At 40.9% G+C, this 138,841-nt stretch overlaps 7 protein-coding genes across 9 annotated transcripts; 4 read left to right on the forward strand and 3 right to left on the reverse strand.

The window, feature by feature from the left end:
- Nucleotides 1–3,092: 3,092 nt before the first annotated feature.
- Nucleotides 3,093–45,147, reverse strand: LOC119659651 (vitellogenin-5). The gene is made up of 21 exons (XM_038067858.1): nucleotides 44,936–45,147; nucleotides 33,291–33,490; nucleotides 27,762–27,989; nucleotides 27,535–27,699; nucleotides 27,325–27,470; nucleotides 26,743–27,269; nucleotides 26,554–26,688; nucleotides 22,323–22,495; nucleotides 22,037–22,254; nucleotides 21,758–21,977; nucleotides 21,469–21,697; nucleotides 21,196–21,409; nucleotides 20,856–21,141; nucleotides 15,636–15,751; nucleotides 15,454–15,580; nucleotides 15,180–15,392; nucleotides 4,350–4,493; nucleotides 4,119–4,292; nucleotides 3,812–4,061; nucleotides 3,418–3,748; nucleotides 3,093–3,357 (listed from the first exon to the last, which is right to left on the reverse strand). The coding sequence occupies exons 1-21, from the start codon at nucleotides 44,964–44,966 to the stop codon at nucleotides 3,174–3,176; spliced, it is 4,311 nt and encodes a 1,436-aa protein (XP_037923786.1). The 5' UTR covers nucleotides 44,967–45,147; the 3' UTR covers nucleotides 3,093–3,173.
- Nucleotides 9,192–15,178, forward strand: LOC119659652 (arginine kinase). The gene is made up of 5 exons (XM_038067859.1): nucleotides 9,192–9,318; nucleotides 9,377–9,627; nucleotides 9,691–10,147; nucleotides 14,438–14,702; nucleotides 14,762–15,178. Exons 1-5 carry the CDS (start codon nucleotides 9,310–9,312, stop codon nucleotides 15,100–15,102), a joined length of 1,323 nt encoding a protein of 440 aa, XP_037923787.1. The 5' UTR covers nucleotides 9,192–9,309; the 3' UTR covers nucleotides 15,103–15,178.
- A 1,141-nt stretch (nucleotides 45,148–46,288) lies between the features above and the next one.
- Nucleotides 46,289–70,908, reverse strand: LOC119659714 (PAX3- and PAX7-binding protein 1). The gene is made up of 15 exons (XM_038067968.1): nucleotides 70,553–70,908; nucleotides 62,535–62,746; nucleotides 58,088–58,307; nucleotides 57,858–58,031; nucleotides 57,677–57,753; nucleotides 57,385–57,608; nucleotides 57,141–57,330; nucleotides 56,664–56,787; nucleotides 56,413–56,601; nucleotides 56,203–56,351; nucleotides 54,881–55,085; nucleotides 54,623–54,818; nucleotides 54,398–54,557; nucleotides 46,508–46,674; nucleotides 46,289–46,431 (listed from the first exon to the last, which is right to left on the reverse strand). The coding sequence occupies exons 1-15, from the start codon at nucleotides 70,782–70,784 to the stop codon at nucleotides 46,380–46,382; spliced, it is 2,571 nt and encodes an 856-aa protein (XP_037923896.1). The 5' UTR covers nucleotides 70,785–70,908; the 3' UTR covers nucleotides 46,289–46,379.
- Nucleotides 70,909–74,200: 3,292 nt separating this feature from the next.
- On the reverse strand, nucleotides 74,201–84,048 carry LOC119659663 (PP2C-like domain-containing protein CG9801). Of its 2 annotated transcripts, none has more exons than XM_038067875.1 (4): nucleotides 83,797–84,048; nucleotides 76,629–76,820; nucleotides 75,417–76,561; nucleotides 74,201–75,299 (listed from the first exon to the last, which is right to left on the reverse strand). In XM_038067875.1, exons 2-4 carry the CDS (start codon nucleotides 76,769–76,771, stop codon nucleotides 74,368–74,370), a joined length of 2,220 nt encoding a protein of 739 aa, XP_037923803.1. In that variant the 5' UTR covers nucleotides 76,772–76,820; nucleotides 83,797–84,048; the 3' UTR covers nucleotides 74,201–74,367. The 2 variants fall into 2 exon arrangements, with proteins under 2 accessions (XP_037923803.1, XP_037923804.1); XM_038067876.1 differs by having other exon boundaries at nucleotides 76,629–76,839.
- Nucleotides 84,049–84,624: 576 nt separating this feature from the next.
- LOC119660316 (dihydroorotate dehydrogenase (quinone), mitochondrial) lies at nucleotides 84,625–89,389 on the forward strand. The gene is made up of 4 exons (XM_038068791.1): nucleotides 84,625–84,886; nucleotides 88,022–88,231; nucleotides 88,293–88,492; nucleotides 88,551–89,389. The coding sequence occupies exons 1-4, from the start codon at nucleotides 84,866–84,868 to the stop codon at nucleotides 89,314–89,316; spliced, it is 1,197 nt and encodes a 398-aa protein (XP_037924719.1). The 5' UTR covers nucleotides 84,625–84,865; the 3' UTR covers nucleotides 89,317–89,389.
- A 4,781-nt stretch (nucleotides 89,390–94,170) lies between these two features.
- On the forward strand, nucleotides 94,171–118,806 carry LOC119660147 (probable ubiquitin carboxyl-terminal hydrolase FAF). 2 transcript variants are annotated; one of them, XM_038068547.1, is made up of 16 exons: nucleotides 94,171–94,782; nucleotides 103,134–103,296; nucleotides 103,362–103,510; nucleotides 103,569–108,080; nucleotides 108,258–108,618; nucleotides 108,689–109,004; nucleotides 109,073–109,226; nucleotides 109,766–109,916; nucleotides 109,972–110,280; nucleotides 110,341–110,452; nucleotides 110,508–110,617; nucleotides 110,677–111,028; nucleotides 111,097–111,356; nucleotides 111,445–112,024; nucleotides 112,087–112,368; nucleotides 117,069–118,806. In XM_038068547.1, exons 2-16 carry the CDS (start codon nucleotides 103,205–103,207, stop codon nucleotides 117,261–117,263), a joined length of 7,935 nt encoding a protein of 2,644 aa, XP_037924475.1. In that variant the 5' UTR covers nucleotides 94,171–94,782; nucleotides 103,134–103,204; the 3' UTR covers nucleotides 117,264–118,806. The 2 variants fall into 2 exon arrangements, with proteins under 2 accessions (XP_037924475.1, XP_037924476.1); XM_038068548.1 differs by lacking the exon at nucleotides 94,171–94,782 and adding an exon at nucleotides 95,414–95,774.
- A 4,432-nt stretch (nucleotides 118,807–123,238) lies between these two features.
- On the forward strand, nucleotides 123,239–133,199 carry LOC119659918 (methylcrotonoyl-CoA carboxylase subunit alpha, mitochondrial). Its single transcript, XM_038068244.1, has 9 exons — nucleotides 123,239–123,377; nucleotides 126,456–126,996; nucleotides 131,204–131,437; nucleotides 131,491–131,795; nucleotides 131,850–132,051; nucleotides 132,108–132,411; nucleotides 132,493–132,680; nucleotides 132,748–132,919; nucleotides 132,983–133,199. The coding sequence occupies exons 1-9, from the start codon at nucleotides 123,352–123,354 to the stop codon at nucleotides 133,105–133,107; spliced, it is 2,097 nt and encodes a 698-aa protein (XP_037924172.1). The 5' UTR covers nucleotides 123,239–123,351; the 3' UTR covers nucleotides 133,108–133,199.
- Nucleotides 133,200–138,841: the final 5,642 nt, after the last annotated feature.

Genomic DNA, 138,841 nt, shown 5'->3' on the forward strand with positions numbered 1-138,841 from the left:
GCGCCGAGGTCCACCAATTCGATATCCCTAAAAGCTGTCTGGGGTCCTGACCTACGCCATCATTCCATCTTAGGCAGGGTCTACCTCGATTTCTTTTTCTATCATAGATATGACCCTTATAGACTTTCCGGGCTGGATCATGCTTATCCATACGAATAAAGTCACCCGCCTACCGTTACCTATTGAGCCGGATTTTATCCACAACCTGACGGTCATGGTATCGCTCATAGAATCGTCCATCCTAATGTAGGGGGCCAGAAATTGTTCGGAGGATTCTTCTCTCGAACGCGGCCAAGAGTTCACAATTTTTCTGGCTAAGAACCCAAGTCTCCGAGGAATACATGAGGACTGGCAAGATCATTGTCTTGTACAGTAAGAGCTTTGACCCTATGGTGAGACGTTTCGAGCGGAACAGTTTTTATAAGCTGAAATAGACTCTGTTGGCTGACAACAACCGTACGCGAATTTCATCATCGTAGCTGTTATCGGTTGCGATTTTCGACCCTAGATAGGAGAAATTATCAACGGTCTCAAAGTTATATTCTCCTATCTTTTTTCTTCCCGTTTGACCAGTGCGATTTGATGTTGTTGGTTGGTTTGTTTTTGGTGCAGCCCAAGATCTCGCGCCGCCTGCTCGATCTGGATGAATTCAGCTTATACACCTCGGGTGGTTCTTCCCATGATGTCGATATCGTCAGCATGGGTCACTAGTTGGGTGGACTTAAAGAGGATCGTATCTCTTGCACCTCTTACCTCAACATCACGGATCACTTTCTCGAGGGCCAGGTTAAAGAGGACGCATGATAGGGCATCCCCTTCTCATAGACCGTTGTTGATGTCGAATGGTCTTGAGAGTGGTCCTGCTGCTTTTACCTGGCCAATTTTTTTATCAATTTCGTTGGGATACCGAATTCTCTCATGGCCGTGTACAGTTTTATCCTGGCTATGCTATCCTAGGCGGCTTTAAAGTCGATGAAAAGATGGTGCAACTGATGTCCATATTCTAATAGTTTTTCCATCGCTTGCCGCGAGAGAAAATCTGATCTGTTGCTGATTTGCCTGGAGTGAAGCCTCTTTGGTATGTAATGATGGTCTAGGCGTATGGGGCTATCCGAGCTAGCAAGATAGCGGAGAATATCTTATAGATGGTACTCAGCAACGTGATACCTCTATAATAGCTGCATTGTGTGATATTTCCCTTTTTATGAATGAGACAGATAATGCCTCTTTGCCAGTCGTCAGGTATTGACTCGCTATCCCATACCTTGAGCACAAGCTGATGAACCACTTGGTGTAACTGTCGCCACCATATTTAACCAATTTGGCTGTAATTCCATCGGCTCCTGGCGACTTATGATTTTTAAGGCGATGAATTGCACGGACTGTTTCTCCTGTACTTGGTGGTGGCAGTATTTGTCTGTCGTTTTCAGTTCAGTCCCAGGCTTCCTTTTTCCGTCTGTGAAGTCGTTTCTCCGCTCGACGGAGTTCGTGATAAGGCTCTGTGCGTGCCCGCATTCTTTGAACATGCAACATTACTCGGTATGCAGCATTCTTCCGTTCAGTAGCTAGTTCACATTCATCGTCAAACCAGCCGTCCCGACTTTTCTCGCGTCTGGGGCCAAGTATGATAACGTTCTAAGGGTGATCGTCAAGATCATTTGTTGATGCTTCATCTCCAGGATCTTGACTGTTGAAATCTGTAAGTATGATTTTGATATCTTCATTTTTTTCCGTCTGCAGTTTTTCATAAAGAAAGAACTCCTAGCGATCAGGGTTTGGTAGTAGAGCTTGGTGTTGGTTCAGCAGGCATTTCCCATGTTTTGTGCTCCATCATGGGTATCAATCCACGTTTCGCCCTGGGACCTATACTATCCTTTTACCCTTTTTAACAATAAGGAGGTTAAAGAGCTCTGGCTATCGTCGAGATATTGTTAGCTGACCAAGATCTGGAATGTCTCCATATCGAGAGAGAATGAGGCAAATCAGAAGATAGGCGTTCGAACGCTGACTACGTCAGGGCGCGAATGTATCCCAGTAGGCAGTCAAATTACTAGTAAAATGGGGCTTATTTATTCCTCAGTTTCAATCTGAATGTCTTTGAGCAGCTTTGTTACCATGTGAAGTTGGGCCGGGAGTATAAGCCACTCTGTGGAGGAATCTCTAAGGAAGGGTATATAGAGTAGTAATGGAGAAATTAAAAAGAGAAGGAAACGGACAAAAAACTAGTCGAGATTTCTTAAAAACCCGTTACTGGGCTGTTTTTCCCCAGGAAGCATACAAAAACCAAAAGGAGGTTGAAGTATACAGAAACGAAACGGTTAGCGCAGTAATAGCATAGCTAGAAGGAGACGAAGTAGATTTGTCCGGAGAAGTGACGACGATGTTGCCTACTAAACCAAGGAAGAAGAGCAAGAACAACATTCACATTGATCACCAAACAATTTTACGGTGATGTGATAGCTTAATATCAAACCTGCTCCATGAGGTAATAATGATGAAGGAGGTAGGATATTAGTAGAGAAGAATCCCACATAACTTGTGCGTGTGGAAGTATGTCTTTCTAAGGTTTTTGCATCTCCATGCGAAGTGAAAAAAGAACAAAAAATTAATCAAAAATGAATTTAATAAAATTCCCAATTTTATTTTAATAATAAAGCTCCATCCCTATCATCATCAACGGCGCAACAACCGGTATCCGGTCTAGGCCTGCCTTAATAAGGAACTGCAGACATCCCGGTTTTGCGCCGAGGTCCACAAATTCGATATCCCTAAAAGCTATCTGGTGTCCTGACCTACGCCATCGCTCCATCTTAGGCAGGGTCTGCCTCGTCTTCTTTTTCTACCATAGATATTGCCCTTATAGACTTTCCGCTGGGTTTATCATCCTCATCCATACGGCTTAAGTGACCCGCCCACCCAAGTTATCAGCTTCTTCGGAACACTTTTCTCTGAAGGCAATGGATTCAAGACTTGAATGTTGTAGTATTTTATCTTTGATTTGTGTTTGGGGAGGAAAAGGGCTTATTCAAGAAGTAACGCAACGGCAGACATAGAGTAGTTGAGCTGAATAAACGAAACAAGATTCGCAGCTCTAATGGTTTGAATAAAAATAACTGCTTCATTTATTCAATTTTTGGATAACATCTTAAAATTATTAAAGCGTATGTCTGTAATTAGAGAAGCGAGCAATAACTATAATTTAGCAAAGGGTTCAAAGGCAAACTACAGATGCCGCACATTTTATCTTTGAAACTTTCAAATATTTCCACGTTAATAATATTCATCATATCGAACTGTATAGAAGTGCGCATAAGTTCATTACGTATTACCAAAACGTTTTGTTCGTTGATTTCAACCCTAGAAATAAAACCAAATTAAATTCACTTTCAGCACCATATAAACGACAAAACTGCATACCTGAAATCATAAAATTTTTCCACCGCTGGAAACTGGTAGCCCTTGCTCTGTACATTGATTTTGTCCGTTCCGTTTAGTAATATCATAAACTCTCCATTATCCTTAACTTTGGGGTCGAAAGTGAAGTAATGCTTGCCGATAAATACTTTTAATATGTACCGGACGAGGTTGTCTGAATTATCGGCCATAATGAAAATACCCATCCGGGGGGTCACAGAGCAGTCGCCTACCAGCAAAGTGGAACATGATGCGTTCGTGGAAAGATATGTATCGGTGTAGATGATGGAGTCATCGAACGTATTAACAACATTTCCTATAAGGGAGCAGGACCCTGTGGATACAATGTAAAGTGACAACATCATTATCAGAAGTACAAGCGAATTATAAAACTCACTCCTCAACCCGATATCATACAGTATTTGTTCGGTTGTATCATATTTCGCATCAATTCTAGGGATAAATGGAATATGATTCAGTTTCCATTTGATCCCGTTTATAGCAATATCGAATGAGTGATCGTTGGACGGTCTTTGTACCGCGATTTGGATTTCCTTCTCAAGATTTAAACTCTCGACTCTCTCACTAGAGAATGCTAAAATAAAGTGCTCCAGTCTGGTGACCCACAGGTTGAACCAATCTGGCATCTATAAAAATATTCCTTTTTATTAAGCAGACTTTTGTCTATTGACATTAATTCGTACATTATTAAATTTAACTGCAGCATTGAAATCCTTTATGGTGGTGAGATCTTCGTAGTTGTTCCTATTACAATATTTTGTTGATGGTGGAGGCGAAAGTTTGAGAACATCACGTGGACATAATTGGTTGGTGACCGCATCATCCTTTGCGGTGAAGAAATTTGATCCGTTTGTTGGCTGCAATATAATGAAGATGTTATTGTTTATGAAATGGAAAATAAGCAGTTGGTCTACCCCAATACTAGACAAAATTTCCAATTTGGATGCATTTTGCGGACATCCCTTTTCACCTAAACTTTTTCCAAAGACCAGAAAACCCTCAAGTGTGTGGGGCTTTATCATAAACACAATTGGGGTATAAGTTAAATCCAAGCATGCCTGTAATGAAAAACTTTGGTTACAATTTCTGAATTTGTTTTCAAAAGTAAAATTGTTTCAAATGTGTAATAACTGCAATGATTAATATCATGTTGACTCAACCTAGGTACCAGTAATCAGGCATATGTATATACATGCAGGGGCGTAAAGAAAAATGTTCATCAAGGTCACTATTCCGAGTCCAATGAGAAAACTCTCTTCTCCATTTAATCAACCCAAGAAAATTAGAATATATGTTACTTTTATTTGTCCTTATCAAACGCCTTTTAGCATATATTTAAAGTTGGAATCTACGGTAAAGCCTAACCAGTACAATATACTCAGCGCATGCATCTGAAAGCGATTTCTTTGTCTGATCAATCCTTGGAAGCAAGGAGTTGATAGGAATTAGTGTTCATATTGGTTTCTTATCTTAGTGAGGCAGTACCCTCACTGCCAAGATGGAGGAACTTGCAAAGACAAGGCAAAGAGCTCGACGGTGTGATGCTAAAAGCTGTAACAATGTGAGGGTGTTAAAAACGGCACACTATAGGATTACAGTACCCTGTAGAAGGAAATATGGTCAGCATTGCGCTCGCCCAAGATTATTACCCTGATTTGATTCAGGTACTCATTCACAGCTGAGTCGACTGGTATCCGACGGCAAATCACGATACAAATCCCACTGCCACTACGACAGCCTTGGGCTCTAACCACTTAGCTATCCGCACGCTGATCGGCTATTGCATATCATTATTACGTACAGTAGGATTCCGATAATTCATATAGTCAAGGGATTGCCGGCTTGGCACGAATTATCGGGAACACAAAGTAAAGAAATTTAGCTCTGGGGACCAGTTATGTCCTTGATGATTTTACGTGACTACAGCGTGGACTTAACCCCGCGGTCTTTTTAAGAGACGGATTGATTTTGTGACCACAAACAGGGCCACGCTGCGACAAGCAACAACAGTAACAGTGTGCATCGCTTAGTATTCATACTGGTGGATGCAAGACCTACCTAAATCTCCACCGAACTAAGGATTACGCCACGTAATTCCACGTTTGATGCCAGAATATCTCAGAATATCGCTTGGACGTAAACACCACCCCTTTGGAAACTCGCACCAGCGGGCCAACATGAACAAGGAATTCTCCTAAGACATGTAAATTCAGAGGGTTATCCCGGTTCCCATGGGACCAGTATACCGCTGGTAAAGTTTCGTAACCGAAGCCACGTCAGGTGAGTACCCGTGCAGATTTGGGTCTGATCGCCCTAACTAACTTTTGGAGTATTCGCGTATTGCATCACGGCCAGAAGCCAAAGTAAGTACAGCGATTCCCAGTGTCACCTCGTGCAAGCTCTCCTCCGCCACTTGGTTTTCGTTTGGGCGACAGGGTTGCTTCCACGTCTTCCTTGCCGGCACCTCAGAGCACAAGTTCTGGGTACTGGCAAATTTGTATGAATTAACTGGAAATACGAGTAATCGGGATATGCATTATCGGGATTCCACTATATTATATATTTTGTCACCGCCCCACAGTGGACGATGCAGAGAAAAGCGCTTTCTGGCAAATACTCCAGTTACCGTTGAAACAACGCGAAATGCACGCAGGTCCGTCACAATGGTGGCGGACAAGAAATAATCTCACACCCATGATTGACACCCATTGTAAGCCTAGAAGAAATGTCGAATGAAACTACATGCAACTTTCGGGATTTTTAAGTCCACTAAGCGGTCGTTAACCAAGATTTTTGGTAATGGAATGACGATCTCCAATTGATGGCCCGTGAGAAAAACGCTTCTACCACAAGTTTCTGATTGATAAAAATCTGGCCTCTTGGCAAAATTCCGGGTCCGGATAGTTCAATGGTTAGAGCACTGCCACCACGGAGGGCCCTAATTCAAACCCCAGAGCATAGGGATTTGTATCATGACTAGATGTCGGATATCTGATTCTTGACTCAGCTGTGAATGAATACCTAGGTCAAATCAGGGTAATAATCACGGGCATATTGCCTCTTTCAGTGTACCGTTACGGTCTTGAATGAACACGCTTCAAGACTCAGCTCTAATTAAATTGTCACGATAACGACTATTGCTATTGGAAAAGATCTCGGGGATGCCATTGGAGAAGTATTACAAAGGTATTTACGATAAATTGGCCACTCGGGACAGCAAGAGTGATCTATATCGACTTTTCAAAAACCGACAACTATGTCGTCAGCACTGAACAGCACAGACACAAAATAATTGTTCTATACATTTACTATGAGCAGGCGTTCCGGATCTGCACAGACATAGCACAGTACAGGTCAGATTTCTTGTAAAGAATATTTTTGCCCTGCGCTGGAAGGTGTTCCACTAGGGAAATTGAAAAGATATCCCCCTAAAAGCGAAGAAGAAGAATTCGTTCGCTCATATTTGGAGCAATTTCAACCGACGAATTGAAAAAGTGAAACCGCACAGGGTCACAGCACCTCCAGCCATTGTAGCTGAACTCTGGAAAACGACGAGCTAGCACTCAACATGTTGGTTCAGTGAGAACTTCTATTTAGATATTGAGGAGGATAGAACACCATTTATGTGGGAAAACATAACTGATTCGGTTGTTATTCTATACTATGAACATTTTTGAGCATATTTTTGATAAATGCAATAGCGACATTCTTCAAATTACCGTAAACTAAGTCCAGTTTATCAAGGAATGTGGAACTACTGACCCAATACACGATCCGCGATGTTTGATTGGGTACTATATAAATTCATCTGGTATGCATTGCGACAACACCTGCTTTGGAAAGTCTCCCTAAATTCTCTCTATTGCCATTGCATTCCACGGGTACATCTAGATGATGCGGAAAATAAGGACAGACATCACCTCCTTGTGTCTCAAAATCAACAACACACCTATCCCCACCGCAAACGAACTCACCTACCTAAGGTGACCATGGACTCACGACTCTCTCACGTTCCACATATCCCGAAGGGACTTGGCCTTGCAACCGGCACCTTCAAGTCCCTATACCCAATCCTCAAATACAACATTCCAACGCCTCAGAAGGTTAAGCTGTTTTGTTACAAACAACTTATCCGGCCACTCTTCATGTTCGACTTCATTTTCTGGTGCTACTGCTCGCCCTCCCCCCTCACTTCGGCTTAAAAAACGCAGAATCCTTCTTCACTGCTACAACACCTTTAAAAACGAAGACCGCTTCAAATACATCTCCAACCAAGCCCTTTATGCTCCTGCCAAACTCCTCGCATTGATGCTGTTCTATCCCGTCTTGCCCTAAACTTCTTGACCAAAAGTCAAATCCATCTTAACCCACTCTCTCCCAGGCCATGCAGGCCGAGAGCGTCGAAGAAAATCTTCCATGAACTCATCTGTTTCCTTATCCATCTTTCCAATTTCAAAACATCCTGTTCGACCCCGATGGTAGAATGGTCATCTACACCGGCAACTACTTCTCATCATACCAATTCTAGCTTCTCTTCCCTAACCCTTCCCGCATGCTCCCCATCCTAACCCAATTCCTCTTTCCTTCCCACCGCCTACCCTGTTTTATCTAAATGTTAACGAGGGGAGGTTTTCGTTCAAAACGAATTTCAATATTTTTGAACTTTTCAGAAAATAAAAAACTGAAGAAGGGGACAGTTGGTCCCCGAAATACATATTTGTTCAAATTAGATACTTTTAGCCAATAAAACGGAAAAATATCTTCCAAGGCAAGCTATGAAAATTTTTCACTTATAATTGTAACCTGAATAAAGTGGCATTTCATAACTGGGGTTCTTTTTTATCTACATCGTTCGTTCTCTCATCCTCCATTCTGGCCGTCTATCAAAGACATTGAACGGCGCCTCACTGTAATGATGACAAAGATGGTAGGCTTGCTAGTGGTGTAACCCGCGATCACCACGTCCGAAATGAGAAAATCCGCAACCGATATTGTGTTTTACCAATTGTAGAGCGGTGACGTCTTCGATGGTATGGCCATGTGTTCCGCACTGACAATAACTTACTAGTTAAGATTAGCTTGAGCATCGAAATTAATGATAAACTACCCAAAGACCCTCAAGAACAACGATTCATTTAAGTATTCCTTGATTCCCCTTCTGCAAGGCCTATCATCATCGTCATCATCAAAGGCGCAACAACCGGTATCCGGGCTAGGCCTGCCTTAATAAGGAACTCCAGACATCCCGGTTTTGCGCCGCATCTTAGGCAGGATCTGCCTCGTCTTCTTTTTCTACCATAGATATTGCCCTTATAGACTTGCCGGGTGGAATCATCCTTATCCATATGAATTAAGTGAACCGCCCACCGCAACCTAATGAGCCGGATTTTATCCACAGCCTGACGGTCATGGTATCGCCAGGCCTATGACCGAGAAAAGTAGGGAGCCCGATCTGCGAGAGTATATCCCTTTATCGAACGGGACAAAGGCGGATCATTCAACTATTAGTAACAGAAATGTACTGTCATAGACTTTGGATTATTTTAAGAAGTCCTTTGGGCTGCAACTAATTAACAGCACCCCTCTTTACGCCTATTGACTGAGGTTTTGTATTCTTTCTGAAACATCGTACAATGAACGCAAAATAAGTTCCAATAAGGGCTCTTGAATTCGAATTTTGTCGCCAAAATTCGCAATAAACTTTCAAAGTGTAACTAGAGTAAAACCGCTATGTAGCCACTGGATATGACAAAGGGTACTAAGCTCACTGCAGTACTGAAGATTAAATTTTGAAATTTATGAAATACAGCAGGCGGTGAGCCTAAAATTCATGCACTAAAAAAATCTTCGGTAAGGCGAAATTGCAAGTTCATAATGACTTCTGTAAGTAAAATTTCCTTAATTTCTGTGTAAGAACAAAGATTTAGATATTTCTACACAGTTAGAAGCAAAAAGGGAGCAGTTTAGAAAATATCTTGAAAGAAGTGGTGTTATAGATGCGTTAAGTAAGGCTCTTATCAAGCTCTATGAAGAGGCAAATAAACCCGACGATGCAGTCCGATTTATCCGAAAGCACCTGTGTGATACCTGCCCCGATGACGAGGCTTTCGATAATATGAAAGCTGATTTGATTGAAGCAAATAATACGATCATTGAGTTGGAACGCGAGCTAAACCGAGTGAGAGGCAACATGTAGGAAAGCATTCCATTTCTCGTTAACGTTGCAGTTTTCACCAAAAATATTTATTTCTCTAGAAAACGGACACCAAGCGAAGTACTCAAAATCCTGGAAAATGGCATGCAACGGTTAGACAAAGAAGAGAGCGAGTCGCCCATTAGAAAGTATTTGCCTGGAGCATTTGAGGAGTTGAAAGATTTGAAGAGCATGTTTGGTACGACAATGGCCGATATCTTTAATGCAGGATTTGAAAATCCGCATAGTGAAAAACTCGCTGTCTATGTGGGAGACCATGATTGTTACAATATCTTTGCAACTGTTTTGGATCCAATCATCCGAGATTATCATGGAATTCCGGAAGATGAGGATTTCAAGCAACCTGAAACTGATTTCGGAGACCCAACGACTTTGAAAAATTTGGATCCTGACGGCAAATTCATCAAAACGACGAAAATAAGAGTTTCGCGTAATATAGAGGAATATGCATTTCTCCCTAAGATGTCTGAGGAGGACTATGCAACTGTAATGGAAAGGGTAATGACTTTTTTTTTCAATAGATTTTTACCTATTTCCGACTCGGGCCCGTGGTGAAAATTGTGCGGAAGTCATTTTCCAACATTTTTTCATTGAAAAATTGTGAGCCCGTGTGAAACCTACTCTTTCCACTCGCTCTCGGTGGGAATAGGGCATCACATTTTGTATAAGGACTGAGGGATCTTAAGACTGCATCCACTTGATTCTGGAGAAAACCAAATAGGGAGCAACTTACTCCCTCTTTTTTGGTCAGCCGACCCATCGTTTTGTGTTTTGCACCTAAACTTCAAAAAATAATAAACGAAGAGGATTATACGGGTTCGTCCCAGGGCAGAAGCAACTTGTCGGTATCACACTTCTGGACAAAAGGATGGGCACAAACCCCTCTTTAATGGCCATGAGAAGAGTTTTTGAGAGACGCTACCTTTTTAGAACGTGAAAGAGAGGAAAGAAGTGTGGTGCAACCTGGGTTTGGCAAAGCAGAGAAAAATGACATGGACACTTCTTAATTGAACTGGGAAGAATAAGTCAACTGAGCATCAGAATCAATGCAAATAGGGTCAGAAAGTTGATTTATAAAGGATGATAGAGTATTTACTCAATCATTTTCAAAAGAATTAACTTTTGTAAAAAAGAGGTGAAAACCATATCAACGATGTAGTAGTCGTCAGCTCGGTAATTTATTCCTTTACTACCAAAACGAACTGGTGTTTTAAGAGGTAACGCGGTCACCGATGTGTTCGGCTTTGGCGTTTCAAAATACAAACACCACCTTAACACATGTACGAATATAGCATTTCCACCTATAATTGACGACACTCCATATGGAATCGACGTTTTTCCAAATCAAATTCACGGCTTTCCAGACCAAATTCATGTATTTGCAAGTACAATTAACTTTTTTCCAAGTCAAATTAATAATTTTGCAAATAGAATCAACATTTTTTCAAATTAAACTTACAGAATCAAATTATTTCATTATCTATAAAAAGCTATGTATGAAAAGGGACTATATTCTCATTTTCCACATATGGTTTTTCTTTAAGATCGCTTAGTAATATGGTTCTGTAAATTTGATTTGGAAAAATATTAATTTTATCTGCAAATCATTAATTTTATTTGGAAAAACCTTAATTTAATTTGAAAAATCGTGAATTTGATTTGAAAAGACGTGAACTTGGTGTGAATAGTCTTTCATTTGAATTGGAAAATTGTTAATTTCATCCGGAATGTCGTTCACTTGAGATAGAAATGCTATATATCCTGTAACTGTATAGAAACAGTAGCCGATTAACTTTAGTAAATTCATTTCAATGAAAGTTGAATTCAGATCTAGATTGAATTGAAGGTTGGAGGAACAAATGGAAAGATATAACACCATAAAATTCACATATGGTCCCAACATGAATGACTGCGTCTGCATAGGAAATTTCTTAGTGGAATAGACATTATCCCTCCCTTAGTGGAATAGGCATTATCCCTCCCTAGTATTAATGCTTCAATTAATCCAAACGCAATGGCAATTGCAAATTATCATCAGCAAAGTTGAGCAGGTTAGGGAGAAATGGTATCGTCCATTCATCCACGTCCACTACCAAGAATTAAAAGGTGAAGGATGGATGGATTAAACAAAAAAAAAAGCGTAAAAGGCGTCAAGACGTTAGTAAGGTGAAGAAAAAGTATCGGGGACAGGAAATAATCTAGGCGGGCTCCCTTTTGGACTTCAATTTTCTCAGAGATGCAGTACGATTTCAATATTTTACGCCAATATATGCCACCAGCCTGCTTGCAGTCAACCAAACCTAATGTCAGAATTTCATTTATTATGCATCTTCAGAGGATAACTTCCAAATCCATGTGACTAGATTTTCATTCCCGGCTAATCGAAAACCAACTGATTTTATGACAGGTTTTTTGCTCGAACAATGTGCGGTCAGTGATGAAGCGGTGAAAGTTAAAGGATCCTACAAATCTTTCACTGTTGTTGTTACGGTCAATAAGACCATACTTCCTCATGACATGACCGAGTAGGGTGTTGTTAGAGCCCACTTTGATATTCAAATCACTCATCACAACCACCACCACTGTCCTGAACTGCACGTAATCTCCGTTGGTGCGTAACATTACACAACTGAGATCTTGTAAGACGTGCACAACAATGAAATTTCCTTTTTTTTTGTTGCAAGATTAGATTGCAAGATTTACCTCCCTAATTGTGATGTATTCGTCGGAATGTTTAACCATACCAGAGCGGAGAAAAAAAATTGCGTGAATTCCCACAGTTTATTCCGCCAAAGATGGTCCCCTCGGTCGAGAAAGGAGTAGGGACAAATCTTTATGGTCTGAATGGCCATGAAACAGCCTGGCAGATTAGAGAGTAGGTGGAGCCTTCTTGATAATGTTAGCTATTTATCTACTTCATCTTTATCCCAATGAGATAGTGATTCTCCTGTGAGGTAAGGATTAAGAATTCACTCAAAGGTATTCCTTGCTCATAGTAAAAGGCGACTAAAATGGGGAGAAATTCGTGGGCTAGCAGCCTGCAAATTCCGAAACTTTCTTGATGTAGAAACGTTGTCCATGGTTCTGATAAGGACGGACTGTCGATAACAATCTTTGACTATCGTACCAGGATATGAGTTGATTTTTGAAATGTCTCTACGCTCCTCGACAACGGTATCGAGAATGTTTTCTCGATTTTGAGCGAAAATTCTAACGTTACAAGGTGGACATTCTGAGGTTAAGTCGAGTTAGATTGTTGGATTTTGCGGAGCACTCTCTCTAGTGCCGCTGCGTTATTGTACTTGGAATGCCTTATGGAAATAAACTTAAATCCTTATGTCAAACCTAATGCGTACCTTTATTACTTGGGAGCCGGTTTCTGAGAGGGTACTTCCTGTGAGGTTTCTGTCCAGAATGAGAGACATTTCAACAGTATACCTCAACTACGCTGATTACATCCGTCTGGTCTCTCAGAGAATCATGGACTTTGGACTTGTAAATAAAGGCAAATAGAGTCGTACTGAAGATAAAGAGGAGGAATCCAAGCTTCCAAGTCCTGAAAGAAGCTGAATCAGATTTCAGTAAATCGTCAACTATGGCTCGTAGGCGTGGTTGATGCGCGATGCCTCATTAAGGGGTGAGTGGCAACTATATTCAAATTCGTTAGGGCTCGGAGATCATACAGAATTTTGAGAAGCCCAATTCGTTGGTGTCAGTAATTTGATTAATTTGGAGGTTTTTGATGGATTATAAAAAGTAAAATCCGTCTGGGTTTTCCTCTCCTTCTGTCCTCAGGCTTAAAGACCTTATCTACCAAGACCGGGAACGACTCTTTGGAACGTGTTCGATAGAGTCACCTGGGTCGGGGTCTAAATCTTGAGCGCACGGATTGAGGAAAAGTATGTTGATTCTCTTTCTACATCATTTGGTAAATCACTTTTGTTCATGGTTTGAGTCGCCAAGAGCTCAACTACATACTTGTATACCACAAAAATTAATTCTAAAGAAGAGGAAACAAATGGTTTGCAAAATACTGTACAGTTTCAATAAAAACTAGCGAAAAACTGAGAAGTTTGGTTTACAATCAGGAATTTCTCGCACATTAAAAAAAACATTAGGATCCATACGATAGGACGGATGGGTGAAAAGTGTAAAGGATTGCATCTTCTGACCTAAGAAATGAAGAGAAACGGTTGAGGGAACTATATTGGGCGGGTCTACCAGGGATGAAGCAGTCCAGGGTGCTTATTGGGGGATGCGAACCCACGCGTACAAAGGATGGCTTAAACCTCACCAAAAAGAACCTCCGAATCATAGTGGGAATTTTCACTGGTCATTGTCGGCTGAACTATCACCTAGGGAAGCTAGGGATATCTACGGACACTGCCTGCAGGTTTTGTGAGGAAGAGGACGAAACCTCTATACACGTCCTAGGACAGTGTCCGGTACTTGTGCAAAGTAGGTCGAGACATTTGGGAGAACACTTAATACCAGATGCAAAGCTGAAACATCTGGAAGCGGGGAACATACTAAAGTTCCTAACGGTTACAGGCCTGCTTGAGATACTATGATCAATAGGTACACTATAACCAGTAAAAGGGGCACAATAGTTCTTCAAGGACGCGGTGCGACTTTCCCTTAACAGAATAATAATAATAATCTTCTGACCTTTCTCTGATGGTATATGCAAACTGGTATTTTATTCTATTCAATTAAATAGAACCGGAAAGGAACAAATCATTTATTTAGTATTGAAAAAAAATAACTGCCAATACCATATTTTTACAGACTTCTCAGGTTCTTATGTGCCTCGAAGGAGAACAAGATGGCACGTTTTACGCACTTGAAGATATTGATTCCGAAACTAAGAAGGAATTGATTAAAACACATGTGGCGTTTGATAAAGTTAACAAGTTACTAGAGGCAGGCGGCGGATATCGTTTTTGGCCAACCGGGCGAGGCATTTATTACAATGCCCCCCGGACTTTTGCTGTCTGGGTGAACGAAGAAGACCACTTGCAAGTTATTTCTATGTCCCAAACAGGAAGCCTCCGTAAGCATACCTGTAATACTAGAGTAACAATTTTTGCTATGGCTTTCTATCCTTTTTAGCCGAAATCTATCGAAGGCTGATTAACGCCATGCCGACAATTGAAAAAGACTTGAAATTCCGACGTGATGATAAATATGGCTACATGACAGCGTCCCCCACTAACTTAGGGAGTACCCTGCGCGCTTCCGTACATATCAATTTGCCAAAATTATCAGCAGATGTGGACAAATTGCGTGAGACCTGTAAATCTCTGAATCTTGAAGTACGATTGCGTGAGGAAGAAATTGAACCTTCATTGGAAATTGCAAATAAACAGAAATTGGGGATTACTGAATATGAAGCTGTTAAGATATTTCAAGATGGTATTCTTGAGTTAATTGCCCAAGAATCTGAGAAGTAGGTGGACCTAGGATATTCGATGATTGTTTTTAGTGAATTTACGTACATTTTGGAAAATATATTGATTTGAAAACATACCTTCCAATCATGTTCACCATTTTCTGTTCGTCTGACGACCCCAGTTAACTTGTACCAGTTGGTTTTCGATGAGGTAAACATGTTTAAAATGACATTCCATTTGTGTAATATTTGGTCAGGTATCCCGTTCTTGTGGATGAAGGTGAAGTTTACCTTGTGTCCAGTCTTGTCACCAGGTCCTTCGATAGATTGTACGCTGACCGATCCTTCAATCTGCAAAAATTATTGTTAGTGGATTATTAGAATAGATTTGCTCAAAAACTATTTCACATACCTTCGTGAAGTCTACGTTATGAACGAGGAAGGTAAAATTTCGATCATTTCCAATGTGTATTGAACTCAGCTGGGCGATCCCGAATATGTACATAATTGTGTTCACTATCATGTTCGACGAGAATCCACTGAAAAGTTACGTTTGTTAATATAATGGTTTTTGTCACTTTCGATATAATTTACTTCTCCATAAATTCTGATTTGAAAAGCATAGCACGGTAGCTGTTGAGCTCGTGGAAGTTAGTATTAACGGTTGCTGATAAGCCAATATCCGGAACGTGGTATTTAAATAGTTCGAACTGAAAATGAAAGATTGAATAATTTCTGGGAGTTTATATTGTCGGTTTTTTATATGTTTTGGTAACATCAAGGTGGCTAGAGGGGCACAACATTGCTATTCTCATCGCAATCAAGGCACTTAGGTTCAACCAGGTGAACTTTGAACTGGTATGGGAATGCCTTGAGAGATTGAATACACTCGGTTCGTTCAATAAGGCCTGGATACTCTGGGATCCAGGCCATGTTAGATTGGAAGGCAATGGGGCAGCGGACGAACTAGCCAAAAAGGGAGCAGTGACGCCTTTACACGGGCCAGAACCCTCTGTGGAATCGGAAACGGTTTCATGGCTATGACGTTAAAAAATGAAGAGGAACGGTTGAGGGAACTATACTGAGCGGGCCTACCAAGAATAGAGCAGTCCAGGGTGCTTATTGGGGGATACGGATCCAAGCGCACAAAAGATTTCTTAACCCTCACCAAAAAGAACTTCCGAATCATAGTGGGAATTCTCACTTGTCACTGCCGGCTGAACGATCACCTAGGGAAGCTAGGGATATCTACGGGCACTGCATGCAGCTTTTGCGCAGAGTATGACGAAACCTCTATACACGTCCTGGGACAGTGTCCGGCACTTGTGCAAAGTAGGTCAAGGCATCTGGGGGAACACTTAATACCATGCAAAGCTGAAAGATCTGGAAGTAGGGAGCATACTAAAGTTCCTGACGGTTATAGGTTTGCTTGAGATACGAGTACTATGATTAATAGGTACATTAACCAGTAAAAGGGGCAGTGGAGGATGAGCAGTGTGCGACTTTCCTTTAACAGAATAGTAAACATCAAGGTGCACAATTTCGACTACTTAATATGTGAGCGTGAAAATAAAGCTATGAAATTCTTAGCCTAGTATGAGCATGTAAATAGTAGCATATTTCTTACTTCAATAGGCAAGTTCCATTGAAAGTCAAGTAAAGAAGGTCACCCACACACAAGTGAGGCGATTATGAGCTTCGCAACATATAATTTTCCTTAAAATTCAGGGAGCTTTCACACCAATGGCCGTCTCTCTTGATTCCATTACAAAAAGTGTTCGAACTAGGCCCCTAAAAGTAATCTCTTTTGGTTCTGAACTTCCACAGAATAAATTTGAGCCTCTGAAAACTATAGATCTCGGCATGACCCGACAGCCTTCCTTTTTCTATGCATAATTCCTGGTTATGGCTATTAAGTTGACAATTTCTATTTTTCTTTCAATTGGTTAAAGCCCATTCTAAGTTTTGTGGAAAACATAACCTTATTAAAATCCGTTCACTATCTGTCATGCGCAGTTTTCTCAGAAACGGTTACTATACTACATCTATTGACACGAAATTTGGTAGAAAGGTTGAAACTGTGCACCCCTACACATGCGGCAAATTGCATTTACATTGGACTTAAGGGGGTGCAATGTTTTTAACTGAATATTGCCCATGTGGGGTAACATATTATCTCTATTAGTACTTTTCGAGGCATATACATATTAGTTTTGACATTGGCTGCAGTAATATAGGCTTTAATATGGAGTTTTATTTTGGAAAAATTCACGGAAATCCTACTATTGTTAACAAAGTTATAGTGGGTGAAAGTTGCCTCTTTTGAGTCAAATTACTAACCCTTAAGAGATAAAATGTCAGTACCATATGGAAATGAGTATCGGACGAATTCAACGTATAAATACTACGACCTTTCAGCTGTTGAATATCCCTTTCAGAGGTAGAATTGAAGGAATTTCCATAGCCTGATAGAAGTGGTCCACTTTTGAGCAATAGCGGGCTGTTTTACGCCTCTTTGTTGTTCTTAGATATCATTTATGAAAATATGGGAATGGTATGATCTGTCAAAACCGTTGACGGGCGATGAGTTGAGACATCGCGGTGAAGACTGCCTGCAAAAGCAGTGGCAGTTCTAATATGAGTGCGGGCATCTAACCTCTTTAAATCGCAATACGAATGCCGCCCAGACCAAAAGAGTAAACCATCTTGCTGGCAGGCAAAAATTCCCGTGAAAGAACAACAAAAATTGTTGTTCTTCAGAAAAGGGGATATGAAAACCTAGTAGGACTTTTAACGTGACACTGCTCCTTAAACTACCATATTGGAAAAATTAGAGTGATGGATTCGGCTGTATGCAGCTAATGTGAGGAGAAGGAGGAAATAGCCCTGCCCTGCCCGGTCTCCTCAGATTTCAGACGAAGACACCTCGGTAAGGTTTTCTTCAACGAAGAATCTGCGCACTTTCTACCTCTGGAGGAAGTTCTCACATTCGCAAAAGCCTTTGTACGCCGCAGGCGGGAGGCCATTGAATAGGGGATTTCTTCACCTCCTCACCCTTCGCTTTAGTCAAGCGCTTCTAAGTACATATGAATACTTAGTCCCTGATCTTATAGAGTGACCTCGATTTCTATTACTACTGAAACGCAATCTATGTCGAGCCCACAACGTTAACCTGAACAGTAGAAGTTGGACGTATAAAGAAGAATGTAGAATCCAATTTATTTGAAGAGCCTCTGGATCATATATGAATTGTTTCTTGAGCGTGTCGCCTGCGAATATCTTTTGAATAATTGTGTAATAATGATATAGACCAAACTGGTTTATGCGTGTTCGCGTGTTACCTTGTCTGCGCGTTTTTCTTTCTCCACAGCGCATGCAGTGTTGTTTGGTGATCCTGTTCTTGACTTAGAGGTAGCCCGGCATACTATGGACCACAGGATCAGCAAAGGCATGCCATTGCTACCAATTTGTACAGTTAATGATGCTCAGGTGGAGTTTTTAGAACTTATTTACGGTCAATTGATTATTAGACGAGAGTGTTACTCCTCTTTATATAAACTAATAGTAGTAACGGTCGGCTCATTCATGGATACGTCAAATGTAGTCCTAGCCAAAGGACAGTGTGGGATAAAGCTGTAGAAAGATTTGGAGTCTTCAAACGACCGGGTTTACCTACGGAGAACTTATGGTTTAGGAGAAAATTTCGGGGACTCGCTTCCGGTCTAGTTATTTGTAGTTGGCTTTTCACTAGAATTCCATGGTGGTTATGAATATGCCTATATCATAGGCGGAGGTATATAGGAACTTGATTTATGGAGTTGTATTTTTTAGCTCGGAGGCTCCGAGGTGTAAAAGGGGAAAGAGCCACCATGGTCCATATTGCGAACGCATAGGTGCGAAATGAGATGAAGTCATATTGTTTCCCCTTCTTCTTCTCCTTTAGCTTTTTTTTTAGTATTAGGGTCGGCTCGATTTGAACAAATTCACAATTTTCCTCAGTCATGGGTTTGATTAAAGTCGAGTTGGTAGGCTCTTAAACCACCATTTAAAGTATCTAGCCATTTATGTATTTAATGGACAATAAACAGAGTAAACTTCAATTACTTATTGTCCCCAGGAGGAGGAGAAAGTAATAATCTTATCTTATGCTTAAAACTACTTGAAGAAGAGAAGTTAAAAGGGCCAAGCTGTTGTGCGTTGTAACTTCGGCAAAGCCTAGGAATCGGGGAATGGAGGTAGACTTCGAGCTCTGCGAAGGGCACATTGAAAATGTCTGCGCTACGTGTGTTATAAGACGCAGGACGGCAGGTGATGTCGTTAGCGGCGAAGCAGTTTATCAGACCCGTGGAAAGTTTAAAAAATATGCATAAATCTAGAAAGGATCTACGCTGTTGCGGGAAGGGGAGTTTCAGAAAGCGGAGGTGGGAGGAGTAGTCTACACGAGGCAAGCTTTTCTTAAAGAAGAGGAAACGGTTGAATTTACGTTGCACATTTTCAAAGGCAAGACAATCACAGTTACAGGAAGGTGACCAGATCACGGAGCAGTACTCGAGGGTATTCCTCACGAAAGAATTGGAGAGAGATAAGGAGGGTTGGATGGAATCAAAATCAGTGGAGGAGCGAAGTATAAAGCCTAACAATTTTGCTGCTCGATTGGTGACTTCGAGGGGGGTCGAAAGTGACTCCAAGGTTTTGAGTGGAATTTAGGTATGATAGGGAATGTCCGTTAAGAGAGTAGGAGAAGGACGTGAGTGAGGATTTAAGTGGGGAACACATAAAGTGACACTTTCTGACGTTTAGCGCTAAGCCATTAGCAGAGCACTAGCGAACCAGAGTGTCTAGGTTAGATTGAAAAGAAATACAGTCCACAGGCGACGATATAACGGAAAACAGCTTAAGGTCGTCGTCATAGAGTAAACAGGGACAAGTAAGTCGTTGTTTCGGTCGGCCTTTGATTATCTGCCATGGACTTCGATGCTTAGGATGATCTTGGCTGATGAGTTCTCGTCAGTGGGAATTACAATGCCATAGAATCGAAGACGCCTCTTTCGTAATTTTCCTCATTAGGTGCAACCCGATATTCCTCCCGGATTCCTAATTTCGGAAATGATCATGATGTGTTATATCACTGATCAAACTATCTGATCTTAGTCTCGATTGCTAATCCTAGATTTCGGATATTCCATGAGGGAAGTCTTCATCTGTCGGCCTCGCTTCTGTCGCTAGGTAGCGATCAATACATACTTCAGTGTACAGAAATCTCTACATTAGCATCGCTTAATTAAAATATCATCAATACTATGCTTTCTGACAGGATCACAAAATTTTTGAAAGGTTCCATGCATGGCCTGGAATAAAACTCGTCAGAAAAGTACGCCTCCCCATCTCGGGGTCCAAAATGAAGTTTGGAGCAAGCATAAACTATTTTCGGGAATCACGCGTTGGGCCTCATTTGTAATGGACCTAGTCGTTGGGTGTTCAAAAAAGACACCCAAGATTTGAGAAGTGATTGACAGATTGATTAATTAGTGGCTGCGGCTCCACAGAAATGGGAGAAACCCTACCCAATTTCTTATTACACTTTTTGAACTGTGCAAACGAAACAATTAATCATTTATTTATTGTTAGAAGGCCGACGCATTATATGGAATTCGCATTATACTGAACAGACTTGCCATTTTTTATTCTGGCATTCACCAGGCAAACTCTCAGAGATTCCCAAGTCGAGATTTCTTCCTTGAAATCTCTGAATTTATATAAAGGACGAACTAAAGTATAAGTTGTTGATCATTTCTAATTGGATTCACTACTTACCACTTCAATTTTCTTTTCGGGGGAAATAATTTCATTATAAGACTCCGCAGATGACCGTGTTATATGTCCTTTCGTCGAAGTGACTGATCTCGATTTGAACGATAATCCACTCGTCAGGTTCTCAGGTCTCGAGAAAGCAAATTTAAGTGATTTACTTGTTACGTTAAAAATGATGTCATTGTTCACTGGAATATAAACGAGCAAACCCTGCTCTCGGCTTATTTCATGTTCCAAGTTGAGGAATGGATTGTAACTCCTACTCGAGCATAGGGCATATGACGAATACCTGAGTAGAGGTCAATCTGGATTCACTGTTCACAAGAAAGGCGAATAGTCATACCTTACGTCGATTTCATTTGACCTAGTTATGACATTGGGCGCCATATGTTGCGTGATGTTTCCCCTAAGGGAGGTTAAAACCGTTGTCTGAAGTAGAACATCTGCTGAAGTGCCGAGCACGGTGGGGACTGCAAATTTAGTCATGAATGGCCATCGTACGGTTTGCATGTTTATATGACTGTCGGCTCGAATTAAGAAACCGATGTGCTTTACCACTAAAATCAAATGGGAAGGATTAGGATTAGCTACTTCGTAATATTATATGGGAAGTTACTGTCGCTATAAGTTAAATTCCGGAACATCTTTTCATTTATGTGATAGGACAGAACAGTTTTGCCTTCCATTTGAAGAATCAATTCAACATGCATTGGGGTGTTTTCAAGAAGAGGGGCTTTCATTGATTCCAGTATTTTTCCTAGTGTTTGGGAGTTCATATCCATTGGTGTAGGGTTGAAAAATTGCTTGAATAGCTGATCGGAAACGCCTCTAATTTTGAGGTAAAGCTGGAATAATGGAAATAATGCAAGTGGTTCTGAGATGTAGGAACAAATTTGATACAATACCCCCAGTTGTCCGGTAAATCGCCCCAAAGTTTCAGTATCGAACTTGAAATATGCGACAACAGGTTGATCAGATTTAGGATCCCCGATCAAAAATGCCTGCAGCATTGCTCCGATGCCGAATTTGGAGTCGCGATAATCGAAAATGTAATTCCCGGTAACCCAATATTTGGAAGGTGGTGCGGGAGGCAGGTGTCGATACATATAGGACAACATTCGGCGTCTGTAATAAATTCTCGTAGGGTTATTGACGATCAATTGCAGCGTTTGGAAAATACTTACAGATGTTGATAGCATGGATAAGTTGTCTCGGAAATGCTCTTAATCGTAGTCCGATAATAGTTGATGAGATGGGGTGAAGTCTCGTCCTGTATTAATCTGTGAAGACTGATGAGTCTTGCTGGTGTTGGGCTTGAAATAAGCAATAAAGTCATTGCGGCAACTCGCATTTGCAATGATGAATTTCTTGATTCGAGAATTGGCCAATAAATTTCGAATATCTAGAATAAGAAGATATCGATGAATACTCTTGTTATACAGAAATCTGCAGTCAAGCTGTGAATAAGACCTTTTCGGGACGAGTGTGTGATAGTGTCATGGTGGTCCACGCTGCTAAGAATTTAATATCGTCATTTTCACTTTCATCACGTATGATTGGATCCAAGTAATTCGCTACGTTGCCTAGTTGAAGATTACTTAGTGCTTGCAAGTATAGCATCTTTTGTTCGTGGTCATGTCCGCCTGAAAGAAAATGCAAAGAAAATGCAAATTTGTATGTATATACACAGTAGGACAGCGAAACTAAAGCGATAATCATTTCACATCCAGAGTAAGAGACTCTTACACCAATTAGGAGATCTTTTCCTAGCAAATGAAAGTAGATTAGTTTGAAGAAAGGAATACGGAAAAGTAAAGAGATTTATGTATGTATGTAAAGATGTAGTATGCTCTATTACATGTATATAAGAAGAGCAGCCAAACATTTATGTGGGTAACAATGTCTGCTTGAGAATCAGCGTTAATTACCAAAACTAAATGAGCGGAAGTTCCTCCTCCTTCTCCTTTGCCATCATACTTTCAGAAACAACCGTTTCATCAAACGCTGATGATGATGCGATGATATTGTACTCTGGCTCATATCTAACCTTGGCTCAAGGGATATCGCTTCTCTAGCAATCACGCTCTAAGAAATATGCCCGACAATATAAAGTCTGAAGGTCTGAACTCAGCCCTGACGTCAATCAACTGGGTCCCTCTCTCCATTTACGTGTGACCAAGCACTCAACACTTTCTATACCGTTTTATCTGATCTTCTTCCTTGTTTCGTTCCTTCCTTTCCTAAGTGCTTACGCTCTTATCCCGTCTGGTTCACCACTGAAGTTCACAAGAAACTACGCCAAAACGAGACTCAGAGGAAGAAGTTCCTGTCTTCTAGAAACGATGCTGACTTAGTTTTTTTGAAATCTCTACATTCCTCAAATCCTTAATACGTCAGTCCAGAAACGAATATTTGACCAGTGTGGAAGATTCACTAAAGCGCGGAAACCTGAAACTTTTCTGGTCCCACATTCGCAACTCCCGCTGCCCTGCCTAGTTATCACCTCCGTTCATTAAATTTTCTGGCTTGTCAACTAACTCCCCTCAACTATCTCTGTGATTTACTCTGCCGCTACTTTTCGTCAGTCTATGTTCCCCCATCTTCCTCCGAATCCCCCCCGATAGTAGATGTAGCCTGCCCCGCATCGCTTACCATTCCCCTTCTTACCCCCTGGTAAGTCCATCTCCCTTCCCCTATCTCTTATTTTCAACAAAAGCCTCGAAGATAATCATTTTCCCGGGTTGTGGAAAGAGACTCTCATCATCCCCATACACAAAAGTGGCGATCGTACGCTTGCCGAGAATTACCGTCCCATTTCCTTCCTCGCTTCTTGTTCCAAAACGTAGGTCCACTGCCTCCAACCTGCTTGACTTTACCAACTTTGTCGCAAAATGTCTAAATTCACGGCAAGAAGTGCGTACCATCTACACTGACTTCGCTAAAGCCTTCGACACTTTAAATCAGAAGATACTTCTATCCAAACTCTCGTCTCTAAACGTTCTCAAACCACTTGTTTTATGGCTTGCCTCTTACCTTTCCAACCGATCCTGCCGCGTCTCTTTTGACGGCTGTTCTTCCCGCTCCTTCTCCCCCTCCTATGGCGTCCCACAGGGATCTATTCTGAGTCCTTTGTTATTTTTATTTTTTATTAACGACCTTCCTCCCCTCCTTACTTGTCCCTGTTTGCTGTTTGCAGACGACCTTAAGCTGTTTTCCGCTATATATAGTCGCCTATGGACTGTGTTTCCCTTCAATCTAACCTGGACACTCTGGTTCGTTGGTGCTCGATTAATGGTTTAGCGCTAAACGTCAGAAAGTGTCACTCTATTTGCTACTCCCTAAAATCATCACCCACTTCTTTCTCCTACTCTCTTAACGGGCATTCCTTATCCTGCGTATATTCCACTCAAAACCTCGGAGTCACTTTCGACAATAAGCTCCGCTTTGACACCCATTGCCTCGATATCATCAATCGAGCTGCAAACTTGTCAGGATTTATACTTCGCTCCTCCTCTGATTTTGATTCCATCCAACCCTTCTTAGCTCTCTTCAATTCCTTCGTGAGGAATATCCTCGAATATTGCACCGTGATCTGGGCACCCTCCCGTCACTGTGATTGTCTTGCCCTTGAAAATGTGCAACGTAAATTCACCCGTTCCCTCTTCTTTAAGAAAAGCTTCCCTCATGTGGACTACCCCTCCCGCTTCCACTTTCTGAACCTTGCCTTCCTACAACAGCGTAGATCCTATCTGGATCTATGCACATTTTTTAAACTTTTCTCGGGTCTGATGGACTGCTCCGCCGCTGACGACATCACCTGCCGTCCTGCATCTTATAACACACGTAGCGCATACATTTTCAATGTGCCCTTGGTACTTTCATTCCCCGATTCCTAGGCTTTGCCGAAATTACAACGCAGAACAGTTTGGTCCTTTTAACTGCTCTACTTTAAGTAGTTTTAAACGTAGGATAAAATTTTTGCTTTCTCCTCCTCTTAAGGACAATCATTAATTGAAGTTTGCTCTGTTTGTTGTCCGTTAGATTAAATAAATAAATAAATACTGACTATTCCTCCAAGCAGAAGAGAAATCATTGTGGAAATCAATGCACTCAAACGGAATAAAGCCGTTGGAATTGACGGTCTCCCCGCAGAGCTACTTACTACTGCACCTGCAATTACTGCAGATCCTAGGAATCCAAGACCGCTAAGATTGCAAAGAGGATCACCTATTTTGGGTGTGACAATTGGAGAGGTACCTGCATGTTTCCTGCCGTCGCAAAGGTAGATAGAATAGTTAGTTAGTTGGAACGCATTAAAGAACATCTCAAAAGAAAGTCGTTTGGATTGCATCTTGCCATCGACATTATTTCTTCTTGTTATCGGTGACGTTCATGATGCTGCCTTGTCCGGAGGACATGGAAGAGTTCTATGGACTATGACTTCTTTCCTCGACACTGGTTCTGGATTTGGAAAGAAAGACAAGTAAAATTCGACTGAAAATAAACACCAATAACCTGTCACCCGTAGACGATGTGATATGAAAGCGGAAGTAGCAGTGGATAGGTCACACATTAATGGGGGACGAGAATTGCTGGCTATCCAGGCAGTGTAATCCACTCTCCCAGGATAGCCGACGAGTGAGTCGCCTCAAGAATACTTGGATCAGAACAATAGAGGAGGAGTGATTAAAAAAACTTGAGAGACTTGTGTAAATTGGTGCCAATGAGAACGCTGGCGTATTTATTGTGGTCGGTTTGGGAATTCCCGGATAGGTAAAGGACTCGCACTTAATTTAGAGGAGCCGGCCCAATTATCGAACAAGACAAAGGATAAACTGGGAAAGTGGGACGAAAGTGCCATTGGGAAGCCATCTTTTGATCAAGTATCTGGCCATGTAGTGATGCTAAGAAGACTACGTACAGGAGATTCGTTTCCCGGCGCATTTGAATTTGTATGGTCGAAGAAAAGCATTGTACATGTTCAACGTTCTTCAATCACTTGTGCTTGATGAATTTCGCGCGTCTTTTTGGTAGTGTTGGGTTGGGGAACATGCACAAAAAACTATCTAGGCTTCGTACCTAACCCGCGTATATGCGAAACTCGATTTGCTCCTCCTGTATATATAGCCTTCTTGGGTGATGCCCATGTCATTTCATGTATATTATAATGTAAGACGACCAAACAAAATATCGATTTGTTGTTGACCAAATCGACTAGTTTCTGTTTATTGTTGTTTGACATTAAGGAACTTCATCTTGATACGGAGATAAATCAGATTCCTTCTCTGATTTGTCTCTCATTGGGTGTGTTATTTATGACAAATTAGACTCTCAATTTTCTGCTTCGTTTCCTTTTAGCGTTGATGAAGATCTTTTGGAATCCAGAGTCGTTAACTTCACTCCTAAACTCTTTATGTGTATCCTGCACGAAATTTTAGGAAACGATCTGGTTATCCTCTTAGGAGTGATCTACCGCCACGAACTAAACAAACGTAGATAGTGAAACTACCACGAAAATAGATAGAATAAGTTTCCCTAGTTCCAAATAAAGAGCTGAAAACCTTCGATCGAATGCCATATTAGGTTGTAAATTGAGGTATATGATAGAATACTCCCTTGCCCCCATAGGCTGATTGGAGAATTAGAGGGTGTGAGTCTCGTGACAGCATATAAATAAGTAAAAAAAAACGTTCGTACTTACTCAAATAAAAGTTGAAATATTTCTGGACGTATATCTCGAAGTCATCCTTAGATATGTGCCCGGCAGCAAACACATTATGAACTAAAGTTGCGAAGCTTAATACGGCAGCTTGTCGAACGTCGGGGCTATCCGGACCTATAAATAATGTATTTCAGATATAAAACACAACAAAAATATTTCCCACTTTACCTAAAGTTAACAATGGTTCACATTCCTTCACCAAGTCAGAGGATAATTCGAAAATATGAAACGGCAAGGACATGAGCAATTGTACTGCTGTAGTGGGTTTTACCGATTTATCCAATACTAAATCTTTAGTGAGTAAAACTGACGCCTTTGTTCCGATTCTCGGTATGATTTCGAAAAATATATTTCGGATAGTTTCCTGCCGATAAGATGTACCGATGTCAACTTCAAGGAAGACTTTTTTCAGAGAATCTAAACTCATGCGAGACATAACGTTGATGATATCTGAAACAGTTCTATCGAATGGTTCATTGAATTTTAGGTCTGAACTTTCAAGTCCTTCTGTAAGAGAGTTAAATAACTGCAAGGCTTCCGAAATCCGTTCATCTTGCTGCTGGGGATGACGCCCTCCGGTTGGATCATTCAAATCTAATGGGTGAAATTCGAGACTACTCTCTGTTTCTGCCATTCCAGTTTCGATGTCTATCGGATTATCAATTGCAGTTTCATTCAGGAAGTTTAGCAATAATCTGAAAATTGATCCTAGACTAACTCCAAAGTATAAACTGCAAGACAGTAGCTTACTCTGAATTGATATATTGAGCTTCCCCGGTAGATTCGAATGTGTGCACCAAGGCTGTTCCTTTAACATGAGCCATGCTTAGAAAATATCCTGTCTCGGCATGAGGAAGTAATCCGTACACAGCTTCGTTTCCAACAATAACGTTTTTCTGTCATCAATACCATGATATTCCACAATTGATTTCATTTGTTTTCTGGTTTTATGATACTTACTTGGAAATCGAATTCGCACAAGTTCGGAGGAACATTGCACCTGGTGAAATGTATGGCTTCAGCGTAAGGCATACACGTCTTGAGTTCAGGAGTTTTCCTTATGGAGAGATAATTCGTCCTATTCGAAATGTAATATTCCGTTTTGCAGTTTCCGTGGACTCCTTTCTATTGGAGAGAAGAGATCATTAGATTTTTCTTTCAATGTTGAAGAATCTAGTGGGTCATACTTCTTCTAAGACATATGCTCCTGGTGAAGTTTCTTGAAACTGCAAAGTCGCGGCTACTGCTCGTTTAAAGTTCGTAGACCAAATTGGGTCACTTTCTTTGAACATTAAATGGGAAATGGCACCATTTTTAGCCATTACGACTTTGAATGGTTTATAGGGCGCATACATTTCTTTATTTTGGTGGAACTTGTCGCCAGAATTGTTAAGGGTGATTTCATCTATAACCAGCTAAAATAGTAATAAAAAAGACGATGTTAAAGTAAATACGATAAAAAGAGTGGAAAGGAATTTGTTGAAGGCTGTAACGCTATATATTTATACAAGAGCAACGTAAATTTGTCACTCTATTGCCTGCATTGCGGGCTTCTAAATTCCGCTCACAGTCACCGAGAGACTATGGTATCTACTCCCAACTTCCGCAACTTCATATTATCCATGATGAATCGATAAAATTGTAAAGTTAGAATATTGAACTAACTAAAGTTAAATAAATCAGACTAATTGCTTAACCTTAAACGTCTCGATTCCCGAAATAACCACGAGAAACAAAATATTTGTCCCTTCTATGTACATGCTTCTTTTAGGGGCAGGGATTAAAATTTATAACGATCATCCTCCTTAAACAAAAATATGGCGCCCCAATGTGTGATCATCATGGTGAAATTTGAATTTTCGCCCCTACCCCTGGACGGAGAAGGGTTTGAGTGGGTGGGGGTTGGCAAATGAAATTTTATCATGATAATAACAAAGTGAGATGAAAAGGGGAGGACTTGGTTTTCTCTCAATATCTTTTTTACCTCCTCCGAGAGTGGGGTTCTTAATTAAACCCTACCGTTTTTATTTCAATATAGCCCCTTTTTGAGGCACCGTACCTTTTTAAGTGTAGAACAGATTGTCACAGTTCTCTAACCGGGCTAGGAGGAGAAACCTTCATCATCTCATATCTCCCCCTCCGGGGGTACAGAAATTGACCGTCACGAATTTTCATCAGAATTGAACCTTCCCCTTCTCCCTCATAATCTTCCCCCTTTGCTATTCACTTGAATGGAAGTTACAAAATGTTCATGCTTTGAAGCTTCTATTGACTAGATATGTATATACTCCCCGTGCCGTTGTTTACATGTCCCTTATTCTCTGAATGAGCATTATGACTCCTTATCTTCGCTAACTTTAGAGTTGTGAAATGGTATACTGTCGCTACAAGTCGGGAAACCAGAAGCTAGACGCTTCAGGTATAAAAGGTTTTGTGTATTTATTTTATAAAGCGATTTGAGTGTGCATTTGTCCTATTAGTATGTAGCACGCAATATATCCAGATATTATGTGAAAATATCCACTTTCAAGTGATATTGACATTCATAATCTTGAATTTGCACAGAAACAACAGCTTTGACCTAGTATTACTTTGTTAGTAATAATGCGATTTTCACCAAATTTGGCGTGATTCTAAGGGGGGGTTTTCCTGTAAATTTCTAAAAATATTAGTAATGCACTATTATTAACTTTATTTGAACAGGTATTATAGATAGAAGGTATTTCGGAGCCTAGGCACCATATAGTGGCAGCCTCCTGACTTTTTTCAGATTTTTCGGTTAAATAGTTTCTGAGGATGGGTTCGTTAAAGAAATGATCACTTTCAATCCCCCGCACTCCCCACCTTACCAACAAATATCAAAACTAATCCCGGCTTCGAAAATTACTAATCGAGACCTTTCATTTGATACCCCACATGACTATATTCGGTGAAAAAAATGTTTATACACCCCTTTTACATGTATGGGTACCGTGGTTCCACGGGGTGGGTCGGGGGTGGTTTTAGTGGGTAAAAATCCCACACTCTGGCGTGCCCAGGCCGGAGTCTTTTGAAGATTTTCATCTCCTAAAAAAAAAGACAGGCAGACATTGAATCGATTTTAATAAGGTTTTGCTTTGCAAACAAAACCTTAAAAAGAAGAGATGAGTGGAATTTATAAGGTCAGCTGCCTAGAATGTGAAAAAGTGTATATTGGTCAGACTGAAAGGCTAGTGACCACAAGATTCGAGGAACATAGAGTACTGGGCAAAAAAATCCGACCAGTTAAGTGCGCCTTACTTAATCTCGCGTAAGTCCGTTGTTTTAATTTGAATTGACACACAGTTATTTTGTTGGATAAATACTGATGTGAAGAAAGTATTAGCACCGTTGGATTGTAGTTTTTTGCAGTGGTAAATTTTTGAAGTGCATTAATTAAAAAAAATGGCACTAACAGGTAAAATGAGTGATATCGGCAATTGAGAAATAATTGCCTTATTCCATGAAAAATGGAGCATACGACAAATAGGGGTCGTTGTGGGCTTTATTCAATCCTCTGTAGCTGACTTTTTGAAAAAAATTGAGGCCACTGGGTCTACTGCCCGAAAGCAGGGTTCTGGAAGGACGAAAATAACTACATCAGCCGCAGACAGACTGATGCGGAGATTTTGCTTCCGAGATCGGTTGAAAAGTTCATCGGACATTAAAAAGAGCTCAAGGATGACATTGGGACAGAAATTGATGCATCCGCGGTTTGTCGGAGGCTCAGAGAAGGCGGACTTCATGACCGACGTCCCGCAAAAAAAGCATTTTTTAAATGGAAGAACGCGGAAGGAACGCTATTTATGGGCGAAGGACCACAAAAATTGGACGCTGAAACAGTGGCAATCTGTAATATTCTCCGATGCATCCCAATTTAATATTTTTGGGGCGGATGGAATCCACCACGTATGGAGAAAATCAAGTTAGCGATTCAGTGGGAACTGCATCGAGACCACAGTACGCCAGCCGGTGAGCAGGTTGATTTGGGGCTGCTATTCGTTTTGTAGTGTCCGGATATCTGAGTGGTTAGAGCACAAGGCTATCGTGCGGAAGGTCGTGACTTGACGTCGGATACCAGTTGACTCAGCTGTGAATGAGTACCTGAGTCAAATCAGGGTAATAATGTCGGGCGAGCGTAATGCTGACCACACTGCTTCCTACAGTATAGTGTAATGTACCGTTTCGGTCTTGAATGAAGTGCTCTAACACACTTCACGGCCCTGATAAAATATGGATTGTTGTGCCAACGATTATTATTATTATTCGTTTTATGGTGTGAAAGGACTTTCATTAATTGATGGAAGAGTCAATGGTCCATCCTATAAACGAATTTTGGAGGAGCGTCTGATACTTCGAATTTAAGAACACTATCAGTATTCCAGTGAGGTCACCTTTCAGGATGATTCAGGATATTGTAAGTAATAACTTTTTTTTCCTTTCTCTAGCTGTTTTATAAGAAATATCGAAGGTTTCCCAATTATTTGACCATTTTTGGTTTGGAGGTGCGCAACTTTCTGGCCGAAAGCTCAGTAAAGCACTTGGCTTAGCCCGGGAACAGCTCGAATTGAAATCCAATAGAAAACTATGGAGGCACTATGAAGAAAAAGTTAGCTGAATGGAAGCAGAAAAGCCAACATGAGCTGGATTTAATCCTCTTAAGGACGTGGAATGAAGAAATTGACCTGCAAATTGTGCAGAATCTCATTTCATCAATGCCAACGAAATTCTAATTAAGCATTTATGAAGTTATTGTTTAGTTATTAAATAAACAAACAAAAATTATTGTGATAAGACAAGTTTTGTGATTGATGTGAAACATAAACCAAATTCACGTATTTTTTGTATTATAGATTAGACTAATTTTCAATAAAAGTCCCTCCTGAAAAATTTTACATAGGTTTCTTTCTCCAAAACCTATTTTTATTGCAAAATATCAATACAAAAAGACCCTCATATTTACTTTTTAGATCAGCTCGATATTTTTTCTCAAAATTCACATTTTTTTACTGGTCAGATTTTTTTGCCCAGTACTGTATAAGAGAGTTCACCATACGAAAAAGCGACTACCCTCGAAACATCAAGTCAATGGTAACAAGGCATATGATGGAAGAGGGACATACCGTAACGATGGACAACGTGGATATTATAAAGCGGGTGCGGAAAACACACGTTTTGAATACAGCGGAAGGCATATGTATCATCAAAGAAGGGAGGGAAGTAACCTTAAATCACGACGAAGGAAATTGCGCAACTAGCTTGGTAAAAAAGTTATGCACCAGGTAATACAAAATACGGGAAAATGGGAAGAATGGGAAAAATGGAAAACAATTACAGAGTAGTCTTTTTTGGTCCACAGACCCCTCGTTTAGGGCTTAGCATCCAAACTTTGAAAAAAAGGCAGGCGATGACGGCTTTACGGTTTCTTACCAGGGCAGAGGCAAATCGTCAGACGCTGCCTCACCTCTTCCTTGGGAGCAGCGTGATCGAAGCGGCTCGCAGATGTTGAGTGCTCCTATATATAATTCGCAGAACACGACGTCAAATGTCGTGTTCTACGAATTATATAACGGAGCACTCAACATCTGCGAGCTGCTTCAAAATGTGTAGACACACATGTACCCGGTAAATGCACCAAAACTACCGAGGACAAGACTGCAAACCACCGCAACTGCAGGACTTTTCAGAATTTCAACAGAAATACTCCGAAATCAGAACAGGACCAGTCCCGGTCCGGATCAACGCGGGCATATCGTATGCCCAAGCCGCTCGCGGAGATCCTGACAACCCGTCGTCAACCACTGCCGGCTTACCGTCGACGTCGCACTCATTAACCAATAAAGCCCAGGAGCTATTTAATTACAGCCGGTCCGACCTCGGGCGTCAGCTGAACGATTTCATCCCGCTACTGTCTGACTCCAAAGACATCTATGAGTGATACCATGACCGTCAAGTTGTGGATAAAATCCGGCTCAATAGGTTACGGTGGGCGAGTCACTTAATTCGTATGGATGAGGATGATCCAGCCCGGAAAGTATATAAGGGCAATATCTATGATAGAAAAAGAAGACGAGGCAGACCTTGCCTGAAATGGAGCGATGGCGTAGGTGAGGACGCCAGACACCTTTTAGGGATATCGAATTGGTGGACCTTGGCGCAAAACCGGGATGTCTGGAGTTCCTTATTAAGGCAGGCCTAGACCGGATACCGGTTGTTGCGCCGTTGATGACAATAAGCCGAGTGATTTTTTTTGAAAAAACTCCTTGACTCCTTGACTTGATTGACGGAAATAATCAATCAAGAATTGTCTTTTGCTCTATTACTATCTACTAACTTTAAAACTAGCTCAGAAGCGCCTATTTCTATTACTACTGACAAGAGTTTTTGAATTTTCTTGGCAAAGATTATCTTTTGACTATTGTGTTGTTTACTCTAACCGTGACACATTATTAACAAATTACAAGCTATTAAGTAATCGTTAGCGATAGCCATGGCTAATCCTGTTATACGAGTGACTGCCACTTTCTCATAAACTCTCTTAATTACACTAACAAACCACCACAGACAATCCGAGAGAGTGATAGTGATAACAAAATCATCATCGCTAATTATAGGTCCCATAATCTGTACATGGCTGATAGCAAGCGCATTAATTATAGTATAAACAATAAATATTAAATAAAGAAGGAACAACTTACCGCGGCTGCCAGAACCTTTTCACTTTGCCTCTGGAACGTCAGCTTCCCTCTTACAATCCAACCCGATGATGGTGGCGGGTTATCGCCATCCTGTGGGGCTTTGGCGCCAACTGATACGCTTCCGATATATTCATAGAGGAATTGGCGATTTACGCCAATTATATCAAAAGAGCTTCCAGTATTGATAGTTAAATATAAATCTGTCGAGAGTAATTTTTAGCCAATTAACAATGAAGTGTAATCAGTGGGCGACTTATCAAACATTCTCAACTTAAAACAATTTCTTGATTTTGAAATATGTGACTGAGTTAATGTACTGCATTGGGCTTGTTCTTGATAGCGTTCTTTAATAAAAAAAAATTCATTGACTTTTACAGTAGTTAAGGCCTCTGCAAAACCGTTTCTGATTTAACATTGCATTGATGAGTGGGCACAGAGATGTGGAGAATATAATATGCGGTGGACAGGCGGAAAAGCTGAACTGGAGAGGTTCGAACTCATCAATATGAGGATGGGACTAGACATCAAAAATAAGGAAGTAGTTAGGAACTAGTTTGCATTTCTAGCTGGGAATTAAGCAACGCCTACAGATATCCCCAATTCGTATTACGGGTTAGAAAGCATTCTTCTGTATGGGCTCGTGGAAGCTAAAAGTACTGGATATATTTCCAGGCAGCATCTATGATAGCACATCAAATATTAATTGGTTAGTTGGCTATGCAAACAATTTGAATTATTGTATATCTTCAGCCTTTGTCTCGTTCGGTAGCATCGTCCTTTCATCTCCTAGCATTACCCTATTGCTACACGATCAAGATTGGAGGATACGGTATGGATTCAAAAACGGCAACGATCTCAATAGGCAGCAAACCTACACTTAATTCCATGTTGGGGTTGCAGTCTTATAAAAGTAGCTGTGACAATGACCAACTATTTACTGTAGTAAAAATACATATCTTTGTTAGTTCGACATATTTTCCACACCACAACGTACGCATACTAAAGAATATGGGCATCTTCAGATGGTGAAACATTCAATTAAATAGATTATCTGGTAATTGATGAAAGAGCGGCTACCATTATCGTAAGGACCAAGTTTTACTAAAGTGCCAACCACGATTCAGACTACTATTCAGGGTGATCCTGGACGAAATGTAAAACTTAAGCGGTGCATACCCCAACTAAAACATAGTTCAGCGCCACCAGGATGAGAGTTCTGTCTTCAAATTTCTCCGAAATACAAGCGTCATTGTGTTTTTTTTTTCGAAAAATTGTAATTTTTCTTCTACAACACAACGAAAACACATATCTAACAGCATATTCGAAAACTAGAAAACATTTTCTGTAAGCACTATCTTATTTGTTGAAGAACTAGTAGGTATGAGTTCACAGCAGTGTCCTAAACAAATATCCACACAAAATCCGTATTTTTGGAAGGATTTAAAGAAAAATCGTTTATTTTATTAATTTTTAAATGGTATAACCACCTTCATAGATTATGAAATATTGTAGACAATCTTTCATGATTATCAACGGCGCAACAACCTGTATCCGGTCTAGACCTGCCTTAATAAGGAACTCCTGACATCCCGGTTTTGCATTGAGGTCCATCAATTCGATATCCTTAAAAGCTGTCTGGCGTCCTGACCTACGCCATCGCTCCATCTCAGGTTCGGTCTACCTCGTCTTCTTTTTCTACCATAGATATTGTCCTTATAGACTTTCCGGGCTGGATCATCGTCATCCATATGGATGAAGTGACCCGCACACTGTAACCTATTGAGCCGGATTATATCCAGAACTTGACGGTCATGGTATCGCTCATAGATTTCGTCGTTATGTAGGTTACGGAATCGTGCATCCTCATGTAAGGGGCCAAAAATTCTTCGGAGGATTCTTCTCTCGAACGCCGTTAAGGGTTCGCAATTTTTTTCGCTAAGAACCCAAGTCTCCGAGGAATACATGAGGACTGACAAGATCATTGTCTTGCACAGTAATAGCTTTAACCCTATGGTGAGACCTTTCGAGTGGAACAGTTTTTGTAAGCTGAAATAGGCTCTGTTGGCTGACAACAACCGTGCGCGGACTTCATCATCTTAGCTGTTATCGGTTGTGACTTTCGACCCTAGATAGGAGAAATTATCAACGGTCTCAAAATTGTAGTCTCCTATCTTTATTCTTCCCGTTTGACCAGTGCAGTTTGATGTTGGTTGGTTGGTTTTTGGTACTGAAGTTGCCACCATATACTTTGTCTTGCCTTCATTGATGTGCAGCCGTTGATCGTTGTTGATGTCGAGTGGCCTTGAGAGTGATCCTGCTGCTTTTATCTGGTCTTGCACATTGGTCAACAATCTTTAGTAGCTAATAAAGTGTCATAAAGTATTAATGAATTAACGAAATTAGTGACAATAGATAAGATATTCTTCGCTATCTTGCTAGGTCGGATAGCCCAATACACCCAGAACATCGTCGGCCCATACCAAAGAGGCTTGATTCCAGGCAAATCAGCAACAGAGCAGATTTTCTACTTGCTTCAGGCAATGAAAAAACTGGTGGAATATAACCATCAATTGCAATTGACTTTAAGGTCGCTTATGATAGCGTAGCTAGGGTAAAACTGCACACGGCATTGATAGAATTCAACGTCCCGACCAAATTAATAAGACTCACTAGGATAACCGTGATCAATATGCGAGGCCACATAAAAACAACAGAATTACTTTCGAGACCAATGAACATCAATAACGGTCCTATCAAGCATCATCTTTCACCTGGCCCTGCAAAAGTGATCCGCCATGCAGATGGTAATACGAAAGGTACAATTCTCTTGAAGTCCACCCAACTGGGAACAACAACCCGAGATGTACAGTATACCTTCATCCAAATCGAACAGACGGTGATTAGCACGAGATCTTGTACTGCACATTAATGAAGGCAAAATGAAGTACATGCTGTCAGCATCAACAGCAACCAAACCAAAGAACCAACTGGTCAAAAGAGGGAGACTACAACTTTAAGACTGTTGATAATTTCCCCTATCTAGGGTCGAAAATCACAATCGATAACAGCTACGACGATGAAATCTGCGCACGGTTGTTGGCAATTAACAGAGTCTTTATTAATTTTCAAAAACTGTTCTGCTCGAAACGTCTCACTGTAGTATCACAGCTTTAATTGTACAAGACAATGATTTTGCCAGTCCTCATATATTGCTTGGAGACCTGGGTTCTTAGCAATACAAATTCCGAACTTGGCCGCATTCGAGAGGAGAATCCTCCGAATAATTTTTGACTCCCAACATAAGCATGAACGATCCCGAAGCCTATATTACGATGAAATTTATGAGCGATACCGAGGTTGTGGATAAAATCCGGCTCAATAGGTTACGGTGGACGGGTGACTTAATCCATATGGCCGAAAAGTCTATAAGGGGAGAAAGAAAGACGTTACAGACCCTGCCTCAGATGAAGCGACGACGTAGGCCAGACGGTTAGACAAGTTTTTGGGATATCGTATTGGTTGACTTCGGCGCAAGACCGGAATGTTCGGAGTTCCTTACTAAGGCAGTCCTAGACCGGATACACCGTTGATGTTGATATTGAATGATATTATACAAAATAGATACGAACAAATTTAATTTAAATGTTTTACACAAGTTGCTCGAATGGATGCACGCAGTTTGGACTCAGTATGCTAACTCCTGGTCTGGTCTGACTACGCATCAAACTGTCACTTTGCAGCTACATTTTTTGGCTATAGAAAGCGATTTTTTCGATTTATTTTTGGAATATCTGCACGATCCTAATTAAACAGACCGGCATTCTTCAACTTGAATTCCGGTGATTTGATCTGGAAATTCTAAGCCTGAGCGAAGTGAGATATTAGGACTGTGGAGAGAACTCCCTCCCTTCTTGAGGCACTCTGTATATACCTAGTTGTGGTACACGCGAGTCCGATATAGGATTGATGTTGACTATGAGCTAACAGCTCTAACGAAAATATCCGAAGTTACTAACACACTAAGTCGCGTCAGGAAGGACCTTGCAAAACTCCCGAAGAGAAATTTAAATCTCTGCTTCACCTGCTTTTCATCGATTTCAATAAAGCTACAAGCAACGTGAACAAAGAGTTTATCTGGAATGCTCTAAGCAGGAAGTACATTCCAGACAAACTAATAGCTATTATCAGAAATACATATGATGGTGTAAAATTTTACATACTATATCGAGGTACACTTTCAGAGAACTTCGAAGTCCAAAAGGAAGTCCGGCAGGGTTGCATTGCCACCGACACTTATGCTTCTCTTTATTGGCGACGACTTTCATGCTGCTTTGTCTGGAAGACGTGGAGTGATTCAATTAACTATGACATCTTTGCTAAAACAACTTGACTACGCAGATGATATACGCTTCATCATCATCAACGGTGCAACAACCGGTATCTCGTCTAGGCCTGCCTTAATAAGGAACTCCAGACATCCCGGTTTTGAGCCGAGGTCCATCAATTCGATATCCCTAAAAGCTGTCTGGCGTCCTGACCTACGCCATCGCTCCATCTCAGGTAGGGCCTGCCTCGTCTTCTTTTCCTACCATAGATATTGCCCTTATAGACTTTCTGGGCTGGATCATCTTCATCCATACGGATTCAGTGACCCGCCCACCGTAACCTATTGAGCCGGATTTTATCCACAACCTGACGGTCATGGTATCGCTCATAGATTTCGTCGTTATGTAGGTTACGGAATCATCCATCCTCATGTAGGGGGCCAAAAATTCTTCGGAGGATTCTCTCTCGAACGCAGCCAAGAGTTCACAATTTTTCTTGCTAAGAACCCAAGTTTCCGAGCTTTGACCCTGTGGTGAGACGTTTCGAGCGGAACAGTTTTTGTAAGCTGAAATAAGCTCTGTTGGCTGACAACAACCGTGCGCGGATTTCATCATCATCACGATATACGCTTATCCTTACCCAGATGTCCCTGGATTTAGAGAAGAAAGTAAACAGTGTTGAACAGAAGATAAATACCAACAAAACCAAGGTTTTTGGTCTGTAGTGTTGCTTATATTATCTGAAACGATACGGCCTACTACCTTAACAGGCGTGTGTTGGTGTTAAGGGTAGCTTTTCAAAAATTTTCCTATTCATGTGAAGCTTATTTTTAGTTTAACAACCTTGTCAGTGATCGAAAATGTTGTAGGACTAATAATTGACAGAAAGGTTTGCGCTAGTAGAAGGTCATTATTGGGTGTGGACTGTGGAATATTTATTTAAATGGAACCAAAGACGGACAATTATTTATTTATTAATTTACACACGATCCAAAATTAAAAAAATAAGTAATAATGCCCAAACGTGATTTAATTTATGACTTCTACAATACTTTGAATTTGCTCGTTTTCTTATTCGAAGACTCTGCATTTCCTTTTCCTTCCTTACCCCATTCTTTTTCTCTAAAGAAATATCGAAGGTAAATTTTCTACATCTATAGAATATAGAGTTATTATTCTGTTTATCATCAATATGATATACATAACCCATGCTTTAAATGCCAATTAGGTTAATAATTGCCAATTCAATTGAATTTAAGTGGTAATCTAAAATGACTGGAATTGCACAAGTGTATGTAATATTATACTTCAATATAAAAAGATATTTTTCGATAACTTGTCAATCATCTCGTGATCTTGCCATAGGATGGGAAAAAAGTTCGAAGATCGAATGGTATAAAAAAATGGAAAATACAGTATTTAAAACGAGAAACCTACAGACATCGGCCAAACCAACTAAATATATAAAAACAAAAAGTGAACTGCAAATGTCACCACGATTTGATGACTGACTGATGAAGCTAAACAACTGATCCAACTATTCACTTCTTCACCACGTACGCACCACAGACAGGTCAACCTGATGCCTTCTCGATAAAAAGACCTGCAAAGCGCCTGCTAATGACTATATCATCATTGCCGGCGACCTTAATGGTCATGTAGGTGAAAAGGCAGACGGTAACAGGTGCCATGGGGGAAAGGGGTTCGGAGCGCGCAATGAGGGTGGCGAGTGTAAAATCGATTTTGCGGACACCCATGACCTATTTATATTTTTTTTTTGACTGTGGCAAATGCAAACCTAAGGGAGAGCAGCTATTTGATTTTAAGATCAAGAAGAAGTGAAGTAATTGACCTAACAATCTGCACTTTAAAGTTGTTAAAGTTGATTAGAGATTGGCGAGCGTTAGATGAAGTCTCACCCTCAGATCACCGTTACTTAGAATTTAGTCTGACTATTGCGGGCGAACAGTATGTAATGCAAAGATGGAATCCTAATAAAACGGATTAGACAAAGTTCAATGAACTTCTTGGCGACAAAGTGGAGACTAAGGACTCCTTTGACGATAGAAGATCAATTGGAAACTTTGATTCGCACACTTTTAGAGTGCTTTGAAGAAGCTTGTCCTATTTGTCGAAGCCAACACGGTAAAACGGTTCCATGGTGGAACCGAGAACTACAAAAACTCAGGAAATCCACCAGACGACTTCTAAATCGTGCTTGCAAAAGCAACAAGGAAGAAGATTGGTTGCTGTCTCAAGTGTTGTGCAGAAGTGGTAAGAAGAGAATTGGCGGTTTCTGCAAACCTTTTAACACAACGGTGTTGCAATGGAACGAATGGAATGAAAAGACGAGAGTTGCTATACTTTCATTTGAACATTTCAAAGCACCTGGCATGGATAGCATCTACCCAGCAATAATAAAGGAGGGTATAGAGTACTTAGAGCGACTTCTAAGAAATATTTTTCGTGAATGTTTTGGGAAAGATGATTATTCAAATCCAAAGGAGTTCATGCAAAACTCCGCCATGCTATTAACATAGTATGCTGGTCCCAAGCCCAGGTAAAGGAGGAGGGTTTGAGGCAACGTACTCTGTACTATCCTCAGTAAAACAAAAATAAAATGCTGAGATCAGGGAAAGAGAAAAATAGAGTATAGTTGGAGTTATTCTACTATGCTAAATCCTACCTGATCTCTCTTGGTGACACGCCCCGCGACAGGTCGACCAAGAAAATGCATAGAATGTCGTTACAAACATGATGATCGGATTAAGTCACAGGCCTCGGAGAAATGCTAGGGCGTCCACCTCAGTCGACGCGGCAGGACGGGCCCCGGTCCTGTCGAGAAATGGGCAAGCATTCGATAGAGCCAAATGGCGAAGCCGATCACGACGAGCCGACCCCGCTTGTGAACGGGACAAAGGCTGAAGAAAAAGAAGAAAGGAGTTCATGCAAATCAACTTAACATCATTTTCATTGAAATGTATGGAGAGACTGGTTGAGCGTCACATCCGCGAGAAGGCGATAAGGTCGCACCCACTAAATGAAAACCAACATGATTGCCAACCTGGAAAGTCCTGTGAGTCTGCTCTTTACTCTTTGGTTTCAAAGATAGAGGATGCAATGCTGAAAGACGAGTACGCTATGAGGATTTTCGTGGGCATTAAAGAGGCGTTTGACTGTGCGCCCTTCCAAAAACTCTGTGATGCCGCCAGACAGCATGGTGTCGATGCAACTTTAAATAAGTGCATCAACGCTATTTTAACGAAGAGCTTGTTCTGTGTTGAAGTGGGTGTCGATTGCTACTTAACAACAGAAGCGACGAAAGGCTGCCCTCAAGGAGGTGTGCAATCGCTACTTCTGTGAAGTCTGTTGGTGGTGGTGACGTGGCTGTGCCAGCTGCTGGTCGAGAAATCGAAATACACAATGCGCCGTTGGCTGACGTTGACGTTGATTGACAATCGGTGCCTTAGGCATGGACTAAATCCAAATAAAACTACACAAGTATTATTTACAAAAAGGAGGAAACTTAATGGTCTTTATCTTCCAGAGATGAGGGGTACAACCTCTCAACTTTCCGAAGAAGTGAAATATCTGGGAGCTATTCTAGACAAGAAGATTCTTTGGACCAAACATGTAGAGGTAAAGATGAAACGAGCTCTCACAGCTTATGGGCTGTTTAGGCGGACCTTTGCCCTGACTTGGGGACTTAGGCCTCAAGTAGTAATGTGGACATATGTTGCTATCATTAGGCCGATGTTCTCTTATGCATCCGTAGTGTGGTGGGCTCAGTTGAAACAAAAGAGTGTTCGTTGAAAACAAGCCACACTACAAAGAACTGTGTGTCTGAGAATCACCGGTGCCATAAGCACAACATCCGGCACATCTCTGAATGCATTACTCAATGTGCAGCACTTGGATTTGTTTATTCAGAGCATTGCAATGAGAGCAGCTCATAGACTAATTCACTTAGATCTATGGGGAGACAATGGACATGGGGGACACAGAGCATTGGAAGAATTATTGGGAGAACTGAGTCCAGTTTTCGCAATGCCTTCTGATTCACGGTTCCCCATACATCTGTTTGGTAGAAGATACGAAGTTATCTTGAAACGAGGAGAAAATTGGGACGAATTAGAAGAATACATGTCAGGATATACTTCTACACCGATGACTCAAAACCAGAACAGAGTTCTGGAGCAGGAGCCTACCTCTCGAATAGAAAGGAAAAGTTGACTTTTCTCTTGGGACAATATACAACGGTCTTTCCGGCTGAAGTGTATGCGATCCTAAGGGCGACTTCCTGGATGATTGACGAGCGGTTGAAGGGCAGACGCATCACAATCTGTAGCGATATTCAAGCTGCATTGGGAGAATTGAACAGTTCTTTGATCACATCAAAATCGTTAAGGAATGTAGAAATCGATTGAACTCTGTATCTTGATTCAATACAGTAAAACTACTCTGGACACCTGGTCATTGTGGTGTAGAGGGAAATGAAATCTCGGATGCTTTAGGAAAAGAGGGTTCAATTTCTACCATGCCCCCCTATGCATCGTGTCATCAGAGTATTTTGGTCTAAGACAATATCTAATGAAAAACTTCGGCGATGTAAGGGCTCCGAAATCAGCAATTTTATTGAAGAATTCTCATAATATTAAAAACGTATGGAATTATGTTTTCCATCCACAAAAATTTCTCCACAAACCGTGAAGATCCGAAGCATCTAACACTTCTACCTACTACTTCCTTTGCAACGTCATCAGAATGATAAGGTTGCATTAACATTGGCAATTTATATTAGAGTAAAAAGCGACTGCTTGATTAAAAGTTGCTTTTGATATGACGACAATTTCATTTTACGCATCATACTGTCATTTATATTGTAACTCATCTTAATTCATATTCATGTGACTCATGTAATGACTCATAGTCATGGTATGAACTAATGTGTTTCAGAAAAACATACTTGTTTACGCAAACAGGAATATAGCGATAATTTTGACCTGCTTTAAGAATTGACTGTGCTCGTCTGTTTATTCCACTAGACACTGTCAGAGCCATTGTACTCATTCTATTGTTTGAAACTTTATTCGCTTTTTAATAGTGTCCTATTTATTTACTATACTTTTAATTCAGTAAGGTGAGATTAACAATTCATTCCCTGCTTGTTGTAAAAGGCGGCTAAAAGGTGTAGAAATCTCTGGGCTAGCAAGCTGCAACCTTCTTAATTGCTATGGAAACGATATTCAAGTATCTGATAAGGACGGGAATGTACGTACGTTCCTCGATAACCGTATCGAGGACCCCCAGAATGCTCGCTTTCTCCAAATTGAGCGTGAGTTTCACCGTTCGAGGTTAAAGATTCTGGAATTAAGTGGGGTTAGATAGTAGGGCTCTGGGGAGCACTCCTCTCCGCTCACTAACTTGAGCGTGAGTTCCAGCTTTACAGGCTAGAGATTCTGAGGTTAAATGTGGTTAGATAGTGGGACTCTGAGGAGGACTCCTCTCAGATAAACCTGAATCCGGTATCGAATTAATGCTTACGGAAACGGCAAGGCGCTCCTTCATTGCTTGGGACCGGGTATTGACTGTGAGAGTGAAGAACATTTCAATAGCACAGGGCTACTGTTCAACGGGGAAGAAAGGGAGACTTTTTATGAGAAATGAATACACATTGCTCGAGCACAAAGTATACCATAAGGTCAGTTGAAAACTATCCGGAAACGTATGAGCAATCAGATTAACAGCATTGCGACAAGCAGTAGATTTAGGAGTTGCGCAGAATAGCCAAGGCGTTGATTAATTTGTATTTCTCGGAAGCATCATTTCGACAGAAGCTCGCATTAAACCTGATGTGGTTTGACGCACTAACAGCGCTAAATCCGACTTCGCTATTTTGTCTAAAATTCGAGAATGCAACTATCTCAACACATCAAGTTAACTTTTCTGTACTGCATTGTGTTATTTTATGAAAGTTGCTTATGGAATACCAACACCACTGTTACTAAAAAGCGTCAAGCCTTTGTCAACACTTGTCTGCGACGTCTCATCGGGGTACACTGGCCTCATACAATTTCGAACAAGGAATTTCGTCGGCACACAGGCCAGTTACCCGTGGAAGTGTTGATCAGAAGGCGGAAGTGGTAACGGATAGGTCACACATTAAGCAAGGGCGACAACTTCTTTGTTGACTACATCATGTAGTGGAAACCACTAAGCCAAGTTGGCCACCAGTGGGTCACTCCAGGAATACAAGGCGCAGAACAATAAAAGAGGGGTGCAAGCAAACCGTGAACGATGGCGCGTAGGCGTGCTTGATCCCCATTTAGAAGTGAATAATAACCATATATGACCAAGTTCTAGGTGCAGATGGTGCTGCAAGGAACGTACGTTTTTTGCGGTAAATATATTTATAAAGTTGTTTTCCTGCACCGAGAGAAATGCTTAGAAATATATTTGGTTTGCGAAAGATACGGTTATCACTTTGGTGACATGTTAAAAGTAAATTTGAGTTGAAATTGTTCATTGATGCTAATGACTCTTTTGAAAATATTGAATTAAGGAGGATATTTGTTCGTGGAATATTGCTGGTCAAACTTAACCTTTGTGGCCATAATTCAAGGTACTAGTGATCGAATGAGTTAAGCATTGTAAAAGTAGAAAGTGCTCAGAGCGCCATCGACAGTTATATTGGTAACTAAATAGAAAATCTTGGAAACGAGCGAGTTGTTCATGATTATTCGAAATGGTGTATGTTCGGAAAATTAAAAGATACGTTTCTAGAACCGCAAAATGTTTCCAGTGTTTTTTTTTTTTGGAAATCATGTAATGTGAAACTCGTGTAATATCAAGCAGAATATAGTTCAAGGTAAAAAATTAAACATTGTATATAACATATAAATAATATTATCTAAAAAATATGGGTGGCAGTTTTGAGCGAGAAATATGGGAAGAGTGCTTATAATGTTAAACGTAGTATGGAATCTGCTATAAATATGGCAAGCATGGGAAAAGCAACAGGAATGGATAAATAAATCAGGGTAACTCTCTTTACTATATACTAGTATCGTCCATATCCAATATCCGCAAAATAATCCAGACAGCCGACCATTTTATTCAAAAAGATGCGACAATTCGAAAAATTTCATTGACGTTCGTAAAAATATTTTTCTTGATTATTTCAATCATTTTCTTATTTTTTTTTTTCAAAATAACATTTCCGCACACATCACATATTTCAAAACACGAAAAAATTATCATTTCTTGCAATGAATGCCATTCAAAATTATTATCACTGTAAAAATATAAACCACTACATACAGAATGCAGTAATACAAATCGTTCGTGTCATGGCTTCTTATTATTATCTTGCCACCGATCTAAGACACTATGCACAACGTTACTATTTCAATGCACTTCAATTCTTTGAGGCCCTTTATATGCAAAACTAAACACTAAAAGACTTTTACAACTTAATCGTTTAAGAATTAGATGAGCCCCGTCGAATACCGTCTTGACCGTCCGACGATTGCACTTCGACTCGAAAGCCTCTACAGATATTGATTCTCAATTGTAAGCCCTGGTTACACGAGAGAGAGGCTAAGTGATAAGCGGAAGGCGAGATATTCTGAAAATTGAAAGAAAACATTGACCTTGTATACCCACCATTGAAAGTTCTGAGAACTGAGAAGCAGAATATCGTTGGCTATTGAGGATCCCATACACGGGATGATGTGGGATTTAATTCGTAGACAGATAGTTTAATAACCAACTTGAGGAATTTTTTGCTTATCATATTTTTCGCTCTTATCATTCGTGAGGAAATGTTTTCAGCGAACTAACTAGTTTTTCTGAAATGCCACTTTGACCTGTTTTGTAGCACTGTAAATATGTAGTTTCCCAATATTTTTAAGCTATGTGAATAGAATAGCCAAATTTGAGTATGGAATAATCTAAGATCCTGAAAGTCCAGAATAAACGAATACATTCATTTTTCGCTCATATTTTAAGAACATTTCACCTTTAGTTCGAACTGTTAAAAAAATGTCAACATAACTCAGTCATACTCAAACCCACCCAGAATCTTCAATGGCTATTTATAGAATGAAATCTTAAGAAATTGTCGCAGTCAAATAACAGTAATTAAACATTGAATTTATTTTCTAATGGAAAATATAAGATAGCAACCGCCATACATTTGCGGCTCCCGAATAAGCACAACATCTAATATTAGTCTACATTGTTGTGGAGAACCTTTCGGAACTTTTCCATAATTCCAGTTTGCATTGCCATTATATAAAAAACAACGTCCATCCACCTCTTCCTCAAACTGTATTTATATTGATTCTCAGCATCTTAAACGAAGTTAACAGAAATTGATGAGATTCAGTGACCCTTGATCTCGTATTTGTCTCTTATTTTGCTCTCACTTATTGATTCCACTATCGTTTTGTTGTTGGTTGTTAATCAAATCATTTAACACTGTATATTTCGATGGACCACTTGATTTATTTCATATCATTCCAAGTAGCTATGCCAACGATATTGATAAATGTTCGCACAAGTCATTAAATTATGGCTTGTTGTCGAGTTAAACGATCTGGCAGAACATGGAATCTTGTGTGCAATCTGCACCAGTGGCGAATGTTTTGTTATGCGATTATACAAACACAATTTTTACTTGATTCCTATTGCTTTTATTACAAAGAGTTAAAGTATCAATGTACACTTAAATGTTAAATTATGAAAGAATGAAAACGATTACTTAATAAACATGCAGCCTTTGAAGTATTTGCTTCGCCTTATCATAAGGTTCTCTGCAAGATAAAAATAAAAGTAAAAACATGTTAGCACGGATAATTCTCATAGTAGAATATGCACGATGTAACTTACATTTGTAAAACATTCCTTCTATCTAATGTACCCACAAAGTGCTTGAGAAACGACACGAGTAATTGCAAGCTGTTTTGCAGAACTTCAGATTCGGGTTGTAGCCATGCCGTGGGTAATGTATTAACAATGATATACGCCTTTGTAACAGCATCATTTGGAGTGCAAACCTGGGAAATAGATGATACCGATTACTGGGTTTGACGGCCAATTCAGGAATATTCATTTGAATTTTATATTAAAAACAAATAAAAAAAAAGTAAAAAATTCTTTTGTTATAAAGTAATTTTCATTTCGTCTCAAATAGGCTCTGGTTAATGGAAAGTTCCTTTAGTGAATTGCGTTACACATAAGGAAGCATTATACACTCTACGACATACCTTAGTGATGTTCAGTCTTTTTAAGGTTTTGTGTGAAACAAAACCTTATTAGAATCGAGTCGATGTCTGTATGTCCGTCTGTCATAGCCGATTTATTCGGAAACGGCTTGACCGATTGTCACGAAAATTGGTAAGAGTATGTGATCTGTTGTTCCTTTTACATGCAGCAACTGGCGCCATTTTGTGTTAAATTTTAAGGGGGCTCCCCATACATGTGAAAGAAAGCTGAACAATTTTTTTTCACAGAATGTGGCCATATGGGGTATCAAACGAAAGGGCTCAATTAGTATTTTCGAAACTTCCATATTTGATATTGGGTGAAACATAGGGGAGTGAGGGCTCATAATATGACCCCCAAAAAGTAACAGGTCTCGTTTTCAGAACCTATCCGACCGAAAAATCACAGTGGTGCATCTCTACTCAAAATACTTCCGGTTCCGCTATCTGCACAAATAAAGTTAATAATAGTATATTTTCACATTTTAGAAATTTATGTTCATCCCAGAAGTACAAAAGACCTCCAGGCTAATTTGGTTAACGACCTATGTGATGACGGCACCACATCGGCTAAGCCAACAGGGAGAAGACGTTCCCAGTGGAACATTCATCGGAGCTATCCAATATGCCAAAAGTAGAGGTATGGGGGTAATAGCAGGATGTGATGTCAATACTCACCACATATACTGGGGAAGTTCGAACATCAATGCAAGAGGAGACTACTGGAGTATCTAGTAGGAATCGATTTGCAGATCTTTAATTTGGGTAATGAACCCACTTTTTCAAAGTGGTCAGGTAAGAGGTCATCGATATCACGGTGGCATCTCCTGACATCGCGGCTCTGATCGGAGAGGGGAGAGTGTCAAACGATATCACACTCTCGGATCACAGACGCATCGATTTCGTAGTGGGCATGGATCTACCTCTGCATCAAATCCATTGCTGGAATTGAGAAGACAACACAGATGATCACAACTAGCATGAGAGAAGCTTTCGAAGAAAGCTGTCCATTCAAGAAGGGTAAAACACCATGGTGGAACTCGGATTTGGCAAAAAAAAGGAGAATGAAATGGATGCACCTCAATCGTGCGCTATAAAGAGGCACAGAAGGCTCTTAAGAAGAGCATAAGATCGGCTAAACGATCATCATGGAAACGCTTTTGCGAAGAGACTAACTCTCTTGAGGCAACCTCAAAGCTGAAGCGGATTTTTGTTAAAGAACGTAGCAGAAGCCGGGTTATTCACGTTTACAGAACTGGGGCTACACAGAAAGCGATGAAAAAACGGCAAACCATTTGCTTGAAGGGCACTTCCCAGGCAACATCCAAAATCTAATCTCGGGGCCAACAGGTGTATACAACCCTCAACCGGGAGACTGTAATCTGGCATGCAAAGTAGTATCACTGAAGCGAGTAAAATGGGTATTTAGCTCGTTCCATAGATACAAGTCTGTAGGTCCGGATGGCATCATTCCTGGGTCTACATATTTGGAATATATATCGCGCATGCCTAGCACACGCTTATATTCCAATTGAATGGCGTGATGTGAAGGTGTTATTCATTCCCAAACCAGGGGAACCCACCTACACAGACGCAAAAAACTTCCGACCGATCAGTCTAACATCCTTTCTACTAAAAGGACTAGAGAGACTAGTAGATCGGTTCATAAGGGATGCCACTTCACCATAGGCAACACCAGAAAGGCAAATCCACGGAGACTCCATGGACTTACGGCAAAAATTGAAAAGGCGACGTTCGAAAAAGAATACGCCTTAGGCCTTAGGCGCATTCATGGACATCGAAGGTGCCTTCAATTATGCCTCATTCGCGGCAATTTGTGGTGCGGCAAGACAGCATGGAATCGAACCGCTGGTAATCAGTTGGATCCTTCACATGCTAGAGTAGAGAAAAACCCCACATATCGGTCGGCTAGAAGCCTATTGATGCAGGATGTCTTAGTGGCTGCAACAAAACCTCATTAAAATCGATTCAATGTATGTCTGTGTGTTACACCCGATTTACTATGAAACAGCTGAACCGATTGTGGTGAACATGTGGTCTGTGTGTCCCTTTACATGCAGCGAGTGACGTCACTTGGTGTCGAGTTTAAAGGGGGGCTCACCATATATGCGAAAAGGGGGTGTATTTTTTTTCACAGAGTATGGCATGTGTGGTACCAAATGAAAGGGCTTAATAAGTACTTTTCGAAACTGATTTTATTTCTGATATTAGATGAAACATAGGGAAGTAAGAGCTCAAAATGTGTGCCCCGGAAAGTGAAACAGGTCTCGTTCTCAGAACCTATCTAACCGAAAAATCTGGAAAAAATCACAGTGATGCATCTATACAAAATCTAGGCCTCAAAATACATCCCATTCTGATATCTGATAATAAAGTTAATAACAGTACATTACCATGTTATAGAAATTTACCCGAAAACCCCCCATTTTGGCAATATTGTAGCTGATAATATAGCACATAATTCTGGAAAGTTTGAACGCCATCCAACTATTACTAACAAAGTTATTAAGTCAAAATATTGCATTTTCTAGGACGGATATGTCGTCATCATCATATGTATAAAATTAACTTATATGGATGGCGGGGTCCATGGAGAAAATTTCGCTTTTTTTTAGTTATTTTAATATCAGTATCAATTACTGGAGACAGACATGTGTGTATATAAGTATATGCTAATGAAATTTGCGGTAGTGTTCAATAAGATGGAAATAAGTAAGTAAATAAGCCTTCTCGGGCTCTAGGTGCAGGCGCAGTTTTTCTCAAATATATGTCCATTTTTTTAATCATGAATTATGAAATACACCATAAACAGTAATATCAGAGAAGGTCGGGCAGGCCAAACATTGTAATAGCCACCCGTTTTTTTAAATATTTAATTATGATACATAAGCTACATTTAGGCTAGTAATAAGAAACACACGCTATGTATTCAATGTAAGTCACTGGTTTTTAAATAAATGATTTTAAAATAAAAAATAAATAAGATGGACGTGTGTGTACATATGCATGATTTCGTGCACAGAGTAAAATGGAAATGCGTGAAGATGCGTTAGATCAATTTGGTGTACAATATTTATGTCTTTAATAGGTATGCACATACGCATATTTTTTTGGCAATATACAACGGAATATTTTGCATTCTTAGCTATGTATGAGTGGAAAAACGTATATAGAGAGTTGCTCACACAAGATGAACACAAAACCTTTTCACCTGAAGCGCCGAGCTTCCGGTATTCCAACTTGCTTTGATGGTAAAATTTATTTGGTAACGTGATAAAGCCCTTTAAAATCGCTTGCAATTTTGCCATTGCTAATTTCGAGTAGTTGCTCCGAAAACTCAGGGGCTGATGGACCGTTTTCAAGACGCGCACGTATATTTATGTTAAGGGATAAATTCTGTACATTTCCTCATAGAAAAAAACATGCATTAATTTCATCAGCTGGAGTCTGTTTGGTCTCACACATAAAACCTTTTTCTGCATCATACAAATATCTGTGTCTGCCTCACACATCAGTCAGATAAATGTCTCGAGTCGTCATGCTTGTTTCATACAAAAGCTTTTTCTCCATCAGAAAAATGTATATGTCTGTCTCACACATCAGTCAGACAAATGTCTTTTTGAGAAAAAATCTGTTTCTGCGACAGACAAATATCGTGTGTTTCCAATGTGCATGACATCAGCACACAATATACCTACAGCAGACGCTTATACGCCCCTACGTAGTTGTTGTTTTTGCTTCCCATATGCATACATTTTGTCTAGAAAAATTGATGTTAACATAAATAATCATAACTCACAACACATGGACCGATTTCGTGCGTATAAGAACTTAATCTTAAATTTTGGTGACAATCGGTCCGTTCGTTCTTGAGTTATAAATTTACAACACACTTGCAATATTTTATATATATAGATATATTCCTTCAAATTTTGTAAAACACATACATGCATGTTTTCGTTTCTTAAAATTGTAACTACTTTTTTAAATTTGTTTTTACGTTTTATGCTCCATAAATATACATATACGATTTAAAGTCAAAATACGCTGTAAAATAATTTTGATCGGCTAAATCGGGAAGTCGACGAATGTGCGACGTTCCTACTTGACTGCTTTAACGCGAAAAACATACAATCAACAGAAAAACAGGGTGCAAATCAAACAAGTCCAGAAGTCGATGGTATCATATTAAGGACTCAGCTTGTGCTCACTCAATACTTGCGTTAATCATGGTGTAGTTTTTCTACTTCTCGGCGATAAAAAATATATTCTAGGAATATGTCCTATTCATTTATTCCTTATTCTTTATTGTGTAGAATAAAAACCTTATTAAAATCGACTCGATTCCTGATTATCCGCCTGTCTGTCAATTTACTCGGAAGCAGATGAATTTATTGTCATAAAATTTGATAAAAACGCATTGTCTATGAATGACTTTCTATATCAGCTAGAAAATAATGGAATTAGGATCTAATGTGTACACACTGGAGAATACAACAGATGTACACACCATAAAATATAACAGATCTAGTTCTCAGAACCGACCCAACCTGAGTCCGAAGAGCCCATATATGTATATCACGGCCGTTTGGGAAGAACTTATTTTTGCTTCAAAAAAATAAGAGATGATGATGTTCACTTTCCACAAAAGTGGAAGCAAGTTGATGTCTATTCGATCCGATCCAACATAAAGAGGACGGGCACCTAAATTCCCTCAATTAAAATTATTTCTGTTTTTTGGCTTTAGCTTTTTTAGTTATTTGTGTATCAGTCTCACCTTCTTGAGACACATATATGAGTACGAAATGTGTCTAATTCAGATGAATATACCTATCTGTATATATGTTCTTAAGAGATATTCCCTTTTATGTACAAAGTAAAGCGAAAATATTCAGATCCTTGGGCTTGGCAGTTTGCCTTTTTCTAAATAAATTTCTGGTCATGTGGAAATAGATGCATTTCAGACACGAACAAACGCACAGGAAATTATCCCTCAATTCATTCATGGCGCTTCGAATACAACAAAATACAACCATGTCAATTATGTGTGTGTGTGATATTTTTTCTAGTTGGAAGCATTAATTAGAATTCAATGAAATATGATACCATCCCAAGTGTTCTTACTTCTTACTGGTCTGTTCATGATTTTGAAAAAAATCATACCTACAAATTTCATAATGATCGATTCATTGCTTGCTTTGAATCAAAATTCCGCAGATGTCAAAAACGTCTTTCAAAAAAATTGTTTGAAAAATTCCCTTTCGGATATGAAGACATTTCTCACTCTTAACTACAGACAAAATACAATTACAACAGATGTACTCGTAGAAGGGACCACGAAGTATTTATAGACGCAATTTACATCGGCTAAAAAATCATAAGTCGCTAGGAGCCGATGGAATTACAGCCGAATTGGTTAAATATGGAGGCGACCAGTTACACCAAGTGGTTCATCAACTTGTGCTCAATGTATGGGACAGCGAATCAAAGCCTGACGATTGGCAACGAGGCATTATCTGTCTCATACATAAAAAGGGCGATATCACACAGTGCAGCAATTATAGAGGTGTCACGTTGCTGACTACCATCTATAAGATATTCTCCACTATCTTGCTAGGCCGGATAGCCCCATACACCCAGACCATCATTGGCCCATACCAAAGAGGCTTCACTCCAGGCAAATCAACAACAGATCAGATTTTCTTTCTGCGGCAAGCGATGGAAAAACTGTTGGAATATGGACAACAGTTGCACCATCTGTTCATCGACTTTAAAGCCGCCTATGATAGCATAGCCAGGGTAAAACTGTACACGGCCATGGGAGAATTCGGTATCCCCACGAAATTAATAAGACTGACTAGGCTGACCCTGACCAATGTGCGAGGCCAGATAAAAGCAACAGGATCACTCTCAAGACCATTCGACATCAACAACGGTCTACGACAAGGGGATGCGCTATCATGCGTCCTCTTTAACCTGGCCCTCGAGAAAGTGATTCGTGATGCTGAGGTAAATGCAAGAGGTACGATCCTCTTCAAGTCCACCCAACTACTGGCCTATGCTGACGATATCGACATCATGGGAAGAACGACCCGAGATGTACAAACTGCCTTCATCCAGATCGAGCAGGCGGCGCGAGATCTTGGGCTGCACATCAATGAAGGCAAGACAAAATATATGGTGGCAACGTCAGCACCGAAGACGAATCAACCAACAACATCAAACCGCACTGGTCAAACACAAACACGAAAAAGAATAAGGATAGGAGAATACAACTTTGAGACCGTTGACAATTTCTCCTATCTAGGGTCGAAAATCACAACCGATAACAACTACGATGATGAAATCCGCGCACGGTTGTTGTCAGCCAACAGAGCCTATTTCAGCTTACAAAGACTGTTCCGCTCGAAACGTCTCACCATAGGGTCAAAGCTCTTACTGTACAAGACTATGATCCTGCCAGTCCTCATGTATTCCTCGGAAACTAGGGTTCTTAGCAAGAAAAATTGCGAACTCTTGGCCGCGTTCGAGAGAAGAATCCTCCGAAGAATTTTTGGCCCCTTACATGAGGATGGACGATTCCGTAGCCTACACAATAACGAAATCTGTGAGCGATACCATGACCGTCCGGTTGTGGATAAAATCCGGCTCAATAGGTTACGGTGGGCGGGTCACTTAATCCGTATGGATGAGGATGATCCCGCCCGGAAAGTCTATAAGGGCAATATCTATGGTAGAAAAAGAAGACGAGGCAGAGCCTGCCTAAGATGGAGCGATGGCGTAGGTCAGGACGCCAGACAGCTTTTAAGGATATCGAATTGGTGGACCTCGGCGCAAAACCGGGATGTCTGGAGTTCCTTATTAAGGCAGGCCTAGACCGGATACCGGTTGTTGCGCCGTTGATGATGATGATGATGATGAATTTACATAGCGCTACATAATTATGCAAGGACTGGGCGCTCGAGCATGAGCGTGTACTCGATAATCAATTCTACGCTCATAAAATCTAAAAGAATCCGAATTTCGCTTTGAAATTTTTTCTGTGCATGCTGGGATAGCTAAGCTAACGATTATGAAAACCTAATGGGATTTTCCCCTTAAGTCTAAAGACTGAAACTTTATCTGAGGGCGATTTCAACGCCAGGAAGACAATGTATAAGACAATGGTTCACGAAGATCCAACTACCAAAGTGAAATGGAAAAGAAAGAGGAGCTACAAAGAAATCTAAACAAATATCTCAATGCGAAGAAGTCATCGAAATTCGATGGTGGCACAATAAATCGTCGCAGAGATGAAGCAGTCGACAACTTCCGTGTTGAGTGGAAGGGAGCAATGGAAAAAGAGATAACTTTACGGAAACGTCTTTACCAACAAGAGCAAAAGCGATTTGTTCCAAGTGTTTTTTTTTCACGATCGGCAATGTCAAGTTCAAAATGACATTCAGTGATTTTGCGAAAATGGAACGCTTTGTTGATTGGATATAGGAAAACTTACCCGCATCGCTGACAGCAAATACTTGTTAAGCAATGAAGAGATTGCAAGTTCTCTCAGTGGACGATCGGCTACAATTCCTTGCCAACTCAGTATATTCCTAAATAACTTTAAAGCACTACAAAATTGACGTTGAAAGAAAGATGTCTTGGCTTCCTGGAACCTAAATGAAAAACAAAAAAAATATTTCTTTTTATACATCCATTTCAATATTTCCATCGTACGTACTGTTTTGGAAAAACTGGAATAAAAACATCACTATCGAGTGAAACTTTAATTTTATCCAAAATGGCAGTAAATAAGGTCTGCATATGTTTAGAACTGGATTTCAAAGAAGGGTAATCTCTAACCAGTCGCCGAATCAATCCAATAATTCGTAGGGTCTGTGAACTCGACAATGGATCCCAGCAGTTCTCGATAATTTCTAATGAATAAAAGCAATACAAATTAGAGGAAAAAATCACGTATCTAACATATTTAACAAACCTGTAAGTTTGGGTAGTACAACTTTTTCTATTATCGACGGCACCAGTCTTAAATCGGGATCAGAACTTAATGATTCTTCACTTTCATCCTTGGAATACCCAAACCTCATGCACGTAGAATACCACTCCATCTTCTCAATCTCTTGATAGCTTTCATTTAATGGATACCAAAGCACCATTTCAACACGGACCAAAGTACCAATTAACTATAAGTCGGAAAATAAAAAATCATGATAGTTATACACAGAAAATTGTAAACAGATTACTTTGTTTAATGTGATTTTTATTGACAATAAATATATGCACTGCGAAAGTGTTTGATTCATAAATGCTACCCAATGGAATTCGATCTGAAGAAGAGAAAATATTTAAACAACGGAATCATGGAATACAGGTTCGAGCATGAAGTCAATTCCGCTTTCCACCAGGGAATTTTGTGCTCAATGTACCATAGGGATAGCAATCGGAAAAACCACCAAATGAAATATACGCCATAGACAGATGTGCCTTCTTTTATTCTCCAAAGTAACTACATGGGGCAGAATATTGCTCAGCGATCAAGGCACTTAGGTTTAACAAGGTGAACTCTAAACTGGTATGGGGATACCTTAAGAGACGGAATACACTCGGCTCGTCCAACAAGGTCTGGATACTCTGAGTTCTAGGCCATGTTGGGCTGGAAGGCAATGAGGCAGCGGACGAATTAGGAATATTCTGTCGTTGGCGATTGGTGTCGCTCTTAATAGAAAGTCACAAAGTTATCGAGATGTGTCATTGTCAATATAAATACAAAAAAAAATGTGGTGTTGCGTCATTGCCAATCAAAAACGTCATTTACAGACTTATTGGTCTGTTCATATGTGATGACTTTGCCCGTGAAAATCAAAACAAATTTCTATAGTCCTATCTTAGACAAAATCTAATAATAATAATCGTTGGCGCAACAATCCATATTGGATCAGGGTCTTGAAGTGTGTTAGAGCACTTCATTCAATACCGTGCACTACAGGATTACAGTACTCTATAGCAGGCAATGTGGTCAGCATTGCGCTCGCCTGAGATTATTACTCTGATTTGACTCAGGTACTCATTCACAGCTGAGTCGACTGGTATCCGACGTCAAATCACGATACAAATCCCACTACCACCAGTGAGATTTGAACCGCGACCTTCCGTACGACAGCCTTGTGCTCTAACCACTCAGCTATCCGGGCAACCCTGAATTTAAATAAAATTAAAATTTTCAAAAATTTAAAGTTGAAAATTGTCAATAATAGGTCAAATCTTCTATATCATCAATTTTTATAAAAGAAAAAAAAATACCTTTGGCAAACATGAACTAACAAATGCATCCTTATAAGACTCCATATCAGTTAGTCGCCAAACATTAAATTTGTTCAAAATATTTTCTATCTTATAAAAGTCATCACAAGCGTCTTCGAACAAATCACTCGCTTCAACCTCAATTCGATCTGAAAATGAAAGAAGGACACGCTTTGAATAGGAACCAAACAAACATTGAATACAAATTACCTAAACTGTTTTTATATTGACTCAATTCCTGATCGGGAAGTTCATCGTCGCTAGACATACCATCCAAATGTATATTGACGAAATTGTTTTTTTCACGATCACATCTTCTTCGGGTTCTTCTGCCCTCACGTTCAGCAGCTCTTCGTATATGCTCCTCATCTTCTTGTGCCTTGCGAGCTGAAGCTGGTTCTAAATTATTGTAGTTAATTCGGTAGTATCTTAAAAACAAATTCAGAAAAATTATAACTTACTGCTTGCTTCAGAAGCTTCTTTGGCTTGATCTGTTACATCCTGTCGGCGCCTCTCTATAAGCAACATAGCAAGCCTCGAAAGAACTGCCATAGACCGCTTCTCCAAATCATTTATCTGCGGCACCTAAAAATTATAACTCAAATTTTATAAACCCATTTTCATTAGAAAGAGTGTGTAAATGTCGGTAAAACGAGTTTACATCGATTTGCGTCATTATCAAATGAAACATATTGGGGCAGATAAAAGTATGTGAGTAGTCGCATAACTAACCACATACAATTCATTCTATATGATATTCAGGGCATTCTGGACTTGCGCTTCAAAATTCTATCTTTTTCTAAACTCCACAATTAAGTAGGCTAATATGATGCATCTGCTTGTTATTATTTGGATAGGAGCAACCAGTTTGCATTATACATTCAAAGGATGTCTACATGTTTATGGACACCGCATCGGACAATAAAATTATTTATTACCTTTTCATCAAGGCATTCAACCAAGTCAGTGACATACCCTCGTAATTCTTGATAGAATCGATATTTTGTAGCTGCAATTGGAGCCTTTTGTTCATAATCTAATGTATTAAGTTTTAATGTCTTTAATTCGCTAGAGATACTGTCAACAGAATCCTTGTGTTTTTGATGGAGCTCGCGAATTTGGGATAACCTAGGAGAACGGAAATTATTTCATTTCTTACAACTTTGAATAAATTCATTGTACCGATTGCGCAATATATCCGTGATTTCTGCTGGCGTTCTTAAACTGCTTGACTTAACCTCAGATTTTTGGTTAGAAATCAAAATTTGCCTAGGTTTTTCCAAACTGCTTTTAGCGTACGCTTGTTCCAAAAGGCTGGCTGTTGATTTTGGAGCGGAATCATCATAAGAACTTGCCGTCTTGATTATGAATTGTGATAGAACAGACTCCTGTTGTGCTGTGACCAACTATAAATGGAATGAAAAACAAGTTATCATTCAAACCGTTGCAGTTTCAGTTTAATTCAATCTAAGACCTGTGCTCCCGTAACACCCTTACGTATTTGTTGATTTTCCCATTCATTCATTTCAGCATCTGACTCGTCGCCTGAACCTATTCAGTGAGCGAAAATGAAGAACAAATAGTTTGTTTTCAAATAGAAAATTAATCATTCTTGAAATTTTTGATTGGAAAACTCTAAATGTTCAAAAACATACATTCTTGCTGAACAGAATAAAACTTCTCTCTTCGCTCCTCTCTTTCTTTAGCTCCGGTGATAGCATTCATATCTACCCTCTCCTCCTCAGATCCATCATCATCTCCGTCCTCATGGACGAGACGTTTACCTTTTTTCACAGTATCTTTATTTTCCTCTATTGGGATAAAGTCACCTGAAATGGCAAAGAAGTTTAGTTACTTTCCCTGAACGCACTTTGATTTTTTAAACCTTGCTCGCGAGCTTTTTGTCGCCGTTTTCTCGCTGCATGTATCATAGCAGCGTCAGGTATTGAACCGCTTTCTAAAACTAATTTGAAATTGTCAGGCTTCGAAAATTTGTGAGTAGTTGCAGATTCGTCTTCTTCGGACGACATGTCATCTTTTCCAGCACAGAGTGCAGCACGACCGTTGAGGATAACATTTTCGGGTTCAGATTTCTTGACGACCAACTAAAAAATGAAAGCAATCTGTTAGCTTCGGTAAATGTTCATTCAAACTAACGTAGTGCAACAAAAGATATAAATATACAGTTTCCGTAGATGTGGTAATGTAGACAGTGACAACATTTCTTATAATTTTTTTCAGAACAGCAAATCCCATTTTTTCGTTTGCATTGAAAGTACTAAGTAAATTAAAACATATCCCGCCTTTAATTTACACTTTTTTATTGAGTCGAAGACATACATTTTGGAAACTTTGCCTCCCTTAAAGGGGAAAACCATATTAGGTTTTCAGAATCGATTTTTTCTTATTGCATAGATTGTTAGCATAGCTATGCCAGAATATGACAGGGTCAGTCTCTTGTACGAGTGGATTTGTATTTGTTGTAACTGCATTTTGTTCGTAATTAAATCGTAAATCGTTCGTAATTAAATGGCTTCATATCCGAAAGGAGATTTTTCAAACAATTTTTCTTCATGACGCATTTTTCTCAAAACCACGTTTTTTTCCATTTGAGCTGAATTCTAGCTTAAAAAGTAATGAACGAATCATTACGAAATTTGGAGGTATGATTCTTTATAAAATTCCCAAAAATATGAACCAACATTTGGGATGGAATCGTACTTTTAAGGGTGCTTTTTTTGTGTAGTTTGTGAAAAAAAAAGAAGAAAATCGAAATATTTTTCTGAGCACCTGATTATTTTCAGATGCATTCAGGTTCATATTCTTAGAAAATATGTTAGCGACGCAAAATTAAAAGCTTTTTAGTTTTTTAGTTTTAGTTTTTAGGAGTCGCTACACGTCCGGACCTTATCGTGCGAGCCAAGTGTATTCTATTTATTAAGGCATTCCCATTCTGATAATTGAGGCCATTAGTCTTTTAAGGAATAGTTTTTGGCAGTACTGAGCCTGAGACCTAACTAGCCAAATACTATCCCGGAAACTTTCTGAAATTAGCCCAATTAAAGAAGTTGATGGCCGATCATTACTTTACGGGCTAGCAATCTGCAAGTTTTGGAACTCTATTTTACTAACGAATCGTTATTCATTCCTGAGGAGGACTTACGTATCGATTACAACCTTTGTCTATCATAGAAGATTTGATTTCCGGAATGCATGTACGCCGCTCAACGAGTTTCGAAATACCCAGAATACTTGCTTTCACCAACTTAAAAGAGAATTTCAACTATATAGACGCACATTCTGAGATCAAGTGAAATAAGGCAGTGAAACTTGAAAGAGCATATTTCATCATTGTCAAGTGCTGTAATGCAAATTGTTTTCCTAAAGGAATGATTTGAATGTTTATGTTTATCTTCTGTTCACTTTTTTGTAAAATATGAGCAAATACGCACAGTGCTTACTGCATCATGATCGTAAGTCTTGCACTAGCCCGACCAAAGTCATCAACGGTAGGCTCATCATTCGCGATGATGAGCAGCTTGTGAGATGGAAGCCATACTTTACCAAGATTCTCAGTCATATTGCATCCGGTGAAATTCCATATATGATGAATAAAAGGCCTAGACACATGCGAATACGGTTTGCGTTTCCCAATAAAAATCCTTAAAGAAAAGGTTCATAAAAACGACAGCAAAGCTCTTAAGGGGATACTGCTCCCTAACCTATCACGGGGAGAAAATTGGAGTGTCTGCGATATGTAGCTAATGTATGGAAGAGCAAGAGGCAGTATTGTACTTCAAACGCAGGACTCGGGCTTCCTCAGACCGCACACCAAGATTCCTTCGGAAGGCTGTCTTCAATGAAGAATCTACGCCCTCTCTGGCTAGTAGGGTTGAATGCTTGGAGCTGTAGCGCTCCCGATTTCTCCTCACTTGTTAAAGAATCGAAAGGCAACCGCTCTAACCATTTGAAATTACTTGAAAAAGATTTATGCTTTGACATCCACAATGTCCAGTTGAGTCAAATTCGCATGCAGCTTATACATATTCTTCAATGATCGGCATATAGTATTTACTTCGGTAAGCCGATATTGTATGGTATATATGTGCCTTTTCTAAATAAGAAATCCGAACACATTTTCGAAGATCTTATTTACACTTCTCCTTTTACTAGCCATGGACTATTTGAATTGAGGATAAAGAATGAGGTTTCAAAACGAGTGACAATTACAAACATTTAATTAATTAGTTCACAGTATGAGTTTTGAAGGTATGTGCTTATGGCTTATGATCAGCAGAGATCGTGACTCGCATACCAGGTAAAATCTACTGACCAGTAGTAGACCGTTCACAAAATTGGTCAAGATCAGTGTTGTCTCTTTAGTACCAAAGATACCAAATTTAGTACCTTTTGAAGTTCATCAGTACATCGGTGGGGACCGGAAAATTTGTACGAATTAGCCGGACATACGAATAATCCATGAACGGATTATCAGGATTTCACTATGTCGCACTGCTGAATGACAAAATGACCGAAGAGCTGAACCGATAACATTATGTTGTCGAAACTTCGTGAAATAGGCCGAAATTTACATAAAAATGCAAAAACATAGTAGCGGTTGCAGTGAATGCACCCCACCACGTCATAAAAGGTTTAAAATCACCCACTAAGTTAGACATAAAGTAGAACGATCCCTTGCGGAAGGTGACAGTTCGAAAACAACGTGATATCATTCGCAGATCGCAGAAAAATCTGTTTAAAGGCGCTACGACATTGGAGGCAGATGTCGTGATATCCACGAACAGACAGATTCACTTTAGAGCAGAGTATTGTGGGTAGCGAAGTTTCATAGTCACCCGACTAGAACAAAACCGTTCATCTCCGAAAATAACTACACCTTGCACGATCAGTATTTCATCAGTCAGAATAACAAAATTAAGGTAAACTGATCGTCTAAGGTATTTCTATCGCCATGACTGACGGACTGATGAAAATTTAAATTTAAAAAAAAAAACAAAGCGTCAGTCTGGCTGGACTGATGATAAGTTGAGTGTAGTGCAGTTGTTATTGTATTGTTAATCAAAATATGATTTCTGAATGGTTCGGTCCTTTAAATGCATGTCACAAAAATGGTTTTTTTGTCGTCTTGTTTATACTAAAAACGTCAGTCCAATTTTTATGGATTGACTGACGCCAGGCTTATGAAATACTGATCGTGTAAGATCAACTTTAGACTATTGGTATTCAATTGGTGGTTTGATATAGTTACATGGACATGACACACATGACTCGCCAAACTGAATTTACAGGGAGGCTAACTATAGGATTCTCCCAATGAATTCCAGAAAAGATGGACTAAAGATGAAAAAAGAAAACTGGAACTTCCCTCTGAACTTTGGCTCTGAAGAGAAAAGAAAAAGAATGGAATCGACTGATGGCTTCTATTTCGCAAAATGTTGAAATAGAAGGAGTTGCGGGTATCACACCAAGTTTTAAATATTTCAGACTAATAATTGACCATACTTAGCTCCGACTTGAAATGGATTTTCATGATAATAATAATTCCCCATCTATTAGCTATTAAAACGTTGTTAGTGTCCATGTTGAATCATTTGCTACCTCATTGAGACTGCATTCGAATGATTTGAAGGAGATACGGGAATGGATTAGATTTCTCATATTCCAGACAAGAAAAAAGAGAAACTTTCGTTGAGCATAAAATAGAAAGATTGATATTTTAAACGAACAATGTTATTATCAAAATACAATAGTTAAACTTTGTTTAATTAGATGTTTTAACCTGCAACCGGAGAATCTTTGTGGATTGTCAACAACTTGTCGGCTGAAGTTTTTTATTATACTTAGAGAAACCGAAAATGATTGCCGCCAAGTTTACTTCGAAAGCTGGGAGGAAGCTTCCTTCAAATTAGCACGTATTCTATGGTAAAAATCTGTATGCTTCGTTATTAAGTGAATAACGCACCATTGCAGAGCTTCGTATTGATTGCATTATGGATTTCAAGAAACGTGAAGCAATATTATACGGAAACTGTATAATTGTTTAAAATAAACATGATTAAAACCACACTCCATTATGAAATATACGAAGAAATATTTCAAGTTACATTACTATATTCGTTTGAAATGTACGACTGTGAAAATTTGTCAACATTTCCCATTTCTTCATCCCCACTTCTAGTACACAAAAAATAGAAAATAACAAAAGATATAAATATATTATTTACACGAAAATGTAAATACTTCTTCCCTTTTGTTATTTTCTTGCTAATACATACGTAAAGTTATAGAAAAATTGATAATAATAACCTTACCACAAAGTCGTCTGTGCGAATTTCAGTTTGGATACTATCGCAATTATTATTTTGAGCCAGAGCGGACGACTCATTATTACTTTGAGTATTATCACCATTAAATTGTTTTTCCTCTTTTGATTTTTTCTTTCGCCTCTCCTTATCCAGCATCCTCATCATTTTTTTACTCTGCGACGATTTTTTTACTTGAAAAACTTCACCATCTTCTTCTTCTGTAAGAAATTATCCAAAGAAATAATTATAAAGTAAAAGAACGAGTTTGATACCGTTTCAAGTGTATTTTGTAGGGGCAATGTAAATGTTAGATGCAGTGGTTTGTCGTTGACCAAAATTTAAGAAAAAAATTGTTTTCAACCGACTACTAGCGATTGACGTAAATGGACATATTTTCAAGAGTTTTTTCAATGTATTATATCGAACTGGAGGGATCGCAAAGCGATTTTCAGTAAGGCTCGATTACGACTTCCATATTTTTTATAGTGAAGTAAAAATTCCAGCTTTTGGTAAGTCAAATAAGATGGAACTGGAGCAAAGCCAAGGTAAGACTCAGTAATCAACATTTCAAACGGTACAATCATACATAACAGTTTTTATCTTTTTAGGTTTTGTCATCAAGATCTCTACACCTCAAATGAATGAAGTTTCCAAAAGTCAGAAGGTAGGTATGGTGTTCCATCTTGTCGTGAACAGCTGAAAAATTGGAAAGCACAGTCGTCTACCCATTTGCCTATTTTTCTGGTTGGGTTTGAAACATAAATTTATATGTTTAATGTCTACTATGGCGCACTACCATCCCGTCAAACAAACTGAAATAATGAAATTTTATTACGAAAATGCATGATTGTCGGATTTGAGAATCCCTAGAGGATTCTTCCTCCTAGAGGTAGCAAGAACAGTATACCTAAAAATAAGGAGAAAATTAGTACTGAACAATAAAGAGGTCATCGATAAACTGAACGGTTAGATACTGAAATGGTGTTTACAATTAAATTGTAACAGAAACATATTCAAAGATAAACGAGAGTTCCAGTCCATCAAAGAAATCAAGAAAGCCAATACAGAAAAAAATCAGAACATGTAGCATCGTTTGCACATTGTGATATGTAATATGCTTAGGACAAACAAAAAGAGGATAGAATAAGGCCATCAGCTAACATGGGAATTGAAAGTAGTGAAAGAAATGAACAACGCAAGAAAGCTGGACACCTAAGAGAGCTATCATATTGCAAAACTATCTCCGAAAAAAGATGAAACTTTGCCTTACAAATAATAAGCCTCTTTTTCAGCGACCTTCGACCTTGTTGCTTAATTCGCTCATTTAGAAATCGTATTTGAAACATTCAGAAAATAGCTTTGTAAGAACAAACACTTGAAATTACGATATATAATAGAAACAATGCGTTAGTTATATCCTTATGAAAAGCCTTCACTGATAAATGATGTTGTAAATTTGCTTCAAAAATTGTTATAATGTCAGCCAGTTCTTTCAATGAGCATGCCATATATTTTATATTGTTCCGAAAATGCCCACTTTTGAGAGCCGCGGCCACTGGGAACCACACCGCAGATTGGCTAACTACGGCTATTGGAATATTGCCTAGTGTATATTCAAGGTATTCATCTTGAAAACACTATTATTAACTTATGTCCGGTTTAGGCAAATGTCTCCGGCTTATAACAGACAGACAAATGGGTGTCCGTATCAGGCAAATGTCTATTTCGTATAAATACCAGTCTCAGACAAACCTCTGCGCTGGTATAATGCAAATGTCTGTCTACTTCAGACATCAAACAGACAAATATCTGCACCAAGTAAATGTATGTTAGACAAATATCTGTGTTTGTTTCACGCATCAGACAGACAAATTTCTGTGGCTGTGTCAGTCAAATTTCTGCCTCAGCCAAATGTCTGCTTCAGGCAGTCTGTTTTAGACAAACAGTCATCAGACATTTGTTTGTTTGCAACCTAATTACTTTGAAGTAGCAGGAAACGCAGAGGCAGCCGGTTGCACTATTTGTCGTGGAATGGAGTACAACGTTAAATATTCGTGGATATGAATCAACAGCATTAACTGATCTATACTCGATAAACTACCGTTTAAATTGGGAATCCCGCATGAACTAATTAAGGTTATAACAAGAGGGGGAAATTAAACGCTTCAGGTATGAAAGGTTTTCTACATTGCTTATATAAAGATATTTGAATGAGCGTTTTTCCATTTGTATTAGGTTGTTGCAAATGAAATGGCCGTTTTGGTACTAAAATTTGAAACGACTGTAAAGCTTACAAAAATTTATTTATTTAATCAAAATAAGTGCCAGTCGATCCAAAACACTTCTCCCAGCGAGATTCAAGAGCATGTATGCCAGTTTCGTAGAAGCCCAACTGTCGAGTGTTGATAAATTCATTCTCTTCGTTCCTAAATTGTTTTTCGGCCAAAAAATGATCCAAATGCTTAAAAAAGTAGTGGTCGATTGGCGAAAGGTCCGGTGAATATGGTGGATGAGGCAGAGTTTCATATTGCAATTCATTCAACTTTTGAACCATTGTTCTGGATACATGAGGTCGTGCATTGTCGTGAAGGAGTATCACACCATCTCTGTTGACCACAGTATTTCTGTGCATTTATAGTTTCTCTAGGTGCCAAAAAAGAATAGTGGATAACTCCAACTGCGGACCACCAAACAGTCAGCATTACCTTCTTCGGATGGAGGCTCGGTTCCGGCATATGCTTCGGTGGCTCATCAACATCTATCCATTGTGCTGATAGGCGACGATTGTCGTATAATATCCACTTTTCATTACATGTCACTATTCTGTGCAAAAAGGGATCGCTTCTGTAGCGGGAGAGTTAAGCATTGCAAATTTCCAGCGCCATGTTTTGCTCCGTAAGGGCATGCGGAACCCATTTGTCGATCTTTTTCACCTTTCCAAGTTGTTGCAAGTGCTGGGAAACTATCGAATGGTGTACGCCCAGTTTCTCTGCAATGCCTCTCACAGACCGACGTGTGTCGAATTCGACTAGCAAACGCGGCTCGTCGTTGTCAATCGATGGTCCTGGATGTCCACGTGGCTCAATTTGAAGGTTTATGTCGCCTGACCAGAATTTCTCGAACCACCGCCGTGTGGTTCGTTCGCTTACCGTATCAGCTCCAAATGCGCTGTTAATGTTCTTATCGCTTCCGATGCATTATAACCGAGTTTGAACTCATACAAAAAAGTATACGTTCTTGACTCTTTTCCATCCTTTTTAAGGTTTTGTGTAAAACAAAACCTTATTAAAATCGATTCAATGTCTGTCTGTCTGTTTGTCTGTCACACGCATTTTTCTCCAAAACGGTTAAACCGATCCGAACGAAATTTGGTGGACAGATGGGAACTATGAAATCCCACGCATACATAGAGTGGCATAAATTTAGGTGGAGTGTGGAGTACATGCAAAGGGGGGATTCAAAAATTTTTTTCACCGGATATAGTTGTGTAGGGTATCAAATGAAAGGCCTCGATTTGTACTTTCCGAAACTGATATTAGTTTTGGCATAAATTGCAAAGTGCGTGAGTAATGAGTCAAAATGTACGCACTTGAAGTGAGACAGGACTCATTTTCGGAAACTACCCAACATAAAAATCCGAAAAAAAATCGCAGTGGTGCGCCTAGATGAAATCTAGGCCTCAAAATATGTCCCATTCCGATATCTACTCAAATAAACTTACTAATAGTATATTACTACTTTTTAGAAATTTACTGAAAAACCCCACTTAAATTCATCCTAGGACTTCCAAATTTTGTACCAGCATAGGGGACAATATTTTGTATATATGCGCTAAATTTCATGGAAATCAAGCAATTAACGCCAAAGTTATAGCAGTTCAAACTTAGCAATTTCGGGCGAGTTTACTGCTTCCAAAGCCATGCAAATCAGATGCTGACGTCATAATTACTCGGAATAATTGACATTCGCGTGAAATATTAAAGTCGCATTTATGAAGAATCTACTTATCTGCAGGACTTTTTAAGATTTTGTGTAAAAGACTTATGTGAAATCTAATTTTCGAGAGATGTCCTATTCCGGTATCTGCTCAAAAAATTTACTAATAGTATATTATCAACTTTTAGAAATTGACTAAAAAACTCCCCTTAAGTTCATCCTAAGTGTATTTGCACCGACATAGAGGACAGCCTTGTGCATACACATGCCAAGTTTCATGGAAATCCAACTATTATTGGGAAAATTATAGCAGTTCAAACTTATCAATTTAGTGCTAATTAACAGGATCCTAAGCCATACAAATAAGATGCTGACGTCATAATTAACGAGAATAATTGAAATTCGAGTGAAATATTAAAATTCCATTCAAGAAGAATCTAATTCTCCCTAGCCCTTTTTTATATTTGATGTTGGTTAAATTGTTGGCATTTGCTAATAATATTAAACTCAGAATGTGAAGCGTATGAGGTTGACTATTTCAATACAGGATTTTCCAACAAATGATTTATTTAAATTACTTTCTAAAAAATAGATGCCAATAGAATTTTTAACTATGTGACACGGAACTGTCAGGCTCACCGCTCCTCACATCTTCTTCTTTTTCTTCAGCCTTCAGTTCACAAGCGGGGTCGGCTCGTCGTGATCGGTTTCGTCATTTTATTTTATCAAATGCCTGATCAGAATGTAATCGCAAGACCTTCAAATTACCATCCAGTGTATCATGCGACCATTGTTTTGGCCGCCTTTTGGTTGCTTACCATTGACTTCGATGTTCTGACCTATACTGGTTGTTGAATTCCCGTTAGCGTGAATTACGTGACCACACCATCGAAAACGCCTCTCTTGCAGTTTTTCCACGATCGGTGCAAACACATGTTGATCGCGGATATTCTCATTTCAGACGTAATCAAAACGTGTCACGCCACCAGTGCAATGCAACATCTTCGTCCCCATTACCGCAAGACGCCGTTCATTGTCCTTTATAGTCAACACTCAAACTATAGAGAGCTACAGACGGACGACATTACAGTAAATTTTAGATTTGGGACGTGCGCTGATACGTCGATCACAAAGAACACCAGTTGCGGAATGTCACTTCATCCAGGTGGCGTTAATGCTTGAAACATTTCATTACGCAGTTCTCCATTGGCTGGTAGCATTGACTCGAGATATTTAAATCGCTCAGTTCTTTCAATGGCAGTAATCTGCCCCTTCAGATATTTAAATCGCTGAGTTCTGGCAATGGTGGTAACCTGCCCAGAACTGAGCGATTTAAATATCTCGGGTCAATGCTATAAGCCAATGGAGAACTACGTTATGCTCCTCACATAGGGAAACACAAAACCTTTTATACCTGAAGCGTCAAGCTTCCGGTTTCCCGACTTGTTTCCTTTCTATTCACTGTTATTACAACGATGGTCAAAACTGAAATGACTCCTTGATTAAATGTAGGAGTATTTAAAGTTTATTATCCGACACCAACAGCACCAACTGCTGGTGGTTTGATACAGCAAAATCGCAACTAACTTCACTTGATTGCCAAATCGGCCATTTCATGTGCAACAACCTAATACCTAGCTCGTAATATTTAAGTTTGTTAGGTCATTGACCTTAGTATTATGCCGAGATTTAGTCTTAGAATGCATTAAATTTGCATGAAAGAGACATTATATAACTGTATTACTATTAGTTCGATTTCAACCAAACTTGGTAGTATCGTGTTCTATGACAACCACAAAACTTGATGGTAGGATAAACTTAAGGGGGATCTCAGTCAATTTAAAAAAATATATATTTTCAGTTGTAGCCAGAAAAAAATTACAATGGAACCCTGTAGCAAACTTGATTCGAAACACTTAGCATCTGCATCTTTGCATTTTTCCACAATATTTTGTGGTCACTACTGTGAACCTGCGTGTGTTTAGACGTCCCGTTATTGAAATTGAACAAAATTTGGAAGAAAATGCGCGTGAAGGGATTTTCAATAGTGACTGGAGTGTCAAATAATGAAAAAAGTTAACTAATGAGCGGGAATCTGCGATACTGAGATTAAGAGACAAAAATCTATTACTGACCACGATCAGGAAGGAAGTAGGATGTACGACGAGAAATGTATGTATAGGCTTACAAGAAATAGGTCTTCAAAGCGAAAAAGCCCGCAAAAACGACTAAAATGCCTACTGTTCGCTTAAAATTTGCAAAATAATATCAATTTTGGACTCAAACGGATTATAGGAGAGTAATAATACACTATAGAATAGCCTGTAGGAGGCAATGTAGTCAATATTGCGCTCGCCCGAGATTATTACCCTGATTTGACTCAGGTACTCATTCACAGCTGAATCGACTGGTATTCGACGTCAAGTCACGATACAAATCCCACTGCCACCAGCGAGATTTGAACCGCGGCTTCCGTATGACAACCCAGTGCAGTCCAGATTAAAATCCAGTTGAAAAGAAAGCTGGAATTGATTGAAAATTGCTACAGAAAATTGATTACATTTAATTCCAAATAAAGGAAGGAAGGAGCCAGCAAATATTAATGTGAATATTTATTTATTTATCTGGACAAATATGGTAATATATTATTATTGACTTTACTATAACAGGTATCAGATCCCAGATACGATGTGCACGGACCACCATATTTATTTTCAGATATTTGACTTGCTTTGGTGCTTGAACTAATTGACCCTTTTCGGTCCCCCGTTTAAACCGTTTTACACAAAACCTTAAAAATGAAAATGACTTCGGAGTGAAACAAAACAATGGTCTTGTTCCAAATTACACAACGTCGCTTCACGCCGAAGAAGCAATGTCAAAACTTGACGAAATAGGGAAAGAAGCTTGACTAGATAAAGGGATAAAACAAACCATCATACATCCATGGCGCAGAACAATAGAGGAGGATCTGTAAGAAACTGGAGCACATTTCTGGTAATCGACAGTGAAACCTCGTAGGTGTGAGTGAAGGGGTGATTCCGCATTTAGATGATAATGTCAATTACACAAAGACCGTAACAAAAACCAGAACAGGAATGCCAATTAGATAAAGCGCCACATTGGACGATTACAAATTAAAGTAAGTGGAAAGCTACTTAGTTGCGACAATTAGAATGTAAAGTAATAAAATGGTTAAGGTCATGAGGTGGAAAAAAAGGTATATATATAGAAGATAATAGCGAAAAACGAAAAAAATCCAGCCCGGGGAACATACGATCGGTGTTTTCGAACGACGTATCTTCAGTGTAATTTTAGGTCCAACGGAGAATTTTACCTCTTATATGACCACTCACATCAAAATCCGGAGCGATTGCATATATATTGATTTGAAATGTGTTGTCCAAAAATTTATTGAGGGGCAGGGCACAGGCAAAAAATTACGGAGAAGCTGGCCAGCAGCGTTTTAACAAAGCCAACACTCCGATGTTGGTTGTCAAAGTATACCGACAGCGTCAAAAAGCGAAAAGGGAGAAAACCGAGCATGGAAACTTCAAGGTGGGTAAAGTGGATTCTGCAATCACAGGGATGAAACATAAATCGACCAAATAATTTTTCCTTAAGAAGAACCATCGCATGTCCTATGCAGAAATGTTGTTTTCCTTCACACAAGCGCCAAACCACTAGACGCCACAGAAGAATCAAAAGCCTTTCGGGTTGGACTAAGTCAGCAACGTAAACAACTGCAGTTTGAGACCAAGCGCCGATAAATATTCTTGTCTCTGTGATATAAATCCTGCTGTCAGGGAGACAGAAGCCTGGAGTTGACTTTTGCCATCCAAGAAATCAATGCGCAACGCGCCCTTTACGCCGGCAATAAACCGGGGACAACAAATCCACCTGCATAAGAACCAATGCAACTTTAACTAGATTTGCTTTCTCCATATCGAATAAGCAAAGCTGAATCCACTTCCAAATACGAAAAATCACGTTATGTTGCTTATTTTGCAGCTTATTAGACACCAGCCTAATTAGATGGCGAATACCCTACATGAACAGCTGCAACTTACAATCTCTACACTTCTTACCATCATCGGCGAAACTTAGCAAGGACGACTTTGTTTTAGTATCATCATATTTGCTTTTCTTATCCTTTTTCTTTTCCTTGTCTTTTTTCTCTGGTTTAGCGAAACTAATCGCCAAATCTTCTTGTTTATTCTTTTCATCGGTTGGTGGGTTGTGTTCTGGACCACTTTCATCTTCACACGCACTAAAAACGCGACGTTGTATAGTCTTTTTCGGCTTTTTAAACAACGACATCGTTCACTGAGTTGGTTCCAGGACTTCTCCAACGAGGGGTGGATTCTATCGCACAGATTTATAGAATGTGTAGAAATCCGCTGAAACAAGACGCGAAAAATCAATCCGTCACGTTAAAACTTATGACAGCTTCTCATTAATTATGCGGCAGCGGCTGGGTTCTAAAATTAAGGTTACTTCTGAATTGATAAGATTACAATTATGAACGGTGGATTGTGTCTAGACTAAATTTAGAATAGCAGAGATTTCAAAATTTACAAGTTTATAGAACAATACTAGCGTTATTATATACAATATAAATTCGAAAATTTTGCAAGTTACTCAAAATGATGCTAGATTAATGATTGTTAGCAGGTCTTGCACCACAGGGATTGATTCTATTTTAATATATATGTTAGCGCCAGCAATGACAAAGAGGCTGTAGTCTCCTACATGGATATATCTCCAATCGTTGTGAATTTGCATATTGCATATCTAATTGTTCCCCCGGTCAAAGGGTAGTATAGGCCTCAGGGCGAAACGTGGATTGGTATCCACGATGGAGCATAAAACCTGGGAAACGCCTGCTGAACCAACACCAACAGCTCTACTACCAAGCCCTATCTCCATCTCCACGTGGTAATCGCTGGAAGTTTTTTTCTTTATGAAAAACTGCAGACGGAGAAGGATGAAGGCGAGTCTCCTCCCCCGTATCTAAAAACGGGACAAAACGTATCAATTGGTCCTCCAGGTTGTGGGTTGAGTAGGGCTGACAACCCTTCACGCCTCAGACAGGATGAATTTCAAAACGATGAACCCAGTAACGACAACGGATTAACGATTTGCGCATTTTCTCATGGAACGTCCGCTCCCTGTACAGATCGAATGCTGCTGAGCAGCTAGCCGATACCCTGTCCCAATATAAGGCTGATGTTACAGCGTTGCAGGAGATGCGATGGATAAGGACCGGTTTCCTGGAGAACAGCCGCTACACGATATATTATAGCGCCCACCCAGTAAACCATGTGGTCGCAGTAGGTTTCTTGGTCAGCCAATGAAACCTGTTGTTATCGGCTTTGAAAATATAAGCAGAAGGCTATGCACTCTCCGTTTAAAAATATAAGCGTCTTAAACGTTCACGTCCCTACAGAGGAGGCTGCAGAGTCGAAGAAGGACACCTTCTACGAAGCATTTGAGCGGACCCTCCAAGCCTGTCCCATACTTGGAGATTTCAACAGTCAAGTAGGGACGGAGCCCGTATTCGGGCGATACGTCGGCTTCCATAGGGATACTAATGATAACGGACTGCGGATTATTCAGTTAGCAGTATCGCATGAAATGATTGTTGGAAGTACCTGGTTTGCGCGGAAAGCGCACTGCGCAACCAAATTGACCACGCGCTGATTGAGCGCTTTGATGAATGTCAGAACATATAGGGGAGCCAATATAGATCTCGTTGGGATAGTGCTCCGAGCTCGAATTACGACACCACCTACAATCCCCTCTGACAATCAGGTAAGATTGAATACTGGAGCCATTCACAACACAGCCCTCCGCAACACCTATAAGAGGGAAATGGATGCCGCAATAACCGCAGTCAACAGAGATCCTGGAGATGAAGCATCAACAAATGATCTTGACAATCACTTGGAGAACGTTATCATTGATACGGCCACAAAGATACTTGGCCCCAGCCCCTAGACCGGTTGTTGCGGCGTTGGTGATGATATCTAATTGTTCGATGCTAATATGAACCTATTGTAAAATCAAATACCTTAATTACTGTACCTTGCTTTTTACCAGGCCATGGACACTAGACGAATGACTCGCGAAAATAGACAATCTACTAATTCGCCGGTCCTGGCTACGCCTAACCAAAGGATCAATCCTAAATTTACTGCTAATTATAATTTAGTCGACCGGATAGCCCGCATGTTACCGGTTTGCTGAAAGCCAATTGATTGTGTAGATTCTGTGCCCGTATAATGTGTCGTCAATTAGGAGGCGGTGGAAGCTGCATAAATTTACAAACCTTTCACTGTTCTCGTTACGGTCCCCTATTACAAGTGTTATCAGAGCACATCATGGCATTCAAATCGCTCACAATACCACTAGAAGGAACTCTAATGAAAAACGTTCTTCTTTTCTATATCTGGACCAGAATCTTGCAGTCGAGATCCTGTTAGAAACTGACTCCCGGGTCAAGAGAGGGTATCTTGTGGTAGCTATCAGCAACAATCCTACATCGGATCGGCGTTGACTGCTACTAGGTTTTCCAGAGAACAAAAGCACGGCGCCACAAAAGGGACCTTTCCAGAGTTCAACAATTAAATATCATCTAGGCCCGGAGTGTCCAGTGTGTATCGTCTGAATTCTCACTCAAGTTGGAGAAAACGATAATTTAGGGGCTCTTCATTACGAGAAGCGTGCCCGAGAAATGTTTACGATGATAGTCGTAGTCAGTACCTATCCGAGGCGCTGTTAACGTTTCAGTAGGTAGGTAGTTTCGAAATTTCCAGCCTTCTAGTTCATAAATTTCTATCTCTTTGAATAGCCTTTTATGAAAAGCAGTCAATACTTTGAACGTATTCTTAACTGAAGCTTGATTCCACTTTGGAATTCAGATCACCTATCACAATCACAGTATGTGTCACCTTAAGGAAGCGTCGCCTGGATTGCTCGTAGAAAGGCTCCTTCCCCTTCTCATCTGAAGCTGCCATTAGTTCCACTCTTGCATCACATTCAGTTGATCATAGTCTTTATTGCTGCGTAGCAATGCATTAGCATTGATTCGACATTGAATACACACTTTCTTCCGCCAGGTTTTCCCGAATGGCCAATTGGTAGTGCTCGAACTCTCGCTCAAGTTGGGGAAAGCGACTATCCTTGGAGCTCACGATACCATTATCCAGGAGCGTACAAAACCAACTTGTGTCTTTGTACGATACACGAAAATCGTAACATTACTATAGCAAGAAGAATCGATATTAGTAGATTGTTAGTCCACAAACGTCCATGTTTTTTAATCGCCTTCTTTCTATTCCTATTTGTCATGAATTTCAAATCTTCAACTCAATGGGGAGTAAGTTTTTCGTTAATAGTGGTTACTATTGATAAGCCGTAAACTTGCGACATTTACTTTTTAAGAGGCATGGGCGTTACACAACTATTCGCTTAAAGTGGTCCTTCATCTTCCTTTTTCCAAAGAGGTTGGGAATTCTTATTTATTATAAGTGATAAGGAACCAGCGATCGCAGTTATTGAACTGAGGTGACTGGGCGTTCAGAAAGAAGCTAAAATTCGAATTGCGCAACACCAACACGAAGGAAAACTTACAAGAACCAAAATTTCCGTGGTCATTAAGAGGGGAACCTCTTCCCTAAATATATAAGCATTAATTCTGGTCACAAGTCATTCTAATGATTCTTACCCAAATGTTACTCGTTCTAAAGGTATTTATTCAAATTCCAAAAATAATATACATGCCAAGTATATATACCATAAAAAGGAATAATAAAAACTATCACAAAATTTAAAAGAAAAATACATAATTACCTTAAGGATAAACACTTTCTTCCATAAATTTTATTTAAAAAAGATCAAACTAAAAATTGGTTTCATTGAATTCGGTCGTTTGAAGACCAGATCCAACGGTGAATGCAACAACCGTGGCATGATCCAATTTCCCTGGCAGTGATGAAAACAATGTGCTTTCTACAATCCTTTTTCGTGCTGCACGATGTTGTACTCTGGTGAGTTCTACTTCACGACGAATACCTGTCGCTGGATCGGTTACAATTTTATAAAACAATTCACGTTGCTCAAGCATTTTACGTCGAGCTGCTGTGATCATCTTAACAAAATCAACAAGAAGATGGCACAACTTTCGAGCCGATGGACACGGACGTAGAGTTCCGTTTATTCCGTAACTAAGTAAATCTTCTAGACGGAGCAAAGTCAGTGCATGCCTTTGGTAGGCAGAAACGATAGGCAGGCCAGCTGCCGAACGGGAAAACTTAAGAGTAGATTTGTGTGAGGTTCGAGGTTCAATAACTGTGTGAGATCTTAGATATTTCGGACGAGCAGATGCTTCAATTCCACTGGCCGACTTTTGGGAATGTGAAACACTTATGGATTTCTTAACTCGAGGTGGTCGCTGTGGTGGTTGATTGCTTGTTGAACTACTACTACTGCTGCCACTAGCGTGGCTTACTGGTTGGTTGTGAACGGAATAGCGTTTTTCTTGCTTCTCTTCTTTTGTGCGTGGATGCAAAGCTGAGGTACTTTTGTTCTGTCTCTTTGGCGCTAACTGTGGTTCTATTTGTTTCTTTTCCGTTGAAAACGCTTCTGCGAATTTCCCCACCACGGGATCAAAATTATCGCTGATTCCATCTGACGTGAGAAACACAATGTCACCGGATTCGACGATCGTCATGGATAATGTTAAATTGCTCAGTTCTGGCTTGTTTCCGTCGACGGGTCCTATTGCCCCAAGGGCGTCTCGCATATCACGCATAGATGAGATGTCATGGGAGCCTTCGAAAAAAATAGATAAAATAGGAAAGTTTATGAATTTTTTTGGGCCGCATTAGCGCTGCCTGGACACATTGGTAATCAGTTCTCAAAGTGGAAAAATTTGAATTTCGTTTTTACCTTGTGTAAATTCCCGAACTCCATGTTTCTTCGAATAAACATATCCTAGAGAGTCTCCGACATTACACGAACATACTACATATTTACCCAAGTGTTCCTCCCCTAACGGCAAAACTACCACCACTGTAAGTGTGCTAAGTGCACCGCCAGTTTCCAATATGCATGCATGACCTTCCCACAAACTGCGTAGTAGACTTACGAATACGTCTCGAGTTGAATTGGCTGCAGTGCTCTGGGCCATTCCAAATATGGCAGTATTTAAATATTCCAAACATCCTTGCACCGCCGATCGGCCTGCTAAACGGGCTCCTTCACCCCAATTAACACCGTCTGCCAGAGCCATGGCACACGAATTCCCTCTAACTACGAGCCCATAACAATCAGCTATAGGATTTCCCATCGGTTCTTTAGTGAGGAAATTGTTTTCGTATAAAGAAACCGAAATGCCATAAGCGTGTTCAGTTTCAGTTTTCCAGTTGTCCACTCCGGCGATGGGTTCAGTTGGAGGATTTGTAATTGAAGGTGATGTATTGGCTTCGTTTTCGACATCATTTCGATTGAAACATAAATCACTTAAATTCTGCTGCATTTGTGCTGCATTACTCAGAGTGCTGTCCATTCCGAAATTATCGTTCACTTTCACACTTTCTAAGAGATCTAGCTGATCTGTGATTGTTTGGGTTTCAGCCTTGGTACCGTCGCTTGTATCAATGGAGATTTGTCTTTTACTCACCATACTCACAACCACGTTAATGGAGGTTTGCTTCTCATTTTTTGAATCTGGTTTATCTGCTGGCAGCTCGCCTGTGCGGGAGTTCTTCCTTTGGCGTGTTGACGGAGTTTTATTAGCATTTTGGTCGGAACGATATTTAGCATTGCTAAATTTGTGTTTTTGTTGGCTTGTGGTGCTTTTTCGGACTTCAAGTTCTTGATCGTAGTTAGTATCTATGAAATCTATATCAGATCCAGCACTTAAATGCAATTTTGATCGACGGACCGCTGTTAAACCTTCATCAGGACCAGTGCATGCAGCTGTTACGGTATGTGATCCCGATGGGTAACAAGCAACTTCTAAATCAGGTAGTTCGTTCGGTTCCTTGCCGTGATGGATATCTGGCCCGGGTGAAAAGACACTGTCCATTCTCCTGGTAAAAAGCAAAGAGAATTTATAAGAATGGCTTTTCTACTGACAGAAAGTGCACACCATCTCACCCTTCCAAATATTTTGTAATAAAAGTACCGTCATCGACTTTCCGTGGACTAAGTACACCTGAGTGCCTTGCTCCATCTCTAGAGTCACCTATGAAACTCAGTTGACGAAAATATGTTGTTACTTTCTGTCGAAGTGAAGGCATATTCCTGACAATTCCGATAGCAAGATTCTTATTCAATACATGGTCTGATCTGGAAAATAAAGCAGATTCTAACAGTTGAAAATAAATAAAATCGAAGTTTTTCATGTCAAAAATAAATAAAATTTTTATTTTTCAGTGTAGATATATATTTCGGGAGCAACTTACTCCCTTCATCAGTACTAGCTTTGTGCTGATCAAGGGGTTAAGTTGCTCTCGAAATATGTACGGTATCTACACTGAAAAATAAAATTTGTAGTTTGGAGGAAGCTACTGGTATATCAATCGTTGCACTATTGGTACGATTTTTGGTCGGAATATTGAAACTGTGGACCCCTACGCTTCAAAGGAGTCCTATTTTGAGCAACCGTTGTAAAGAAAGAAAGAGGGCGGCGAGATTAGAAAGAACACCTGTAAATTCCACTCTCAAAGTGACTGCCCAATCGACAAATTTGAAAAATCATGTAGTTGCCCCTGTACATCTGTTCAAATAAAATGATGTTAGCACATTAATATTGCAACTGATTATAAACCACGTTTAAGTTTATTCTAGCTCCCCTGTGAGTTGGGGCGTGAAGAATTCAGAATAAAAAGAATAAGCATTCGTGGGTCAGCAAACCGTCAATTCTCGAACTTCTTATATTTCGGGACCGGCTGCACGCCTCGCTATTGGACTGATCCTTTCGTTTCGTCAACGTCTTCTCCAAGATGATTTCGTGGCGCCACAGGTTGCTCGCGAGAATTCCAACCAATCAGGCAGGACATCCTGGGGTTACCTGAGGTAAGGCCTGTGGAGTCTCCTCTCTCTACTGTGGCGTTGTGTAGTTGTATTCTCTCCGCCGGAAGTAACCGTGAATATGGTATCGGATTATTGCTCACTGCATCCGTTAGTTGCTGAATCAGAGATTTCGGTCCAGGTTGAACAAAATCTCAACAGTGTATTGTTACCAACCAACGGAAATTTGGAATGCAGAAAAGAGGCTCTCTATAAGCAAGATCTCAACGCCAAGGTGGGTGTGCTAACGTCGTGCTCGGATAAGTGCTGGAGAAACATGGGCTTGGGGAACACAACAACAATGTTGAGCGGTTTACGGCTTTCTCCAATTTCCATACTGTCCAATCACACAGCTTACCATAAGGTCAATTGGATCTCAACTGATCGGCAACATACATCTGATCAGATCGACCACATCGCGATCAGCAATAAATTTAGGGCTTGCTTCCTGTATGTGCGATACAAAACAGGCACTGACATCGGCCTTGAGCGAGACCATCGCTTGATGGTCAATTGCAGTCGCCTGCATATCGCGGTCGCAATTTTTCACAGCGGTGGGGTTCTATGATTCCCGAAGCTCAACACGGTTCGCTTACGGGACCCGGGTGTCGTTCGACTGTGGAAAAAATATCCTGGTAACCGGACAGTTGACATCTTGATCTATTCGAAACGACAACATAAGATCTGGATCACTGCAGGCAGATCAAAAAGCGTTGGTAACTTAAGGCTCTTATCGCTGTTGCAAGTGAGCCCGAACGTGATGCTTTATCGGAAATGGCTGAAATGGATGAAATGGCTAGTCACCGTAACAAGAGAATACTGAACTTTCCTGCAAGCAAAAGGGAAATCAATGTACACAGGGAAAGGGGAAGTCGTTAAAATTCCCTATGCGAGCACTCGTCTTGAGAGCAACTATTGGAGGGGTGTTTGCGTGCTGTCTGCTGTCGCTAAGATAATAGCTAAAATCATCCTGAAACGCATTAAAGAACGTATTGGAAGCTTAATCGACAGTGAGCAGGCTGATTTCCGCTCTGGATCCTCCTCCATATATCACATCAACATCCTTCGGATAACTTCGGAGCAGTATGCGGAATTCAGATCGACGCTTCATCGATTTCGAGAAGGCTTTCAACTGTGTCAAAAGGAAGGACATTATAGGGAAGCTAATAGTTATTTTCGGAGCGACATATGATGGTACAAAATTACAGGTGCTGCTTTGAACTCAAGTTTCTGAGGCGCTTTAACCTTAATCATACTGCCTTGTTTGGAGGACGTAGAGGACTTTAATAGGTCTTTACATCTTTCCTCAAGCATCTTGACAACGCTGATAACGTCTGGCTGTTCTCTCACCGAGTCATGGACCTTCGCTTAATGCCTCTGGATTTGGAAATAGATGCAAATAGAGTCGGACTGAAAAAACACCACCAAAGCCAAGGTTCTCAATCTGACTAGTCATCGCACTCTTCCTATCTTAATTAACGAAAGAATATCGATCAATTTGTCTATCTTCGTAGCGTTGTTACTGCCAAATGTGGCACCGACGTTACTGTTACAAGATTCGAGACTCTCAATAAATTTGTCTACCTTGGTAGCGTTATTACTGCTAACGGTGGCACCGATGTTGGTGTTACTGAGCTTCCGCTGTTTTGACTAAACTTTTGATGCAGATACCTCAATACTAACATTAAATTGAGGCTGTTCTGCGCTAATGCTGCTTTTATATGGGAGCAGTTACAAAGTGACCACCAAAATGTGTACTCTGCCCTGAGAAAAACTCAAAAGATGAGCTGAGTCGACGTACGGGCGAGGCGGTAGATATATTAATTAGAGGCGGAAGCGGCAGTGGATAAATCGACCACACTTTAACAAAAGGCGAAGAAGACCTCCAGGTATCTAATAACCGATCTTGAAACGATCTCGTGATTACCAACCCGGATTTTGACAGTATGGTTTTTCCTATGATTGTTAATAAGTCTCCGTATTATCTTCCGCCAGGTCCAGTTTCACCATTTGGAGACATGCTTTGATGGCATGACTGGTTTCACTTCCATACAGTTCTACGTCCTGGGGGACGTACCACCCCCAGGTCGTCTGCAAAACTAATCAATGTTGCCTCCTTTGGCACGCGAAAGCGGAGCAATCCGTCATACATTATTTTCCACAGCAGAGGCCCCAGTATGAAACCTTGGAGAACACCCGCTGTCACAACATATTCCTTCGACCCGTCGTCCGTCTCGCACCAAAGAAGTCTTTCCAAGAAGTAATTTTCGATTATCCAAGCTAAGTAACCAGCGACACCCAGTTTAGCCAGGGTAGCTTTATTCCAACCCCCGGTGGCTGAGTTAAAGGCATTTCTGACATCCAGCGTCACCACAGTCGCACCGCCAATATCTCCTGAACCAGGTCCGCTACCGGTGCTATTGCATCGACAGTGGACCGTGTCCTGCAACACCCATACTGCCGTTCCGGTAGACCACCCGCTACCTCGACGAAGAGAAGTAGCCTGTTGTATATCACCCTCTCCAACATCTTCCCCATAGTATCTAAAAGATAGATAGGGCGACATGAAGAGAATGCGCCAGGTGGTTTTTGGGGCTTCAGTAGCAGAACCAACCTTTGGACAGGAAACACTCCTTCCGCAATGAACGATTTAAATGTGCTTATGAAACACGCGCGCCTGATTTTAGCAGCTAACTTCAGGGCTTTGTTTGGAATCCCATCCAAACTCGGCCCTTATTGTCCCCGATTCGTCCACAAATCCTTCATAGTTCCTCCTCGGTCACCCCGGGGATTGTAAAGACATCCTGTTGGGAGAAAAGGATTAAAGCATTGGCTAGTATGATGTTCAGCTCTGTGAAGGTTTCAAGCAGGATTTGGCTCCTGGTCGTCGTCACTCGACCTGCCTAGTCTAAGACACACGGGGGCTGTGTTCTCTAGCGCCCAATACCAAGCTTTCTAGCATCTCCTCATATTGCGCTAACGTTGCACTAAGAGGAGCATAACAACTGTAGATATGAACGCCGTTGACTTTTGCCCTTACAAAGGCTTCCGGGAATGCCATAGTTTCTTGAATGGCTTGCAGTCTACATGATCATATTGCCGCGTTTCCCGATGAGTCTTTCACGCACGTAGCATTACCGTCATTTCGGTAAGGTTCATATTTTACCGCCACGTCCACATTCGACTCTGCAAGTCTTGGGCTGCCTCGCAGTGTTTGAGGTTAATTTGTGTTAACCTCATTTAGCCCTACGATTCAGCTCCTTCCTGTATGCCGGGCACCTGCCACTAAATTGCCGGTCGTCCGCTCCCTTTTCCCCTTTGTACAACATGCATCACAGATCTCGAGTGCAGTCTTTGATAAGATGACCCTCATCTCCACACTTTCTGCACCTTCTCGACCTACCGTGCTCATTAGTACATGCTGTTATAAAGTGACCCACATCGAGGCATCTGAAACGGAGAGATTTTGCTCCCTAAGTCGGTACACGACCCATCCTATTTTTACCTTGCCCGCGGTAATCGATACGACTCACACTATCACCCAGATCTGTCAATTCCGGATCGCCTTTGACTTTTCGAAGGATATCGGCCCAAGACATATCTCCTTTCTTGGAAATATTGATTATTTCCGGACGAATTTTCTTCGTACATGTTACATATCCATCTTAATTGGATGCTACTTGCAAACTTCTATAGCATGTATATATACGTACATATATTTGTCTCAAGTAATTGATGCAGATATACAAATAACTAAAAGTTAAAAATAAAAAAGTCGGGAAACCGGAAGCTGGACGCTTCAGGTACGAAAGGTTTTGTGTATTTCTTAGTACGTATCACGTAATATATGCATATATTATGTGGGAATATCCACTTTCGGATGATATTGACATTTATAGCCTTGAATTTGCGAAGAAGCGACAACTTTGACGTATTATAACTTTGTTAGTAATAGTGCGATTTCCACCAAACTTGGTAAGATCATGCTCTATGTTATACCCTATATTGTAAATTTCGTGGTCCTAGCATGAATTTAAGGGGGGTTCTGCAGCGAATTACTAAAAATTATAGTAATATACTATTATTAACTTTATTTATGCAGATATCAGTGTGGAAGGTATTTCGGAGCCCAGGCACCATATAGTGGCAGCCTCTTGATTTTTTTCAGATTTTTCGGTTGGGTAGTTTCTGAGAATGGCGCCCGTAAAGGAATGGTCACTTTCAACCACCCGCACTCCCCACCTTTCCAATAAATGTAAAAACTAAGACCAGTTTCGAAAAGTACTGACTGAGACCTTTAATTTGATACCCCACATGACTATATTTGATGGAAAAAAAATTTACACCCCCCTTTTGCATGTATGGGGACCTCCCTTAAATTCGTTGTAAAAGGATGTAATTCACTGTATGCGTGAGCGTTCACAGTTCCCAGCTTTCCACCAAATTTGGTGTCAATCGCTGCAACCGTCTCCGAGAAAAATGCGTGTGACGGACAGACAGACAGACAGTAAACCGATTTTAATAAGGTTTTGTGTTTACACAAAACCTTAAAAAACTAATATGTTCCCATTCAACTAACAGAAAATGGTGCCACTTACTACATTTATATTAAAGGGATTCAGAGACCACACATTCTCTCCAAATTCAGTGATAATAGGTTCAGCCGTTTCCGAGTAAATTGGGCGCGACAGAACAGATATTAAATCCATTTTAATAAGGTTTTGTTTCACATAAAACCTTTAAAAAACAATCGTATTATAAAGGACATGTAGATCGGAGGTTACGGATTTACATTGAGATCAGTACGCCGAATCTTCATCCAAACCAATTTTCCACGCTCAGCTCCAAACATAGCGATTGATATTTGACCAGTAACTACGATTTGTCACTCAATTTGAGTTTCACGTGCCAATAATAAACATCACTATTATTTGGATAATCAGTCAAACAGCGGGAGAAAAGAATAAAGTGAATAAATTTCTGTAATATTAACAACATGCTTGAGGTCAATTCAGAGAGACGACGTTGATTGTGAAATAAATTTGTTGCGTGGATCGCAAACTCTGGATAATCGAGACCACCTCATGGTTGTATTTCATCCTGCCCGCTTCTCCCTTGACCCGACACTACCATCTCGCTAATATAGTCCAATGTAAACAGTTCTGGTGTCAACAAACAACAGAGAGTTTTCCTTTGATTGTGCTAAGAGATAAAAGCAATGTCCAAAGTCCCGAGCGCGCAAAGAACGCTACTAAGATAACTCAGTGGCCTCGGGCAGTGACAAGACTTACAATCCAGTCAAGTAATAGAAATTGGCCACCAGCGAAGAAGAATGGCACAAACAAGCTGGATAGGTCAAATAGCTCGGAGGAACGTTATCACACTTTCTAGTGTAAGCGCTTCCAATTTCATTCAATTTAGAAGATTCCCCGCTCTATAAATTCCCATCATTTCCTTCAACGAAATGATTCCAATAAAATAATTGACATCACAAATTGGGCTGCCTGACCCGAGGCATAGAGTTTAGAGTTCAATTCACCCTCACACAAAATCGAAGACTTAATTTGTCAATGAACTCGGGTTTGCTTTTCTTGAGGAGTACGTCTTTTTGCCCCGTCTGAGTCATTTGTCTGAAACAATTCAGAAACAGTGAGTAGAGCGGGAAAATCAATTATTATGGTTGTACTCGCTCCCACGTTCAATGTACCCGATTAGCGCCGAAATGAAAATGCAAGGTCGGTTCGCGAGAACAATAGGAAAATCCATCTCCCATTCTGCCGCAAGTGCTTTGCATTCAGCGACAACCGTAATTGTAAACATTAAGCAAATTTAGAAGGCAAAACAGTTGCCGCCGAGCCGCGCTAATGCAAATTATCCGAAAGAAACGGCAACACGCCTATTTATAAATAAAACACGTCTTTTTCAATCGATGCTCATTACATACAGTAATTAGTTACTGGCTCTCATGCTAGCACAATAGAAAACGTTTTTTTCCACATACTTCAGGAAATAAGACGAAACGACGTCATTTCAAGGCAACCATTCTTTGTCTTACCGAGACAGAACACCCTTTTCAGGGGAAAAGTTGGTTTGAATGAATTTCAAACTGAGCTCTCGATGCCTATCAGATCTATTTTTATAATTTTCGACATAATTTCCGTTCAGATTGAGTAATTCAATCGGAACAAATTCAAAAGCCCTAAATCACTATGCAATCCACTTCCGGATGACGAACTTTTTGTTTCACACTTACCTGGAACCGGTTTCCTCAACTTTCTCCTTCTTATTGGGAATCCACACTTTGTTTTGCAGAAATACTGTGATAAAACGCGTTGTCAAATTCCTATATTACGGAATTTCTACGTCTTGCGGCCAGACGAGACGAGAAATGTCCTCTCCCACACTCCCCTAACGAGCACTTCAAGAACTGTCAGAACAAGGCAAAAGCACAGCACCGACGGCACGGACTCTCTGTCCACCCATGCCCTCTGCACCTGATGTTGGATTAATCATATTCGCATGTTTTGACATTTGCCCACATATTTTGTTTTTATTCTCTATTATGGGAGGTGTACAAGAAGTTAGATTTGTGATGTACTAGCCTTTTAGAGAAAAATGTATTATTGTGAATAGTTTAATTCTTATATGACCGTTATTTTATGACTCGATTTAATACGCTTTAGAAAGATGTGCGCGAACGATGGCGGCCACCGTTATCCGAAATTACTGAAGAAAGAAACCATTTGTTAATGCAAACAAGCTATTTAAAATGTTGAAAGCATTACTTCAATTATGGGTTCGATTTTAGAGAGAGAACAATGCCGAATTCTCATTTTCTTCAATGAAAGGTTATTTAAAATGAGACCCTATAGACTTTTTAGAGTAATGTGATTACTACATTGTTAAAAAACATTTGCTAATTGCTTTTCATTATAAAGGCGCACATATTTGCAATATTGGTCTATTTAGTCTCATCATGAACTTTTTTCATTTGACTCGCTTTTACCATGGAATTTGAAGTGATCTCGTATATGACGGAATGACGAGTTTTCCATCTAGTACTTCATTTAAAGAATTGCGTTTGATATGATGGGTGACATGTGCAGTTTCCCGGCAAAATAAAAATTTCAAGGTTCACAACGGGTGGTGCATTAATATAATATAGAGGGTTTTCCGCTAATAATTTGTAGTGTTCCTACCCTGAAACAATTGTTTGAATTTATATATTCTACATTCAAAATTTGTCAACGCTTTTTAGCTGAATAAAAGCATACTGTTCTGTGTGACTCGAAAAGAACCCACTAAATGCCGCTATAAATACCATGGCTAGCTCCAAATTTGTTGTGAGTTATATAAAACTATTTGTCGATTTGAAAGTCTAAGCTAAATTAATTTGAAAAAAACATCGTTTCTACAACTGGCTATCTTTATTCTTGAGATATTCAATAGAGTTCCACCTTAAACCTCGCATTCACATCTAATAATAAAATCAAGGGAAATGGCAACGCATGTCGAAGAATTATTGCGTCCCTTTGGCTCATGTTTCTCCATAAGGACCCTCAACCGTTCCATTTCTGGTAAATTCACTTGATGTAGTTCCCATCGGGCTCCTTTCCTGAGTGTCATAGCTATTCCTTCCGGAATCTGTAGATGGTTTGCGTCCGTTGGTTGATTTGATATTTAAAGAGGAGAAGTTGGCCAATAAATTGTATTTCTCTCTTTTTTCATTTCCGTTTATATTGGATGTATGGGGATACTTTGTATAGGATCGGAGTTTATTATTATATTCCGAGTTATCGCAGATGCCGGATTTTACTTAATGCTAGCACTAAGTGCCAAGCATTTAGGCTCGGACGATCCTCCCTACTTAAAAACTAAAGGGGCACTGGTAATAGCGGCCGGGGTTAGGTCAATGGGAGAATCCGTCGAGTACTACCCGCAACATCGAGTACGTATGCAGAATGGTATTCTTCTGCATGGTTTGAAGCAGAGTGTTCGAAAGTTCCAGGACATCAAGAGAAGCCGTGAGGGATTTAGGTACAATACATGTAGCTGACAATATTATGGGAACTACAACCACCCGCTCGAGATGCCAAATTTCTTTAATTTTCCCAGCCAATGGCTCATAGTTCACCTTCTTCTGCACATATTTCCATTCAATGTTGTTATTATGGGGGATAGCAACATCAATATTATACGCGAAGCGACCCGTCTTGTCAACTAACAGTACATCAGGCTTGTTATGTGCAGTATGGCTATCAGTGAGAACTTGTCGGTCCCAATACATGCTGTAAGCAGAACTATCAAGTACTGCTTGCGGCTTATATCGGTAAACCGGACATGTTCCCGTGATCAGCATATGTTTGCATGCAAAGTTTTGATGGATAACCTTGCATACAGCATTATGCCTGGCGATGTATTGCAGCGGTGCCATAACAGTACAGCCAGAAATGAGATGGTCCAACGTCTCTAACGCCGAACCACACATTCTGAAAAAAAATATCAAGCGATGACGGCTTTACGGTTTCTTACCAGGGCAGAGGCAAATCGTCAGACGCTGCCTCACCTCTGCCCTGGGAGCAGCGTGACCGAAACGACTCGCAGATGGTAAGTGCTCCTTTATATAATTCGCAGAACACAACATGACTACGAATTATATTGACCGCAAATCCGCCTTATTGATCAGAGCTTCGCCAGAGCTGATAATATTTTTTTTGTCCGGTCCGGCAATAAGTTGATGAGGACTTAGGACCCCACAATTCGCAAAAACACACATTCTGCACTGGTCATTCTCCGCCCGTTCTTTCATGATGACCTTTTTATAAGCTGGGGTGGCGACCACGCCGTCCTGAATGGCACACATGAACCCCTCGGTCTCAGCAAAGAGCACCCCAACGCACAGCTATCTGTCCGACAAATGCAAATCAACATATTGCTGCCAAAGACAAATCACGTGTTTGCCGTGCATTGCCTTCGACTTCCATTCATCGATCCGCTTTTTGTGCGACTTAACCCCACTCAGAGGATTGAAAGATCGGTCCTTCAAGTTAGGTGGAGTCAGTCCTCAGTGTGCCTTACAGACAGCCGCATGCAAGGGACTCGCCTGTTCCTTGCTGTAAAAATAAGCGCCCAGCGAGTTGACTTGGCGATGATGTGCCGCTACGTCAACCACGCCCCCACCTCCGATGTCACGAGACAGGTTCACCCCCTCCGCGGCAGACTTTGGATGATGCATTCGGAATTTGGAAATAGTTGTCCGTATCCGCCGCTGGACGTTTTCCAGATCGGTCTTCGTCCACGGAAACATTCCGAATACATAAGCCAGGGAAGGGATAGCGAATACATTCAACGCGCTTATTTTATTCTTCCCCGAGAGATGTGATTTCAGCACAAGCTTTACACGTCGCAAGAATTCGGACAGCAGAGCATCCTTCAGATCACCGAGCATGGGTTCCTTGCAGAATTCCTAGGTACTTGTAGTCATATGAGCTTCGATGTGGAGGTCACCAATGATCCGGCATGCGGCTCGTAATGACCTTTGTGGATGGCTTGGATTTGACACTTGCCTAATCCGAACTCCATCCGAATATCACGACTGAACATGTCTGTTATTCGCAACAGACTTCTAAGATGGTCGTCAGTACCAGCATACAGCTTGATGTCATTTAAGTATGCCACCCTTCCATGACTGTCACCAAAACTTTCTTAGTTTCGGATCAATGCGATACAGATGCAGGGCATCGATTAGCCACGTATGCAGGACGCTATCAAAAGTCTTGGCATAATCGATATAGCAACTCTATTCGACTTATGAACTAACAATGAGATCCGAAGAGAATGCAGCAATGAATGCCATTTAATATTTATTTGTTTTCGGATTGAGACAGTCCACCAATTAAGAAGATAGTTGCTTCCGCGTTTTCGATACTGGTCAGTCATCAAATAGATGCCTAATTCAGCATCTGTCTCATCCCAAATCAAAAAGTTTTCTCTGCTTTGGCGAGCTTATGCTGAACAATATGTGTATATTGTGTCCAATACACGCTTGCAAATGAGTAAAAGAAAGGACACCCGGCTCCTTGCGAGCATACTGTTTGATGAGTTGTCGCAATTCTCGGGTGTCTTAAGTATTTGGCAAGTTATTGAAGCAGTGAAAGCATAAACATATGTATGTATGAATGGATTAAGAATTGGAAAGGTACGATTTTGCAAAACTAAGAAATAATCTATTTGTAATATACAAATCATCATCCAAGGAACAGCAATCGGTGTCCAGTCTAGGCCCGACTTCATAAGGGCGAATGCAAATATTTTAGGATATTATTTCCCCCTTCAGAAGACCAGTTCCAATCAATGGCTAAACAATTATTCATTAACTGTTTCCAATTGTTTAAAAAATGCATGTGGCACAACATTGTCTTCAATTTTTTGAGAGAATTTCCAACAACTAATTCTATTCCACGAATTTTATGCCATAGAAAAAGTTGACTTCGATGGCCATAGTTGGAGTAGGTGGCGTCGCAGCCTTTACTGGAATAAGCTTCTATAATGGAAATGAAAAATTTTACGAAAACATTTTAATGCCAACTATTCAAAAAGTATCAGGAGAAACAGCCCACGAGTTAGCGATTTTTTTATGCAAGCATAATTTATTTCCTTCCTCAACTCTGAAAGATCCTGAATCGCTTGTAAGTTTTTCAGCTAATTATTCTACGGAACAGTGCAGATCTAATTGTTTGAATTTCTTAGAAAATATCGTTCTTCAATCACCAGCTTTCCAATCCAATAGGCATCGCTGCTGGATTCGATAAACAAGGTGAAGCTGTTGAAAATCTGGAAAGAATCGGATTCGGGTTCGTGGAAATTGGTTCAGTGACTCCTCAACCACAGCCAGGTAATCCAAAGCCCAGAGTATTCCGTTCACCTTTGGACGAGGCGATAATTAATAGGTAACTAACAAAATAAAGCTACAGAAAACCTTTCCGTCATACTTTACTGATTTTGCAGATATGGTTTCAATAGCTTAGGCCACGCGGTTGTGTTTGAAAATTTGAAAGGTATGAAAGAGAGGCAGCGATTTAAAGGAGTTCTGGGCGTTAATTTGGGTAAAAATAAAACTTCTGAAAATGCTCTAGAAGACTACAGCAAAGGGCTCAGGCTATTTTCACCAATAGCAGATTACATAGTGGTTAACGTAAGTAGCCCTAACACACCCGGGTTGCGGAGCTTACAAAGCAAAAAGGAGCTCCAAGAGCTGTTAACAAATTTATTGAAAATCAGAGAATCTCTTCCTGCCGAACATCGAAAACCCATTTTATTAAAACTCGCTCCAGACTTAACAAAAGACGATGTAAACGATATTGTTACAGTCGTAACTAATGGCAGTTCTAAGATAGATGGCCTTATCATTTCTAATACAACGATCGGTCGAGACGACTTAAAGAACGAAACCTTTGCAAGGGAAACTGGTGGTTTGAGTGGTCTTCCATTAAAATTGAAATCTACTCAACTGATCGCTGAAATGTATTCACTAACGAAGGGCAAAATTCCAATCATAGGAGTTGGAGGAATATTTTCAGGTCAAGATGCATTTGATAAAATCGAAGCGGGTTCTTCATTTTTGCAGTTGTACACTGCATTCGCTTTACATGGACCACCGGTGGTGGAAAAAATTAAATCTGAGTTGGATGGAATTTTAAAGGAGAAAGGATTTAAAAGCATTGAAGCCGCGGTTGGTTCGAATTATAAAAAATATTTAATTGGCAAAAAGTAAATATGTATTATGTTCTATATATATTTAATAAGAAATTGAATAAAGTGATATACATTTTTGTTACGTTTTCTAATCTTGGCTTTTTTTATACATGGGGATCTTCCCCAAGAGAACAAGAAGAAGCAGGTAATTGTACCTCAAAGGAATTCAAATAGAATTTATATAGATTGACCTCCAACGAAACAATTTTTAGAAAAACTCATGGGCCCGTCTTTTAAATTCCCCTACTGGGATGCACTCAGGAGCAGGCTAATACAGCAACGTACAACCATCCACAGAGACGACGGAGGTGTATTGATATTTACAGACACTTAGCGTTGATAGCAGGTAGCTGATATTCTTTGCAAGAACCACATAGACGGACGGATTTTGTAAGTTGGGGCACAGCTGGTGGATCCATAAATGCGGCCTAAAAGCAACATTTGATCGTGATGGGTGCTCTATGCATGAAGTACATTTATGAGAACCTAATGCCGGCTCCGTATGTTTGGCGCTTGCCGAAAATTCCAAACCTCATTTGGCGGAACAAACATTGTCATCCACACGTTTGCCAGTGCATTAGTTGCTTTTTTCTTAGCAGGAAAGCAAATTGCCCTTGATTTGCCAAAAAAAAACGACACATAATCGGATCGGTGGGAAGCACTTGCGAGCTTACACAAGCCATCTATCCACACGTTTGAATTTGAGATAGCCTTTTGGGGTTTGGCAAACCGATGAACACTGAAACCGAATTAGTAATAGTAGTTTAGTCCGAGTAACTCTTCTTCTTTTTCTTCAGCCTTGTGTCCCGTTCACAAGGGGGGTCGGTTCGTCTTGATCGGTTTCGCCATTTACCTCTATCGAGTGCCTGATCTGGGTGCAATCTCGAGGCTTTTAAATTCCCATCCAGCATATCAAGCCACCGTTGTTTCGGCCTGCCTTTTGGTCGTTTACCATCGACTTCGATGTTCAGACCAATCTTGGCAAGTGAATTCTCGTTAGCACGAATTACATGACCATACCACCGAAGACGCCTCTCTCGCAATTTTTCCACGATCAGTGCAATCGCATAACAATCGCGGATATTCTCATTTCGGATGTGATCAAACCATGTCACGCCAATAGTCCAACGCAACATCTTCGTCTCCAAGAAACGGGAAAACAACGCCTTAACTCCTCTAGAAACAAGGCGCACAAGTCCGTTTGATAGACTATAATTTATGCATCTTAATTCATAGTAAATAATCGTTTAATAATCACCTAATTTTCGACAGAACTTTGCGCAATTCACATGATCTCAGGTTTCGTCTGCACATTTGCGGCCAACAGAAGATAAACAAGGTTGAAAAAAGCATTAATCATGATTTCCAAATAAATTTTATATTTATTGTCTTCACCCCAGAGATCATTCATGTGTAAGATATCAATGGTCGAATTGTCTAGCGTACAATGAATGGGAATGTTTACGATATGGAGAAATGAATATTTACAATTCGTGAATACGAATAATTTACACTATCTGGCTACAAATAATTACAGTTTAAGAATATGAATGCTGTCTAGTATGGAGAATTAATGTGAATATTTTACAGTATCAATATACAAACCTTTACAATTCTGGAGCGGTACTTCCCTAAATTCACTAAATACTTCTTTTTGAAATTTAGTTTAATGCACATTATTGTGCTCTGAGGCCAGCTTTATCGATTGATCATTTCAGATTTTGCTAAAGGGGAATAGTTCATGAAGCAACAAGTCGAAAAAATTATGGTAATATATTATTATTAACCTTAATTGAACAAATATCGGTACGGAGGGTATTTCGGAGTCTAGGCAGCAATAGTGGCAGCCTCTTGATTTTTCTCAGATTTTTCGGTTGGCTATCATAGTTTCTGAGAATGGGTCCGTGAAAGAAATGATCACTTTCAATCCCCCGCACCTTTCAAACAAATGTCAAGACTAAGACTGGCTTTAGAAAGTACTAATTGGGACCTTTCATTTGATACCCCACATGACTATATTTGGTGAAAAAACTTACATTCCCCTTTTGCATTTATGGGGATCCCCCTTTAAATTCGACGTAGAATAATGTGGCTCACTGTATGCGTGAGCGTTTACAGTTCTCACCTTTCCACCAAATTTGGTCTCAATCACTATAACCATTTTCGAAAAAAATGCGTGTGATAGACAGATAGACGGACGGGCAGACAATAAACCGAATTTAATAAGTTTCTATTTTAACAAAACCTTAAAAACCACCTCGAGTTGACCGTTCCCATGCAAAAGCAGTATTCTATGTAGCTGTAAACTCATCATAACTAACATTGAAACTATAACTAACACTCAACAGTTATACTAAATCTAAGGTGTAATCTAAAGACTGAGCTAACTTATTGCTAAAAGTATAAAAAAGAAAATTGTATCAGATATTTTGGAGGAACACTAACAAAAACCTCCACTTGTTGAAGTTTTAATAAAACTTTGGATGAGAAACGGGGTGGGATTAGGGACGTAGGAAGGAATTCATGCAGGAGGGGGTTTGGGGCTAGGAGCTAGGAATTGAAACTAAGGATGGGTAGGTTTTGTAAATTGGGACTGAGGGTAATTATCGGTGTAGGAGATTACTCTCCCTTGGGGATTAAAGAGGCGGTTTTGGGGTTGTGGGGATAATATAAGTTAAGGGAACAGATGAAGACGAAGAAGATTGTCTTCAGCGTTGTCAATCGGCATGGCCTGGACGATAAGGGGATTGGATAGTGTCTGACATTTGGTTAGGAAATTAACAGTGTTGTGGACGAGGACATCGTTAATACGGGAAGTTTGACAGGAATCATATATGATTGGGTTGGAGATATGTTTGGAATGGGCTTGGTTCTTGTAGATCATGGAGCACTGCCGGAGAATCTTCCGTTCTCTCAGGCGAATTCTGTCTATTTGGAACAGGGAACTATCGGACCAGAAGATAAAGCCAAAAATGAGGAGAGTTATAAACTGTTTGAAATATTCCAGGACGAGATACATGGATTTGAAGGCGCCATTTGAATGGTTCAGTGCCTTCGAAATATGGGATACGTGGGAGAGACTGAAGTTCATGGTCACTTTCACGTAGGTGACTTTGTTCACAGTGGGAATGAGCGTGTCATGGATTTTGAAAGAAAGGACGGCAATGTCTCTCCTTATTTTTGGTGTGATCCTCATGTTGTCGCGAAACGCAATTTTTTCACACTTTTGGGGATTAAGGAATAATTTTCAACGAGTAAAGTATCTATAAATCTCATTCAAATAGGAGTTCAGACGAGCTTCGCCGAGGCAAATATATTTGGAGGATGTGTAAAGGATCAGGTCATCCGGGTTTTGTAGAATTTTGATGGGGTTAGGATCAGGAGTCGGTTACGGAAGGTCAGCGGTGAACAGGGAAAACGAAGTGTCTGAAAGGCCTGAACCTTAGGGAATGCCTCTAAGTATGAGGATGAGAGATGTTTTTGGATGTTGACTTGGGATTTCCGTCCGTCTAGGAAGCTAAGGATTAGCCTATAGAGGTGCGGACGGAATTTGAGAATTCCTGAAAGCTTAAAAGCGAGCATAAGGAGTCTAAAGCTTTTATTAGGTCTAGAAGGCAGGATTTTGTTTGAGTCTTCCGATGTATTCTACGTAGTTTTTTGCGACAAGCTGCACTGTTGGGTTGCACTATCAGGCAGCCTGACAAAACAACTGGTACCTAGATCCAAATCCTTCACCTAATATTGTCAGCGGTAAGTGGTTGATAACCTTTGTCGATAGATGTTCTGGAGAGATGGATGATAGAGATAGAGGGAAGATGATAGATGCTTCTCAAATTAATAGCGCAAGCAACAGTGATATGGAAATCAATAAGGAATATCTCTGCGAATATGTAGAAGGGTAGCCGAGCATTACCGGCAAAATTTAAAGGTCCACAGACGTTACATATTATTCAGTAGGATCCCGATAATTCGTATCGTCAGGGGAGTGACTGATATGAATTATCGGGAATGCAAAAGGAAAAAATAGAAAACGTATTTATACAAAGTGATGCAAATAGAGTGGAAACTCGATAATTATAAATAAAGAAAATTAAATCTGGGAACCGGCACCAGATTTAATTTTTTTTATTCTGCACTCCCGACGGTTGGTAGTCCCCATATTTCGTACCAAATCGTCAATCCTCTGATCATACGAATTGTCGGGATTGTATGTATGTATGTATATACTTATTAAGAAGTAAATATACTTCTTACTTACTTTGCTGACTGATATCTGGGAGGTGATTTAATCTTTGTTCTTTAGAATTGATGTGATGGAGCGACGGACTTTAAAATGCCTGAATACATCAATTTGCTTACCGCCACTAGCCATGTCGTCCATGTTTTGTTGTTTCCCTTTAATAGAAAGATTAATTTTGTTTTCGAAGGCATGATAACAACAACGACACAATAGTGCAATAATTTCCCAGGATAACCTACACGGTACATAATTATGAATTAATCTTGAATAGCTAGGATACAGAATTGGAAGTAAATTGTAAATAAGCCAACTAAAAGAATAATTGCAAAGATCAAAGTGCAATTGAATAACGTTGTCCACACATGATGCAATAATTATAATGTCGTACACTAAATATCAAATTATATTTAATCGCCGCAATATTTCAATCCTTTACAAACGATCAGTCCAGAAATTGATAATTAAATAAAATAATATTAATTGTTGTGCATATCGGCGGTACTGAGTGTTTAGAGGCCGCTGCATTGTACGTTCAATGTAGGAACACACCGTTTTGCAATTCGCTGCACCAAGTGTAAACTTGGCACATTGTGGAAATGTCAAATCTGAAAGACTTGAAAGCCGAAGCGGAAAGAGACGACCATATCGACTGGGAATATATCGAACTCAGATTCTTTAGTCAGTAAAAAAACAGAATCGTTCAACTAAAAGTTCTTTATTTTCTTCGTAAGGAAATCGGGAAACTGAGCGAGTTTTGTGATAAAACTACAATTAAAGTAACATTTGAGAGTTTTGCACGGATTGCATCGGTCGCTGGCAATCTGGAAAAGGGCGAGAACGTTTTCGCTTATTAGCTTTTTTTATGTTCGTGCGATTTTTAGTGTTCGTCGTCGGATCCACGACACCGAGACGGGGGTCGCCATTTTGTCTGGCCGGCTGATCTTTCGACAGAAAATTTGTCAAAAATTTGCACAGAAAAATATCGATCATAGGGAATATTGTGGATTTCGGTAAAAAGAACAGATTTGTGGTGGTTTTCGTCGCGGTGGTACCTGGCGTGAGCGTTGCAGGCAGTGCACGAGTGGTGCAATCGCGGACCGCACTTGTGAAGTTCACCTAGAGTCAGGCAAACGCCCCGAAAAATCGCTTTTGCCAGGAGGCCGAAAGCAGAAAATTCGCACAGTTCGTCTTAGTGGATATCCATCGTACTCCTGCAGATTGGCTTAAGGGCAGACGGAATATTCGGTAAGAGCTGGCTCCAGTCGCACGGATCAGCGGGGCATAGTAGATGATGGGAGAATTTGCGTTGTTTCGGTGGCGAAAAGTTGGTTGGTCATTGTACGCACAGTGAGTGTGTTTATTTATAAAATATGATAAAATGTTGAGAGAGGGTCGCGGCAGAAGTCGCGCCGACGGCGTTAGTCGGCCAATCGTGATTTCTGCTTCCAGATTCTGGGTTGCCCCGTATATTGACGTGGTTTTCGGTTCTGAGTCGACTGTGTCGCAACGTGCTAATCGTGTGAGGCGAGATGGTATCGTCAAGTGTCCTGTGCGCCGCAAAACGGGTCCCCATTCCGCGGCTACCTCGCCAAAAGTCAATGCACGGCCTACGGCCGAGAGCTTTTGTGACTCGCGTTTGACAGCTGGGGTGGCAACCGCACCCCCACGCTTATTGGCCCGCTCCTGTCGCCTGGCAGAAGTATCGATATTTCGTGAAGAGTTGACTTTTCGAGTCAACAACGCTGCACAGTGCCGAATGGCGTGAAATTTCGCATTATCTCCGCCGAGTTTCCGCAGCTGATGAAATCATAAATGCACTGTCGCCCATTAAGCTGTGATGATTTGTCGCGGCGCCGCCATAAACAACAAATGTGCGTTGGGTCGCGACGATGTTTCGCCCAGAATTGCACAAACTGTGAATCAGCTGGTTCTTTGCAGTTGGTTGGCTTACATAAGTCGGAGACTCGGAGACAAAGCTAGGATTCCAGCCGAAGGCGACGCGATATCTTTAATTAACTTAGGCCAGTTGTTGTCGCCAAGTTGGGGAGTGTGTCATCAGATTAGACGCAAAAGTCGACGACTTCCATGTGTTTATCTGGTCTATTTTCTGTGGAGTTTACTTCATCGTTTGAATCCGGCCTGCCTTATTGGCGTTTGATTAGCTTTTCGGGGATCCATGAGTGCGGGGTCTACTGCGTTTTATGGTGTTCCTATGTGATCTACATATGTCCTTTTTGGTGAGAACTCACTGTACATTTTAGCTAATTCTTGAAAGTCGGAGAAGCGACAAGTCATCATCTATTGATAAAAAATTCAATTGTTATCTTCGAATTCTCAATGCTGACAGTTTCAGACTCGCAGCTTTCAAGTGCTCGCCGAAATATGGTGTCGGAGATATACAAGGTTTCGCAGCATCGTATTCCTTTTTTACAACTTTGATATCTTTCCATTAATATATTTTTAGCGCCAGTAATTGAAATGCTAGCGCACGTACAGTTTTGGATTTTACACTGAAAATTGAAGGCGCCTTCAATCAATTTTTTTTCTAAATAATCGCTGCTTTTTAAAGTGGGTTGACAACATTAAAGATGAAGCAAAATATAAATTTAGCTCATACCAAAAAAATTTGGTAACACAATAGTTGATACCATATAAACGCACAAAGATTGAGTTGAAACCCCTCCACCTTTCCATAATCGTAGCAATGCAGCATTCAACGGATATAATGTTTATTTCAAAGTGCTTCTGAGTCGGCAGGCAGCCAAATCTTGAATTAAAAGGCAGGTCAAGTCGTAGAAGTATAATTCTCTGTTACCGGGTCACATTAGATGTCGCGGGGCATCGAGTGTGTTGATGAACATCGCCAATCTCTCTGGATTTCCTGGCCTTTTGGGGACTGATGCGTACAGTAGGACAAAGGGCACTTTTTGTTATTTTAAAAAGTGATTTTCATAATGTTTAACTGTTAGATACGATATTTTGTAGTTAATTGTTATCGACAGTATATTATATTTTAAATTTTAAATACTTTATTTATTTGTTTAGAACTAGCGGGATCCTAAGTCTACATCTACATGATGGTGAACCAGACCAAATGGGGAGCAACTTACTCCCACATTTTTTGGTCCACGGATCCCTAGTTTGGGGCATATGGCACACGAGCATTTAAAAATAAAAAAACCAACAATGACTGACGGTTTCCTCCAGGGCAAAGGCAACTCTTCAGACGCTGCTTCACCTCTGCCAGCGCAGCGGAGCTGCGTGACCGAAAGTGGCAACAGGGGGTCATCTTTGGTTTTTTGATTTTTAAATGCTTGGTTTCCATGCCCCAAACTAGGGATCCGTGGACCAAAAAACGTGGGGGTAAGTTGCTCCTCATTTGGTCCGGTCCACCATCATGTGGATGTGGGCTTAGGATCCCGCTATTCCTAAACAACTACCCAGCTTTAGTGTAGCTTAGACTAAAACAACTGGCGGTTTAGTTCAATAAAATTCGCAACATTGTGTTTTCGCGATGATATGAGGGAGCCTTTTCCACCTGTTGTCACTTTCGGTCACGCTGCTCCCAGGGCAGAGGTGAGGCAGCGTCTGAAGAGTTTCCTCTGCCCTGGACGAAACCGTCAGCCAAATTATTTAGTATTAAAAATGAAACAATTTTATTTGACACTATCATGTATGAAATCAATATTTTACTGATCCCAAACCAAAGATAATCGAATCATGCTGCGCTTTTTCGATCATCTTGAAATCGCTAAAAGGACATCTTCAAACGTTATTTACGGTTGATAATTTCCAGAATTGATAATTAGACGGAAAACATCGCAATACATTGCAAATTTGACTTTTGTTTTTTTCTGATGTTGAAACAAATATCAAATAACGTAAGGTATCCTTATCACGGAGATTATAAGTGATATCATAAACCCCTTCAGAAAAGTACTACGTTTTATCGATTCATATTAAATATTAAACTTTTTTTCTGAACAAATCTTTTGTCGGACTTGTTTTGCCAAAATACTTAAATTATTGGGTTTTGTTTGTTTTTGTTGGATGTCATGTCTATAATATGGTAACCAATATCTTCTAAGCGGAGTATAGTGCGTCCACAACGCCCACGCACTATTGTTCCCAATTCGACAAAACGTCTCTTTCCAAGTATTTTCAAGAATCTTACAACTATCTACTGTTCTCCGCCATATGTTTCTAGGGCGGCCCACTCATTGGTCACTCTGGCAATGTGGGTTCTAAGCAACCCCTGTAGCTAAACAAATTGATCGATTTCCTCGATATTCTGCCTGTTGATGCATATAAAGGAATTGCGACAAACCATCAGACTGACAACTTTGGTTTTGTTAGTGTTTACCTTCAGTCCGAGTATGCTTGTCTTTCGAAATCCGAAGCCATTGTCTAGGTCCATGACTCGGTGAGAGAGCATTGAAGTCCTCCACATCTTCCGGTGAAAGCAGCATGCCAAACGTCACTGATAACAGTAAGGGGACTTAATGCAGTCTTACGGGATTCGGTACTGAATTTCAAATTCTTCAAAAGTTTTAGCTCGATGCTTCACGAGACATCTTCCACAGTCACATGTCGCTTGGATAATAGCTATTAGTTTCTCCGAAATGATGAGTAGAGCATTTCAGATACACTCTCTGTGAACGCTGCCCAAAGCCTTCTGGAAATCTATGAATAGTATATGGAGCGAGAACTGAACTCTACAAATTGTTCCCAAATTATCCGAAGGGTATTTAATAGGCCTACAAATAAGTTCTGTCGGTTTTCACAATAGATGGCGTAGCTTGTTTTTTATTCCATTGATCCATTTTTCCAAACATTCATCGGAAAGCTACTGTCAATAGGCACAAACGTCAGTATAAATTATTTAATTGAAGTGTAAACAACAATACTTTTTTCATCAACGAAAATGGCCAATTTTGTACCAAATAATGTGTTTTTGCGGGGAGTTCTACTTCATTATTTCAATATGAAGAAAAAAGCAACCGAAAGTCATCGCATTTTGGTGGAAGTTTATGGTGACCATGCTCTATCTGAACGAACGTGTCAGAGGTGGTTTGGACGGTTTAAAAGTGGCAATTTTGACTTGGAAGACGAAGAGCGCGCCGGACGGCCAACAATTTTTGAAGATGAAGAATTAGAGACATTGCTCGACCAAGATCCATCGCAAACGGAAGAAGAACTTGGAAAAACACTTGAAGTCACTCAGCAAGTCATTTCCAACCGTTTAAAAGCAACGGGAATGATCCGAAAGGTCGGAAATTGGGTTCCGTATGAACTGAAGCCAAGAGACGTCGAACGCCGTTTTTTCACGTGGGAACATCTGCTCCAACGGCAAGAAAGAAAGGGTTTTCTGCATCGAATAGTTACTGGCGATGAAAAGTGGATCCATTACGATAATCCCAAGCGTCGGACAACGTGGGGATACCCCGGCCATGCCTCATCATCGGCAGCCAAAGCGAATATTCATGGTGAGAAGATCATGCTGTGTATATGGTGGGACCAGCTGGGTGTGGTATACTATGAGCTGCTAAAACCGAACGAAACGGTCACGGGCAAACTCTACCGACGTCAAATGATGCGTTTGAGCCGCGAACTCAAGAAAAAACGGCCGCAATACCAGCAAAGGCATGATAAAGTTATTTTGCAACATGACAATGCTCGTCCACATGTTGCACAGCCCGTTAAAACATATCTAGAAACGTTGAAATGGGAAGTCCTACCCCACCCGCTGTACTCTCCAGACATTGCTCCTTCTGATTACCATTTGTTCCGGTCGATGCAGCATGGCTTGGCTGACCAGCACTTCTCCAATTACGACGAACTCAAAAAATGGCTCGATGAGTGGATAGCGGCCAAGCAGGCCAATTTTTGGCGCGATGGTATCTATGAATTGTCTGAAAGATAGAAGAAAGTTGTGGCTAGCGGTGGGCAATACTTTGAACAATGAATGTATAACAAATTCTTCACAATAAAGCTTCAAATTTAAAGAAAAAACCGACAGAACTTAATTGTAGGCCCTATAGTTGTTTAATGTTAGAGTGAAAACTAGCCTGCTGCCTGTCAATTAAGCTTTCGTAATGCACTTTAACCCGTTTCAGAATATTTGAGATATCATCTTTGCGAAGCCTGGAAGCACTGGAATATCCCTTAAATTGTTGGACTTACGATGGGTAGTTCTGTAAAGGCAGGAGTTGCAGTAAACAATATCAGGCACAGGACTCATCAATGTTTTTCGGCGAGTTGTTCAACTTATCTGTTGTTCGATAAGCAAGATAGTTTTCCTACTCGGTGTCGTAAGCGATACGTTGAGCTTCGGGTGGCGGAGCACTCTATCCTTGTGAGAAGATACGGACGCGATATACAAGCGAAAGCAGATGATCATCCAGTCATGGTCTCATATGAAGCCGATGTCAGGGCCTCTTTTATTTGACACATCCAAACGACAACTTCTAGATGTATTGCATGTTTAGATGTTACGTTAGCGGTCAGTTGAGACTCAACTTATCTTGGAAATGTTCTTTATGGAAGATTCTATGCTCGAACAATATTCCACGCCAGAGTAAACCTTTCTCAAGTAACTATTAATCCGAAACCGCTTACTTCCGGCAGGCTTGGTGGAATACAATCGCAGTGCCGCGGAAGGGAGAAGAGTACTCCCCAAAGTCCTACGATTTTACCTCATTTAACCCCAGAATATTGAGCCTATATCACAGAAATTCTTGCTAAAGTTGAAGCAAGCGAGCGTCGCTTTGGGAAGTCGTCAAGAAGCGATCGCACATTTTAAAATCCAATCATAAACCGTTGATTTATTTGTGCACTTTAGTTAGTGTAACAACGTTCTTGATTTAAAAAAAAAAAAACTGCTGCTAAAAGCCATCAATGGCTGATAGAAGCTTATGCAAATTTTCTCCCTCATTGAAGAAATTTACAATATATTACATCCATTTGTTTGTCGATAAAATTTGGCTCAATAGGCTGCGGTGGATGGGTTATCTAATCTGTGCGTATGAATGTGTCCTGCTTCGTAAAGTATATAGGGGCAGACTCTCCTTTTAATGGAGCGTTAGCGTTGGCCAGGACACCAGGCAGTTACTAAGGATAGCAACCAAGGTGTTTTTAGAGTTTCTTAATATGCCTAGACCAGGCGTCGATTGTTGCGTCGTTGATGATATAAGTAAAAGAAGAGTCTATTATTTTAATAATTCTAAATGAAGAAATCATATATTGATTCGGGCCTACTATCGAGATGACAAGTAGAACACAATATACATGGGAAGCTTTGCTGTACATCTAGTGGAACAAGAAAAGTGTGAAGTCTTATGAGTTATTAAAAACAACTGAAACGTTTGATTTGTTGGTATAAATAGGTCCTCCTCGAATTAGAACACAATTCTTGTTAGAAAAGCCAGTTAGAAAGACCATAATAGTTGCACGGGGCAAAGAAAGTAGAACCGTCCCTAGCGGGAAGTAATTCTCAGATTTAGCCTGTGGAGATTACAAAAGATATTTATCCTCCTATCCTACAGTTAAGAATTTCGTTAAAGTCACCAAACAATAGTATCCATTGTTTGACTCTGATGGAGGGGAATCGCAAAGGTGTTACACGAGGTCATCCTCTAAACTTCCGATTGTGTTTATAGTAAGGTATCCTGAATCTAACGGCGAGGTTTCCCATCGGCCAGTGTCTCATGCCAACCGCCGTAATATAGTACTTGATCCGACGTTTCGGGCTTATGTATAGGTCCAAATCTTTCTTGATTCAACGCATGTGGTAAGCCTACGTAGTAGTGCAGCGATCATTGCTTATTTCGTTCAATATTCCCGTGTCCGGATGCAAGACGAGTTTAAGGGCGTCTTCTGAACAAGATCGTATGACCCCGGTTCCTTGATTGCTACTGAGATTGTACCTATTATGTCACCTGCTTGTTGCAGGACGACGTGTGGGTCGCCATAGAATTACATGACGCAGAATTGTAGAGAAAGAGGGCAGGGTTCTTGGGAACACCTAGAGAGAGGTAAATCGCAAACGATGACACGTAGGCGTGGTGGACGCACTATGCTTCATTTAGAGGATATTGGCCACCATTTATCGTTTCCTTGAAAATCTCTATTTTTAACTTGAAAATATTTTTTGGGAAACTTTAAACGGTGATTCTATGTTTTGTTTCCAATTTAGCTTCCAATCCAATACCTCTTCAAATACTACTCTCTGTTGACGATCTCTCTCTCTCTCTGTTGACGATTTTGATCTGGCAAAAGCATAGACAATCAGACATTCTGATTGTCATTGGCAATTTTAAAGTTGGACGTAATTTGAAAGATTATAACGCGACGGTTTTTCAAATGTTGTTCTTGGGCGGCAATTTTGGGAATTCTTCACCACTCGTATCTCGCTCTTCAGGGAGGGTTCTGTGCATTTGAAACACTTCTGCATCTGGAACGGTATGTTCACTAAACTGTGGCCACAATTTGCGCAAATATTTCAGCCGTGTGGATTGAATTTCACGCCTTTCAGAATCTCTTATTGTTTAAATAAGCGGCGTTTCATAAGACTCAACAGAACTTCTCTCTTATAAAAACTGATTCATAGGACATAGTTAACACCATTATTAATAAATTCATGTTATGTTTATGAGGTACAAACATTTAAACAATATACTCTACATCAAAATTTTATGACAATCTGGCGGTTAGTTCACATGTTAGATCGGTTTTAGCGACATAAGATTTGCTATTTTTCAAACAATGGGAAAAACCTAAACTTATCAATTTTCCAGTTCACGAAAGGGTTTTGGCCGATCGTAAATAGACGCTCTGATAGCTTAAAGATTTCAGAAGACGTGTATTCACGATTTTGGATCAATACGGAGCCTATGAGAAAGTTCTTCAGCATCTCACCTTGTAGTGTTTTGGTTTCTGTATGTTGGGATGTCTATGATATTTTATTTGTCGATTACTTCGAGAAAAGGAGAATCACTGCCATTATTGATACGCTGGTAAAAGAAGAAATTCCGGAAAGAAATACCCAAATGATGACGGAAAGTGTGCTCTTTCACAGGTCAATCGTAACGAAGAGCAAACTAGATTTTACAAAGAATTGTTGCGTCACTCACAGACGTTATAGAGTGGAAGATGACTAATAATCTTCCAATCTATGATGTCTGTGAGTGACGCGTTATTTGAATGACGTGGATCGAACTAGATTTTCCAATAATTCTCCATCGACTTCCTTGCCAGTAAGGTTAACTGTAATAGTCAACCTGGAAACAAGGAGCCTACAATGCACAGTCCCGTTGAAAATGAAATGTTAAAAAAGTGTGAAGCACGACTTTTGCTGACGATAGTCCATCTATTCGTCATTTTCTTCACCGTGGTTTGAAATAGTCAAAAACTACTTTAAATCAACCAAATGTTTACCTTTTGTTGTCGTCCATTCTGAATTCACAAAAGCTACCTTGCTCGGCGAGAAACCACTTTCATGCCGGGAATGGGAGCTACCGCTGGAAGTTTAGAATATCTAATTGTAATTTCATCGATATTCTCATTTCTAATACTGAAACTTCTTATTATATTTCCAGGTTCTATTTTCATACAAAATAAGATGTAAAAAAATAATAGAAAGTTTTGAAAGTCGGAATCCACTTATAAAATGACATTCGACACTCGTGGGCGTCAAACAACAGATCCACCGCAACCACAAGAGGCACAATCAGATGCTTCGGCAGCCGATAATGCAGAAATGTAAGTTTTTCAAAGTAACCTTTCAACTATATTTTCACTCACTAATAATGTACCTCATTCAAAAGATCAAATGAAAGGTTGATTGCTTCCTTTCCGGTTGCAAAGCTACGCACGTTAACCCAGAAAATCTCAAATCCACGATGGGTTGTACCCGTTCTGCCAGAGCAAGAACTTGAGTGTCTGCTCAATGCCGCCATTGATTTAACAATGGCAGGTAAGTTTCATAATGTTGTACGTTGCGTATCCAATTTGTTTACTTACAATCGTGCCAGGTATTGACTACGAATGCGAGCCATGTGTACAGTTTTATCGGGAAGCGATGACAACATCGTTTGCAAAGATCTTAACAGACGAGGCTGTGAACTCATGGAAATATAATATTCATCACTGTATTTTAATGTCGTGCGGGAAACTTTTGCATTTAATAGCAATTCACATGAGACGCGATAATCCATATTTGCTTGATCTTCTCGCTATGGTGTTAGATCCTGATAACAAATTCAACACATTCAACGCAGCACGTCATCCTGAGTGTTTTGGACCGGACTTCGTTTGGGGTATATTAGATGAAAACCAAGTATTTGCCAAAATCCCGCCGGAACCGAAAAGCCCTCGGGGGTGGTTAGTGGATCTGATAAACCGATTTGGACAATTGGGAGGTTTTGACAACTTACTTGAAAGATTTAATGCTGGCGTAGCTTTACTTAAGAAGCAGCCATCATCGGATGATGTACAGCAAAGTTCAAGCTGTGTTTCTACACAAAGTTTGAGTGATGATTCCTCATCGAAAATGAGGACCTCTACAATGTCGTCGAGCGGTGGAACTAACAGCACGAGTACAAGTATTTTAATGGATGATTCGAACAAGCTATCGCTTCCCTTGATTCATGCATTGTTGCGACCGTTCGGGCAGTGTTATGAACTGCTCACAGTTCCAACTATTGAGAAATACTTTATGCCTATCTGGGAAGTGGTGTTAGAGTTGTTAGATAGCTTGTCGGATGACGAATTGAAGCGCGAAGCGAAACCAGAAGGCCGCAGCGACTATATAAATGGAATTGTGCGAGCCGCTCGCCTGCTGGCGAGTCGTTTACCGAACCAAGAAAATCTCATTCGTGATTTGGAGATGTTTCGGTTGAAGATGATCCTGCGTCTTTTACAAGTGTCAAGTTTTAATGGCAAAATGAATGCTCTAAATGAGATCAATAAGGTTTTAACTTCTGTGTCATATTATTCACATCGAACCCCGCAACTAGCCCATTGTCTGCCGGATGATGAAATGGATTGGCTGACGGCTGAGCGGATGGCAGCGTGGATCAAAGAGACTGACGTGCTAGGAATAGTTTTAAAGGATTCTCTACATCAACCACAGTATGTGGAGAAACTAGAGAAAATCATTCGATTTTTAATCAAGGAACGAGCTTTAACTTTGGCGGATTTGGATGCTGTATGGCGAGCACAGGCTGGAAAGCATGAGGCAATTGTTAAGAATGTTCATGATTTACTGGCCAAACTCGCTTGGGACTTCAATCCCGAACAGCTGGACCATCTTTTCGATTGTTTCCAAGCGAGTATGACAACCGCGAATAAACGGCAGCGAGAGCGTTTATTAGAACTAATTCGACGGTTGGCGGAAGATGATAAAAATGGTGTGATGGCTCATAAAGTGTTGAAGCTATTTTGGACGTTGGCTCACAGCGCAGAAGTGCCACCAGAGGTTTTAGATCAGGCTCTAGCGGCTCATGTAAAAATTTTGGACTACAGTTGTTCTCAAGAAAGAGACGCTCAGAAAACGGTTTGGTTGGATAAATGCGTGGAGGAATTAAAAACTGGTGATAGCTGGGCTCTGCCAGCGCTGCGATTAATACGTGAAATCTGTTGTCTATACGAGGCAACGCCTAACCACGTTCCAAGAACTCATCAGGCGTTGAATCGCCAACAAATTATTGAGCGCCTCCAGAATGATCACTCACTCGTTATACTAGTAACGAACAGCCTTACCGCTTACATGGAAAAAATCCGTGCAATGGTACGCGAAAATCCAGAGCTGACTGCAAATGGTATCTGTATTGATGGTCGTTACCATCACGCCCAGCAAATTCAAGAGCGTCTTGATTTTTTAAAGTTTCTGTTGAAGGATGGGCAGTTGTGGCTTTGTGCTGATCAGGCGAAACAAATTTGGCACTGCCTAGCTGTTACAGCAGTGTTTCCCAGCGATCGAGAAGAATGTTTTCGATGGTTTGGTAAATTAATGGGCGAAGAACCAGACTTGGATCCAGGCATTAACAAGGACTTTTTTGAAAATGATCTGCTTCAATTGGATCCACAGCTGCTAACCGAGAGTGGAATAAAGTGCTTCGAAAGGTTCTTCAAAGCTGTAAACTCAAAAGAGGATAAACTGAAAGCAATTCATCGTGGCTACGTTCTTGATAATGAGGACTTGATCGGGAAGGACTACTTGTGGAGGGTGATAACAACAGGCGGTGAGGAGATTGCTAGCAAAGCTATAGATCTCTTGAAGGAAGTTTCGACGGCACTTGGTCCACGTTTGCAAGCGAATATTTGTGAATTTCACGAAATGTTCATCGGCGAATGTTGTGATCGTCTTAAATCTCATTACGATACTATTGTTATTTTAAGTAAAACTATCGATAATACAATTTCTAACGATCCGGATTGTAAAGATATAAAACTGCGCTTTGTCGAAGCAGAGAAAATGTGCCGGATCGTAAAAGTATTGCAAGAATACATAAAGGAATGTGATAGGACATTTACAGGGGATCGATTTAAGTTGCCATTAAGTCGCGCAGTACGCGGCAAATATATGAGCTTGTATATTCGGTTTCAAAGCGCAGGGAGACCGATTGATGACATAGAGGTGACAACTCACAGCAACGAAACAGTGGCGGCTTTCAAGCGGAACTTGCTAAAACGAATCAAGGGGACGCCTGTAGCAAACATTAAAGTAGATCTTTATTACAACAATGGCGAACTAATAGAGATAAGCGATGATCGTAATGCACTGTCGCAGTACGCGATTCGAGACAAAATGATGCTGACTGTGAAATTAACGCCAGTAGGAACAGGTCTCGCAAGTAGTCCAGACAGCTCTAGCGACAGCAGTACAGGGTCTCCGCCACGACCATGTCCCGACATGTTGAGACCAGAGTCAGAATCCACTCTTCCGGGAGTTATAATTTCACAAAAACCACACTACACCGAATTTTTCCTTAAGCTTTATCAACTAGGGAGTGATTTGAAGCATGGACCTCTGCGAGATAGTACACGGGCTCTTCTACAGCTATTACCTATTGATAAGTTTACAGTGCGGCAGCTGCAAACAATGTGTCGTGTTCGCATCGGCAACGAATTACTTGACCAGCAGCCCTCTACCCCATCAGTACAACAGGGAACTCAAGCGCCAACTCCCACACCGGAAGCGATATTTCTTCACGCTACGCCTGCTCAGGTGCTGTATAATTTGGAAGTATTGCATGCGAGTTTAATGCCAGCTTTGGAACCATTGTGTGATATGACGTTGCATATGCAGTTAGCATGGTTACATTCTGGAGTTGCTCATTTCATCCTTGAGCTTCTGACAAAGAACAATTTCCTGCCGAATGCTGATATGCATACAAAACGAGCAGCATTTCAGTGTGTTCTGCGTCTAGTGAAATTATTCCTCTACATAGTAGGAAGTGTATTGAGCCGAGTCGGGGATGAACCACTGTCCCCAGACTTTGATGGTGATGGACGTTCGCAGGTCGAAATTTTGAAACAGGTTCTTACATCTATTCCGGGAAGTTCAGAACACACGTTGCGTACAAATTCGGCAAAACTTGCGGAAAATTTAGCGGCCGAAATGCTCTCGGCCAGTCCAGAGGGAGGCCGGTGTCGAATGCTGTTCTCAACTGCTTTACAATGGTCATGTCCGGATTTGCCTACAATAAAAGCGATTGTGCAGCTAGCGTGGGCGGCATCAACAGGAAATCTTCAAGTTCTGGGCACTAAAAATGATCTTAGCGATGAAACTGGAATGTCCGAGTCGCAAGACTTTGCTCTGTGTAAGGAAGCATTAGAAGTTCTGACTATAAGTTTGGTCTTGAATCCGAAGGCAAACGAAGCACTTAGCAAAGACCCAATTTGGCCGAAATTTATAACGTCTTTAGTACTTACAAGTCCTTCGCGCCACGTGAGGCAAGTGGCATCTGAGCAACTGTTTTTGAGTTGCACGTATTGTGCTGCGGACCGGAGGCCGTTTGGGTTCATGGTTCGCCTGTTAGTTTCCTTGCTTCAGTCTTCAGTTCCGCAACATGCTAGCACATGCGCTGAGTTTTTTCAACTATTATGTCGTACTTTAAGTTACGGATGTATGTGGAGTTGGCCATTAAGCTGCAACGACGGTCTACTATCGCAAGAAATCAATTGGCTTCGAACAATACGAGAGCATGTACAGCAGACTGGAGATATTCAAGTGCATGAGGAACTGCTTGAGGGACATTTAGGCCTGGCCAAGGAACTTATGTTTTTCTTAATGCCCGAATCGAAAGCACAGTTGAAAGAACTTATCTTGGAATGTATTGACGACTTCTTGTTCCCTGCATCGCGACAATATTTGGAATTGCGTCGAACCGGTCAGCTAAAAGATGTCAGTGGACCGCCTCCTGTTTGTAGAACACCACACACAATTGCAGCTGCTTGCGATTTATTGGTTGCACTATGCCAAAATTGTGTTCCAAACATGAAACTACTAGTGGATACGCTTATAGATATGTTTTGCTCAGGTAATTAGATGATGATAAAAAGAGTAAACTCGTATGGGTAAAGAATTCTTGATTATTTAATTAGGAATAAGAGGAATGTTAGAACTGCATGAGGGTCTGGAATTGTTTTTGGCCATACATGGGTTTACTTTTCCATTGTTTCGATCTTGATATGATACTCATGCGATTATTCAACAGATACTGAGCCACTAAGGGAATGGGAGTATTTGCCACCGGTAGGGCCTAGACCAATCAAAGGTTTCTGCGGTTTGAAAAATGCGGGTGCAACGTGTTACATGAATTCGGTTCTACAACAACTTTACATGGTACCCTCGATCCGAGTGGGTATACTTTCTGCTGAAGGTGCTGCTACAGACAACGATGAGGACTTTAGCGGTGAAACGGATTGCTTACCAAACGATGCGAATGGCTCGGAAGATGGAAGTGGTCGCAAAAACTATCACGTCGGCATTTTGAAATACGTACAAGCTATTTTCGCTCATTTGGGACATAGTGCTCTACAATATTATGTCCCCCGTGGACTTTGGAGTCACTTCAAGTATGTTCACCTTGCTAAAGTGATATTGCATATTCCTTTAACTAAAAAACTTGTGTTTTGATATTTGCAGACTTCAAGGTGAACCGGTCAATTTACGTGAGCAACAAGATGCTGTTGAATTTTTTATGTCGTTATTCGAAAGTTTGGATGAAGGTTTAAAGGCATTAGGGCATAATCAATTAATGGGCGCTACGCTCGGTGGATGTTTTAGTGACCAGAAAATATGTCAAGAATGTCCACATCGATATTCCAAAGAGGAGCCATTTAGTGTATTTAGTGTTGATATTAGGAATCATAGCTCTTTAACAGAATCTTTGGAACAATATGTGAAAGGAGAGCTGTTAGAAGGGGCAGATGCATACCACTGTGATAAATGTGATAAAAAGGTATGGAAGTTGTGACGTGTGGCGTTCGGTGATAATTCAAATCGTCGATTTTCTGCAAATAATTTCAGGTGGTCACCGTTAAGCGACTGTGTGTACGTAAACTTCCACCTGTATTAGCGATACAACTTAAGAGATTTGAATATGATTACGAACGAGTTTGTGCTATAAAATTTAACGATTACTTTGAGTTTCCTAGGGTGTTAGATATGGAACCATATACAGGTGAGTGATTCAGCATTGATTTAAATGGTATTCTTTGTTCTATCAATTTATCGGGTATAGGGTCAATTGTAGGGCGAAGTTCAGTCTTGCTTATTTAGAATAGTGAAAAATTTGACATTTCATGGTTTAATATCCTCTCGTAGGGTCAGGGGTAGATGCTATCGATGCCAAATGCTTCAAAATACTAAGGACAGTAAAGTAGCTCTTGCTTTTTCATTGGTAACCTTCACTCTTGTAGTATTCCAATTCCTTTTCCCCTATACAATACTTACCTGTTTTCTGAATTATACACTTTCAATAGAGTCTATACTGAATCTGAATTTCTCCTGGCCATTGCTTTGTCCATAAATTCTTTAAATTGGATAGTGTGAGTGGAATTTTTTTGATGTCCCATATCTGTATCCAACTTGGATTAGAATAGTTGTCCCTTTAGGGAGAGCTCACATGAATGTTCTGCGATTTCCAATTCTTCTCCATTCAAATAGTGCCTTTTCGAGGGAAATTTATCTTTTAAACACAATTTGCCCTTTTTATTGCAGTGTCAGGATTGGCAAAATTAGAGGGTGAAGTTATTGAAATTGACGATAGTTCCGACGACCAACCATCCACCACAAAATATGAACTTACTGGAATTGTTGTTCATAGCGGTCAAGCATCTGGTGGACATTATTTTAGTTACATCCTTCATAGGTAAAGCAATAGTTTTTGGCCAATCGAACAGTACTGAATTAACCTTGATTTACAGAGATCCAAATACGAATAAAGAGCAGTGGTATAAATTTGACGACGGCGAAGTTAGCGAATGCAAAATGCACGAGGATGAAGAGATGAAAGCCCAATGCTTCGGCGGTGATTACATGGGAGAAGTTTATGATAATAACCTGAAGCGTATGCAATATAGACGGCAAAAACGCTGGTGGAATGCATACATGCTCTTTTATACCCGCTGCGATCATAAGCCGATACCATTGAAACCTTGCGTGGAGCAGTTGTCTATGGCTGAAAGTCGGAATTTCGTACTTCCCATGCCAAAACCAATCGAACGAAGCGTTAGGTAATTTTAAGTTAGTAATTTCTATAGAATTGGACTAACTGCATATGTTTTATCCTTCAGGACACAAAACATACGATTTCTTCACTCAAGAAGCCTATTCTCAACCGAATTTTTCAACTTCATTCGTAAGCTAGTAACGTGTAGTGTTCCACCTACTAGAGGGGAGAAACTGGTAGGTTGGCATTCTGCTTAAAGCCACATGTAAACTAATTTACTATTTTATTCAGACACGACAGGCGGAAGAACTGTCGCTCCTAGGTGTACAATTAGCGTCACAGTTTCTGTTTCATTCTGGGTTCCGAACTAAGAAATCTCTACGAGGTCCTGCTATCGACTGGTCAGTGAAAAATGCTATTTTAATAATGAAATGTGGGTTTTCATGAAATAATCAAACAGGTACGATACACTTTCACACCATATTCGGCATTCTGGCGTCGTACGAACTTGGTTCGCCCAAAATACTTTATTGAATCCACCCACTCGTCTTGGGGAATACATTCTGGCAGCACCATCACCCGAGGTCCGGACCGTGTTTGTGAAATTGGTTGTCTTCTTCTGTCATTTCGCTAATAACGATGAACCATTGCCTGGTTTCGATGGAAGTAATCTTAGCGAACAAATTTTAATTCGTGTGCTGCATCTATTGAATAGTGAAGTGCCGGATCATGGAAAACATTTGCCACACTACTTCGGTCTTTTCAGCATGTACGACGGTTTAGGTATACAGGAAAAACATCAATTGTTGAAGGTAGGATGCTGGCCTAGTTTTGAATGGGCTAAATTCAATGATTCACTAATTTGGATTTCATTGTACAGTTAAATGTTCCTGCGATATTTATGCAAGTGGCGTTGGATGAAGGCCCAGGGCCACCAATTAAATACCAATACCCAGAACTTTCTAAATTGCATCAAGTAGTATCGCATTTGGTACGTTGTAGTGATGTTTCGTCAAGATGTCAAAGTTCAAATGCCAATGCACGCCCCTTACCAAATATTTACAAAGATTCAAATGTTCCTTACGAAAGTTTGGTTCCGTTATCCCCAGAAGCCACAGAGTACCTTTTCGGTAGAACGAGGTAAGTAGATGTTTCTCCACATCGAATCTTATATAATTTTTAGGGAAATGAAATTTAAAGGTAATGCGAACCTCGTTTATGATTACAGTTACATCAAAAAATTAATCGAAGATACAAACGTCGGTGAAGACGCACTTAAACTGCTGCAATATTGCAGTTGGGAGAATCCGCACTTCTCGAGATCGGTTCTAACTGAATTGTTATGGCAATGTGGCTTCGCAGCCTATTGGCACGATATGCGACATCATACTGAATTGCTTCTAAATATTCTATTGATGGAAGATTCTTGGCAAAATCATAGGATACATAATGCTCTGATGGGTGTGGCAGAGGAGCGAGAAGGCTTATTGGAGACAATTCAGAGAGCAAAAACACACTACCAAAAACGCGCTTACCAAATAATTAAATGCTTGGTTCAGTTGTTCCGTAGGAGTCAAGTTGCTTTGGCCATGCTTAACACCAATCATCATATCGCGCGGCATTGGACGCTAGCTGTCGAATGGTTGCAGGATGAACTAGAGAGACAACGCGGTATTGCTAATCAATATAACTTTAGCTCATGGTCACCGCCGGCGCAAAGCAATGATAATACAAACGGTTATATGCTGGAGAGATCGCAGTCAGCTAAAAATACACTAACATTGGCATACGAATTGTGCCCCGAAGAGGTTGGCTTCTTTATTTTTGTCGAAAAGTTTTGTGGGGATTGATTGTGGTAAATGCTTTGCAGGAACAAGAGGAAACGAATGAATCTGATGTTGAACAAGTTGAAGAAAATAGACCGCCTCAACAGGGCACTGCCGATCAGCCAGGTGTCGTTGTAGTGGAACCAACAGTCGGAACATCAACAACGTCACCACCTCAATCTGAAGGAGGGCCAGCTGTCAGTTCTAGTCCGGTTGTGAGTCTGTCGCAATATACTCCAACCCTACTCAACACAATTAGTAATTCTGAACCAGAAGTCAGCGGTAGTATTACATCACTATTGAAAGATTTAAGGCTATCGCAACAGGTAAATTCACAATATTGATTAGTTTTAGTATGTTTAGCACGTTATTTGTCGATCACACCAAAAATACTGAAGAAAATTCATAAATAGTATAATTCAGAGTTGAGACTTGGACGTCGGTAAAAACTAGTGACTCTGTAAACCTCTCACCTTTGAGATAGCAACGATTGCTCCCATCATACTAACCTTTAAGTAGGGTGAAGACAAAATCAAATTGTTTTTTTTTTTCACTGATCAACGTTGAACGAATAAGTCGGCGCTGCGCATTCGTCGACTGCTTATTTCAGCCAGGTTGATACATATAGCTTATTTTTCCTTCTTTCTCGAAGAATGATTTCCTGGACTGTGTCATCATTACTTTCATTTCCATGTTACTGATGCTTTTCCTTGGCTCGTCATTTCAATAGATTGCCCACGTTAGAAAATTACTATGTTTTTGTTATGCCGAACTACTAGTTTCCCCTGCACAATTACCACATCCGTTAAAAAAACCAATTGGGCACGCTCATTTGTTAATTTAAAGGTTGAATTCGCACAAGGTGGAAAAGAAGACTCGGCGATTGGCTGACACTTCATCTGACGTCATTGAGCGATCAATTTGAATGTTATCTACGTGAAAGCTTCCGGTTTAGTGTTTGTTACTTGTTATTTTCCAAGTAATCAATCAGTTTTTAACAGGAAAGTGGGAAATTAATGCATGGATGGCCAATCTTTCAATTTACTTTATGTTTCGGCAGTAATCGTAACAAGCTATATAGCAAATTCCGATATCTTTACCTTGGCGGCGATAAAACGTACGTCTCTGAACGATTCACAGGTCGGAAAAAAAATGGATTTGCACTGAGCGGATTAAGGTTCGAATCCCGAATATTCAACGAATAAGAAAGAATATTCAACCTGCCCCGAACCTTGGGCTGCGGTATCTCTTCTCTTATGACTTGATTTGAATTTGAATAACATTGACACAAAATTCTAACACAATCGTATGTTATCAATTAAGGTTGAAGTTAAAGTTAAAAAAATGTCAACTCACTTTTCCTCACAATTTAAACCTGACTCCAAAGAAACTGGATTCCGTCGGACGATGGCGATCCACTGCTTCTGAAAATCTTCTTTCGAAACAGCCAAAAAGCTTTCTACGGTTTTTTTTATTTATTTGCGCAGCAAGGCATTAAACAATATTTCATCGTCTTGGCATATCAAGCGGGAAATTAATTTTGACAGTTTTATATTTTTATGAGTAATTGTTAGTTGCCGGGCTACTGAAGTTTCTTGGCTCGAGTTGTGACGTCACAAAACATGGCGCGAGCTTTTCACTCTGCTTGGATTTGGTTGAAATTTAAAATCTTGATAATTATTCTCATGTTTTTTTTGCATATGGAGGGATTTCCCTCTTCACTGAATCAGAGTACTGAAAGTAAATTCATTGTCCATTTTTTCCCATTAACTACTGTCTGCGCAGGTTATACGGAAGATATTTGCTTTTTTGCTTTTTTGATTTCAGTTAGTTCCATCAGTATTACATTTAATGCTATGTAGTTAATAAGTTTACATTCACAGGGCAAGTATAAGCTGAACAGTGCATGCACAGAATTCCGATTTCCTCTACTCTGAACTGCACTAAGAAGCATAAGGAGGCCCCTAGTTAACGATGGTCCAGTTGATGTTTATTTTCGTGATTACACGTTTGATGACACGTGTTACTATCTATTCATGTTCTTAATAAATGTCGATATATTCCTGCGAAAAGCATTTTTAAGAACTCTTTTACCTAACTCTTGACAAAAGAACAAGATTTGTGGTAGGCAAATTATATTTTGAAGTGTATCTTCGACTTTTCCTCCTCCTTATGCGCACCTTGCATAATATTAAGCTCTGTTCGTATCATACTGTGTAAAAATAAGCCCATTATCTTCGAAATTCCCTCTTGAGAAAAAATAAAATTAGGCTTTGAAGATCTCGTTTTATCTCATGATACTTTGTATTAAATTTTCCATGTCATGCTGTCGGAAACAAGCCTAGATTATTTGGTATGCATTTACCACTGTTATAATTTCTTACATAATAAATTTCTCTTTTTTAGCCAAATAGATTTGTTGGTCGAACGGCTTAGTTTTAGATTATCCAGTTTTCTATCCGTTAGATTCCACTAAAGCCATTTCCTTTTGTTCTGTGGTTTGTGTTCGACACGTCGGAATAAGTTTTCTTTTGTCGATTGAATTTTCGCTGTTATTGGTGCGCCGTTTTGATGCCATAAACTCAGGACCGTCACTGTTGATATGGGAGCAGGAAGGCAGAGTCCAGCCGGCTCGGATCTTCAGTGCCAGCCCGTAGCATTCACGAAAGAAAGCAACACTCCCTGCAGCTAGAAATCTTTCTGAGCTCCCCAAAGAATGGTTTACCCAGTGTCCGTAATCTGACTCTAGTCAGAGCTGGGCAATCGCAGAGAAAGTGCATGAGGATTTCCCTTCTTTCTTCGCAGCTTCGGCAATGCGAATTGTAGTGTATGCCGAGCCTAGTGGTATGGTCCCCTATGTGCGAGTGCCCCGTGCAGACCACCATAATCTTGAATGCATTTGTACGCGTCTGGCACAGGAGCTCTCGTGATGGGGCTATGTTATAAGCAGGCCAAATTCTTCTTGACTTGGCACAGCTCGTAAGCCTTCGCCATCTTAGGCCCGCGGGTGCTAGGTAGTGCGAGTAGACTCGGCCCCCGACAGCCGCCAGCGGAACACCGACTGTATTCGCCGAAGGACTGCCAAGAGCATAGCCTCGCCTGGCTAATCCGTCAGCCCGCTCATTCCCCTCTATGTTCCTATGCCCGGGAACCCAGAGGAGAGTGACCTTGAGCGTGCCGCCCAGACGGTTAAGCGCGTCTCTGGACTCCCCCACCAGCCGGGAAGATGTCGTCGTTGAGTACAACGCCTTGATGGCCGTTTGGCTGTCGGTCAGAATAGCTATGTTACGCTTGGGGCTCGAATCACGCTCTAGCCATCGACAGACTTCCAATATCGCCAGTACTTCCGCCTGGAATACACTGGCGAAGCCTGGGAGACCATACGACTTGGTTACACCGTGTGTATTCGAGAAAACCCTCGCGCCGACTCCATAGGCTATCTTTGACCCGTCCTTAAAGAATATTGTATCATAGTCTTGCAACACGCCCCCGGTCTTCCACTTTGCCCTGGTTGGAAGGTCCACAGCAAAGTTTCTCGTGAAGTTCAGCTTGCGTGTGGCATAGTCCGTGGGAGATGCCCAGAAATCCCGAGATATTTAATCTAGGATGTAGCTGTGGCCGTAGGACTTCGCTGCCCAGCATCCGGACTCACGTAGTCTGACGGCACTGCACGTTGCAACATATTTAATGTGGAGATCTAGGGGGAGGAGATGAAGGAGTACATTGAGAGCACCTGCACATTCTATTAAGCTTGGTCCTATTGTATTTTTTCTTCGAAGCCTGGCACCATACAATAGAGCCGTACGTTAGGATCGGACGCACTACAGCGGTGTACATTCAGAGAACCATCCTCGGCCGTAGACCCCATTTCCTTGTAAAGGTTCTCTTGCAGGCATAGAAGGCTATACAGGCCTTCTTAACCTTCAACCTCCAATTTAGCTTAGGATCCAGGATTACACCCAGATACTTTACATTAGAGGAAAGAATCAGTCTTTGTTCATTCAGCCGTGGTAGATGGAATTCAGGTGTCCTTGGCTTGGTGGTGAGTAGCATTAGTTGCGTTTTGGTTGCGTTTATTCTGAGTCCGCATCTTGCGGCCCACAGGCACACATTTCGCAACGCTCCTTCCATAATGTCGCTCATAATGGACAGAAACATCCCTGATACTAATATCTGGGGAAAAACTTTAAACGCTTATATCTCCGCTAATATTGAGAATTTCGCAAAAAGGAGCTTAATTTGTGATCACTACTATTGGTAGAGGGTCTAAGCTTCAAAATGGTATATAGGTTGTGGGGTCTAGGTGCCAGGAAAATTTCTGATTTTTGGAGGAATCTGGGGAAAAACTTTAAACGCTTATATCTCCGTTAATATTGAGAATTTCGCAAAAAGGAGCTTAATTTGTGATCACTGCTACTGGTAGAGGGTCTGAGCTTCAAAATGGTGTATAGGTGGTGGTATTAACCAGAGGACTTTCGTTATCTCTTTGAATTTATTATTTTCCTGTTTCGAAATTTCAAGTGAAATGTTCCATTTTGGGGTGCTCTACGTACATCTGCTTGAAATTTTGATCGCTTTGCTGCGGTCGAGTTGCGAGGAATATCGGAAATTGCTTATTGAATTGTAGATGGAGAGGTTTTTCCTTTTCCTATTAATGCGTTTCATCTGGGGGGAAGAGGTTATAATAAACCAGCCTGAAAACCTTCGAGGTTTTTTCCCGTTCGATTGCGCCATCCGGGTTAGCGAGATCTTCGCCACTACCATTTCTATTTCCACTTTGGTTTTCAAATGAAACGGTATTGTTTATGTTGCGATTCCTTTTGTTGTATTTTAAGGACTATCCTGGTACCGATATATCGCGCTTATTCGTATAATAATGTGTAAGGGGCCGAAGTATCAATTTTCCTGCCCACCTTCCCGAATTAGCTAGTAAAGTTGCACACATACGGGTGTATGTAAAACATATGAATAATTCAGATGTCGATTTGGTCTTCCCAACTACAATGAATTTACTTGTCAATTTCAGCCACCAACGGCTTCAACAGTTACAACCACCACCACGACAAGTAACATGGCGAAAACGGAAGGTGATGAAAGCACCGCCGTTGAGACTACACCAAAAGTTATTCAACAAACCTCAACATCTCCCGTGAGTACGGTGACAACAATAACAACAAATGTAATTAACAGTGTAACGGCGACAACAATGGAGCAAATTTAGGGTACAGCTGATAAAAATAATAATGCTATTAAGATTATTATGAATATTATTTAATACTATTTACAATTATAATAATTTAACGAAAAATTAAAAAGAAGGAAACGAGAAAAATTGCGATAAGAATCAGAAATACATATTGAAAGCAGCAAGGATCATAGTTACAGAATACACACGGAAGGAAAATAAATTAAAATAAATACTATACAATCTTCATGTATGAAATCAAACGGAAAACAATATAAATAAATAATAACCATAAGGAAACGTACACAACACTTGAAACCCAGGCTATATTTATTACATGTCTGACTCTATAGGAAGATAAAAGAATTTGGAATTATATAATTTGTTAAATAGTTGAAATAAACAAATGAAGACTTTTTATTTAAATCACTTCTTCTGATTTGTTTTATTTTGATTTTTGCATCTGCTTCTCGGTTTCTCACGGGACCCGTTTCAAACCTGTTACATGAATCCACCCCCAAAGTGATTCCGATATAACAATAATTTGCTTCTGTTTTTTTTTTTTAATCTCGACCCAAAAACCGGCCACATTCACATAACAAATGCACATGAACGAAACACATCCATCACGTGAAGTGGATTGCAAAATGATTGACAAATTTCCAATTGAGAGTTTTCATTTCCGTTTCCATTTGTAAGTTCGTATTTGACGTCATCATAGAAAGTAAGCAGTCATCAAACTCGAGGTGAACTGTTTTTAACGCAGTGCCTATTGAAATTGTTTAATTTTATTGAATTCTTAGGAGATGATTTCCCTCTGAAGTTTGTTTCGCGTTTCTGTTGTGTTAGAGTTACATACTAACGTGCATTATTGGATGATATATTTTATACGGACATTTTTATAAGAATGACGAGTGCGTCGCAAATGCTTTCTTCTCATTGCATTTTCTGTTGAATCGATGAAGAATGTAGAAAGTCTTTTATTTATACTTATTGTCTCTTTATAGTGAAAGAAATATAAATTATTGACAACTTAGATAAAGATAAAGTAGAAATTCGCCGCAAGTATTCATTTCTTTCTGAAACAATGTATGATTTACGAGTAAGGTCTATTTTTAAATGTCAGCTTTTCAATTCCTCCACTTTTCAATCATTCAATTCCTAAAACAAGGTGAAGTGAATATTCAAAGATTGAAATTGCGACTTTAATTTTGTACTAAAATATGCCATAATAGATTATTTTTTACAGTTATTATGATATGATGAATCAAATGTACATATATAGCGTACGAATAAAATTAAGGATAAAATATAAAAGAAGAGGAACACAATCCAACAACAATTATAATTTCATTCTCGCTTGACTATTATAACATATTTTTCAATTGACCTTGAGATCGAATTGCTTTATATGAAGAAAACCGAGAAAACTGATGAAGATGGAAATATTGATTGTAAAAGAAACTTATGCGTATCGTAACAATTACCAAAAAATATAAGAAGTGTATTGGAAATATTTATAAATTCACTCATGTCTTAAATAATTTTTAGTAAAAATAAAAATCCGAAAAGATATGAATCGTGGCTTGATTGAATCACTTTGCAGCGATAGAGGTTAAGCATATGCGATATGTGTCCTGTGAGCCGGTTAAACAAATTATTTGCAAGGGAATGGGGGAATGAGGTCACGTTTTCCTGACTTCGTCATTCCTCCGCCATTTGGAGTGATATTCCATTGGTGAACTGCTGACAACAAATAAAAATTTTAGGACTTCATTTATCACTGTACAATTAATTTTATTCTTAAGGGCGACGTCATAATTGAGTTTCCAAAAGGTGATTTAAATGTTGAGCGGGGAAATATTTCTCTCATCCACAGTAAAAATTGCGGCTAAGATCTATACAATTTTCTCCTGACACGGGGTCCTTTGTTGAACAAATTCCAGAAAAAAATCTGATATAACGACGAACTGTGAAAAAAAAGTATATGATGCATAGTTGTGTATAGCTGAAATGAGACGTGTAACCTCATCATCATCATTAACCGCGCAACGACCCTTATCCGGTCTACCAAGGTCCACCAATTCGATATCCCTAAAAGCTGTCTAGCGTCCTGACCTACGCTATCGCTCCATCTCAGGCGAGGTCTGCCTCGTCTTCTTTCTCTACCATAGATATTGCCCTTATAGACTTTCCGGGCTGGATCATCTTCATCCATACGGATTAAGTGACCCGTCCACCGCAACCTGTTGAGTCGGATTTTATCCACAACCAGACTGTCGTGGTATCGCTAATAGATTTCGTCGTTATGCAGTCTACGGAATCGTCCATCCTCATGTAGGGGGCCAAAAATTCTTCAGAGGAGTCTTCCCTCGAACGCGGCCAAGAGTTCACAGTTTTTTTTCTGCTAAGAACCCAAGTCTCTGAGGAATACATGAGGACTGGCAAGATCATTGTCTTGTACAGTAAACACTTTGACCCTATGGTGAGACGTTTCGAGCGAAACAGTTTTTGTAAGCTGAAATAGGCTCTGTTGGCAGCCAACAACCATGCGCTGATTTCATCATCATAGCTGTTATCGGTTGTGATTTTCGAACCTAGATAGGGGAAATTTTCAACGGCGTCAAAGTTGTAGTCTCATATCTTTATTGTTTTCGTTTGACTAGTGCGATTCGATATTGTTCGTTCTTTTGGTTTTGGCGCTGACGTTGCCAACATGTACTTCGTCTTGCCTTCATTAATGTGCAGCCCAAGATCTCGCGCCGTTTGCTCGATCTGGATGAAGGTAGACTCTACATCTCGGGTTGTTCTTCCATGATGTCGATATCGTCAGCGTAGGCCAGTAGTTGGGTGGACTTGAAGAGGATGGTGCCTCTCGTATTTACATCGGCATGGCGAATCACTTTCCCCAGGGTCAGGTTAAAGAGGACGAATGATAGAGCATCCCCTTGTCTTAGACCGTTGTTGATGTTGAATGGTCTCGAGAGTGATCCTGCTGCTTTTATCAGCCATCGCATATTGATCAGGGTCAGCCTAGTTAGTCTTATCAATTTCGTCGGGATACCGAATTCTCTCGTGGCCATGTACAGTTTTACGCATGTTATGCTATCATCCGGATGGCTCAAGTGGTTAGAGCGCTGGGCTATCGTAGCGGAAGGTCGCGGTTCAAATCTCGCTGGGGGCAGAGGAATTTGTTATCGTGATTGGATGTCGGACACCAGACGACTCAGCTGTGAATGAGTACCTGAGTCAAATCAGGTTAATAATCTCGGGCGAGCGCAATCCTGACCACATTGCCTCCCACAGTGTACTGTGGTGTACCGTTACGGTCTTGAATGAAGTGCTCTAACACACTTCAAGGCCTTGATCCAATATGGATTGTTGCGCCAACGATTATTATTATTATTATTATGCTATCATAGGCTTGAAAGTCGATGAAAAGATGGTGCAACTGATGTCCATATTCCAATAATTTTTCCATCGCATGCCGCAGAGAGAAAATCTGATCTGTTGCTGATTTGCCTGGAGTGAAGCCTCTTTGGCATGGGCCAGTGGTTTTCTGAGCGTATGGGCCTAGCAAGATAGCGGAGAATATCTTATAGATGATACTCAGCAATGTGATACCTCTATAATTTGTGCACTGCGTGATATCTCCCTTTTTATGTATGAGACAGATAATGCCTCGTTGACAGTCGTCAGGCATTGACTGGCTGCCCCATACTTTGAGCATCAGTTGATGAACTACTTGGTGTAATTAGTCGCCTCTATATTTAACCAATTCGGCTGTAATTCCATCGGCTCCTGGCGACTTATGGTTTTTAAGCCGATGAATAAGACGGACTGTTCTTTCTATGCTTGGTGATGGCAGCATTTATCCGTTGTCTTCAGTTGCCGGGACCTCCAACTCGCTGATATTGTGGTTGTTGAGCAGTTCATCAAAATACTCAACCCATCGCTCCAATATGCCCATTCTGTCGGAAATCAGATTTCTTTCTTTGTCTCGGCAGGATGAGCATTGAGGTGTATAAGGCTTCATCCTACTGACTTGTTGGTAAAACTTCCGCGCCTGGTGCGGTTGCTTCCTGTACTTTTCGAGTTCACAGACTTGTTGGTTCTCCCAGGCTTCCTTTTTCCGTCTGTGAAGCCATTTCTCCGCTTGCCGGAGTTCGTGATAAGTCTTTGCGCGTGCCCGCGTTCTTTGAGAATGCAACATTAGTCGGTATGCAGCATTCATCCGCTCTGTAGCTAACTTACATTCACCGTCAAACCAGCCGTTCCGACTTTTCTTGCGGCTGGGGCCAAGTACGTTTGTGACCGTATCAATGATAACGTTCTTCAGGTGGTTGTGAAGATCATTTGTTGATGCTTCATCTCCAGGATCTCTGTTGACTGTGGTTATTGCGGTATCCATTTCCCCCTTATAGGTGTTACGGTATTCACTCTCACCTGATTGTCACAGGGGATTGTAGGTGGTGTCGTAATTCGAGCTCGAAGCACTACGCTAACGAGATAGTGGTCCGAGTCTATATTAATAATAATAATCATCATCATTGGCGCAACAATCCATATTGGATGGGCCTCGAAGTGTGTTAGAGCACTTCATTCCAGACCGTAACGATACACTACAGTATACTGTAGGAGGCAATGTGGTCAGCATTGCGCTCGCCCGAAATTATTACCCTGATTTGACTCAGGTACTCATTCACATCTGAGTCGACTGGTATCCGACGTCAAATCACGATACAGATTCCACTGCCACCAGTGAGATTTGAACCGCGACGTTCCGTACGACAGCCTTGCGTTCTAACCACTCAGCTATCCGGACACACCGAGTCTATATTGGCCCCGCTATATGTTCTGATATTCATCGAGACTGAGCGGTGGCGGCGTTCAATCAACTCGTGGTCAATTTGGTTGAAAGTGGTCCCGTCTGCCTCACGTTTGTAGACCGCTTTCCGCGCAAACCAGGTACTTCCAATAACCATTTCGTGCGATACTGCTAACTGAATAATCCGCAGTCCGTTATCATTGGTATCCCTATGTACGCTATGGGAGCCGACGTATCGCCTGAAAACGGGCTTCGTCCCTACTGACTGTTGAAATCTCCAAGTATGATTTTGATATCATACTTGGGACAGGCTTCGAGGGTCCGCTCAACTGCCTCGTAGAAGATATCCTTCTCCGACTCTGCAGTCTCCTCTGTAGGGGCGTGAACGTTTATGAGGCCTATATTTCTAAACTTGCCTCGCAAATGTAGAGTGCATAACCTTTCGCTTATATTTTCAAAGCCGATAACAGCAGGGTTCATTTTTTGGCTGACTAAGAAACCTACTCCGAGCACATTGTTTTAGTGGATGGCCACTATAATATATGGTGTAGCGGCTCTTCTCCAGGAAACCGGTCCCTGTTCATCGCATCTTTTGTAACGTTGTTACATCAGCCTTATATTGGGACAGGATATCGGCTAGCTGCTTGGCATCTCCATCTCTGTACAGGGAGTGCACGTTCCATGAGAAAATGAACAAATCGACGACGATGTTATAAAGTGGGTGCGGAAACCCCACCTTTTAAATGCAGCGGCAAGCATATATATCATCCAACAACGGAGGCAGGTAACCTTAAATCACAATGAAGGAAACGGTGCAACCACCCTGGTTAAAAAAGGTATGCAGCAGGTAATAAAAACTAAAAAGGATTGAAAATTAATATAAAACTAAAAACTTCACTACATACAGTTTGCATTTACCGTTGCGTTGATTACACCCGCCTGATTGGGATTCTGGCGCAGTTGTTTTTCTTTAGAAATGGCATTTTAATGCCATTTAGATTTTACTATTTTTTAGGAAAATTTAAAATTGGGTAGTTTATTTTTATCCAAGACACATTCGATATAAATAAATAAAGATTTGATTCTTATCATTAGAGAGCTTTTTAGGGACATCTAGCGTTTCAATGCTGAATGAGATCTCATTGAACAACGATCCCTAGCGCTGAATTCATTCATCCCGAGCTGTCAGCTGGTCTGATAGCAAAGTACATAGTTGGAAGTTGTTTATGAATTAGGTTCTGTGCGGGTTCCGCGGGGACACATTTTACGATTAAGTGCTTTAATAGGACAGACATCATGTTCAAGTCAAAGGTAGCCTTAAGGTGAGTAGCAGTGTGTTCATTTGCTGGTGTCTGGTATCATTTCTTCGTTGACAAAGTGAGTTTGGCTCGTCAGCAACGTGCAAAGCAGGTATGGAATTTGGAATCGTGGATGTCGATCTTGTTGGTTGTCACGCGCCGGTTGTCAGCGTTAGCGAATGCAAAGAAAATGTGGACGTTCGCTTGGTTGAAGTACTGGGTGAGCTAACTCACGAACCAATGGGAGGAAATTGCTTTTTTCGTTACGCTAATTGAATTTATCGGTCTGATTCCGTGGATTGAGGAAAATATCCAATTCTAATGTGCTACAAACTGGCCACATCTGGGATTTCAAAGAGTCTGCTTAGGTTTACGATAAAAACTTAAAATGTCTAGCATTGACTATGTACTGAGCCAGAAAGCCAAAAAGCAGTAAAAGCCGAGTTAAAAACACGGAAATTTCGGAAGATTTGCTCTCGCCTGTGATATTACCCTTATGTGACTCAGGTAGCTTCCGCAGCTGAGTTGACTGGTAATCGACATCCAGCCACGATAGAATTAAATACCTAATTTTTCTAGTTCAGTTGCTTTGGACAAACACCATATGTGAAATTTGCATTTGTTGATAATTTAAGGCAATAAAAGGCTCATACTTCGCTAGTCATAGTGAACTGGGGTTTTTCTGGAATTGATGAATCAAGGAGCTCCTAAAAGCAGAACTGACAACCAGTTCGTCTTGTCGTGGTTATGGAGGCCAAGATGTGGTCTTGCCCAGCGGCGTACTACGCTCGAAATAAGAACGTTCGAGGTGCGTATATCGTCCGACTCATCGTCGACAAGTGTTCAAGGACATCACTTCGAAACTCGATGACACGGATCTAAATATTCAAGTCGAACGACAAGGTGGTGGATTATATCGTCTTAACCAATGTTCGTGGTTACTTCAAACGTACTTCGGCTCCCTCTACGATTTCCCGAGACGCCCGCACTCCTCCTCTACAGTTCTGCGCCAAGTGCCCTTGGGGCCAACCATTCGCTGGTCATCTTGGGAGATTGGATTCCAAAGCATGGTGTAGCCTGTAATGCAATTGTCGCCCCTCCTTAATGTGTGACCTATCCACTGCCACTTCCGCCTTCCGAACACAGTGGGTACGATTGCCAGGCCTGTGCGCCGACCAAGTTCTTCGTTTGAGATAGTGCCAGGCTAGTGCACTCGGATGACACGACGCAGATAGGTATTGATGAAAGTTAGGACCTTTTGGTACCATTGGAGTTCACTTTCCCTGTGTTACTGCAATATAGCAACACAGAAAGAACACTGGCGCAGAATAGTCTCAACTTGATCTTGGTGTTAAGACAACTGCATTTCCAGATTTTAGACAGCGCAGAGAAAGCTGATCTAGCGCTCTTAATGCGTCCGATGAAATCCAGTTTGGTGCCACCGTCCGTAGAAACCACGTTTCCTAGATATAGAAATTGGTCAACGCGTTCGTTGCTTTGCCCGTTAATGCAGATAGGAAGAGAGCGTTGATCCTTCAGACTGAGAATCTTGATTTTGTTGGTATTTCCATCCTTCCTTCCAAATCCAAAGTCATTTGGCCAAGGTCCATGACTCGGTGAGAGAGCAAGCAGATGTCATCAGCGTAGTCGGGATGTTTGAAGAAAGATGTCATTGTCCATTGAACTCCTTCGGACAAAGCAGCTTGAAGAACGTCACCGATAACAAGAAGAAATAATATCGGTGACGGGACTTCAAAATTCTCCATGCAGCATGTGACATTTTGCGCCATCATGTGTCGCTCTGATAATAGCTATTAGTTTCTCTGGAATGCTTTTCCTGCGTAGAGTACTACAGATATATTTCTTGTTCACGCTATGGGAAGTTTTCTCAAAATCGAAGAAGAGCAGATGCAGCGAAGATGTAAACTCCGCGCACTGTTTTAAAATAATTCATAGGGTGTTGATGTGGTTAATGCAGGAGGATGGGGAGTGAAAACCAGCCTCTGTCCATCAAGCTTTCAAGATGTCCTTTGTTACGTTCCAGGATTATTTCAGCCATTATCTTTGGAATGGCAGGGAGCACGCAGATATCCTGCCAATTGTCACACCCCAACCGGTGTCCTTCTTTGTGGTTATTGATGATCATCCTCTTCCACTTTTTGAGGAAGGTCTCGGATTCCCAAGGTTTCCGTGCGAGTGGAAGCAGCAGATCAGTATTAACTGCAGGTGCAGCGATAAATAACTCTGTGGAAGACCTTCAAGCCCAGCGGCTTTACTCCGTTTGAGTACATTGATGGTCGAAATGATTTCTCTTTTGCTTGGAGGAACAGTTCGTATCCGCATGTTATGGTGACTAGTTATTTCATCCACAAGAGGAGGAACTTCACCGGATGTGATACGGTTAAGAACCGTGGTGGAGTGTTCTTTCCACCTCTTCAGTTCCTCATCATTGTGGATGAAAGGTCGACCGTTGACATCCTTTACAGGTCCATCGAAGGATTTGCGATCACGTGCAACCTCCTTCGTGGTGCGGTATACATTCCTGAAATCATTGCGCTCTGCGGCATCTTCCGCTTCCCTGATCAGCGCAATAGCAATAGCAAATAGCGGGATTTCACTCGGTATCGAAGTTGGAGTGCGTTACGTTCGCCATCGCTCGCAGCGGTCAATAGAACCTTCAATTCCTTCCGTTCATTGATCCACTTCCACAATTCGCAGTCAGCTAGATGTGGGATGTGGCTGATGACCTGTGTAGCACCCGAGAAAAGAGCACTTTTGATGGCGGCCCACTGTCGAGGGGCAGCTGGCTCATACAAGCAGTCGATGTTGAACTTAGGGGGTCACAGCTTGCCAACTCTGCGAGAAGTGGCGGATGCAACACGCAAGCGAACATAAGCGACCATCAGATGATGATCCCTTTCGAGCCCGATGTCAGCCCCTGTCTTGTTACGCACATCCAACAGACAATTCCTAAATCTGCCGCTGGTTGGGAAGTGGTCGATGTGATTGTTCGTACGGCGTTTACTGCAATCAAAGCTGTTACTAATCTTGGTGGGATGTAAATTCAAAAAATTTGCTTAAACCCCTTTTTTTTATTTTCAGATTTTTATCCAGCTATGCCCAACATCACAAAATCGCCGTGAAACCAATCAACAAACTGTTAATAGCCAATCGAGGTGAAATTGCATGCAGAATCATAAAAACCGCTCGTCGACTAGGTGTGCGAACAGTAGCCATTTACTCAGATGCCGACCATAAATCTTTGCACATGGAATCTGCGGACGAGGCTTACAATGTGGGCCCAGCTGCTTCACAACAGTCTTATCTTCGCGGTGATAAAATAATTGAGATTGCCAAAAAGTCGAATTGTCAAGCCATTCATCCTGGTTACGGGTTTTTATCGGAAAGCGTTGAGTTTGCGGAAAAATGCGAGAGTGAAGGAGTCATTTTTATGGGGCCACCTGCAAGTGCTATTAGAGATATGGGAATCAAGAGTACATCGAAACATATAATGTCAGCAGCAGGCGTTCCGGTTATCAACGGATATCATGGTGATGATCAAAGTGATGAAAAATTAACTGAAGAAGCAGCGAAAATTGGATTTCCGCTGATGATTAAGGCCGTGAGAGGCGGGGGAGGCAAAGTAAGTAGTCGATTTGCATAAGTGTGAATTCTATTAGGGTGCATTTTTACAGTCCCCTATCTGATCCCTGTGACATATTTCCCATTCCTATGTGTCTGCGCTCTTACCCAATGTGATTAAACACAGGAAACCTAAGAAACGCTGAGACAGTTAGTTAAATTTGAAAATTCTAAACTTCTGCGCTCGTTTGCAAAGTCATTGATAAATAAAGCGCATGCTTAAATAGTGCCAAAGCCGCCTAAGATCGCACAAATTTTAAATGTTTCTGACCATATTCTCAACTCCTGGTCAATTTTACTAAACTCGCTTTCTTCTAATTTACTGTATGTGTACGTAAATATTTTCCCTCGTTGTCTAACTCTTTTGATTCGAGCACATACACCGCAGAATTCTGGTGTTAATATTGAGGTTGATGGAACGAGTGACCGGGCCTACGAATTACTCGATTGCCTATAAATAGAAGGGGCTTTTTGGTTAAAGAAGGGTTCACTTTACGGATGCATTTTTCAGAAAAAGGTTGTTTGGATCATCAGTGTGAGTTATTCCAGGACTATCTTCCTGTAATTTTGTGAACACTCAACCTAAGATTCAAAAGCTTCGGCGAATAGACTATGCTGAGGATTACAAGTTACAAACATCTGCAAAAATGCAAAGTGGAAGCCAAATGAACACCTGGGAAATGCCAGGCTAAACTGAAGAACTTATTGGACAGTGTACAATGCGCGCTACCTTCAGAAGCTACAGGACACGCTCAGTCGTGGTCGGTTTTGCCATTTTATTTTATCAAATGCCTGATCTGGATGCAATCGCGAGAACATCAGTTGTGGAACGCCACTTCATTCAGGTTGCGTTAATGCGTGATACAATTTCATAACGCAGTTCGCCATTGGCTGATAGCATTGACCCGAGATATTTAAATTGCTCAGTTTTGGGCGGGTGACTGTCATTGACAGTGATTGTGCCTGTTTCATGGGGATCGTTCTTCAAAACCCCAGTTTTATTCAGATCAATCTGAGACCGTGTTGCATGAGGCGATCATTTCATTTTTGGACAAGTTACTTGAAATCATTTTTGCTATTAGACGCTAGGAAAGCATCATCTGCACAAAGCAGTGAATAGGACATTTGACTTTGATGTCCCGTGTGAGGGTGCCTATAAGGTAGTGCTGTAGAGAGTATTTTTTTTTGGAGTAGGGTAGGTGAATGCATTTAGGCACAGAGTGTTGGACTCCCGCAACAGTACGCTGTCGGACTACCAACTAAACACTTCCCTGTCATTAGAGAACTAGCCTGGGACCGTTTGACACATTACTTGAGGCTAGCCCTGCCGCTCTCCCGGCTTTGGAAGTCTTCAAGTCAGGGAATCCCTTTCACCAACGGGAGGGGAGGAGAGGGGAGGGAGGGAGTTGTTAGTTCAGGGAACCCTTTACCATCCGATCTCTCCGCCGGTCGAGTTCAATCTTCTTCGCAATAAGAAGAGCCCGAACGTAATGCGCAACACGATTCCAGCTGCCGGCGTTCTTCAGCATTTCTCTGACAATGTTGTCTAGAGAGTGCTCCCCTGTATCTGCACAAAGCTGCCGACGAAAGCCGTCCTACCTCTCGCAAGAGAAAAAAGTGTGTTCAGAGTCGTCCGCCGCTCCATCGCAGAAAACACAAGGAGATCGCGCTTTCCCAATTCTGTGCAGGTAAGACTGAAAACCTCCATGCTCGTTTAGAAGTTGAGTAACGAAGTAATGAATCTCACCGTGCGTTCGGTTCAACTACGGGTCTAAATTGTCGATGAGCCGCGCAGTCCATCTGCCTCTTGGCTCAATTTGCCAAGAGAGTTGCCACTCAGTAAGGATGCGTTGACGTTATTCACGGGCAACCACCTCTCTTAGGCTCTCGCTTTTAAGGCGGTAGATAGCTTTGCGCTCCTCGAAAAGGAGGTCAACGAGGATCATTCCCGCGATCACCATCACGGCCAATTCGGAGACGGTGCGATAAGTAGACGCCACTCATAAAGCTCCCCGCCTCTGCACTTGAGCAAGGTGCTTACGATGCACCTCCTTGTGAAGGGCATCATGACTACTTCGGTTTTTTTTTCCAGCACAAGAGCAGTCATCCATCCGCTTACCCGTCTCATCAATATGCCAAGTGTGCTTTGCGCCTGTTTAACAGTGCGCCCGGCAACAAGTGCCGCAACGTCGTCTGCATAACCGACCAGGCTTGACTTTTCGGGCATATCGAGTCTCAGCAAACTATCGTAGGAAGCGTTCCAGAGGTCCCGCCCTAGGATGGATATCCCTGTGCTAGTCCAAACGTCTCATAGAGTAGGGAGTGGTCTTTCAGATAATCCCAAAATATCCGCAAGAGATAGCTTGGCACGAGGAATGAGTTTTCTAATGTGCCTAGCATATCGGTCCATCTTACGGAATTGAAGGCATTTCTGACATCAAGCGTTATGAGGAGCACTATCCGTCGAGATCGGCGGCTGTGTTCCTCGGCTCGATGAACCGCATCTATGACCTTCATAATAGCATCCACTGCGGATCTGCCTGGTCTGAACCGGAACTGCCTTGGGGATAAGTCCCCGGCAGCGCGGATCGCTTTAGCGAGTCTACTCATGATGAGCTTCTCGAGCACTTTCCCGGCCGTGTCAAGCATACACAGCGGTCGGTATGTAGATTGGCCCTTCGGGCCTCCTTTACCCTTGCTGATCACCACGAATCTGGCCACTTTCTAACGACAAGGAAAAATGCTCTCCTTCAAGCACGCCTCAAGCAGTAATTCTGGTCCTTGACGGAACACAAGTTTGTAAACTTCCGCCGGGATGCCATCAGGGCCTGACGTCTTCTTGTATTTCATAGTAAGTACCGCTTTTTCGAGCTCCCTCATTGTGAAAGGGGGGCAATCCTCGATGCTTTTCGTGCTATTGACATCAACCCGTACAGGGTGTCCGCACAATGCGGTCCATCTGGTCAGTACTTAGGGCGCAGAGCCTCCGCAGAGCCCCGATTTTCCGAGTGACAAGCTTATAGCCAAGTTCCCACGGGTCCTCATTCAGCTCGTTGACAAGGGTCTGCCAGCCACGACCTTTGCTTTTATTTATAGCGCTGCGGAGTCTCCTTTTTGCTGATCTATACTGTGCCTTCATGGCGCATGCCTCTTCGTTGGGGTGGAAACGTTGTGCCAAACGACGGAGCTTATGACACTTCCTCCGTAGGTCGGCAATTTCTGCCGTCCACCAGTACATAGAAGACTTGTCGCGGCTGGGGCCCCTGTGGGGCATTAAAGCCTCACACGTCGTCGTTATCAGGTTTATCGCTGAATTTACGACGGATGGAGCGCCATCGAGTGCGACTCTGTTTGCTCCAAGAACTTCGACGAACTTCCCGATGTTCACCCTCGTGACATTCCACAGGCAGGGGGAGCGTAGCGTTGGTGCTCGCCGGCAAGTAGCGTCAACCACTTCGAACGCGATGTACTAGTGATCACTTGCCGAGAAGTCTTCTAGGATTCGCCACCCGCCCATTGATGATGCCAGAGATTCTAACGCAAAAGTGATGTCAGGAATTCTTCCTTCACAGCCTGGGCGCTCCCCCCTCTCTCACAAGACTACTCTTTGTTTTTGTAATGGACGTTAGCCCACGGGACATCCAAAGTCCAGTGCTCTAGATACTGCTTTATGCAGATGATGTCCTATCGCCTCATAGCAAAGTTGATCCCGAGCAACTTGTCCAAAAATGGAATGATCGTCTCATGCAACACGATCTCAGATTGAATCTGAATAAAATTGAATTTTTGCCAATTGATCCCCATCCCCACTGTCACTGTCATTGGCAGTGACCTGCCCAAAACTGAGCAATTTAAATATTTCGGATCATTGCTATGCTACGTTATAAAATTGCTTCACGCATTAGTACACCTGGATGAAGTTGCGTTATACAGCAGGTGTTCTTTGTGATCGTCGTATTAATGAACGTCTCAAATACAAAATTTACCGCAGGATTGTTCGCCCTGTGTCCCTCTATGGCTCTGAGTCTTAACCGACTATAAATGATAATGAACGGCGTCTCGCGGTAATGGAGACGAAGATGTTGCGCTGGACTAATCGCGTAGCTTATTGATGGTCCACCGTATATGTCTGCTTTTTCTCATTATTGTCTTTAAAATTTTCCAGGAGAAAAGTTTGGAATATACAAAGTCATAATTTCATTGCTTAGGGTATGCGAATAGTTGACAAAATGGAAGATTTCATTGGTGCATTGAACTCTGCAAGGAATGAATCTCAAAAATCCTTTGGTGATAGTTCCGTACTCTTGGAGCGATTTGTTCGTTCACCGAGACACGTTGAAGTGCAGGTGTTTGCAGATCAACATGGAAATGCAGTGTATCTGTTCGAACGTGACTGTTCTGTTCAGAGGAGACATCAGAAAATTATTGAAGAAGCTCCAGCGGTCAGTATATTCTTACATGAAAAAAACCATGTTCTGACGAGTTTTCGTTTTAGCCTGGTATTTCGGACGATCTGAGAAAGGAGTTGGGTGAAGCAGCCGTTCGAGCAGCGAAAGCTGTTGGTTATGTTGGAGCTGGAACTGTAGAGTTTATTCTGGATAAAAACGATCTTTCGTTTCATTTCATGGAAATGAATACTCGTCTTCAAGTTGAACATCCAATCACTGAAATGATTACAGGGACTGATTTGGTTGAATGGCAAATTCGTATTGCTTCAGGAGAGCCGCTTCCAGTTACTCAAGAGGATATTGTCCGGCGTGGACATGCATTTGAGGCTAGAATTTATGCTGAGAATCCGAGGTAGGGTTGATTTGAAGTGGCACGGAATTTAGAATATACATCTATCTTTTCTAGGGAAGGCTTTTTGCCTGGAGCCGGTCCTCTTCAGCATTTAACAACACCTCCGGCCAGCGAGTTTGTGCGTATTGAAACTGGAGTACGTCAAGGTGATGAGGTCTCTGTGCATTATGACCCCATGATTGCAAAGTTGGTCGTTTGGGGCAAAAACAGAACACAGGCCCTGGACAGCTTAATCGCGAGATTACGAGAGTATCATGTAAGTGTTCATTTTGTTTTGGAAAGAAGCAGCCTTAATTGATTTTTTTTCTCTAGATTGCGGGACTAGAAACAAATGTAAACTTTCTAATCGACTTAGCTAATCATCCATATTTCCGTAGTGGTGACGTCCACACCGGTTTTATAGATGAACATTTTAACAGTTTATTCCCTAAAATCGAAATGAGCGACAAACAGTTATCCCAAACTGCCATCGCTTTAGTTCTTAATGAATTGAATGCCGCTGAAATGAATTCAAATGTCAATGCTAACGGAAAAGTGGACACATTCACCTCCGCCGTTGGTTTTCGAATTAACCATGATTTAATTCGACAATTCAAGTTTAAATTCAATGGGAAAGGTAGGTAGAGACATTACAAACTTTAACAATTTGCAGAGTTTGTGCTTGATTGACTTTTCATTGATACCATTATTTTTATAGAGCATATTGTCGCTCTGAAAGTGACTGATGAGGCAACGGAAGTTAAAGTCGGGGACGGCGATTGGATTGTTATTAATGCTGAAGCAACCACTGAAAATGGTCGGGTTAATGTTCGTTGCAATATTGGGGGTACAGTGTCCAACTATAGCGTTGTGATTGATCCAGAAGGAGTGAACCTTTTTGATGAAGTGAGATATCCTGACACACATTGAGCACTATATTTTGATTACATCAATTTCCTATCCTTTCCTTTAGTTCGGCAAAACTCGCTTGGAATTTGTTCAGCCAAAATTCTTAACTTCTGTTTCCGATGTGGGTGGTGCAAGTGGATCTAAGTTAGTTTCACCTATGCCTGGTCTTTTGGAGAAATTGCACGTGAAGCCAGGTGATAAAGTCAAACAAGGAGACGCAGTAGCTGTTATTATTGGTAAGATTTTAAAAGCATTCATTGAGAACATACGCATTTTCTAATTGGTTATTTTTAATGCAGCAATGAAAATGGAATACATTTTGAAAGCTCCGAAGGATGCTACAGTGAAATCTGTTGGTGGCAAACCAGGAGATAATATTGGAAAAGGAGCTGTTGTAGTAGCTTTTGAAGAAGAGGAACAGTAATGGTGCCATGACCTCTTGTTATAAAAATACCAGATGATGCATTTATTTTTGTCAAATATTTTTAGAGAAAGTTTTATGTATAAAATATATAAAAAGTTGTTGAATTTTATAAGAGTTCTTTTTTGTTTAATTGACCTATTCTCTGTTATATTTAGTCACATACATTACCTTCGGGTTACTGCAGGTCGGTCACTTTCATCCAGGTCAACGGAATATATTTCCTTACTGTGTATGGTTCGGAGTAACAATCGCATCGTTTTGAATGATCATGTGAGCTCTAATCTCATTTATGTTATATGATCTTATCACACGGTCAGTTATTCCATTCCATTCCTATTACGTCAATATCGACAGCATTGGCTCTTCTTCCCCTACCTGTCTGCGCTCTTAGTCAATTTGGTTCACCATGAAGGCTCATGAAAACATCCGACTGAAGCATGCGCTGCGGAAGAAGTTTCTGCTTCTAAGAATGAAGTCGACCTTGCTTATTTCAAGATTATGCGCTTCACTGTGGAGTCTATGATTAAAAAATGTATAAGCGATACTTGATGAGTATCAGGGCCGTCCTCACTCGCTATTCATGGTATTTTTGATGACCTCATTTCCAACTTCCTACAACAAGCCGGCGACCTATTCTGTCCCTATTTCTTCTCCGTCTCTACCTCGTCCACTGCGTCCTCTACACCGACTTTTCTAAAGCCTTTGGTGCCGTTACCCATAATATTCTCGTCTCCAAACTCACTGTGTTCAACTTCCCCTCCCCATCTAATAACTCAGCTCCTACCTATCAGACCGTACCTACAGAGTTTCTTTTCATGGTTACTCATCCTGTTCCTTCCCTCCTTTCTTTATTGTTCCTCAAGGCTCTATGTTTGAGCCCTTTTTATTCCTAGCTTTTATTAATGACGTTCAATCCATCCCATATCCATGCTTGCTTTACACAGATAACCTTAAATTATTTAAGTCCGATTCATCTCCGCTGGACCGCTCTTTTGCAACCCAACATAGATACTCTGGTCTCCCGCGACTTCCTGAGACGCCTGGACTCCTCTTCTGCTGCTCTGTGCCAAGTGCTCTTGGAGCGACCCACACATTGGCCACTACTTCCATATAATAATAATAATAATCGTTGGCGCAACAATCCATATTGGATCAGGGCCTTGAAGTGTGTTAAAGCACTTCATTCAAGACCGTAACGGTACACTAGGAGGCAATGTGGTCAGCATTGCACTACTTCCATATAGCAACACAGAAAGAACACCAACGACAGAACAGTCTCAGCTTCATCTTGGTGTTGAGAAAATTGTATTTCTAGATTTTAATGCGTCGGACAACAGTCAGTTTGGTGCCACCGTACGTAGAAGCTACGTTTCGTAGATATACAAGTTGATTGACGCCTTCGATGCTCTGTCCATTAATGTAGATAGGGAGAGTGCGATGATCCGTCAGACTGAGAACCTTGGTTTTATTAGTGTTTATCTTCAATCCAATTCTACTGGCCTCTCTTTCCAAATTGAGAGCCACTTGGACAAGGTCCATGAAACGGTGAGAGAACAAACATGTAATTAGCGTAATAAAGGTTTTTGAGGAAAAATGTGATAGTCCATTGATTTTCTGCACGTCCTCTGGACGGCTTTGGACCTCAAAATCCTCTGAATTTTTACCTTAGTACAGCACGTGACATTTTGCACTATAATATGTTGCTCTGATAATGGCTATTCATTTCACTGGAATGCCCCCACCCCCTGTTCACGCTATCGAAAGCTTTCTTAAAATCCAAGAAGAGCAGGTGAAGGGAAAATCTAAACGGACTGTTTCAAAATTATCCGTACGGCGTTGATGTTGCCAATGCAGAAGGATGGGGGTGGAAACCAGCCTGCTCTCGGTTGATCAAATATTCGAGATGTTCTTTGATGCGTTCCAGGATTATTTTAGCTATTATCTTTGCAACGACAGAAAGCACGCAGATACCCCTGCAATTGTCACAAACGGGTGCCCTTCGTTGGAATCTTAATGATCATCCCCTTCTTTGACTCTCTCGGAAAGGTCATGGATTCCTAAGATTTTCGTACTAGTGAAAGCAGCTGATCTGCTAACTGCAAGTGCAGCGATAAATAATTTTGCGGGAAAACTGTCTAGCACAGCGGTTTTCTCTGCTTGAGTGCAATAATGGTCAAAATTATTTTTCTCCTGCTTGGAGGAATAGTGCGTATTCACATGCCGCGGTCACTAGTGATTTTATCCAAGAGAGGAGAAACCTCTCCGAATGCGAAACGGTGATCTTTTCACCTCTTCAGTTGCACTTCACAGGACACTCGAAAGATTTGCGACGACATGTGATGTGGTATACACTTCCGAAATCATTGCGTTCCGAGTATCTTTCGTTTCCCTGACCAGCGTAATAGCAAGTTCTCTATTGTAGCGGCGAACACTACCCTGAATTTCTCGGAATTTCGCTCGGTATCTGAGTTTGAACCCGTTACGTCTGCGATCGCTGTCAGCGGTCAATAGAGTCTTCAATCCCTTCCGTTCATTGATTCACTTCACCATTGCGCAGTCAGCCAGATCTTATCATGCTTCGAGATAGCTAGCTGGGCTTTAGCGGATCGCAGCTCCCCAACCCTGCGAGAAGGGGTGGACGCAACACGCAAGCGAAGGTAAGAGATCATTAGATGATAATCTCTTTCTAGGTCGGTGTTGGGTTTCTTACCATTATCGTTACGGTCGCAAACATCGTGCTTTCCCATCACATGTCCGAGCAAGGTGTTGTCAGAGCCCACTTTGGCATTCAGATGACCAATTCCGATTACAATGTCACCTTTAGGAGGCTTTCTCTGAACTGGATGTAATTGCTCGTAGAAAGCATACTCCCTGTATCGGAATTCTCCGTTGTTGCGTAGCGTTGCACAATTGTGATGCTCCGTAACCTCCGTGTTGGAGCGGGTAATTTATAATAAATTACTCCCAGTCATCGAGAGCCAAGGAGGCCTTCAGATAGGTAGTATAGGTTCCGTAAAGCCAGATCAACCATTGATGGCATCAAAGTGGTTAGTGGCTTGGCCGAAAATGAAATTCTTGGAAGGGGTTGTACCAGAAAATATTGTGTAGGGGTGACCTTGCATGTGAGAAATGCATTCAACTCGGCGAATTGGACCTTCATACGAAAGCGTCTGGCGACCATTGCCCTCGCTGCTATTATCGATAACTACTTGCAAGAGCGGACGTTTTGGTATAATACCGATGATGAACCCAAGGAGTACATTGTCTCCCACAGGGCTTTGTACTGGGTCCACTACTGTAGACCTTCATGTATAATGATTTACTTAACCTTCCAGTTCCGGAGGAAGTCGCAGTGGTGGGTTACGCCGACGTTATAGCACTGGTTGTGGTTGCAAAGCATCTAGAGGATGCTGAGTTGTATTCAAGCGGAGCAATCAGTGTGGTTAAGGCTTGGTTAGACAGTACTGGACTGGCATCCGCAGAAGAAAAGACGCAAGCGGTCCTCATCACTAAGCGCCCCAAGAAAAATTACACTTCCATTAGAATCGGGACGTGATGATAGGCGGAAAACTCAATTTTAAGCAGTACATAGAGTATACTTGCTAAAAAGCATCCACCACAACTATGGCTCTGACAAAAATGATGCCGAACGTATGTGAACCGCGGCATACTTGCAGCTTGCTCATAGCCAGGATGGTGAGTTCTTTCTTGTTGTAAGCAGCCCCAGTTTGGTGAAAAGCGCTGCATGTTTTAGGTAGTGCACATAAACTGAGTACGGTCTACAGAAGAACAGCCTTAAGGGTGTGTTCTGCCGTTTCAGATGATGCAAGGTTCGTCATCTCGGGAATGATACCGGTTGACATCCTAACAACCGAGAACATTTATAATACCGGGTCCATCTCTCCCTTATCGCAGCTGAAAAAAACCGAAAGGGAGAGATCCATAAGCAGAAGGCAACAGCGATGAGACCAGTCAGAAAAGGGTCGTTGGACTTACAGGTTGATCCCTTCCATAAGGGAGTGGATGAAGAAAAAGAATGGGAGATCAATTACAATCTCTCTCAGTTTCTCACCGGCCATGGAGGATATCGTCAATACCTGTACAGATTTAAATTGGACCCCTCAAATAATCGTCCAAACTGCGACGGAGTTCCAGAGGACCCAGCGTACTTATTCTTCCAATGTTCTAGGTTCGTGAAAGAAAGGAGGAATCTAGAGGAAACTCTAGGTGAAGTGCTATCACCGGAAAATGTTGTCCGGAGAATGGTAGCTTGCCAGGAGGATTGGGATGCGATCAATTACATGATCACAACCATTCCGGATAAACTGCGAAAAGCAGAAAAAGTGAGGAAGGCGCGGTTACGAGCCCCGTGGGTAGACGGAAGGAGACCTAGCCAAAGTAAGCTAACTCCGCCTCGTAATGTTTGGGTAAAAATCCCAAACTCTGGTGTGCCCGAAAAGGGAGAGAAAAACAGACAGATAGACAGTAAACCGATTTTAATAAGGTTTTGTTTTACACAAAACTTTAAAAACTAAGATAGCTAGAGCATTGGAATAAATATTGAATCGTAGCTAGGACTACACTCTAGAAAACAAAAGTTTATTTGTGAAAAGTGAGTAAGCTGTGTAGAAGTATTAGCTTTCCAAATGCAACATTGTGTTTTTCAATCTCAAAATTTTGCTGTTAACCCACTTTTCCTCGAAATTTTAAAAATACATAATGTAGCCAAAAAAATTAAGCTCCCTTTTCATCATCATCATCAACCGCGCAACAACCGGTCTCTGGTCTAGTTCTGCCTTAATAAGGAACTCTAGACAACCCGGTTTTGCGCCGAAGTCCACAAATTCAATATCCCTAAAAGCTGTCTGGCATCCTGACCCACGCCATCGCTCCATTTCAGGCAGGGTTTGCCTCGTCTTCTTTTTCTACCATAGATATTGCCCTTGATTTTCCGTGCTGGGTCATGCCCATCCGTACGGTTTAAGTGACCCGCCCACCGTAACCTATTGAGCTGCATTTTATCCACAACTTGACGTTCATGGTATCGCTCATCGCTACTGTGATAAAATTTTGTTGTTGTTTCCGCTGGGAGCGGAGTGAGGTGGCGGTGTGGTGTTGCCATTATGATAACTTTTTGGCAATGTAAAACTTGATTTCTGACATTACTCCGGAGAAAATATCAAAAAATTACCTTTTGTACTATGACGTGGTTAAGTAGGAATTTTACCCACTTTTGTTACCTGTTATCTGTCAAACCCACTACGACGCAAAGTCTGTAGTACGCAATTGCTCGTATACCCGTGGGGACTACTATGACGTAGGTCTGGGCTATTAGACTGCAAGGCAACATCCAGTTATCAAATCGTTTGACTTCTTAATGACCTGACGGAAATCCTCTGAGGGTACCAAAATGGAGCAGTTTATAGCCATTTTTATCATATTCGCGTTCTATGTCGCAGTTTTTGCCATCAGACCATCAGTTTCTTGTAGAGAACAAATATCAATGAGCCCCATCCGGAAGGCTCTTGCGAGTTCCTCCGTCTTTCCAGTGAGGGTACCAATATTTAACGTGTCTTGATGCCGTTTATGCGTCAAGAACCCTTGTAAATTTCGTGACAGGACCGGGACCCATCCTGTCGCGTCTCAGGTGAACGCTTTACATTTTTTCCGAGCCTTTTTCTTGGGGTTTTCTTGGTTGACCTGTCGCGAGGTCTGTCACCAAGAGGTAAGATTC

Source organism: Hermetia illucens, chromosome 6 (assembly GCF_905115235.1).
Source record: "Hermetia illucens chromosome 6, iHerIll2.2.curated.20191125, whole genome shotgun sequence".
In the NCBI taxonomy this organism is placed as follows: domain Eukaryota; kingdom Metazoa; phylum Arthropoda; class Insecta; order Diptera; family Stratiomyidae; genus Hermetia; species Hermetia illucens.

Coding starts and splice junctions, on each gene's coding strand:
- LOC119659651 (XM_038067858.1), bottom strand. CDS start 44,966: ATGACACGAACGATTTGTATTACTGCATTCT. Junction 27,270..27,324: donor GCTCAATATATCAATTCAGA/GTAAGCTACTGT, acceptor ATCAATTTTCAG/ATTATTGCTAAACTTCCTGA. Junction 4,494..15,179: donor ATGGTGAACATGATTGGAAG/GTATGTTTTCAA, acceptor TTTTCATTACAG/GCATGCTTGGATTTAACTTA.
- LOC119659714 (XM_038067968.1), bottom strand. CDS start 70,784: ATGTCGTTGTTTAAAAAGCCGAAAAAGACTATACAACGTCGCGTTTTT. Junction 56,788..57,140: donor TTGAATGCCTTGATGAAAAG/GTAATAAATAAT, acceptor TATAATTTTTAG/GTGCCGCAGATAAATGATTT. Junction 55,086..56,202: donor TTAGTTCATGTTTGCCAAAG/GTATTTTTTTTT, acceptor TCCGACTTATAG/TTAATTGGTACTTTGGTCCG.
- LOC119659918 (XM_038068244.1), top strand. CDS start 123,352: ATGTTCAAGTCAAAGGTAGCCTTAAG. Junction 126,997..131,203: donor TGAGAGGCGGGGGAGGCAAA/GTAAGTAGTCGA, acceptor TTCATTGCTTAG/GGTATGCGAATAGTTGACAA. Junction 132,052..132,107: donor CGAGATTACGAGAGTATCAT/GTAAGTGTTCAT, acceptor TTTTTTCTCTAG/ATTGCGGGACTAGAAACAAA.
- LOC119659652 (XM_038067859.1), top strand. Junction 9,628..9,690: donor AACCGAGTGAGAGGCAACAT/GTAGGAAAGCAT, acceptor TTATTTCTCTAG/AAAACGGACACCAAGCGAAG. Junction 14,703..14,761: donor GTCCCAAACAGGAAGCCTCC/GTAAGCATACCT, acceptor TATCCTTTTTAG/CCGAAATCTATCGAAGGCTG.
- LOC119660147 (XM_038068547.1), top strand. CDS start 103,205: ATGACATTCGACACTCGTGGGCGTCAAACAACAGATCCACCGCAACCA. Junction 103,511..103,568: donor CATTGATTTAACAATGGCAG/GTAAGTTTCATA, acceptor CAATCGTGCCAG/GTATTGACTACGAATGCGAG. Junction 111,357..111,444: donor TACCTTTTCGGTAGAACGAG/GTAAGTAGATGT, acceptor TTATGATTACAG/TTACATCAAAAAATTAATCG.
- LOC119660316 (XM_038068791.1), top strand. CDS start 84,866: ATGGCTAGCTCCAAATTTGTT. Junction 84,887..88,021: donor TGGCTAGCTCCAAATTTGTT/GTGAGTTATATA, acceptor TTTATGCCATAG/AAAAAGTTGACTTCGATGGC. Junction 88,493..88,550: donor GACGAGGCGATAATTAATAG/GTAACTAACAAA, acceptor CTGATTTTGCAG/ATATGGTTTCAATAGCTTAG.
- LOC119659663 (XM_038067875.1), bottom strand. CDS start 76,771: ATGCCTTCACTTCGACAGAAAGTAACAACATATTTTCGTCAACTGAGT. Junction 76,562..76,628: donor ATTACAAAATATTTGGAAGG/GTGAGATGGTGT, acceptor GCTTTTTACCAG/GAGAATGGACAGTGTCTTTT. Junction 75,300..75,416: donor AGTTCGGGAATTTACACAAG/GTAAAAACGAAA, acceptor TTTTTTTCGAAG/GCTCCCATGACATCTCATCT.